The sequence below is a fragment of the Oryx dammah genome, unplaced genomic scaffold, assembly GCF_014754425.2.
Source record: "Oryx dammah isolate SB20612 unplaced genomic scaffold, SCBI_Odam_1.1 HiC_scaffold_5, whole genome shotgun sequence".
NCBI classification, from domain to species: domain Eukaryota; kingdom Metazoa; phylum Chordata; class Mammalia; order Artiodactyla; family Bovidae; genus Oryx; species Oryx dammah.
This window is the reverse complement of record NW_024070189.1, coordinates 90,398,989-90,520,884: the sequence shown is the minus strand read 5'-3', so window position 1 is coordinate 90,520,884 and position 121,896 is coordinate 90,398,989. Positions and strand designations below refer to the sequence as shown.

The window sequence follows — 121,896 nt, the reverse complement described above, 5'->3', positions numbered from 1 at the left end:
ACATGATATACTTTTCAAACAAAATACACCGGCTTCTACCAAATGTTTTTATCCCACTCCCAAATCTGAGCAAAATAACGCAATTATTGTTGTGAACTGGTTGTTAAACACAGCCATTATGAAAAATAAAATTATATACACTTCCAAAGAAATTATATTAAAATCAAAGCAATAAATATTTAAAATTTATCACTTGCTACTTATGTTTACTAACATTTTTCTATTATCTATACTCGAGGTATTTTACAATATTTATTGTATTCATATCTGTTTGATGGAAACATTATATAATGGTGGGCTACTGTGCTTCTTTTTCCACTTCTGCATTTAGTGACGTCATGTTGATGGTTTGAAATCAGCCATGATAAGAGTATTTACATCCTGGAAACAGGCAAAAACTACCAACCCAATAAATGAATGAAATGAAAGAAATGATGTAAAAGATAGCTCAGCTTCTCTCCTGTGATAGTAAAGTGGCTGCCATGGCTCCGGCCATTATGTCCACATCCTATATGGCAGGAAGAGGTAAGAGGAATGGGAAAAAGAGCAGCACCAGCCTTGACCGTCCCTTTCACGAGGAAATAAAAAACTTCTCCAGAGTTCCTAACTCTGAGGACAAATTGGGGTGTCTTAAGAACATGGAGCTGTTGCACATATCGCTCCATTACCAGAGGTCTGAGCCTTCAGTGATGATTCTTTTCCTGCTGGAGAACAAGATGGATGATTCATCATAGGGGTGTATTTTAAAACTATGTCCAAATGTTTCAGCAGACACAAATGTGGGATTCTTTGCAGAATTAACACAACCAGAGTTGGGGTGTGGAATGTGTGGTCCTTCCCCAAGTGGCAAGGACCAGTTTTCCAGCCCACAGTGATGGTCAGGGGTTTTTGGCAAGAGATGCCTGCATTTTTCCAGTCCTAGTTTGAGCTGATGTCCCGCCACCAGCCACTTGCTCTACAGTTATTTATGAGCTTGCTGTTTCTAATTTCACAGAATCAAATAAGAGAAGGGTAAGCCTAGGTGCAGGGCTTCCCAGAAGAACCCGTCCACCACTAGGTTAGATCCCTGGGTCTGAAAGATCCCCTGGAGGAGGAAATGGCAACCCGCTCCAGTATTCTTGCCTGGAGACTCCCATGGACAGAGGAGCCTGACGGGCTACAGTCCATAGGCTGCAGAGAGTCAGGCACAACTGAAGGGACTCAGTATGTACACACACAAGCCTAGGTGTGGCAGCATCCACAGGAGCTGGATGGACACAGCATTGTGAAACATCAAACATCAAATCAACCCTCTTGCTGGCAGGAAATGGTTGGAGGGGGTTTTAAATACTTTTGTCCCGACAAAAAGCTTTTAATCATCAAAGAATGCTCAACCTGACTATAAAAGAAATAAATGTTAAGGTCATGATCAGATGTAGCTTTTCACCAATCCAGTAGGTGGGGATCACAGGTTAGGTGGGGATCACAGGTTAGGTGGGAGCATTTACCCTAGAAGTTCTGGGGAAAAGGCAACCTCTTCCATCACACCTCAGGGTACACAAGGAGTTTGGGGGTCACATGGCTGCAGGAATTACAAGTAAAATGACAGTAGCTTCCACCCAGCAATCCTTCCCACCCCACCCCCATTCTTAGGAATTTACTCTAGAGGAAATTGCACACATGAGTACCAGGAAAACCGCCCTGCTGTAGCATGGTTCATAGCTGGGAAAAACTGGAAATAACCTCCAGGCCCATAAATTGATTAAACAAATTACAGTCTATCTGTACTAAGGAATATTACTTTTTACCAGAGAACAGGGCAATTCTGTGTAAAAATGTGGACCTTTCTCTAACTCGGGATTCATGCCCCTGCTCTACCCTAACTGTCCCCTTTCAGGGTCTGTAGGGACCTCTACACTGCTCAACCCAGAGAATGGTCACTGATTCCACCTGGTCCAGCCCCCAACATCTCCCATCTGGACAAGCTCGGTTGCCTCCACTGGGGTTCCAGGCTCCTGTCCGGGTCACATACTGTCTGTCCTCCCCACCACAGCCATGAGGGTGTGCCCGTGAACACCTGAGTCAGGCCCTGGTCCTCCTCTGCCCACAGCCCTCCAGGCTCCCACCTCCTCAGGGTAAAAGCCCGAGTCCTCCCCCTGGCCCACAAGGTCCTACAGGATCTGCCCCATCCCCTTCCTTCCCTCCCTTCCACCCTCTCTCCTCCTTGCTCGCTCTGCTTCAGACACAAGGAGCCACCAGGAGCTCTTTTCTAAGTGTACACCTGATTTGTTCCCTAACTTCCTTCAGGTCTCTGCTCAAAGGTCACCTTCTCGATGAGACTCTGAACATCCTACATAATAAAAACAGTATCAACTCTCTGCCCTCATCTCTACTCCCTTTTTTGCCATGTAGTATCTACAGCCTTCTAATCTGTTCCATAGTTTGGTTATTCATCCTGCCTGCCTCCCCTGAGACACTGTGAGCTACCGTGGACAGAAATGTTTTGTTTTTTTGGCCTGTTTTCTTCCCCTGTGGACCCTAAGCTCCTGAAATAGAACCAGACAGCAGTGGCCCTCTGTCAGAGTTCACGTTCAGAGTGACTGAATGTAGACAGTTTGAATGTAAACTTTCACCCCTACGTTAATGAATCAGGATTCATCTGTAAGGAAGAGCTGTCCCTTCTCCCTCAGTCCATTTATGTATTAATTCAATTATTTATAGCAGCTTGGATATTTCACTCTATTACACTATAACCTAATACTATCATTTTTATTATTCAAATTCTTCTAGTGTTGGCTATTGGAGGTAGCTTTGGTTTGGGCTCTGTTTGTGTATACAAATGCACACACACACACACACACATATATCTCCTTACTTTCTGGCAACACAAGATGCTCCGGATTTACCTTGTGTTTCCCCTGCTCCATGCAGCATAAAGTTAATGATTTCTCCAAGAAGCTCTGGCTCCTTTTATTGGAGAATGGTACTTAGAAACCAAATTGCAGGTGCCAGGGATGCTCATTGCTGCAAGAGAATCAGACTATCCATGCATACAGACATCTGTATTTACTTCCATGTCTACCTGTACTATCTTACTATATCTATCTAATCTTTCTCTATATATCGAGGACCATGAATTAATACTGGGACTTCTGGTTCCAGCCTAGCACATGGTTTGTTCTACCTTCCCGCCTTCTTACTTGTAATTTCTTTCTCTGACTGAGAGGAACCCGGCTCTCATCATTTACAATTTATTGACTTATTTGTCCAGCCCCAGGATTCATATAGGTCTTCCCTGGTAGCTCAGCTGGTAAAGAATCGCCTGCAATGCAGGAGACCCTCGTTTGATTCCTGGGTTGGGAAGATACGCTGAGAAGGGTAGGCTGCCCACTCCAGTATTCTTGGGCTTTCCTGGTGGCTCAGCTGGTAAAGAACCCACCTGCAGTGTGGGAGACCTGGGTTTGATCTTTGGGTTGGGAAGATCCCCTGGAGGAGGGAACAGCTACCCACTCCAGTATTCTGGCCTGGAAAATTCCATGGACTGTATAGTCCATGGGATTGCAGAGTCAGACACAACTGAGCGACTTTCACTATAAGGGAGCTACAGCTTGGCTTACTTGGGAAAACTACAGTTTCTACTGGAGACCAGAATTGGTGTATAGGTATTTTTGTTTCTAGCCTAACAGTAGCCACTCAAGATACCATTTTGAAAGTTACTTCGATCAGCTCCTTTCTCTCTCCCTCCTTTTCATTTACAGCACAGTTGGGTTCATGTGTTAACTGTTTTCCATTTTGGGGTTCCCACCACATTCTGGATGATTTTAGTTAGTTATTGTTTGGGGCATGTGAAATAAAGACTGTAAGAGTCAGAGCTATTTCAGAAGGTATACTCAGAGTGGGTCATCCCCTCTTCACTCCAGCTACTGTGTTCCCCCTCTCCCCTAATTATACCCCATCCCACCAGCCCTTGTAGGTCACCAACCTCCTTAAGCTCTTTAGGACCCATCCGCCTGTCAGGCTCTAGGCTGAGCGTGGGGGTTGCCGATGGGGCAAAGACTGTCTTTATGCTTATGGGGTTCACAATCATGTAGGAGGGGGTCACTGGGGCTGCGGTGATGGGAGGAACCTGGAGTGGCTTGCCTGGGGGCTTCCCCCAAAACACAATCATGCCCTTCTTCCCCTAACTTGTGACTATGACCCTATTTGGGAAGTGTCTCTGCAGCTGTGACTAAGTCAAGGATTTTGGGATGACAAGCAGGTCCTGGATGATCCAGGTGGCCCTAAATCCAATCACTGGTGTCCCTGTACCAGAGAGAGGCTGAGGGACACTGGAGACATAGGGAAGACACAGTCACACAGATGGCGTGTGAAGACAGAGACAGTGGGTGGAGCGACGCCTGGGGCCACCAGAAGCTGGAAGAGACAGGAAGCATTCTCCCCTGGAGAGGGTACAGCCTTGTGACAGCTCGGTCTCAAGCTTCCAGCCTCCAGGATAGGCAAGGAATGAATGTCTGGTGTTCTAAGCCACCGGTTAATGGTGATTTGAAACTAATATGGGGGCGACAGAGCAGAAAGTGTTCTGGGACCAGTGGAGGTCACCTGCAAGAGCAGGGAGGGAGGCTGTCCTGGCCTGGAAGGCCCCCCTGCCCTCTCCCGCAGGAAGCTGCTGGGAAAAGAGCCATCTGTCCCTGTCGCCCAGCAGGATGGATGCTGCACCAGAGAGACGCCAGGCACCCAGACACTCATCCCTCCTGGCCTCGCCTCTGCCGGCTGCCAGCAGTGTGTCACCTCTTGTGCTGCCTATGGCAGCAAGTAATTCTTATTTTCTCCATTAAGGGAGCAAAAGTGCTCTGGAAATCTAATCCATAAATAACACTCCCTGGCAATGGTCCCCCAGCCCGGCTGAGAGCTGCAGGGTTCTCTGAGCCTGACCTCTGGGCCTTTTAGGGTCTGTCTTGGGGAATATTTCTCCCTGTGGTGATCTCGGGACTGTGGTTCTGTCCCTGAGCTGTCTCTCTGGGGTGTGGAGGAGGGCAGCCTGGATGGGTGGCCAGTCGAGTAGGCGGGACAATTGGTGCTGGGGAGAGAGAGGAGCAGGCACACAAAGATTTTAGCACCAGCATAAAAGCTGTGGCTTCCCTGGTAGCTCAGCTGGTAAAGAATCTGCCTGCAATGCAGGAGACCTGGGTTCAATCCCTGGGTTGGGAAGATCCCCTGGAGAAGGGAATGGCTACCCACTCCGGTATTCCAGCCTGGAGAATTGCAGAGTTGGGCACGACTATCACGTTCACTTTCATAAAAGCTGTGACTCATGACAGTGGGGCTCAGAGCCAGGACTTGTAAACCACAGAGGCCAACAGAGGCCCAGACCCACTGTCCCTCTCTGCACTGGCCAAAGAGGGCAACTTGGGGAGGTGGGGCAGCCCAATGGGTTGGACATGGGGTGTGTTTGGGCTTCCCTTCAGCAATCAGCAGGATGAGCAGAGATGCTCCAGAAGTGGAGGGCAGAGCCCTCGGTGGATGAACAACAAATGGATGGAGGGGCCCAAGCCAAAGTCCTTCTCTTTCCACCAAGCTGTCTGAAGGGGTGGTCTGGGGTGGATGCTATAGACAGTGAGACTAATCAGGGGCCTCTGGGAGGTAGGCAGGTCTGGGCATTGAGGGATGCCCCACGGGAAAATGATTGTCACAGGCGTATAGAGGCTGCCATTTCTCACTCGCTCTATGTCTAAAATGAGCGCAACTTTTTCTGTAAAGGGCCAGATAGTGTATGTCTAGCTCTTGGGGCACCAGGTGGTCTACACTGCTACTGCTCAGCCCTCCCTTGTAGAGCAAAGTCCGCCATAGATGGTACTGAATGAATGGGTATGCCTATGTGCCAACAAAACTTTATTTGTAGGAGAGCCAGATTTGACTTGAGGGCTGTAGGTTGCAGGGACCTTGACTGCAGAGGCTGGGGTATTCCATACCATGCACCACATCCCCCGCCTGAACCTGACCAACCTCCCTTGAGGGGTCAGATCTGAATATCACCTCTGGGACCCTGACAGGCCTCTGTGACAATGGCTTACCTTCCATCTTGCTCCCTCTCTTGTCTTTCAGGGCACATGTCAAAGCTGTGTTTATGGTACCTTATGTTTTCATCATTTGCCTGCCTTCCTGAACTCTATAAACTCCTGAGAAGCAGTGACCTTGCCCCCTCTTCCTCAGCCACCTCCCAGGTCCTGGCACAGGGCAGTTGATACTCGCCACCTGATAACTTTATCAGACTCCAGCGCTGGGCCCAGTGCCTGAATGCCACAGATCCCGTAGGTTCCATGCAGCTGCTCAGTCATGGAGTCAGCCTGGTGTCTTGGCCCTGGCCTCAGTCCACGATGGCCTGTCCCAAACTACCTCCCCATTTTATAATGTTTTGGAGAGCATTGAGAACAGAGATCCATCTGCAACCGTGCTGAGACCACCTGGGTCAGCCATTCATGCTGCTGCCGTCTGTGGCCCCCTCCTCACCACTGAGGACCGACCACATCCTCCAGGCCCCGGGGAGAGTCAGAGGATGCTGACTCACCTGGTCAGTGTTGCAGAGTCCCCTGTAGCAGATGGGGAAATTGAGTCCTGGGGGCTTTGTGGGGTGCCAGAGGCAGCATCTCTGCAAAGGGGTCGGAGAAGCAGGCTGAGGATGGCAGTGGCTGGGTGGATACTTCATTGGAGGAAATTTGCTCAGGACACAGCACCCTTAAGGATGCCCGTTCTGCAGAAGGAAAAACTGAGGCCCAGAGGGGCACCCTGTCCACGGCCCCCAGGCCCCTCTGCGGATGTGTCCTAAATGCCTTCTCTCAGCCCTCGGCCCCATGTCTAGCCGTGATAGCCCAGCTCACCTCAAAAGCCATCTTTCGAGATGCTCAGTGTTTCCATTCTGCCCTGGTCCCCAGGCTCCCACCTCACCCCATGGTCTGTCCTCCTCTCAGGGGTCAGAGGGCACCAGTGAGCAGAGGCAGAGTCAGGCCCCGCCTCTCCTCTGCCCACAACCCTCTCAGGCTCCCACTTCCCTGGGGTAAGTGCCCCAGTCCTCCTGCAGCCCACAGTGCCCTGCCTGGCCTGCCCCACCCCCTCCCTGCCCCCGTCTCCTCCCTCTTTCCCCCTCCCTCCCCCCGCCTTGCTCTGCTGTAGTCACATGGTCCCACTCAACTGTCCCCCCAAAATACCAGGCACGGGTACTTCCCTGGTGGTCCAGTGGTTAAGACTTGGTGCTTCCATTGCCAGGAGTCACGGGTTCGGTTCCTGGTTGGGGAACTAACATCCCACAAGCTGTGCAAGGGACGAAATCCAGGCATGGTGCTACCCCAGGGCTTTTGCACTGACTGTGCCTCAAGATGTCCCCATGCCTCACCCTCTCATCTCCCTCAGGACCTCCTACTGTTCACATCACAACTGACATCCCATTTTATATACCTGCCACCTCTCCCACTTCTGTCACACCTACTGCTGTATCCTGGGTACTGGCTGAATGAGTAACATGTTCACAAATACTCACCCCACGTGGACCCTGCTGTCTCACATAGGCCCAACAGCTGCCCACCACAAAATACGATCGCTGGCTCAGGTGTCACAAGAACTGGGCAGAGGCTGGGAGGGCAGCGGGGAGAGGGCCTCGCCCCAGGGAGACTCGAAAGCCTCGGGGGCCAGATGTCTGTCTGGACACAAGCTTCAGATATCTAGCTCTGTAAGGAAACCTCCTCCGTCCTGGAGGCAGAAGGCAGAGGCCGTAGGGCCAGGCCATGTGCCACCCTTTGGGGAGGAACCATGCCTGTTCCCTCCTGGAGGGGACACCCAGAGCCCACCCCAGCCTGGAGACCGCTGCCCACCTCCCTGGCACCCACTCAGAGAAGAAGACAAAAGAAGACGCTGCAGCCACCTGGAGCTGTAATTCGCAGTGCTCACGAGCCTTTAATTCATTATGAACCTAGAGGCAGGGGAGTTAGGCAAAAATACAGCGCATCCTTAACCTCAGGTGGAAAAAAATCAGGGTGGGTGGGGGGTTTGTTTCTTGCTTTCACAAATAGACACAGATATACCTTCATAGGGAAAGCACGCTCCCCCTTTGCTGCGCCACTGCCTGTCTGCACAAGTGGTCCAGGAACCCACCATGGATGGAGTGGAACCCAGAGGGACTGGCCACAGGAGTGGCCCACCTGCCCGACCCGGAGCCACAGGGGCGTCTGCCTGCTTCTTTTTATTCTCTTTACAATATAAATAGCATTTTCAAACTACATATGAACACAGGGACAGCGCCCCGGGGCAGGGGCCTGCTGCATGCAGAGGGAACCCCCACATTCCGCTGACTCCCCGGCACCTCCCGCCGCCCCGCCCGCCCCTCTAGGGCACCTGCCCTTCCCCCCACCAAGGGAGCTTCTCTCCACTTTCCTTACTTGGTTCTCTCTGGCCTGGCAACTGTTACAACCTCTTTTTTAAACTTAAAACATCTTTATACAAGCAAATGACGCTTTCAAGTCCTCTGCAGGGGACCATGGGGTGGCTGAGATGTGGTTGGGGGCACCATTCCTCCCCTAGCCTGGAATGAGGAACATGTTTTTCTGCCTGGAAATTCAGCCCATAAGCCTTCTGGGGCAGATTCCCTCCAAGCTGAAAGCCGTGATTCCCTCTCGAGAGCTCTCTCTCCTAGACACACAAATTCACGCGCCACAGAGATCGTACAGGATGTACCAGGCCCTCGGGGTTGGGGAAGACCCCCTGCGCATGTGTGAGCAGCAGCCAGACCCCTGAGGGCCGCCCACCCGCAGCCTCAGCTGGGAGATGGTTCTTCCCAGGGGAAGAAGGAGAAGATGGAGCCACCAGAAGAGAGAGCATTTATTTTGCAAAAGGCCACGCAGAGAAGGGGGAGGCCACCAGAGGAGCTGCCAGCCTCCTCCCGCTGGGTGCTGGCCTCATGGTGCCAGCTGCCCAGACCTTCTCGATCTCACGACTAGGAGAGAGTGAGTGACCTGGCACTGCCGTCAGGGGTGCCCAGGCGTCCTGCCCTCGCCTCCCAGTGCCCCCAGGCCTCACCGCTGCTACAGCGCATCCCCACCGCTCACAGCAAGCGAGACCAGAAAACACGACAAACAAAAAGCTGAGCTGCTTTTATCTTGGGCAGCTCACCGGGTTCTGAGAAAAAAGGACGTTTTGTTTCATTTCGTTTTGTTTTTAAAGCCACAAATCTAGAAAACAACTTTGGGGTGTGATTTTTCCTTTTCTTTCCTTTTTTTCTTGCATTTTTTTTTAAACAATAGGTATTTATAGAAAGAACCTCACAAAGGTGATGTATGTACAGAAGTCACAATCTCCACGGCTGCTCAGGAGGCAGGCAATGCAGTAGCACCTTTGACGAGAAGAAGAGCTTACGTGGTTTACGAATCCGGGTCAAGGGGGTGGCGTGAGCACCCCCGCCGGCCCCCCAGAGCCCGCCTGGCCCTGCTCCCTGAGTCCGGGGGCGCATGCGGCGTCCTGCTCGCTCCTGTCGCCGAGGTAGCCTCTCGGGCTGGGAGGCGAGGACAGGGATTCACAGCAAGCAAACGCCAGGGCCCGCCGCGCCTGCCTTGCTGGGCCGAGGGCTCACGGGCGGCCGGTGGTCCTAGTAGGGGGCTCCGGGCCAGCACTGCGCCTGCAGCAGGCTCTCCATGAAGGCTGGGTAGTCCGGGTTCCGCCCTGAGTCCTCTGCGACGCGAGGAGTGCCCACCCGAGGGCGCTTGGCGGCCTTCACCTCCTCTCCGGAGAAGACGCTCTCCTGTGGGGCCCCTGTGCTGACCGACTACAGGGGAGCAGACGGCATGGGGGTTAGTGGAAAGGGCACTGTGGGTGGAGATCTGTGTCCCCCAAGGTCCAGTCCTATGCTGAAGCCCCGCCCCAGCACAGCCACGATGGGGTCAGGGAAGAAGAGGTCATGAAAGAGTGGCCCTCGAGAACAGGATCAGTGCCCTTATCAAGGGACCCGAGAGCGCCCTCTCTCTCTCCACCACATGAGGAGCCAGCCGTAAACCAGGGTCTGCCCTCACCAGACTCTGAACCTGCCAGTGCCTTGATCTTGGACTTCCAGCTTCCGGAATCCTACGAGATTGTTTAAGTTGTCCAGTATGGTATAGCAGCCAGAATGGACTGAAATACAGGCTGTGCTTGGGGGCCTGGCTGGAACAAATGCCTGCCCTGCTGGAGGCCAATGGCCCTTGGCTGCTGGGGACAGCCCCTCCTGCCTCTGCATGAACCCCCATCCTGTCCTGCGAGTGACCCCCCCATGCAGGCAGAGGAGGGGCTTAGCCTCCCAGCCACTGGGCCCCCTAGCAGGGTGGGAGCCCTGCCGTCCACAGAACCTGGGAGGCAAGGCCGGGTTGTACACAGGCCGTTGGTCTGCCTAGCAGCTCCTGTCCGTCCCCCAAGGAACCTCGCATCTGGGACCCCCACCAGCTCTGACTCGGCTCTTCCACCCACAGCCGCAGCCCCTGATCCTCAAATGTTTGCCTCTGGGTTAAACCCAAAAGAAAGAAGATGGCGAGAAGCCGTGAGAAAAGGCCAGCTTCTCTCATTCCCTTTTGCGTCGCCAACGTGCAGCTGCGATCCATGCTCAGGTGCTGCTGTCTCCTCCTTGCTGGCCGGGCCAACTCTCCCACTGCCCCTCCTGCCTCAAAACCAGCAAAGGCCAAGGCGGGATGCCGAGGCTGCCTGGACGGGTCGCTCCCCAAGGCAGCCGTGCCTCCACCCCCGCCCCAACTCCTGGCCACTTACCAGCCGGGACCGGACCCTCTTGGGGAGCTCCTCATCCAGGGTGAAGATGTCACCACGCTTCACCGTCAGCTGGGACCCATCCTCGAACTCCACCTGCCAAGGGGATGCAGTTCAGCTCGTGGCCCACCCAGCCCAGCCCCGCGCCCACCCACTCACGGCTGGCTTGCAGGCAACCGCTGGGAAAACAGCACAGGGTCACCCGTCATTGTCTTTGTCACTGGGATAGGGGGTGAATTTTCTTGTAAGATTTCACACGTCAATAACTTTTCTTCCATGATCATGAGAAAAAACTCACAATCAACTTGATTTTTTTTTTTTTTTAAATCAGGGGCACTGAATTGTACATTTAAAAAATGGTGAAAGTGGTAAATTTCATTAAGTATGTTCTACCACACACACACACAATCGAGAAGACATCTCCAAAGGGGAAAATATGGGACAGTCAGAAGGCCTTGCTGCCTGCGCTAACCTCAGAGGCTAGCTCCACAGTCCCCAAAGGACCCTGCTGAGGGCCCCACCCCAGCCCATACCTGGCAAACAGGACCCCCTCACCTGGTAGATGTGACTGGTCACAGAGGAAATGAATTTGGCCCTGTAGAGGTTGCCGTCAGTCCACCGGAGCTCCACGAACTCGCCCTCGGGTGGCGGGCCCAACCGGGCACAGTCTCTACTCTGTGGAGGGAAGGATGGGATGGGGTGAGGGGCGCCCTTGGCCTCGGTCACCACGCTGGCCTGGGCTAAGAAAGGTCCCATTCAGTAGAAAGGTCCCAACCGGAAGCAGGTGGTGCTCTCAGCTTAAACTGTCAGGGCAAGCTACGGGCGGGTGCCCAGCATCTGCTGCCACCCTGCCCTGTGGCCCGCCCTCCTGCAGGCAGAGCTCTCCAGCAGGAGATGCCCATGAGGAATTGGGCCACCCCCCAGCATCCTAAGGGCAATGCCTGCCCTGCGCCTGCACTGCCCCCTGCCCCGCCCCTCGCCGCTCACAGTGATGCTCTCTGGATAGAGGTTGTCGCTGTAGGACCCGTCATCAAAGTTCACTTCATAGAAGGTCTGCGTGGTGGTGCCAATGACGCGGCAACGGTAGTAAAGCCCGTTGCGGTTCTTAGTGATGACCACCTGGCCCAAGGACACGGCCCTCATCACCTGGACCTGCGGGTGGAGGGGATCTCAGAACACAGCAGGACAGAGGGGCAGGGGAACAGACCGGGGGGCAGATGGGCACTCACGTTGTGGCCCCCCGACTTGTGCTTGAAGCAGGTGATGGAGACGACGTAGGGCCAGTCATCTGGCTCCATGAGGACGCCGGCGGCATGGGCGCAGGTCACATGGAAGGAGGTGGAGCAATGCTCGCAGGAGCACTGGATGCAGGCGCCCGACACTTTCTTCATCCGTTTCCGGCAGTACACACATTTCTGTGGGGGCATGGCAGTGGGAACAGGGCTCCGGCTGGTACCTCTGCCCTCTGGCGCTGGGAGCCCCTGCCCTACTGGGCCCCTAGGTCTGTCTCCTGGGAGTGACTTTGAAACCCGAAGCTGGAGTGCAGGGGCCTGGCGCCATGAAGGGGTCATCCTGGGAGAGTCTTGACCACCCTAGGCCCACCAACTCAGCCTGCAGCTGGCCCCCAGGAGCACCTCTAGACCTCTTTTCCACCAGCACAGAGCTGCCTGAGCAGGCACCTTGCTATCATGTGAAGGGACCCTGAAAACAGCACGCTCAGCGAAAGAAGCAGACACAGAAAGCCAGTGTGACTCCACTGATGGGAAACGTCCAGAACAGGCCAATCCACAGAGACAGGCAGTGGGGTCAGGGGTTTTCAGGGGCTGGTGGGGGGTTGGCAGTCACCCAGTGAGGGGGGCCGTTCTTTCTGCGGTGATGGAATGTTCTAGAACTAGCTAAAGATGATGGTTATCTAAATCTGTGAATGTAGTTAAAGCCACTGAAATGCGAGATTTTATCTTAATTTTGAATGAAAGACACTGCAGTATAGCCCTTCATAAGGAGGGGCAGGGGGCCCACACTGTGGGAACACCCGCCTGGGCAACCTGCCCTGCTGGGTGTCAGCTGCCAAGCCATCGACACTGTGCCCACGCCCACACCCTGCCGCCACTCAGCAGCCACCTGCCGATGACTCTGGGCGTTTAATAAGCCGGCCTTTATCGCTCTGTAAACCACATTCAAAAGCCAGAGAAGCCCCACAGCAAGGGCGCTGCAGGAGTGCAGGCCCGTGCCAGTCGATGGCAATGAGATCTCATTATTAGACTGTTGATCCCTGATTCTCCCACTGGCCTGTGGGGTGGGGTGGAGACACATGACATGGCCCTTGAGAACTGGGCTCCGCACCAGGAGGCAGAGACCCCACAGCCAAGGCCCGGGAGAAGCCTGGCTGGTGGGCAGCTCGCCACTCTGAGTTTCCACAGCATGAGGAAAGTGGGCCAGACCCCCATGGGGCCGTCTGCCAGGCAATGACCTCAGGCTGAGTCCTGTCCAGATCTCCCTCACTGGAGGCTGTGAGGTGGGGGCAGGAGACGGGGGGTTGGGGGATGGTGCAGGATGGGCTGTGGGAGGAGGCTGAGGGCCACAGCTGCTGTGCCATCAGCCATGGAGGCCGCAAGGCACAGTCCTATGTCTCAGGCCTTTCCCCCGTCAAGCCATTTCCTGCCGCCCCTGGCCTTCCTGCCAATTTTGGCAAACACATCCACCCTCCCTTCCATCAAGATGTGACACCTCAAGGCAGAGCTGAGGAGAAGGGCAGAGCTGGTCTGAGCACCTGCCCTGACAGCCTCACTTCTACTGCCCCCTAAGCTGATCCGGGCTGGTGAGGGGATGAGCAGCAGGCTCAAGCTACCAGCCGGCTGGGGCAGCCGCTACTCACCAGGGTCAGCGGCCAGAGAATCCTGGGGACGGAAGGATGGGCAGATGGCCAGGCATGACCATCCCCAGGCTTGCGGCTGGCATGTGCCCCTGGGAAGGCAGGCGGGCGGCCGGGCAGGCAGGAGTTAACTGCCAGCTTCCTTGTGAGGCTCCATTAGGCAGTACAAGCGAGCCTCGTGTAAAAGGATTTTTAATTCATCGTTACAAGTGCCGGTAATGAAGAGGCTGCAAGCTGGAAATGTCAGATGATCCATAAAGCGTCTGGGAGGCAGGATCTATCTGGCGCCGCACACCGCGCCATCACTCCACCTGAATAATGAGGCCTCTGCCGCCCGCGATCCTGGAGAAATCACTGCCGCTGCGGCTTCTTCCTAACACCCATCCTGACTGGCGGGGCTGGCACTGGCCTGAGCCCCACATTTCCTGACCAGGGCCCTTCCCCTGCCACACGGCTCCCACCAGCCACCCACTCTGCCCTGCCCGGAGGCCCTGCACCTAGGGGCTCCAGGGTGGTGCCTCTGAGCCTTCACTTGGGCCTCCTCACCAGGCTCACCAATTACAGCCCTGTTTCTCTGCCTCCTGCCCACTGGAGGCCTGGAGGAGCCTCTGTACCCAGGCCCTGTCCCAGGCAGCTGGGAAATAAACCAGGCAAGAACAGCCAGGATGTCCGTACCCCCAGCCAATGACTCATCTCCTGGGGGCTGTAAGACACATCCCACTCCCCACATGTTCACCACAAGGCCACCCTGCAGACTCATAGGTGATGACCTGGGAGCAGGCGCTGGTGCACTTCCCTTTGTGGCCCAGCTCATGCTCCCCATGCAGGGGATTGTTAGCAGCCCCATTTTATGGAGTAGACTGAGCACAGAGAGGTCAAGCAATCTGTCTGGAGTCACACAGCTGGCTGGTAGCAGAGCTGAGAATGAAAGCCAGTGTTTGCTTACTGACTATGGCTTACTGCCCCGAAGGCTCCCCCAGATGGAGGGAGGGTGGGGAGACATTATCAGCAAGAGCCGGAAGAGTGAAACTTGCAAGACCACTCCTCCCCAAGGATGGCTAATGCTCCTTAGAGGAGCCAGAGACAGTGCTCCCACAGCTGAGGAGCAAAAAAGGCAAAAAAGCCAGTTTAAAAATGGGCAAAGGACTTGCCTAGACATTTCTCTAAGAAAACATACAGATGGCCAACAGGTATGTAAGCAGATGTCAACATCAGTAATTATCTGGGAAGTGCAAATCAAAACCACCTTTAGAATGACCACCATTCAGAAGACACGAGCTAACAAGTATTGGCGAGGACAGAGAGAAAAGGGAACCCTCACACACCGCTGGTCAGAACCCACACTGGCATAGCTGCTATGGAACACAGTATGGTGGTTCCTCAAAAAGTTAAAAACAGAACTACCATGTGATCTGGCAATTCCACTCATGGGTCTTTTGCTGAAGGAAACAAAATCACTGTCTTGAAAAGATATCTGCACCCCCATGTTCACGGCAGCACTGGTTACAACAGGCACGACCTGGAAACAACCTAAGCATCCGCGGAGAGAAAACGAAGACGACGCAGTGTAGAAACACAATGGAACGCTACTCGGCCATGAAAAAGAAGGAAACCCTGTCATCTGCAGCACACAGGTGCACACTGAGGACATTATGCTCAGTGAAATAAGCGAGTCACCTGCTGCAAACCTGCATGTCCAAGAGGAAGCGAGAACAAACCTACAGAAGCAGAGAGGACAGGTGGTTTCTGGGGCTGAGGGAAGGGAAACTGGCAGCTGCTATTTAACGTGTGTGAATTTTCAGTCACGTCTGATGAAGATCTTCTTGGCTATTATGTTCTTAAAATTCTATTTGGCCACGATTACAAGTTAAGCAAGAAAGAACTGGGCAGAGTGCCGGTGGCTTTTCTGTGTAAAAAGCAGGAAATTGAGCCACAGAGAGGCACCCCCTGCCTACTCAAAGAGTAACTTGCTGGCCACACTGAAACCACCTTCTGGCTCCGAGGCAGCTACCCCACCCCCGGGGCAGCACTCAAGGGCCCCTACCAGCTTCCACCGCTGCTCGGGAATGCCGCTGATGTCCACGGGGTGGCGCTCCATCACGTTCAGGAACCGCACTTCTGGCACAGCGATGGCGCAGATCACATGGACCCACCTGGGGGCGGAGCGGGAGGGGTCAGGGGTCACAGGTGGGCCTTGTCCCCACTAGGGCATCTCAAAGCTGTAGGCATAGGCCTGCCAAGCCGACAGGACCTCATCTGCTCCTGCTGGTCCTGCCCCTGCCCCGAGTTGCCCCTCGGGTACCCCCGTCCCCTAGAAGGGGCCCTTCCACCCACCTCCGGTCGGTTGTCATCTGCAGGGCGCCTCCCCGGAGGTTGCACAGGCAGCACTCCTGCGGGGACCAGACAACTCGTTGAGGGGTGTGCAGGGAGGGACCGCCCGCCTGCTGCTCCGGAATCTGCTCCGGCCCCCGCCAGCGGTCCTTACATTTCACACTAGCGGCCACCGAAGCGATGGGCTCCACCCGAGACCCAAGGAGGTGAGGCAGCCAGCCCAAGGTCTCCCCGCGGGATCGGGCGAGCCCGGGGCCCAGGCCCGGCTCCCCCACGGGCCGCGCCGGCTTTCAGAGCACCACCCCAGCTGCAGGGGCGAGTTACCGCAGTCCAGGCGTGGGCCGTGCACCGGGAACACGTCCAGCCCTCGTTGACCAGCTCCGGGCGGATGCCGTAGCAACCTAGAAGACAGGGCAAGTGCGACTGTCACCATGGCTGCGGGCAGGCTATCGAAGGCCAGTGGGGGGAGGGCGGGGGGGTTCCGGATGCAGTAACTGCGCTCACCACCTGCTCGGCCTCAATCCGGATCACTGCACAGAGCCCGATAAAGTCTGGAAAGGGATGGGGAAGGACAGCAGGCTCCCCGCCCCCGACTCTGCCACCAGAGCTCCTCCGGGTCCGGAGGCTCAGCCTGGCCCTCGCCCCCTACCCCAGTCTGGGAGGAGCTGAGCACGCAGCAAGGGGACCCAGACTTTGCATAAGATGAAAAGTGGGCCTTGGGAGTCCACAGTTCAGAACCATTGCTTCTGAAAGCACAGTGAGAGGCCCTGGAATTACCCAGGGAGTTGGCTGTGGGATGTGGCTGGGTTCACAGATGGGGAGGGGGAATGGAGGAGGGGTGGAGGGCCATGCCCCAGGCCCCCACCTCATCGGCGCTGCCACCCAGTAATACGCAGGGACCCTCAAGCAGCTGGGGCTTGTTGCCCACCAAATGGGCTCTAAAGTCTGAGGGGGCTGTCAAGCAGTACCAAGGGGTCCCCAGGGAAACTCCAGGAGAGAGCAGGACAGCAGGAAGGGGGCTCTGTGTCCTCACTGAGCCCCTGAGGGCCAGCAAGGTACCCTAGAGGCCCCCACTCTGTCCCCTGGGCCCTCAGACGAGGTTGGACCCAGGGGTGTGGTCTCGGCTCCTGGAGGAAGTGCAGGCTCCCCCTCTGTCTAGTGCCAGGTCCCAAAGGAGACGCCTGTGCTGAGCCTTGTCTCCTAAGCCTTCTCTCCACTGACGTAGCTGGGCGGGGCCCCTCGAGGGAAGCAGGGTGGTGGGCTCCGCTGCTGCCACCCGCCCCCTGCCCCCAACACTCAGGGAGTGTGTCTCAGAGCCAGACCCCAGCCAGGAGACAGAGCCAGCTCCAGGCAGGCCTTGGCAGGGGCAAGGCGCCAGCTTCCTCCACAGGCCACACCAAAATTAACCATCTCCAGGAAGCTTTCTCCCCATCCTGGACCACAATCTGATGTTTGCCACCCCCTTCCACCCAAGAAGGGAACAGACATCCATCTTCCTATCTCTGGTAGGTTGGGCTTTCAGGATTTGGGGGAGAGGTGGGGAGGGGGGTCACCGACGGGAGAAATAAATCAGATTCCTGGACCTCTGCAGAATCTCAGCTTTACCGTCAATTCCAGCCTCAGCCCCAAGGCACAGCATTTAAAAGCATCACAGACCCTGATGGGGATCCAATCTGCTTCCCCCCAGGCCCTGGGAGGAGAGGGCAGGCCACGGTGGAACCTTCCAGAAGGAAGTGTCAGGCAGGCCTACCTTGACTGGGGGGCAGCAGGACATCTGCCCCCCAAGGATGGAGACCCTGATGCCATGACACCAGGTCCTTCTATATGCTAGAAGCAGCAGCCAAAGGGAGGGGCGGCCCTGCCCCGCAGCCCCCGTGCCCACCTGCAGCCCCCCAGGTGTTGGCCCAGCACTCACTGGCATGGACCTGCAGGCAGCACTTGGCACAGGCGATCAGCGGGCTGGTCCCGTCGTCGCCGATGTAGGAGTTGGCGGGGAGCGGCTCCGTGTTCTCCCCGCTGGCCGTGAAACACATCTCGGGGATCAGCGGCCGCGTCTTCTGGCCGCTTCTGGAAGGTGGGATGGCCAACGGGCCCTCCCCGAGGGCAGCCTGAGGAGCCTCCTTCTCAGTCTGCAGGGACTGCAGGAACGGACGCCTTCAGCAGAGAGCCCACCCTAGGGCAGGTGGGACCTCCAGCCCCAGCTCACCCTACTGGGACACCTGCAGCTGCCCCAGCACAAGTTCTCCCTGACACCCTCCCAGATCCCAGCCCTGCTTCAGAAGCCCCCTGAGATCCTCCTCTAGAGAGTCAGATCGTGTCCCACCCACCCACAAACTCTCCCACTTAAGAGTTACATCCAGACCCAGCACAGACGCCACCCCACAGTCCTTGACTGGGCTTGCCCCCACTGCCCTGGGCTTGCTCTGCTCCAGGCACAGGGGCCTCCTCGCTGTCCCTCCCCAAGACCCCAAATGCCAGGCTGGGTCCTGCCCCAGGGCCTTTGCACGTGCAGTTCCCACTGTCTGGGGTGCTCATCTCTCGCTCACGTGACCAGCAGCCCCCAAGCCTTTGCCCACTGTTGGCCTTGTGGTCCTGACCATCACCAGATGCCATGTTACCTGTGTATCTATACTTATGACTTGCACGCCATGACAGCTGTACCCCAGTCCCCCAAGCCCCCCAGATCCAATAAGATGAAGAGTCTGTGATGAAGGGCCTGTCACAGGACGGCGGGGCTCCCAGATGAGCCTCCCTGGCAGCCCCTGAGTGGGGAGGACTCTGCCCAGCTTGAGCAGAAGGAAAGCGGTCACCAGGACCACTGGTCTGATGCACTGTATGTGCGTGTACGGGGGGTCCACCTTGGATGAGGGGACTGGCTGGCTTCCAAACAGGCACAACGTCCAGCCATAGCTCTTCCCATGACGCGGGACAGGCAGAGCGTGACCCTGATGCTGAGGGCTGTGGCCGTGGAGGCCCGCCAGCACCGTGGGCATGATTAAGTTCAGGCATGATGCTTCACTTAGCCACTGGAATTAAGGAGATACGCCTCTTAAGCAGACGTTCCCAGCACAGGTGGCAGCAGCACCGAGGAGGTCACGCCTGGCAAAGATGTCCGGATGGTACATCTTACTTGTTTCCACTGCCAGGTGCTGAATTGCTTAGGGATAGCAGGTCCCAGCCGCTCAGAGCAGCAGGGCCCTGGAGACAGGCATGCCACCCCGGCATGGTGCACAGACCTCAGTCAGCCCAGCTAATGCAAGGAAAACATCTGACACTAGGCTAGGAGCTGGGGATCACAAAGCAAGTGAGATCTGATTCTGTCCTCCAGGGCTGATAAACAGAGGGCAGGAGCAAAAGCAGAGGTGGGCCCGAGTCAGCCAGGGACAGCAGATCCAGGAAGGCTTCCTGGAAGAGGTGGCAAGTGGGATGGAACCAAAGAATGTACAGAAATCCACCTGGCCAGGCAGGGAGCTGGGTGGGTGCGTGGGAGATGCTGGGGGACAGCACAGGGCATACTATGTGGGGGTGGCGGCAGGCGTCACAGGAGAGGATGGCTGTGGGGCACGTGGAGAGGCTGAGGGCTGGGCGTTTCCATCCGGGCCGTGCGTGGCTGTGGGGAGACGCTAGCAGGAAGGGCAGGAGGCAGGCAGCGGTCAGGGCCAGGGCAGCAAACAGGTGAAGAAGGAAACCTGGCAGCGGACGGCTCAGGGAAGAACGCGGGGAGAGGCCAGGTTCACGACTTGGGGACTCAGGACGGAGTCGGGGCTGTGTCCGGGCCAGGCCACGCGGGGACTCTCTGCCTGGCCCCAGCCCGCCGTCACCAGCCCCATGCTGGTCGGGCTTCCAGACCCCTGCTCACCACGCAGGCCCTTCCCTGGCCCACTCTTGGGCCCCGGGCTCAGGCTGAGGGCATCTCAGAGAACAGCGCTTCCTGCACTTGTATCCTCTTTGATACCTGTGAGTAAGTTACCTTCCAGTGAAATTCAGAGCCCAGGGTCTCTCCCCGTAGCCCTCACTGGGGCCTTAGCTTCATGCCCCGCCAGCCAGGCTCTCCCCTGAGCCCACTGTGCCCCCAAAGCAATGGGTTCTTGGTCCCCGACACCCTCTCTTCAGGGTGCAAGGGCTGGTTTCTGGAGGAGCGCCCACAGGAGCAGGCAGACACGCCCGGCTTGGTGTGGACCTGGGGTCCCACGGAGCCGGCTCACCTGGCTGTACGGGTAGAAAAGAGTGCAGATGGCGCAGTAGGGCTCGGTCAGGGCGGCTGCCGCGTTGAACTTCCTCTCAGCCTGGAAATTGGACGCTTTGTTCTTCCACTGCAGGGACAGCAGTGACCTCAAGGCCTCAGGGTCACCCACGTCCTCGTCCCCAGAGAAAGGGAAGGATTCTGAAGTAAAGGGCAGTGGGGAGGGGCGTCAGCACTGAGGACCCCACCGCCCAGTGTGCTTGGGGATGGGTCCCCGGCTCAGGGCTGATCCCGTGTGGGGACCGGACACAGGGTGGTCAGGCCGTGACGGGGCGCAGAGACCCCTGGAAGTTGGGTGGGGACACCATCTCCCCCACGTCCTGTAAGATAGAGGCCACCAACAGACATCCATCCCGCCCAACCTGCCATCTGTCACTGGGCAGGCCTCTGCTGGCTGTGGTTCCCGGCCGGCTGTCCCCGGGCCCCCAAGGCCCATTCCTGCGTTCCCTGAGGGCACTGGGGTGCCGTCCACCCTGGTCTGTGTTGGTGGTCCCCAGGGATCTGCCCAAAGCAAGGTGCTCATTTATGGGGCCTGGGAGCTGTAGAATAGGCAGGGGACAGTTTAGCCCTGAGGCATTTGAGGAGAGGGTCTGATGCTGCGTGGGGGCGCTGGGGTGGGAGTGAGCAGACTGGATGGGCGGGCAGCAGAAGAAGGCGGGGCAGGGACCCAGCAGAGCCAGTGACCCCCTCACTCACCCTCATCACTCGAGGCCTCCTGCTTGACCACGGATAGCGGGGACCGGGTGGGTGGTCTGCCCAGAGGGTGGCGCCGGCTCTTCTTGATCTCCATTTTCAACTTGGAAAAGGTAGACGGATTCTAAAACAGCACAAGAGGCCTCTGACGGGGCAGCTCTGGGGCCAGAAGCAGAGACTGCTCACTGGGGCCAGAGCCCAGTTCCAAAGGAGGGGCAGGAGACCCCAGGAAAGTGCAGCCCTGATCCGTGGTGGTTGCTAAACCACATCTGTGTCACTGGCCTCCGGGATGGGAGCCACAGGGCCCATTTGGGACAAGCGAGGCCACAGTCGGCACACAGGTGTGGGGGACCCTCCCCAGCCAGTACCCACTGCCCTGTTACCTGCCCCTCACTGGCTCTGCTCTCCTCCTCGGGCCCCGTGAGCTCCATGGGGGTGGCCTGCTCCTTCCAGGTGGGGCCTTTCTGGGCAAAGTGCTCCGAGGCCTGCTGGCAGGACATGCGGCCCTTGTTGCCGGTAGGGCCGGGCCGAGGTACCACGTACAGCATGGGGATGACAGGGCGCGGCTTCACCTCTGGCTCCTCGCCAGGGGCTTTGGGGGGCACCACATTGAGGGGCGGTGGTGGGGGGCTCTCCTCGGCAGCCTCAAGGCCGGTGGCGGGTCCCGGGATCTCCAGCAAGGGCGCCTCCTCAGTGAACTGGGTGGACGGGGGCGGCGGCAGCAGCGGGTAGTGGGGGTGTGGGGCACCGTAGCTCTTCTTTTTCCGGTCACTCTTGGCCTTGGCCAGCCGCAGCTTGCCCCTCCCATCCTCTGCAGGGACAGAAGAGAGACGAGTCAGAGGAAGGGACCAGGGCACCCCAGGGGTCAGTGGCCAGAAGCCCCCTTCCAGCTCCCTTGCCCAAGACAGGCCACCCTCCCCAACCCTGCCCAAGGAACCTGGGCTTTGGGCAGTCCCACCTGCAACCAGGTCCCCTGCCAGGCAGCCTAGCTGGTAGCAGCGGCAACCTGGCCGTGGAGCTCTGCCCCAGGCCCAGGGAACCTTCTGGAAGAGCACCGAGCGGTGTCCTTGCACGGGGCACCGAGTCGAGCTGTCGGCAAGTAGCTGGGGAGAGACCCACGCTAAAGGTCCTTCCCAAGGGGAAGGGGCAGAAGCAGGATACGTTTTCTTTTCCTGTATCTGGGTTTCCCCTGTTTCTGTGGCTGCCACACACAGCTTGTAGAATTTTTTAAAAGCAAAACCTTAAACAAGTGGTTCCACGTGTGGGGGACAGAAGTGTCCTCAGGGCCTGAACACCCTTTGGCCCCTGAGGGCCAGCACTGGGAGGGCTTCCAGGTGGCAGGGTTGGGAGGGAGGTGGGCAGTGTCTTCAGCAGCATTTTAATTCAGGGCCACAGTGGGCATGCAGCTCCTGAAATAAACGGAGCTGAGTGGTGTGGCTGGAGGAGCCATGGCCCCCAAGGCCGCCCACACCGTAGCCCTAGGACCTGAGGACGTGGAGCTAGACACTGGCAGCGGGTACTCCACAGACAGGGTGAGCCAAGGACCCTGAGGTGGACCCCACTGCTAACAGGGGTCCTCAAAAGCAGAGGATCCTGCTGGGCTCAAGGAGATGCTGGGCTGCTGGCTGTGAGGGTGGGGAGAGGCTGTGAGCCAGGGAGGTGGTGTCTCTAGAAGCTGGAAAAGGCAGGAGCCAGTGCTCCCTGGAGCCTCCGGAGGGACTAGCCCTGCCCACACCCAGATCTCAGCCCAGGGGGATCTGTGTGGGACTCCTGACTCTTAGGAACGTCAGACAAAAAGAGAGTTGCTTCCAGGCACCAAGTCCGTGGCCATATCATCACACAGTCACTGGGGACGTGTGCAGGTGGGGGTCTCCACAAGGCCTGCACAGCCTCAGGGACCCCTGCCCACAAGGACCAGCAGCCCCAGCACAGGCCCTGGGCCCCGCCTGCCCACCTGGAGGATGGGCACCGAGTTCAGGCCCTCCCTGCCTGGCCTGCGTCCCCATTCTTGCGACATCACATGAGGTGTGACAGTGGTTGGTGCCCAGAAGTTTGTTGTCCTGCTGCTGGTACCCGTGAGCTGTCCGTGCAGATGTGTCACCATCCGGGCCCCCGCAAACCAGGCTGGGAAAGTAAGGACTGCTCGAGGGGAAGTACTGGTCCTTCTTCCTGCTAAACTCATGACAATGGGGTGTGTGACAGGGTCTGGTCGGCCACCCAGCATCCATGTTGACCTCGTGCTATAAAAACCTGTCCAAATGTTACCCACGTCCCTCAGCCAAACACGACGGCACAATCGGGACGATGTTTCCAAGGGCAAGGCCATCCATCTAGTCCTTGATCATCCCGACCCGGGAAGGGGTCAAACAAGAATCCTCTCTCCCTTCCTCCAGGCAGACATCTAGCCTGAGCGCTGGGAGGGAGCCAACTCCCACCAGCGGCCCCCACCGGGTGAGCTCAGAGCCAGCCTGGCCCGCAGCGATGGCGGCCCCTGCGTCCACTGCTCACCACGGCCCTGCAGTGATGGCGGGCCAGCCTGCGGGTCCTGGGCAGGCAGCCACGCTTGTCAAGAGATGCTCAGAGGAGGGAGTGCCCGGCAGTCCCCACGCCCTCTGGCCCTGAACCTTCCAAGGGCAAGGACAGCAGCAGGATCCCTCATGCTTTCGCCTACCCAGAGGGGCCCCAACCACCAGCATGCCAGGAACAGGGATCTGGCCGAGAAAAGAGCAGACAACCTGCTCCTCCCTGACAGATGCTGGACTTGGAAGGTCCTGGCAACGGAAGGTCAGCCCGTCCCTGGAGATGGGGAGGGTGAGACGGGGGAGCACTGCTCACAGAGCTCGGTGACAGGGCCAGCCCCGGAGGCGGCCGAGGCTGAGGTCTACTGCCCTACAGAAACGGCCCTGGGGCTGCCCAGACACGCGGCACGGGCTGTCGGGTGAGTGGCTTTCTTTTCTGAGGAAACCACTGTCCCCTCCGGCTCTCAGACAGCGCAGGCACACGGATGTTAGTCTGAGGAGAGGGCACACCCAGAGGAGCCTGTGAGGGGACAACCCAAGGCCAAGAGGGACACCGCAGTGGGGAGGGCTCTGTCCTCACGCCATGGAGACCACCGCAGCCCAAGGGGAGCCGCGTGTGGAAAGCCCCTCAGCTGGCCTGCCTGACAGAGCTGGGATGGCGGCCCCAGCACACAGCCCCTCTCACGCCCCCGGGTGTTGTGGGGGCAGAATGGCAGAGGCTGGGGAAAGGGGAGTGACCCAGCATGGCTGCACGGCCCCTCCTGGCCCTCGGGCAGGATTTCGCCTGGAGACAGGACAGCACCATGGGGGATGGGGCGGGGGGGGGGTACTACGAGCTCTGGGACCAGCCCTCCTGGAGTCCTGGTGCTGCTCCTGCCACCCTCAGCTCCAGAGCTGCGAGAAGGGACAGTGGCCATGCCTGGCCAGAGCTGGCCAGACACCCAGGCAGGAGGAGCAGCCCCCGTGGTCCCAGCAGGCCAGATGGACACGGGTGGCCTTTCTGCCTTCTGTTCAGGGCTTGGCCCAGGGCCCAGGGCCCAGGGCCCAGGCTGGGGACAGGGGAAGCTGATGGAGCAGGGTGGGGGCCCAGGAGCGGGAGGGGAAGCAGCCCCCATCCCCAGGCCCAGCGACACATCAACCAGCCTGGCTCCTCTTGTCCTGCGGTGTCCAGGCTCCTCTACCCTGCCCACCCCCTGCCTCCTCTGTCAGGCAGCCTCCTGGGTGTGAGTGGCACATGCTGTCCCGATGCAAACATAGAACAAAGACTCCATCTGCATGCCCAAGGCAGTCGTTACACTCATAGCTTTGAGAGACTTTAAGCTGGCATGAAAGGAAGTCTAGAAACCACTTTAAAGTCTTCCACTCATTCCTGCTGACACCCCCGGCTGCGAGCACTTATTTATCTGATGCGTTCAGAGCGATCTTCCACCAAGGGCTCAAGCGACAGCTGCTGACCAGAGTGTGGTTCCCGGCTGTGGGAGCCCCCTGCCACACCCTGAAGGGACCCCTTCCTCTCTCAAGGGGCCCATGTTGCAGAAGATGCCCCGAAAGTCCAGCTCCTTCTGTTTGGGGACCAGGCTCTGGGTTGGAACAGGGGAGCAGGGTTGCCTCCCTGGGAATGTCCCCACTCTTCTTGGGTCCACAGCCACACAACCGGAGCTCACCGGAGAACATGGGCCCTGCAGCCCTTTGGAGAAGTCCTGGGGCCCTGGGCTGGGGCCCTGGAAGTAGAACAGAGGGGCACAGAAGGCACGGAGGCGGGCGCACATCCTGCACGATCCTATCTGCAGCACGTTTCCCTCTCAAAGGACACAGAGCCCACCTGCCACATTCCCCACTGCTTAGGTGGCAGCCTGCTCAGAACAGGGAAACCAGAGAGGAACCAGAGTCTCACTGTGGAAGAGGCCTTGCTGAGCATAGGCATGAGGCCAGCTCTCGGGATCCCGAGACACTGAGGCTGGGGCAGTGTTGCTGCAAGGGGCTGCGTCCAGCAGGTGGGGATGGTGCGGGGGGGTGTCCCTTAAGAGTCAATGGGATGAGTTACTAAGAAGAGGTCATCATCGGGGTGGGCCCTCTGCCAGCGTGACCAGTGTCCTTGTGAACGGGCAAGACGGAGACGGGCTCACTGTGTGAGTGTGAAGCTGGCTGTCTACCAGCCGAGGAGTGAGGCCAAAACAGACCCTCCCCCACGTCCTCAGCAGGAGCAGCCCCACAGCCACCCTGACCTTGGACTTCCTGCCTCCAGACCGGAGACACTGCACCGTGGTTCCTGAACCCCCGACTCGGGGCCTGGGTCAGGGCAGCTGAGCAGACTCAGATGCTCCTTAAACATCCAGTGTCTGCCTGGCCTGTTTTCAGAACTTTAAGTAGCTGGGATATGGGTGCAAGTGTTACATATGAGGCTGTGTGTGAAGATCGGTGGCCCTGGGGAGGAGTGGTGGTCTTCACTGCAGCCTGGGACAGCTCCTGCCTCTGGTCTTGCAGCCCTGACCTCTCCTGACTTCTCTTCCTTGGGCCTCCATCCCTCTGGCTGCAGTGAAATCAACATCTCCTCCTAACACGCACAGGCCCATTTGTGTTTGGTTCCTCCTTGTCTCTCAAAAACATCTTTGGTTTTCCCCATAAAGGTCTTATTTCTAGGGAGATTTGCTCCAGACTGCATCACTCTCTGGTTGCTTTTATCACAAGTGGGATCTTTGTGAAAACCACGTGTTCTGTAAACAAGTGTGATGTGGCTCTGGGTCTATTTCTATGGGGTGATCTCGCCTGCGCCCAGATGGTGCCAACATGCACTTCCCTCCCCCTGGCTGCCTGCCTCCTCAGGCTGTCCAGACTCTCCTGGGTGGAGCTGGGCTGTTTCATGATGCCCACCGGGTAAGCAGCACGCCAGGCTATCTTCGGACATGCACTGATGTGTGATTTCCCAGGAAACTTTCTGATCTCCCCTGTCTCCAACTCAAGAGGCCCCTCACAGGGACACACCCCCTTCCAGCCGGTGGAAACATCTGGGGTTCATGACCACCACACACAGAGCCGTGTGGACAGTCACCTCGAACACCATATCATCTGTGACACCAGCCACAGGACCCCGAGGAGAGCCTGACCCCAAGCTGGGCGGGGACCATGCTGGACTCATAAGCAACAAGACACAGTCCTGAGGACAGGCCAGGGGGCCTGAGTGGAATCCTCCAGCAACCTACAGCCCGTGATGGGGGCCTGAGGCAGGGCTACCTGGAGATCTGCCACCAGCCCCTCGCCTCACCCAGCCCCTCCTTCACACCTGGGCGGGGGGACAGGTGCTATGTGCAAACATGTGAGCAGCTGAATCTGAAAATGAGGAAAACGACACCAGCTGTGGAAAAGAAAAGCAGCACATAAAATGTGGGTGTGGCAGGTGTTCACACACTCAAGGAGTAGCACTCCGTGGCTAACAGCCCCTGGGTGTGTAACAGGCACAGTTCTGAGACACCCACCATGGCGCCCAGATGCACTTTTCTGTTCAACACCAGCAGGGAGGCGGGCGGCCCCACCACAGCCATGTCCAGCTAGCAGCAGGGCGTCCTCTTCCCTGACTGACCAGATGGCACCTGTTACGGACTCAATGTCTGTCTCCCCAGGTTCATGCTGAACTCTGTGCCTCGGCGTCATGGGGCTGGGAGGTGACTGAGTAATGGGGGAGCACACTGGCGAAGCATCAGTGACCTTAGAGACCAGAAGGCTGAGGACACAGCGAGAGAGGGCCGTGTGCACACCAGGGGGCAGGCCCTCCCCACAACGGGGCCACGCCAGCACCCTGAGCTCCAGCATCCAGCTCCAGCGAGCAATGCCTATGACTCTGAACTGCTGGCCTGTGGACGCTGCCCCACCTGCCAGACGGGCTAGGACAGCCTCTGTTCGGTTTCTGGGAGGGGAAGGACTTTCCGGAGCAACACCCCCTACCCCACGCAAGAATGTGCATTTTTAGAAAGCACCGTTCCTGCCCAGGAGGCACACAAACTGGAGTGTGAAAGGGCAGGGCCTTTGGCCCAGCCAGCGCAGGCTGCCAAGCTAGACTGACCTTCTGAGCCCTCGGCCTCCCGGCCCTGTGGCAGTAGCTGGGCTTCCTCCTCCTCCTCCTCTGGGTCAGCCTCTGGTGCAGCCTCCTCTTTCGCGCTGCCTCCTGCCTCCTCCAGGAGGGCTGCCCCGGCTGCCCCCTCTCCAGGAGACCTGGGGTCGTCAGGCTTGGGCTTCTTGGGCTGGCTCCGTTTCCGGTGAGACCTGGAGAGGGAGACGCATCAGAGGGGAGGTGAAATGATGCAAGGGAGAAGCCCTGGGCCGTGCACTCCGCCCAGAGATAGACCCCAGACAAGTGCCCCCTAGGAGGGCAGGGGAAGCAGGCCCCTGGGTGGGGTTGGCTCCTGGGGGCAGGGGTGGTGGAGGGAGAGAGGCCTGGGGGAGGGGAGGATGATGGTGAGGGTGGGCAGTATCAAGCGGGTGCGATGGCAGCTGGTGATGGGATGCAGAGATGGACGGCTCTAAGAGCCTCTGTGTGGAGGGCATTGGGGAGACAGGAGTGTGAACCCGGGTGGAAATAGCAGCTGGTGGAAAATGCCTGCGTGACGGACAAATGGTGCACTTACGAGAGCCCCGGTCTCCTGGTCTGCTCTTTCTTCCTCTCTAGACTGGGTTTTCTCTCCTCCTCAGTCTTTTTCCAGTGTCTGTTTTCCTTCAGACTAATTTGTCTAGAATGTAAACGTCAGGGGGTTTTTCTCTAGGGCTCATGTTAACCCCAGATGGCTCACCGCAGGGCCTGGCCCCGCCTGGGCTTTCCCTGTGTCTCCACCCGCAGGAGCTCTGCGCCCAGAGCCTGCAGTGACCCCGCAACCCTTCGTCTAAGCTGCACCCGGCCCTCAACCCCTGCCCCTGCCTCCAGGGACTGAGGGAGGTTCTCGGGCCCCAAGTGAGCATCCCAGATTAGGCTGAGCTACAGCTTCTTGGTGAAAACCAGGGAGAATCAGGGTTAAAAAGAAGAAAGGAAAGCGATAAGGGGGGGCGGGCTGCAGGTTAGTGGCCAGGGCACCTCTGCCAGGCTCGGGGCTGGGGGGATGTCCCTGTCAGTTCCCAGAACCTTCCAGGGAGGGGACAGAGCAGTTTAGAGACCACAGGAGGTGTGAGGACTGGCCCAGGAGTTGGGGCAGAGATGGGGCGTGGAGAGGCCCTGCCTGAGGCAGGGACAATAGACCAGCCCAGGCTGCAGGCTAGGGCTTACCGCCCGGGGGAGCGCTCCAGGTGCCCTGGCGGGCTCAGACACCAAGACCTTCCAGGAGAGTCCAGGTACTAACAAGGACCAAGCGCTCACTGAGGAGCCATCTGACTGGGGCCAGGTGGGCGGGGGCCCAAGGGCTCCAGATGCCAGGACCCCCACCTCCTCCTGGGGCGTCTGTGGTGGCCCTAGCCCTTGGCACTGGCTCCTGGACAGCCTACTTCTAACTGTCCCCTGATGCTAACCACTGACCACTGCTGGTCCTTTGCTGCTGGCTGCCTGCCCCGCAGGCCCCTACCCCTGGCTGGCAGCTGCTCTATGCCCTGAGCCCAGGCATGGCCCAGCATGTGACACGCCCTACTTGATGTTGGCAGCATGGACCACCCCGATGGCCACAGGCGGGAGTGGGGAGCATTCCAGGGAGGGCGTGGCATGGGCAGAGCATGGCATCACACACAGCATGGCGTGCAGGGGTGCACGGCGATGGGGAGGGGTGCGGGAGAACAGGCAGGCATGGCAGGGTGGGAGGGAGCCCGACAGACTCAGGCCCACTGGGGGACACTCTCCACACTGGGTGAAGCCCTGACTCAGAGACAGGCGGGAAGCTGCGGGCTTTTCACTCGCGGTCACCTGGAGGCTTCTCTCAGGGTCTGGGGACGCTGCAGGGCCGGGTGCCCTCCTCCTGGCCACTCACCGGGCCTGTGTCCTGCACACGTCCCCTCCCCCCACCTGGAACCGGCCCCAGAGGCCACTTCAGACCCTGCCCTGCCCACTTTCAGGGTCCCTAGAGAGCCCAGACTCTCCTCAGCCCCCAACCCACTACTGAGAGGCTTCCCCAGTGGCTCAGCGGTAAAGAATTCGCCTGCCAATGCAAGAGACACAGGTTCAATCCCTGATCTGGGAAGATCTCACATGCCGTGGGGCAGCTAAGCCTGTGCGCCCAACCACTGAAGCCCATGCGCCCTAAAGCCTGTGCTCCACAAGAGAAGCAACCACAATGAGAAGCCCACGTATCGCACCTGGAGAGTAGCCCGATTGTCGTAACTAGAGAAAGCCTGAGTAGCAATGAAGACCCAGCACAGCCACAAATATATAAATATATAAAATTAGCAAACACACCACTGGACTCAGAGCTCTGTCCCTAGCACCAAAACCCCCAGCAGCTACTGGGCCTCACTAGTTCGAGGATTCCCCATGATAAGCGAAACTAGGCACAAAGGTGAAGGCAAAGGGCTGTGCCCTCCTGCAAAGGGGACAGGAAAGTGAATGCTGCATGCAGAGAAGAATCTGTTTCGTGAGAACGTAAGCTGGGAACAACACTGGGAGGATCTGGGGCTAACAGCTGGAGGAGGTGCATCACCTCACACACCCTAACCACTGTCTGGCTGCAACAGGGTCCCCGGGGCCACCTCCATATTATGTCTTTCTGATCCCATAAACATAGTTTGTCCATGAGCAACTGATCTGCCTGCACTGCATTCTTTGCTTTCTCGTCCTGGAGTCAGTACCTGGCCTCCTATCCCTGATGCTTAGTGTTCCTAGCTATCTCCAAGTTCTCAGTGCTGCCTCCTGGGCAGGGCTCATTTGCTTCCAAATGACAACCCGGGGCCACCCCCTTATCTGAGGCTGCCTTGGACTCTCTTGAATTGGACCCAGTTTCCTTGATCGCATGTCTCTCGTGGTTGATGCCCTTGTTTAGCCGGAGCACATCCTCCAGCAGCTTTCTCAGGCAGGAGGGGAAACCTGGGACTTGCTCCCTTCCCACACGTGGTTGGTAACTTGGCTGGGTCCATACTTCTGGGCTGAAATGACTGCTCTCCTGACCTCTGAGGCCCTTGTCCTTTGTCTATTAGCTTGCAGCATCACAATCGCCAAGTTCGATTCCATTTGGGCCCCATGTTCTTTCTGTTGACCTATTTATTCGTTCCAGAGGCTTGGGTGTCTTCTGTTTAACCCATGTTGTGAAGTGTCTCCCAACCCACCTCTTATATCTCTTTTCTCTCTTAAATGCCCAAGTGCCACCTCTTCTAAAAGTCTTTTTTTTACACAGCAGGTTCTTCCATAAATGTCAAGTCACCCACTCTCTCGGAGAAGAAGTAAGTTTTCTTCTGCTCACTGTTGGCCTCTTCTGCGAGGTCCTGCTTTTTGTTTGAGACCCTTTTGCACTGAGTTTCCTCAGAGGTTTAGGGGGCAGCCCGTGGTCATGGCCCCTTCTGAGAGGCCAGGAGGTGATGGTGGGGGAGGGCTCAGGAGCATGGCATGGTCAGGGTGGCCGGTGGGAGCAAGCTGGAGGCACAGTGGTGTCCAGTCTGGCCAGGGCATCAGGCGCTGGGAGGCGGGGAGACCAGGCCAGCCCCTCACGGGTCTGGGGGCAGCAGAGGGGACAGGGATGTCCTCTCTGACTCCTCGCTTCCATGGTGAGTGAGGATGGTAGGTAGAGAGGAGGCGGGTGGGAGCTGCAGGGCTGGGTAAGTGAGGCTGGCAGGCTCTTGCCTCCTATGGGGGGAGCTGGAGGTCCCACCAGAGGCAGCAGCAGAGGCTAGGGAGGGACGAGGACCATGTACTCAGAGACGAGCACGCCGCCCCCCAACGGAGCCTGGCTGCTCAGATGCTCTGTGCAGGGTGCACATGATGGGCAGGCAGAACACACACCTGTGGCAACATGAGGGCGACACAGTGCTTGTTGGAAATAATCAGGAGCCGAGAGGAAAAGACTGTCTACATGTGGAGAAGGGCTGCTCAGGCAGGAGTGGGGGCGGGGGAGTGCGGCCAAGACACCAGCTGGGCAGAGCACCAGCAAGGACTAGGTCACAGGTCATGGGTCCTGTTTGTCACAGGGTGGGGTCAGCTTACTAGACAAGATTTAGGGATTAGAAGTAAATCCACAAGTGTCGTTTTCTCCTAAAGGGGCCAACACCAGACTCTGCTCTGTGGTGACATCTGGGGTGTGGTACTGGGAGGTGGGCAGGAAGGCTGGGCCCTCGAGGGGGTGGCGGAGGCTGGATGAGCCGTCTGAGCCAGGACCGAGGAGCCACTGCAGTGACCTAGAAGAGGTGGTGAGGGTACAGAGGGTACACAGGGGCGTGGGGGGCAGGTGAGGAGCCCACCCCAATGGGGGCGTGTGTGGCTGTCACACTTGGGGAGTGCTCCTGGCATCGAGTGGGTGGAGCCTAGGATGCTGCTGTTCCACCACCCCCAGAGCCTGGACGGTCCCCTCAGAGGATGTCAGCAGGCCTGGAGGGAGACCCTGGCCTAGGGATAGACCCAGGTTTATCCCAACCTGAGGACATTGTCTCAGCGCTCCCTGCTGCTCCCGGCAGCCCGAGGGGAGGGGAGGCTCTCTGCTGAGCGCTTCTGTTGTCTCTCGCCCCCAATCTGTTCTGTTCTCCCCCACAATCTGACCCGAGACAAGGATATTCGGGTGGTGCCCCCCGCCCCCTCAACCAACTCTCCAACAAGGGAGGCTCCGAGCTGGTGGCCCTGGAGGCCAGGCACAGCTGGGTGAGGACAGGGCGGCCAGGTGGCCAGCAGGGAAGCTCACAAGGGCCTCTGCTGCTAGTGGGGGGCCTCAGCACCCAGCTGGGGCTTGGAGCTCCACACCTGAGCCCTTCATCTGTCACCCTCTTCACAGAATGCCTCCAACCAAGTGGGGGACTCGGCCTTATCTCACATACTAAACGTATCCTTGGAAACATGACCTAATTGTTCATTCAGTCCGAGGCTGGCAGACAGAGAGAGAAGGTGGGAAGGAGCCCTGTGCTGTGGGACACATTGGCGGAGGCGAGGGAGTCGGTGGGGGGCGCGGGGTTCCTCCTCTGTACACAGACGGCTCCAGCGTGGCCTGGCCCAAGGCCTTGTCCTCGTCCTCTGGGCAGGCTCCTCTCACAGCCCCTCATCCCTTTCTTCCCCCTGGAGTGAGCCCTGAATCGCTCCACTGACCAGTTAGCCTGAGCCACCACCAGCCAACTGTCCTGCATTGCTGGATCGGGTTGGGAGCCAGCAGCTGGACAGTCAGCAGGCTCACTTCCCGCTCTTGGGAGAGATGAGGAGCCACCCTGAGGCAGTGCTCTCGGGGAGGAACACACAGGAGAGCGGGAAATCAAAGAGAGAGGCAACAGAAGCGATCAGCAGAGAGCCTCCCCTCCCTCAGGCTGTCAGGAGTAGCGGGGAGCGCTGAGACAACGTCCTCAGAGAGGGGGCGAGGGTGGAAACACATGGATGAGAGCACAGAAAGGAGACCAGCCCCCTGGGAGAGAAGGTGCTGGGCGGTGTGACCACTCAGCCAGGACGATTTCTCCCAGGGCGCCACCAAGGAGGCACTGCCCAAGGAGTGAAGTGGCCGAGCCCCTCAGCCCTCAGGGACCAGGCTCTGGGGAGGCACCATCCGTGGCCAGTGGGGACAAGCTCTGCCAGCAGTGACCAAGGGCCACAGACGGAAGCCTCACGGAGGCCTGGATCTGCTCACTGTCTGTTTTGGTGTCGCCCGTAAACTGGGAATGGTGTTCATGGTTTTCAGTGGTTCAGAAGTTAAAGGATAATAACATTCTATGGCATGTGAAAATGGTATGAAATTCCCACTCCAGTGTCCATAAATAAAGTAGTGAGACATACCACGCTCACTGTTAACAGACTGTCTACGATCCAGGGTGATCTCCATGGAGCTGAGAGGTCACAGGAGAGCCCGCTGGGCCTCAAAGCCCAGACACAGACACATGTGATGCTCTGGACTGCCCCACCTGCTCTAGCCATGCCCCAAGCCCGGTGAGGATCTGCTGACTGTTCCTTGGGCACCAAAACGGAATCTGTTTCAACTCTGTCTACGGGCAGCTCAGGCCTCTAGAGCCGGGATATTCCCCAGAGAAAGAACACGATGGAGATGGACACTTCCGAGGCTGCACGATGCTGTCTTTCCCTGCCACCCACAACCCCCCGGCCAGATGCCAAGCACAGATGCCGGGAGGGAGTGGCCACTGTGCCCTCTCCTTCCCCACCTGACACCAGGTAGGAGCTGGGCAGGAACACGCATTCTGGGTAGAAGGAGGGCTGGGAGGAGGCCTCTGAGGTGGAATGGGGGGCAGAGAGCGTCCAGGGGACAGGTCTGTGTGACCACCCCCATAACCACCGTAACCACCATCTTCAAACAGGATGCAAGAAACACATTACCCAAGGCACCAGAACAAGCAGCCACAGACACGCTGGGCAGGAGTGAGGCTCCCATCTGGCCGGGGGGAGACCTTAGGCCCCACAGCTCCTGTCCTCGCTCAAGAGTCAAGAAGGGTCCCGCAGCCCCAATCCAGAAATGGGGCTCTCACACCCAAGACAGTGAACTAAAAGCCTGAGACAGTGTATGAGGCCCTGAGAGGGCAGACAAGGAGTGAGAGGGAACCCGAGACTCTGACAACATAAGACAGTGCGGGCGGCGATGGCTTAAGAGTTGGAGGAAGAAGTCAGCCTGAGAATACACTTTGCTTCCGAAGCAGGAGAAATGGTGGAGGAGGGAAGCAGTCGGGGGGCGGGCGGTGTGGAGGAGAGACGAGAAGAGGAAGAATGGGGGACCGCCTGCCTGGAGGAGCAGTGGCCATGGCGGCCGGGCAACTCACCTGCGCAGGAGCTTGGCCTTGAGCGAGGCCCGGGAGGCGCTCCAGGTACTCAGCTCGGGGCTGCTCAGGGCCGTGGGCCGCGTGTGGTCCAGTACCGTCAGGTCTTTGCCCTGCTTCCACAGCTCGTAGCGCTCCGGCTGCAGGATGCGCACAAAGACGTCCATGGAGATCTTGACCATGTCCTTCCGGCACGTGCACTGCGTGGGGGCAGGGGAGAGATGGCTGAGCCCGCAGGCCTGCAAGCCCACACCACCCGGGGCGCACCGAGCCCACCCTGTCCTCCCCAGCTCTCTCACGAGACAGGAAAGTGCATCTTCTCATCCCAATGGGGAGGGGGAGGGGATGCTGCTGCATCCCCCATGGGCGCCTCTGGCCCCCCCTGCCGGAGTCACACCCCATCTGCACATGGCCCACTGCGGTGCCCAGACCCACTCAGGAGCCCAGAGGCCACGTGGTCTGAGCTTCGGCCACCTGAAGTCACTTCAAACCAAAACCTCCCCCCAGTCAGACGCACGTGCCCCCGACCAGGTAAAATGCCCATGCAGTTTTATAACAGCGGTGATTACAAAGATTAGGAAGAGGGGAAAGCTGTCCATCTCCATGGGCCAGACAAAGAAGTGAAGGTGATGTGGAGAAGGTGCTCAAACGGCCCAGAGTCCCCGCCACTGGCTTCAGGGGAGGAGGCTGAGGTCTTGCAGGCTTGGCACTGGACCCCAGGTGGGCAAAGCTCGCCGCAATGCCAGCCTGGCCAGGGGAGCCCCTTGTGCCTGGACATGGTAAGTGAGGGGCAAACAAGCCTGAGGAGGATGGGCTGAGATGGGGTCCTTCCGCCCCCTCCTCTGCTGTGTAGACTCTCAACACCCCAATACACACACCACGTGTTCTGGGAGCCTCTCCCTTGTATCGCACTGTCAGAAGCGCCCAGGAACCAGGCCCCAAGCAGGAGGCACCGTGGATGTCCCAGGGAGCTGGGGGCTGGAGAAGCCCGGCAAGGACTACAGAAGCTGGGCTCAGGACAGCGTGCCTTCAGTCAAGAGAAGGAAGCCAGGTAGCCCTGGCCTCCCGCCTACCTGTGGGCCAAGGCCATGGGCGAGACAGTAGGAGGGACAGAGGGGACCACTGTTTAGGGCAGGGCTGGTGACCTGCCCACAGAGAGTGGAAAGGACCAAAGACTGGAAGCTTCCACCTCCATGGGTTACTGAGCTCTGTGACAACCTCTCAGCTCTGTCGGCACTTGGGAAGCAGCAAGACCAACTTATAAACGCATGGGGGTAGGCGAGTGCCAATGAAACTACTGCCAAAAAAGGCAGAGGGCTGGATGTGGCACAGGCCATGGTTTGCCGGCTCCAGGGGTAGACTCCAGGGCAGGGACCCCAACCCAGTCCTGGTCCACAGCTTCTTATGAACTGGGCTGCCCAGCAGGAGGTGATCAGGAGGCAAAACAGAAACGGCCCCCCCCAATTCCCAGGTCCGTGGAAAAATTTCATCTTCCACAAAACTGGTCCCCGGTGCCAAAAAGGTTGGGAACCACTGCTGGAGAGGAAAGGCCAGCTTCGGGGAGAGGTGCTTCCTTGGGGTGGGCTTGACCTGCGGGGCTGTGTTCGCCTTCCTCTGAAGGGGCATGGTCCTCGCCTCCTTAGGGGGCCACGCCTGTCCCGGGAGTTGCAACAGGAGGCTGCAGGGCGGCTGCCCCTAGGAGAACCTGCACTGCCACCTCTGCAGCTCTGCTCCAATGCCCGACTATCAGAGAAACAGGCATAGGAGATGCTTATTCCCAAAACCACAGTTTAAAAATGTCTCAGGATTTTTATTTCCCAGGTTGAGTGTGTGTGCACACGCCCCCGCAGGTAAATGCAAGTGTGTGTATGGATGCACGTATGTATGAATGCATTCATAATTGGATATGCACTTATTTTTTCATCCCATACAATTTCAAAGGATGTTATGAATGCGTTTCCATGTTAAATGCGTGTCTTGCCTCCGTGTACAACCGTCTCCACGTACAACCACCTCCGTCACTACCACTTTCTCAATGGAAATGAAGGGAGCAGAAGGAAAAGACTTAACTGAATGCAGCAATTATGTACCTACCCTGACAAGTCCTTCCCAACCTCCTTCAGCTGGCTCAGAAACAGTGAGATATTTACAACCTGGAAGTCTGAGGATGCTGGGCAGGGAGGTGGGGGGCAAACGCAGCATTTCTTGCAGCCCCTACTCCCCAACCCTGCCTGCTCCCAGGCCAGATCTGGGAACTCAGCGTGGGGACAGCAATAAGCCAACCACATCAAGTGGGAGGGAATACTTACGACCCAGCGATTTCCAGCAAACTCAACTCATTTAATGAAAAATTGCACAAGAGAGAGGGGCTGGCAGTACAATCTGGCTGCGGAGTGGCAGGGGTCCAGATGGCGCCCGAGTTCCGGGATCCTGGCCGGCTGCGGCCTGGCTGGTGTGGCCACCAACAGCAGCTTGAGGGATTTGTATCGAGTGGCCATGCAATTGCTTTTCCTTAAGTAATTAATAAAAGCACCCGTGTCCGCCCTGGAGGGGATGGAGCAGACCTGGGGCATGTCACCATGGCCTATAGCCCAGCCAGGTTCAGCGCCGGGAACAGTAGCCCTCACGTCTCCGTGTGGTCCTTGGTGGGGTGGGGCTGGTCGCTGGTGGGCATGGAGGTGCGGGGAGCATGGGCACTGGGGAGAAAGCAGTGGGAGGGACGGAGGCAAGGCCCCACAGGTCCTGGGGGACAGAAGGGATACCTCTGGTTTAGGATAGGGAAATAGTCACGTCCATGGGCAGAGCAGCTGAGCCCAGGGTTGCAGACACCACAGACCCATCACCTTGTTTCAGCTCACAGTTTGGCAGAGAAATCTGCTAAGACCAACGAAAAGAACTTGCAGGGCTGAGCACGCCAGAGCACCCCCTCGCCCCTACAGCCCCTACCCTTGCCTTTTCCTGATTTATGACCCCTGCACAGTGGAACTGCCCGCAGCGCTGTTTCATCTGGGCCTGTGAATAAGGATGGGGCCATGAGCTACAGGGCTGGCCTGGAAAGGGGGCTCGGGCCACGACCCTCAGGGCAGCCCATCTGGCTCCCAGCCAATCCTGAGGCCCTGCCAGAGCCACTAAAACTGACTGCATCTTCTACTGTCCCTCCAGTGCCTGTGCTCAGCAGCCCTGTCAGCTGGGACCAGCCGGAAAGCATTCTCCCCCGGTGCCTGCCAGCCAGTAGTTCTGATGGAGAGATGGGCTGGAAGGCAGGGAGGACCGCTGGCCCCCTGTAGCCTGAGCGTGCCCCAGGGGCCTCTGTACCTTAAAGACTTGGCCGCCAGAGCTGCAGGGTGGGGCTCCCGTTTTGGAGCCTCCTGCACCAGGCAGCACTTGGGGTAAGGGGCCACCCGCAGACAGCAGAAGCAAAGGAAGGGGCAGGGACTGGGGTGGGACACACGCTGCATTGGGCCTGGGTCCCGTGGCCAGGAGGCGAGAGGCTGCATTGGCTGTGGGTCCCTGCCTGCCTCCAGGGTGGACCTGTCCACAGGGGGCTCTGGGCCCCCGTTGATTGGGCCCCACCCCAAAATTCTGTGGCCTCCCCCCATGTTGCAAGCAGAGGGAGACAGTGCCCCAACACTCAGAACAAAACAGGCTCAGATGCATCCTCTCATCAAGGGGGTCCGAAAGCCCCACAAAAGCGCAGCTCAGAGAGCCCTTGACCAGCCAAGTTAATTAACCAGCAGGACGCAGAAGGAACAGAGCTGTTTAAAGTGACAGCAGAGAGGAGACACAAGGCCTCCGCCCCCACACCCCCCCACCAGAGGAGGAGGGACAGGATGACCCCCCACCTGCCCTGGCAGCAGATAGCGGCGACCCGCAGAGTGGAAGGCTGGCAACAGGGAGGATGAGGGCGCAGCTCTGACAGCGGAGGGGAGGCCTCCCCTCTCAAGGACCACACCCAAGGGCGTGAAATCCAAAGACTGCCTGCTGCAGCACACAAACACACTGTGTGTGCACACACACACCACATGCACACACCTCAGGACAACTCTAGCCACACCACTCTACACCTGCGGACCAACTAGACAGGTGCGGAGCCCGCAGACAGCCCTGCGGGGGCTGGTGACTAGTCCTAAACACCAGTTCAACTACAGAAATGGTCTCAGGAGGGGTCTGCTGTCATAAGAAATACAGCATGCACAATCACAATTACAGTACAGTCCCAGTTACAACCAAAAATCTTCAGAGAAAGCCAAGGGCATTTGTCAAAGCCCAACCACAGTTCTTTTGATAGGAGAATGCGGATTAAATGATTTTGTGGCTTTTTTTCTTTCCAAATCTCTTTATTGAGCAGGTACATCATTTAAGTTGGTTGAGAGCCAGGCAGATTATGGAATCTGGCCTGCCACATGTTTTTGTAAATAAAGTTTTATTGGCACATGGCCCCGGCTACAGTCACATTAATGCTGATACCACAGGGCCAAGCAGTCACACAGAGACTGGAAGGCCCCCAAATCCACAAATATTCACTATCTTATCCTTTACAGAAAGTTTGAAAAACCTTGATTTAAGTCACAGAATCCCTTTTACAAGGTATCCTGAAGCCCTGACCCCCTCAATATGTCTGTACATACAGAGAAGGAATTAGGAGGTGAAGAAGGTTAAATGAGGTCAAGAGGCTGGGGACCTAACTCTATAGAACCAGTGTCCTTATAAGAAGAATAGGCTAGACAAACAGGAGTCCGGCCCCTGCCACCCCCAGGTGAAGACAGAGCAGGAAGCTGGCAGTCCACGTACCAGGACTGGAGTCCCTACCAGGAAGCCAACCCCAGTGGCACCCTGGTCTCAGGCTCCTGGCCTCAGGAAGTTCGAGGGATAAATATCTGCAGTTCAGCTGCCCAGTTATCAGTACTGTGATCCAGCAGCCTCAGTTGACAGAAGACAGGTGTCTATGTGGAAACCTACTATGGGCCCAGTGTTCACTGAGGAGAGTGAGCTGCACACTCCCCGCCACCTGCTGCCAGGATCCGGTGCTCACAGGTGCCAGGAAGCACCTAGAACCTGGCATGTGGAGGCCCAGCCCTGGAATCACCTCTTCTAGGCTGCACCTGCCTTCATACCAGCAACCCGAGCCAGCTGCTCTTGGGAGAACACACCCCCACTCCCAGAGCTCATTGGGACCTTGGTGGACCTGGGCCAGTGGTGCACACCCCCTAGCTGGGCCTCCCCACCTCAAAGGGGACCAGGAGGCTGGACAAAGGGACCAGCCCCATGTAGTCTGGGGGCACCAAGTCTGCTTCTTAGAGAGTGCTAGCTCCTAACCTCAAGCCACAGATCTCACACATTCTGCGAGGCCAGCTCGAGGTTTTCTGACTTAACAACGCCAATGCTCACAAGTAGAAGAATGTGGGAATCAAGGTCCCTGAATGACACCTAAAAAATGAAGGGGTCAGTCCCTCAGTCACCTTGCCAGGGCCTCTGGCAGAAGACACAAGAGGGCCAGTCTTGGGGGTGAGTTTTATTCTATTTCTCATGCTGGGGGGTGTGCAAGTGGGGCCCCTTTTCTTACTGAATCTACCCTAATACGTTGCACTCACCAGCAGTCATGTTCTATTCACACCTCAGAGATGTATCTAAGACGAGGCCCAAGGTCCAGGCTTGGCTCTGTCTCATCTCAGAGCAAGATGGATACGAACCTTCCTGGAGCTTCAGAACAGTCTGACAAGCACATTCCAAGGCTTCAGTTTCCCGAGATTTGGGTGTTTAAAAAGACAGGCTCTGATCTAAATTAGATTTGGCAAGTGAAGCCGTAAAGTCCCAGAGCAAAATGGTTTCCCACTTTTAGCTCCCACGTTGGAACTGTCACGCCCTCCTTACTACTCAGGCTAAATGGCTGTGGCCCCTCAGCCCAGCGACAGGCCTGGCCCTGCAGCAGCTTCCAGGGGGATGGGAAGAAACTTCCTTAAATACCTGCGGAGGTGGGCAGGAACTCAGGGCCAAGATGGGCCACACCCCCTGAGGTCCAGCTGAGCTACTCCCCGTGACTGCCAGGACCAGGAGCCCGCTGTGCACTCTTCCAGTCCAGCCCCTCCAGTTCTGGGCACTCTCTGCCTTTTCAAGGCCCTGGCGGGGGGCAGGGGCGCTCCTCCTGCCTCCTCACCCTCCTCCCAGTTACTGAGCCCCAGGGACTCAGCAGGGTCCCCAAGGACCCCAGTGTACATGGGGCCGGCCTGCTTCAGTTCTGCAGAAGGAAGGGATTCAGAGAGAAAAGGGAGTGAGTGGGGGAGGGGAGCGGACAGAGGGGCTGGGAAGGAAGGGGGCAGGGAGGATTCAGGGGCATCAGGGTTTCCACACAGGGCAGCACCCTGGCTGCTGGGGCCTGGGCTGTTCCGCACACAGGGTGCCCCAACAGGGCGCCTCCTGCCATGGAAGCACCCACCTACGTGAACCCCCTACCCCACAGCTCGATCCCATCACAGCCTTGTACAGAAGGCCGAGTCTTGACAGCACCCGCCAGAGGCTCAGCAAGACACACGCCTGTCACTTCCAGATGACAAATGATGAGAGTTACACCTGTGGAGTTCAGAGGCCCTGGGCCTGCTCCAAGCGCCCAGCTGGGGCAGGGGGGTTGTCACCTGCGTCGGAAGCCTGCCGCATCAGAGCAGTGACACGCGTGCCTGGGTCCTGCAGGGCCTACAGCCGAGTTTGAGGACAATGAACAAACAGGCAGAGCAGAGGTCTGCCTCTGGCGACCAGAGCAGGGAGCCAAGCAGCACAAATAGATTTTTTTTCCTCCCCATAGCTTGAAAAAACAGAAATGAGAATTATTGTGTGGATCAGAGAGGATGGCCCCTGGGGTCCAGCAGCACTTGGCATGAGCTGTCCAGGCAGAGAAGGAGGGGTGCCCCACATGGAGGGCGTGGAGCAGTGGTTCCTCCTGGGGACTCCTGGTTCCTCTGGGGAAGGAAGCTCTTAGTCTCTGAGCTGCAGGGCCCGAGTAAAGCCAGACTTCAGTGGGGAGAGGGGAGCAGGGGACCCCATTCCATTCCTCCAGGCACCCTCACTCATCTCTGGCCTTGATCCTTGACAAGGTCCAACTCTACCTGCTGACCCTTCCAGGCCCATGAAGCTCTCCCTCGAGCCATCCCACACCCATGGCTGCTGGGCAGGAGGAGGCCAGTACCATGGCCAGATGGTTGGGATCTAAATGAGCCATTTCCTGCTCTCCTGAAACCACAGCTAAGGGACTCATAAGACAGGTGCACCTGGGGCCGCCGCCCCTGCTGCTGCTAAGTCACTTCAGTCGTGTCCAACTCTGTGCGACCCCACAGATGGCAGCCCACCAGGCTCCCCCGTCCCTGGGATTTCTCCAGGCAAGAACACTGGAGTGGGCTGCCATTTCCTTCTCCAATGCATGAAAGTGAAGTCGCTCAGTTGTGTCCGGCATGGTGTACCAAAAAAAGGGCCGAGGGAGTGTCAGGTGGCTAAAATCAGCCTCACACCAAGGACGTAATAAAGAAACTTCAGAACACAAAGAGGATTCAAGAAGTTTCTAGAATGGAGAAACACCTGCCACCCACCCAGGATGGGGGACTGGAAGAGCATCTGGCTTTCTGCCACGGTAGAGAACAAAAACCACGCGTGAGTCAGACCTCCAAGTTCTGGAGGAAACCATCGCCCACAGAGACTCCACACCCAGCCAAACCATCAGCCCTGTCCTCAGCAGAAACTCCTGGGAGAGAGCCTCAGACGCCAGGGTCAGCCTTCCCACTGTGCTGTTTTTCTGCCCTTTTTGTTTGTTCCCTATTTCCAGAGGTAGAAAGTCTCAGAAAACGTTATTGCTCTGCTCCTTTCTCCGAGTCCCCAGAGGATGCCTACTTCCAGTGTAAGGTCAGAGCAGGGTGTCTACAGAGAAAGGGAGCGAGGGTTCCTTCCAGCACCCCGACATCCTACCCTTCCCCAGGGCTTCCCAGGACATGCCCAGCCACTGACAGTGCTGCAGTGTGTGCCACTGAATCCGGGGTCCCCTCAGCAAGCATTTTGCTAAATGTAAAGAAGGCAAGAGAGTTCCAGAAAAACATCTATTTCTGCTTTCTTGACTATGCCAAAGTCTTTGACTGTGTGGATCACAATAAACTGTGGAAAATTCAAGAGATGGGAATACCAGACCACCTGACCTGCCTCTTGAGAAACCTATATGCAGGTCAGGAAGCAACAGTTAGAACTGGACATGGAACAATAGACTGGTTCCAAATAGGAAAAGGAGTACTTCAAGGCTGTATATTGTCACCCTGCTTATTTAACTTCTATGCAGAGTACATCATGAGAAACGCTGGGCTAGAAAAAGCACAAGCTGGATCAAGATTGCCAGGAGAAATCTCAATAACCTCAGATATGCAGATGACACCACTCTTATGGCAGAAAGTGAAGAGGAGCTAAAAAGCCTCTTGATGAAAGTGAAAGTGGAGAGTGAAAAAATTGGCTTAAAGCTCAACATTTCAGAAGACGAAGATCATAGCATCTGGTCCCATCACTTCATGGGAAATAGATGGGGAAACAGTGGAAATAGTGTCAGGCTTTATTTTTTTGGGCTCCAAAATCACTGCAGACGGTGATTGCAGCCATGAAATTAAAAGACGCTTACTCCTGGGAAGAAAAGTTATGACCAAACTAGATAGCATATTGAAAAGCAGAGACATTACTTTGCCAACAAAGGTCTGTCTAGTCAAGGCTATGGTTTTTCCAGTGGTTATGTATGGATGTGAGAGTTGGACTGTGAAGAAAGCTGAGCATCGCAGAATTGATAGTTTTGAACTGTGGTGTTAGAGAAGACTCTTGAGAGTCCCTTGGACTGCAAGGAGATCCAACCAGTCCATTCTGAAGGAGATCGGCCCTGGGTGTTCTTTGGAAGGAATGATGCTAAAGCTGAAACTCCAGTACTTTGGTCACCTCATGCAAAGAGTTGACTCATTGGAAAAGACTCTGATGCTGGGAGGGATTGGGGGCAGGAGGAGAAGGGGACAACAGACGATGAGATGGCTGGATGGCATCACTGACTCGATGGATCTGAGTCTGAGTGAACTCTGGGAGTTGGTGACGGACAGGGAGGCCTGGCGTGCTGCGATTCATGGAGTTGCAAAGAGTTGGACATGACTGAGTGACTGAACTGAACTGAAAGAAGGCATCAGAAAGCAACATCCCACAAGCTCAGATATGCACCCTGCACCTTCCTTGGGAGGGTGGCGCTGGCTTGCCTTGGAGACAGGATCTTGTTTTAGGATCAGGATGCCCCAGTACTGGGAGCTTTGCTTATGTGATCTCATTTCCAACTGTGACGACACGAGGCTGCACATCCTCTCCTCGGCCTCATGCCATCAGGGTTGGAAATGGGATCACCTAAGCAATGTTCCCAGTACTGAGGCATCCAGATACTAAAACAAGACCCCTCCAACCCTCCCTCCTCTTCCTCTGAACCTCTCCCCTCCAGGCCCCCTTCCTCCCATTCATCTGTACCGTGAAAGGCAGCCAGGCTGCTCTTTGTCTGGTTCCCCAGCCTGCTACTGCATTCTCAAAGCCTAAGGAATTACGCTTTACAAACTTTAATAATCCCCAGCAAAACTGAAATCATATAAAACGACGTGCTTTGGGAAAGTGTAATGAAAGATCAAATGAAAAACCTACTGAAAGCCAGACCTTCCTTTAACACCTCAGGACAAAAGGAAACTCTCCCTCATGTCAAGCCCCATGGCCCGGAGAGGGGTTTCCGCTGACCCCGCCCTCACTTGAGACACTCCCTGACCCCAGCCTGTTCCCGGTGACCCTGAGGCCTCCTCCACTTCTGTGGGTCTCCCTGGTCAGGACTTCAGACAAGAACCCCAGAAGGCACTGCCAGGGGCTCTGTATTCATCTCAAGCTGGGGGCCTCTTTGGGGAACAAACACACAAAAACCCAACCGTGAAGACACGCGTTGGACCAAACCATTTGGGCCCTGAGGCCTGAGTTCTAAAGAAGGTAGGGCCCAGGACTCAGGGGGATCCTCAACAGAGGAGAGTGAGGGCTCCAGTCTCCTGGCAGGTGTTCACCAATGGGCCCCTCCCCGGCCCTCCCCCAACACAGAGAGCCCCGAGCTGCACAGAGACGCAGCTCAGGATGGACTGGGCTAACAGCCAGCCCCTCGCAGGGTGCAGAGTCTGAGGAACAGAGGACAGCAGACACTCAGGCCTGCTCCGCTCCCCCACCCCACTCCATCCGCAACCCCGTAGTTCCCACTTCCTCCTTCCAGGCATATCCTCTGCATCCCCACACAAGACAGAGGCATCCTGTCCTTCCAGAGAAGACCCACCCACCACCGTTCCCACGTGCCTCCCCCTGGAATGGAGCAGGCAACCAGCCCCTCATTCCTCTTGGGGGGGTGTAGTGTCTCGGCACCTGGACAGACGGCCCATCTGCACATCTGCACGTGGGCATCAGGCCGTCTCCAGCCTCCTGCCACGTGGTTCAGAACCCACAGGCACTGAGTTAGCACAGCCCTGGCCATGGTGACTATGAACTTCCCTCACTCGGCGGACTCTGCTAACGGCAACCATCTCCTTGTCTCCTGATGGATGTGACCTGCTTTTTCCTTTCCGTTCTACTTTCTTTACTCCACGTGTTAAGTCCACAGTATTCAAAGCTCCGATTCTGAAAGAAACCCCCTCTCACATCCCTACGGCCCTCCCCATTTCGGGGTGTCTGCCCTCAGTTCAGGGCTCCCTCGGCCTCTCAGCTGCAGAAGGCATCGCAAAGGGAGGAGAACCTGGGCAGCCACTAATAATCACAGTCACCCCCGACTCCAGGTACACAAATGCCCCATCTCGTGGAGGCAGAGGGTTTAGGGCTGTAGCAGGGGCAGGAAGCCAGATCTCCCCCACTGAGGTGAAGACCCCTCTGTGCTATAGGAAGCGGGTTTGTGAAGTCACTGTACTCCCTACAAGAAGCTCCTGTGGGGCACCTGCCCCGCCCCCTCCACCAGGGGCCAGGAACTAGGGAACTGGGGGCCCACTGGAACCTGATCCCTAGGAACGCACACACCCTGCAGCATCTCTGCTGGGGGTGATCGGCCCTCCACCCCTTGTTGGAGAAGCCCTGCTCCAGTCTGAGCAGGGCTGGCAGCATCCTCAGAGGACTCGGGTCACATCCCTGCTCCTCTGGCGGACGGAAGTGTTCAAGACTCTGGCGTATTCCTGTCACAGAGTGCCATCAACAGGGGAGACGGCCTGAAAGCCACAGGATGTTGTTCCCGCCCGGCCCTGGAGGCCAGAAGTCTGAGATACAGGTGTGACAGGGCCAGGGTCTTGAACCTTCCCTCCTCCAGAAGCCCCCGCTGGCTGACACTGCCTGTCCCCACATCATGCCTGTTGTGGTCTCCCGGAGTCTGCGCATCCCACGTGTCCTGTCCCCCATCCGTATCCCCCTCTGCACAGCTTTTTCCTGTCTCCCAGGACTTGCAGGGTGACTGCTGCTGAGCAGATGCAGACAGGGGAGCGACACATACGCTTCCGAGGGAACAATCCTGGGGTGGGGGCAGGGGGCGCGTCAGCCCACAAAGCGTTAAACACCCAGGGATGGGGGGAAGATCCCCCGCTGAGGAGTCGGCATCTGCCAGGCCAGCTCGAAGCCTGGCCCCCTGTTTCTGATGTAATCACCCACTAGCTGCAGAGACGGGATAACAAACCAGTTCATTAGGAAATCCACTGGAAGCCCTCAAAAGCGCTTCATAAACAAAACCATTAGGTGCAGGGCTCCCGCTGGGGAGGCTGCTTCCTAGGGGCTGGGCAAGGTCACAGGTCGAATCTTTGACCCCCAGGATGCTACCCCCACCACAACGTCACTCTCTTTCCTCCTCCACACAGAAAAGCCTCATCCGCGTAGCATTGTGGCTGCAGCCCGGCAGCTGAGCTGGTCCTCCTGTGAGGGTCCCCACCCCTCTCCCCTTCTCAGTTCAGTTCAGTCACTCAGTTGTGTCAGACTCTTTGCAACCCCATGGACTGCAGCACACCAGGCTTCCCTGTCCATCACCAACTCCCAGAGCTTGCTCAAACTCATGTCCGTAGAGTCAGTGATGCCATCCAACCATCTCATCCTCTGTCGTTCCCTTCTCCTGCCTTCAGTCTTTCCCAGCATCAGGATCTTTCCTAGTGAGTCAGCTCTTCCCATCAGGTGGCCAAAGCATTGGAGCTTCAGCTTCAACATCAGTCCTTCCAGTTAATATTCAGGACTGATTTCCTTTGGGATCCTTGCAGTCCAAGGGACACTCAAGAGCACCACAGTTCAAAAGCATCAGTTCTTTTGGCTCATTTTTTTCTATGGCCCAGTTCTCACATCTATATACGACTACTGGAAAAACCATAGCTTTGACTAGACGGACCTCTGTGGGCAAAGGAATGTCTCTGCTTTTCAATATACTGCCGAGGTTTCTCATCGCTTTTCTTCCTCCCTCTCCACCCAGATGCTAATACACCAGGCGCTCTGGGCCATGCTTCCCAATGGCGTCCTGCCTGAGGACCCCACTAGCCCCTCAGCTCTTCCATCGCCACAGCCCTTCACCCACAGCCCCGCTGGTGACCGGGACACCCAGTGGACTTCTCTCCCTCTGTTCTCCAGGTTCCAAGGGGAGCCAGCCCACCTACGCTCTGTAGAGACCTCGCCATCCCAAGTCGCAGTGTTGATCATGGCCAAGAACCAAATTCTGTCCACAGCAGGACAGTAGAAAGGTGCAGGTGCTGGTGTGCCCATGAAGTCCCCTGACCCAGACCACAGCCTGACCTAAGAAAGGCCTCTACGCTTTCCCTGGGCCAGACGCGGCCACTTCTCCTGGAGCAGACCTTCCGGCAGCATCTCTGGGCAATACAGGCTAGATACCTTCGCAGGGCAAAGATGTCCCCCTGAGGAGCCCCGTTGGCCCATGGCTTTCACACAGGGGATCCAATCGCCATAGGGGACACTGGGTGATATCTGGGATGCCTGTGGTTGTCACACTGGGGGGCTCCTGGCGCTGAGTGGGTGGGGCCCCAGGAGGGACAGCCCACAGATGGTGCAGTCCTGCAATTCACAGTGCCGAGGGGCAGAAACTCTGGTCTGTGGATCTGAATCACCTGCTCCCAGTTCTCATGGGAAAACACAGCAAAGCCATGAGGACGAGGGGCAGCAGGCCCAGTGGGGTGAGCAGCCTGCAGCAGCCAGCACCCAGGCCAGAGCCGTGTGGTCATGTGCGTGCTGGTGGGGACAACCCAGCGCTGGCAACCCATCAGGGGAACAGCCGGTTGAAGTGGCACGGTGAGGAGCAGGCAGCCCCCAGAGAGACCAGTGCAAGAGCACTCAGTGTGTGTCTCTAGGGCCAGCCTCTGAGTGGGGAGCCTGAACACAGCTGCCTGTAACCCAGGTGACAACCCCAGGCGGCTGGGCGGGAGGTAGGGGGCAGCAGACAGGAGTGGGGGACGGGGGCTCTGGGCTGACTGGACGGAATGAACACAAGCCAGGGGAGTGGAGGGGACGCAACAGACTGGCGCGCTCCCTGGGGGAGGGAGCTGAAGCTACAATGCATTTGTGATTCTTTGCAACGACTTCCCCAGAAGACAAACAGAAGGCTTCTCAGCTGCAAAGCTGTCTCGGAGGGCCTTGGGGCATATATGTCCCCCACCAGCCCCCCAGACACAGTAGCAGAGAGTGGGGCAGGGGTGACAGGTGGGCTCTGAACCCCGGGCTGGTGGAAGTCCTGCCTGCATGTGAGCTGGTGGGGGTGTCTCTCTCTGCCTCCAAGGCTGCTCCCCAGACCCATCCTTGGGAGTGTCCTCATGGGGGCGGGGCACACAATCCCCAGGGGAGAAGACTCCTTCTCAGGGGCAGAAAGGCTTCCCTCTGAAAAGACGTGGGGTGTACCCACGGAGTCAGAACCTCACGATGGGCAGAGGACAAAAGTGTTCAAGTGGTCTGTGGGGGTGGGGTGGTGACAACGGAAAAGATGGCGGGACAACTGCCCCCGACCCTCTCTCCAGACCAGGCTCTCACCCCTGCCCAGAGGACATCAGGTCACGACCGGAGGGAGGAGGGAGCTCCCCCCAACCCCCCACCCAAGGTCACAGTGACGCAGGGAGACTCTGCCTGAGACCCCTCCTTCCAAATCAGGTCGCACCTGTTCTAGATGGTCAGAGTTAAAGCCAAAGCCAAAGCAAGCAAGGAGGCAGAGCGGGAGCCGTGCTCTCTGCTCCATTCCTGCCCACACTGCTGTGTGCATCCTGAGTTCCCAGGGCGGGATATGGCGGGGGACGGGCTTCAAGCTGCTGCAGGGACAGAGTGACAAGAAGCCTGGGGGAGGCTCAGGGGGAGGGAAGCATATTTTTTACGGTAATTGACCACAAACCCTGAGCACTGGCCACCACGGCTCCATAAATCAGGGAGCCAGGGAGGCGCAGTGGTGCCCAGGCCAGCACCTCGGATGCAGGTGGGCCAGAGAAGCATCTGTCCGTCTGAGTGGGACAGACGTGGCTCTAGCCTAGGCCTGCCTCTGCCGGCCCCCACCTCTCCCTATTCTGTCACCTCCCCTTATGGGGAGGGGCTCTGGGTTAATCACCCAGAGCAGGCGCAGTGTCACCAAACAGAAGGCAAGCATCCTTGGAGCAGCGGGGACCATTTGGCTCACATTTCACAGCAGTGAAGTTCAAGGTAGCCCAGGTGGGGGGTTTCAGGGGAGGTCCCCCAACCCAGATCCAGAAGTGGGGGGATGTGGAGGCCACATCTTCCAGCCCTCCACTCTCAGCAGACACCTTGCCGAGGAGCAGACTTGCCTGGAGGCTGAGCGCTGCCAGGTGGCGGCCCAGACAATGGGCAGAAAACCAACTAAGTGTGAGGGGCTCCCAGCATTCAAGCTGGGTTCTAAATCTCTCTTGCTCTATTTAATCCGAAGTCAACTCCTGCACCTTGTAGGGTGCCCTCGGTGGAGGCAGGAGGCCCTTGTCAGGCTTCACCCAGTGCTGCCCACCACGGGAGCAACAAGCCCGCGCAGCTAATCCAATGTGGCGTGCAGCCTTGTAAGACTAATTCGAGCTCAGACCTAAAAGGCTGATGTGTGCACACTTCATTTTCTGCAGTGAAGATGGAGCAGCCCTCTCATCTTCCCGGTTGGTAAGCCCACTACAACGCCTGCCTGGGGAATTCTGTTCTTGGAAAGGGAGCACAGGCCTGTGGAGGTGGCCCCTGCAGCCCCAGGCAAGCCCTGGACACCTGCCTGAAGCAGACAGCCAGCCTGGGAGACATGGAGGTGGTGAAGGTGTCTCCTGGAATACGGCAGGCCCGGTCACGAAGCCCAGAATCAGAGCCTGATGCAGGCAAGATCCATCAGGAAAGCTGGAGAGAGAGATGTAGCTGCAGGAGGGGGATTGCGGAGCTTGGGGAGGAGGTCAAGGGAAAGGGATAGCTCAAAACCAAAGCAGCAGCACGTGACCTGAGGCAGGACTGGCCGCTGCTGGCTCTGATCTCAGGCCCTGCTGAGTCCTCAAATTCTACCTCATGGAGCTAACATTGATCAACATTTGGTAAGTTCCCTCGCCCCAACACACACACATGATGGGATGATGGGATTACATATCCATGATCCAAAACTTAGTTTCTCCACCCAAAATGCTGTGCCCATTTTTTCATGTCAGTAAAGAGTGAACCTAATTTTGTGGCCACATAATATTCCATAGTCCACCCAATCCCCCAGTCATGGGTATAAATTTTCCTTGGTTAAAATCAATGAGGCAGCACCTGGGGGCCAATGTGCTCGAGGGAACAGCCCCTCTGATGCCACAGACCCTGGGGGCTGTGGAGGAAAGAGTGAGGGGGACCCTTCAGCCCTGACTGCCTGGAGCCAGGGTGTCCACAAAATCGATTCTTTAGACCAGGGACTGCAAACTCCTGACAAGAGCCAACAGTAAATATTTTCCACTTTGCAGGTGAGATGGTCCTGTTACGACTACTCAGCTCCACACCTGAATGCAAGCAGCCCCTGCACAGCATGTCAATGAATGGGTGTGCCTATGCCAATAAAACTCTATTTATCGGGACTTCCCTTATGGTCCAGTGGTTGAGACTCTGAGCTCCCAAGGCAGGGGGCCTGGGTTCAATCCCTAATCAGGGAACATCCTGCAACTAAGACCTAGCACAGCCAAATACATAAATAAATTAAAAAAACTATTGATGTGAAATGTGAGTTTCATCTAGTTGCCATGTGTCACATATAACTTCTTTCGATTTTCTTTTCCCCCAGCTCTTTAAAAACCTAACACTCAGCACTCCCCTGGTGGTTCAGTGGTTGGCACTCTGAGCTTCCACTGCAGGGGGCACAGGTCCAATCCCTGGTTTGGGAAACTAAGATCCCGCATGCCACGTGACGTGGCCAGAAGAACACAGACATCTAAGCATAGCTGTTTGCAGACAGTACCAAAAACAGTCAGCCAGCCAGGTTTCGTCTGTGGGCCCCGTTTGCTGACGCTGATCTGGAAGAAAGAACAGGCACACCTGAAGTTCACACAGGCTGGCGAGCCTGGGCATTCAGCATTTCATGTGTCAACAGAGAGAACGACAGAAATGGATCGATGCGGGGAGCGGGGGTTCACTGGGAGCCTGAGAAGCTAATGAACCAGCAAGTAAAACGGCCTCTAGAACCTGGGAAGTGGATGTTCTCCCCCTGGGCTGTGTCTGAGGAATGTGCTAGAAGGGGACACAGACTAGCGGGGCAGGCACTCAGGCTGCATGGAGAGGCCCCAGCTCAGTCGGAAGGGGGCTCTGGCTGCCTCTCTACCCCACCCCTCCCTTAAATCCACAGCCCTAGCACCACGGAATCTGAACGGTCCCCTGCCCCTGATACCTCAGCTTGTCATCTGCGAGGCGAAGCACCCAGGCAGCCTCTCCATCCCGGACTAGTTACAGGGCAGCGGAGCTCGGAGGGTCACCACCGAACAGCCCAGGAGCTGACATCAGGTGGACACAGATGGGCACCCCAAGGCCAGTGGCCACTCCTGCGGGGGCCCTCCCCCAGCTGCCAGGCCCCTGGAACCCTGGGCCGGCTCAGAGCACCACACTCGTTCAGTAATTTCATGCTACGCCGCCCGGCAATGTAAGCGTGGAGCCCCATCTCAGGCTGCACCTCCCAGATGTCACTTGTTTGTGAACACATGGCTGAACCCAAAATTGCTTTTAATATCCGGGCGGTCCCCACTGGCTCCGTGGCAGGGTTGGCTCCAGCAGTGCCTCCAGAACAAGGCCCCCGCCGGGCTGACAACTCAATCCAGCGCCCGCTGCAGCCAGGCAGCCCTGCACACGTGGAACTCTCGGCGACAATGCGAACACACCCCAAGAGGTGTAATTATTCCTCTGGATCTAAGCGGACAATCCTGACGTCCCCACTTCTCCTCTTTTAGCCAAGTCAGACTCCCTGCCAAAGACACTCTCACCACGATTTTCTGAATTAAGTCTAAAAGCCCAAAGCTTCACATCCCGGGGCGCCTCTCCAGTCTTCCTGGATGCAAAGCCTGTTTCCTTTTCTCAACTGCACTGACACAGCAAAGTTAGAGAGATCATTAGAAAAACAGAGATGAGCCAACCCGTCTAGACCGTGCTGTGTAGCAGAGATGTGCCACAAGGCCACCCCCAGAGCTTAATTTTCTTAGTCTTTCACCCTCTTCCCCAGTAGCTCAGTGGGTAAAGAATCCACCTGCAACGCAGGAGACGCAGGAGACGCAGGTCTGACCCTGGGTGGGGAAGGTCCCCTGGAGGAGAAAAGGGCAACCCACTCCAGGTTTCTTGCCTGGAGAATCCCATGGACAGAGGAGCCTGGAAGGCTATAGTCCATGGGGTTGCAGAGTTGGGCACTACCGAGCGACTAAGCACATACAGTCTTTCACCCCACTCAAACGTGAAATGAAACAGATGTTCTCTTTCACAATAGATCTCATTTAACCCTGTCTACTCCCAAGCTCCAGTCTGTGAACATCCTGAGAACCCTCAGTCTGGACCTTCCTGCTCTTTGCCACATGTTGCACCTGGATGCCAACTTCCCTCCCCATGGGGCCATATCTCCAGACCATGATGCCCAATCATCACAGCCTAGACCCTCTTCTGCAAAGATCTGGGGTCAGGGGTGGACTGACCAAACCAGGATCTGGGCTCGGGGTTCTTCTGGTCCACACAGCCCCCCTTCCGTGTCTAGGAGAAACCCACCATGCTCCCTAACCCTAGGCCCTGACTCTGAACAGCTGAGTGACTCCATGGAAGACCCCCAGGGCTCTGCTGAGGAGGCTGGTAGGAGGCACCCGGATTTCACTGAACAGGCAGTGAGGGGCCTCTCCTGCTCCTTGTGCTCAGTGCCAGAGTGAGATGTGTGCAAGGCTAGGCCCCTTTCGGCGCTGGAGAGAACAGATTCAAGCAGCTGAAGCCTGAGAGCCGGGGCCGCTCGGCCAGAGCCCAGCCGGATGGGTGGAGCTCACTGGCTTCCTCAGGGCGGTCATGGTGCCAGTCCTGGGAGGAAGGTCACTGGTCCCAGCTGCCAAAGAAGGGCTAGGCCTGCTGTATGCCCAACAGCCCTCCTAGCAGCCTCCCCTTCCCAGGGACCTGCCCACTATCCAGCTGCTCCCTGGACACGCCACTGTGGGGCCCTGAGTCCCACTGAGCTGCCCATCAGAACCACAGATGGGTGCATGCGGGGGAAAAAAGAAGCTGACAAGAAGCACTCAGTTCAAGCGTCAGGTCTGCAGGCTGATTATCGTCCCTCTGGGGGCAGGTTGGCAAAGTACTGCGGAAAACAAATGAGGCTCCTGGGCTCTGAGTGACCACTGCGGACGACGAGGCAGCAGGAAGCTCTTGGGCTCAAGCACAGGGCCTGCCCTGCCAGGGTGCTGCTCTCTCTTGCACGTGCATTCAAACGCACATGCGCACACACACACACACTGCAGACTGGTAAAGACAGGCCCTGGGGCCAGAGCAAACCCTGCACCTGACCAAGAGGCCCCTTAAGAGTCACCAAACAAGGAACAAATCTTCCCTGGCCCCCAGATGGTGGCGGCAAACCTGGGCCTGCCAGGACAGGGGGAGCCCTGAGTCAGGCCTGGCCAGGCCCCAGCTGCTGCACACCACCTGACCTGCCCATGCCCTCTTCCCTCCAAGTGAGGAATGAGCTGAGGACATGTCTGCTGAGGATCCAGAAACAGACCCTGATGGAGAGTCTGAGCCCCAGGCTGAATATAAGTGGCTGTCACCTAGGCCCTGGGCTGGGAGAGCAGGTAGGTGGCTAGTGTGCACTCACCTGGGTGGCCACCTTGCCGTAATCGATCCACCGCAGTGTGGCAAAGTTGGTGGACTCGGCACAGTTGAATCCGTGGTTGAAGCCAGCATGGTAACCGTAGGGGAACGTGATCATGAACTCCCCCGCCTCCTGTGTGATCTGAGGAGGAAGGGGTGACAGGTGAGGGATGAGGCCCAGCCGGAAGAAACGCCTAACACGGGGCATCACAGGCTGGCAGCAAAGCCACCAGGAGCCACTGAGGGGCCCAGGAGGGGGATGTGGGCTCCAGGACATCTCACCAAGTGTGGGGACCTGACTTCAGGAGCCAATGGAGTCGGCCAGGTGAAAGGCCAAGGTTCTACAGGCTGCAGCCTTGTTCTCATGGAGCTGGTAGAGCAGGTGAGGTGAGTGGCTGGGGTGGCTGCTAACAGCCCCACCGCTCACAGAGGCCCCACTGGGCCCAAGGGGACAGTCTGGACTCTCAGACAGGTGAGTTGCAGCGCTAGGTTTCTAGGTGCTTTCTGTTTGGCATGGGGGGCGGCTTCTGCTTTGGAGGCAGGTGGCTATCACACCTCCTGTCCACTGTGAGATGTTCCCACACGGCACCAGGGCTGGCAAGGTGGGCTGGTCAGCTCTGGGGAAGCTCAGAGCTCTGGGAGCTCAGGACACGTGTGAGCCTGCAGCACAGCGTCCAGTCCTCGTGTGAGGAAGGAGTAGGCCCACCCATGAAACGGCCCCAGATCCTGGCCTGAGTCACCCCACCATTGTGAGCAGGGAGCCTATCCACTAGATCCTAAGACGTGGGTCCTTCCAAGTGAGGACAGAGCGACTGAAGTGACGTATCGGCGGGCTAGGAGGACACATGTCAAGGTCAGAACCCCACAGGAGGAGCTGATGTTTCTAGGCATATTCAAAATGGTCTGGACAGCCAGACTCTGGTCCGGCCTCTGCATCAAAGACGCCAAACCCAGGAGCTGGGCATGAGGGGCAGGGGATGATGACACCACACAAAGGCATCCAGTACTGCCGCCCTGAGACTTGGAGGAGGAGGTGGGGGCTGCAGCCTCCTCCCCAGGGCCCTCCCCACTGACCACCCCTAGCCACCAGCAGTCGTTCCAACAGCAGGCTGTTCTGAAAGGGATGAGAAGTAACAGCAGCCAGCACGTCCGCTCATGATGTCCTGTGATGCAAAGTGGAGCTGTTGGAAGAGGCGTGTGCAGGAGTGACCCAGAGGGCCGTCATTTCCTGGATTGAGCTGGGAGCAGAGATCAGCTTGTCTAGAGTTCCAGGGACTGTGGCCCCAAACGCCGCCCCATCCCATCCTCCACATCTCTCTAGGGTTTCACAGACACTGACCACACTGTCTGTACTCTGGGTCTGGCCTCTTCCGCTTGGCACATCCTCAGGGTTTATCCGTCCCAGTGGGCACTCCGCTGTCTCCTTTTTGTTCCTACAGGGCCTCCTGTCATGAGGACGTGTCCTACTTGCTCATCTGGCCGCCTGCTGACAGGCCTGTGGCTGTTCCCTGGTCGGGATGCAGCGAGCAGAGCGGTGGGGCCAGTGGAACCACTCCTCCAGATGGTGCTGGTGTTTCTCCAGAGTAAACAGGCATGGAGGGGGAACTGGGGCCCCAGGAAACTGCCCGGCGGCTTTCCATGACAGCTGCCCATCTTGCACCAACGTGGCAGTGACGGCGAGATTCCCCTGCCCCCTCAGTGTCAGGAGTCTTTGTGGCCTAGGTGGGGGGTACAAGGCTCCAGCCCTGCCCCCAGGTTGGCAGGTGCCACCCACCACATCTGGTCCTAGTGTGTCTGGACCTGCCATTGCAGGCGTGTGCCTCCTTTTGCCAAGTGTGTCTGTTCAATTTTCCTGCCCCACTTGGAGGCTGCTCACTGCTTTGTCACTGACTGTGGTTCTGCGCCCTGCTAATAACCCCAAGGAGACGAGTAGAAATCGCTGGATTTATCTAAGGAACTGACAAGGAGTCAAACCTCGGCAGGGGAAGGGGAGCGGTGGGAGGTGGTGGGGGGTGAGATGTCCAGAAACCAACCACAGAGTCAAAAATCAATCAAAACTGATGTAGCCTGGAGGAAAGCCAGTCCTTAAGAACACGCTGATATTTTTCTTTTCAAATAATGAATTGCACCAATCAAGGGAAGTCACTGTGCATTAAGTTATATTTTTAAATTCCAGTCCAAGTGACAGCTGTGTGCAGGAATGAAGCGATGGTAGGAGAGGGGGGAGGTGGGGATGGGCAACGTCCCCAGGACCAGTGGCCAGCATCCTCGGTCCTCAGGCAGGGCCCCCTGGGTCGGCTTCTGCCACAGGACTCAGGAGTTCATGAAATGGTAAATAAACTCGGGTTTGGGGATGGCCCGTTAAACCCGGTCACTGATTTTCTCATCCTACTTGAGCTGACCCCAGAGAGTGCTGTCTCACTCTTCCTCCGATGCCTCTGAGCAACGCTGGTCTGCTCAAGCCTCGGGGAGGCAGCAGGGTCCCTGTCACCAAGCTGGAGGCCCCCGCCCGACCCCTCCCATAAATCAAGGCCCAGAAGGGAAGGTGTGCTCATTTGGAATGACAAGAAGATTATGTTCCCGTGAGAAAATCTACATCTTGGTGGCTCCACCTCGGGCCCGTGGAGGCTGTCCTCCATGTCGCTGCCATCGACGTTAGCCCGACAATAAATTAGAAGGCGTCAGGGATGATGGATCGGCCTTGAGGCGGAGCAGTCAGGAGGGGAGGGAGCTCGGGCCCCGCACGCCAGTCACAGGGGAAGCCCGGAGCTCGGCTGCCCCTCGAGCTCTTGAAGAATGAATGAGGAAGTCCGTGGCAGATCACAGAAACACACACTTTTAATTATTAAAAAGCTCCGCTATTGATCTGCTTTTTCTTCCAGAAGTAAATACCATTACAAAGATTTATAAGTGGAGTGTGGAGTGACTCTTTTACCAGGAATTCAGATGAGGGGCTACACGTGGAGCCCTGAGAGAGGTGTCTGTCCATCCCTGACTCTGCAGGGCCTGGAGCCTGGTCCCCAGGCCTGCAGCCCATGGAGGGCTCTCTGCTGCCGGACAAGGGCCTGGGTCCCACAGCCTCAGGGTGAAGCTCTGTCCTGGCCCCGTGGGAGCCGGTATGGCCGCTGAGCCCCACCTCTCCTGGGTCACCAGCAGGGTGACCAGCAGGAGGCCACTGCCTGTGGGTCGTGCTTAGATATTTCACAAATTAGCTGCAGGACCACACTGGCACCGACCTGGGAGGATGGACAGCACCCACTAGCTGACTCCCACGACCAGCCTCCCTCTCCAGGATGCAGGGCTGTGGAGAATGTTCTTGACAAAGTGATGGGAAACAAGGACCTCTCAGTCTCGTGAGCAATGCTGTGATCTGTCCGCAAGGTTCCTGGTAATGAACAACGTTCCAACCAGAAGACAGAGGGGGCAGAGAGAAGAACAGGGACAGCCGCTACCTGAAGAGTGCAAGTGGCGGGGGTGGCCCTGGCAGGAAGGTCACGCCCCCATCTGCGCGGCAATGCTGCGGCTGCGTGCCTCAAACATCAGAACCAGTTTCCGACTTGCTGACATCCTGGCTCAGGCAGGCGTGGAAGTCTGCTCGCAGAGCTTGCTCTGTGCCTGACAGATCACTCTCTGGGGAGACCTGCAGGAGCTGGGCTGCCTCTGCCCTCGGGGCCATGGCCCAAATGCCTTCCAGAAAGTTCCAGGCATGGGCCACTCACCTGGACCCTTGTGTCCCAGAGGCCCGTCTATGGGGAGGGACTGGCCTGGAGTGGCGACGGCTGGGCATGCTCCCGGGACAGAGGTGCCCAGCCCCAGAGCTCAGTCCCTGTTGCACACCCCACTCCCCCAGGTGGTGGGGTCCCTGCCAACTTAGCCCCCAGTGCAGCCTCACCCCTCACAGCCCCATGTGGACACCTTACAGGAAACTGCATGAGATTGCAGCTTTCATGCTGCGGGCGAGTCAGACGCTTCATTTCTAAACAGGTATTCACTCCCTCTGGAGTGAGGCCGTCTGCCCTGGGCATGGGGCTCCCACAAAGCGGGGCCCAGCTCCTCAGCACTTCCTGAAGGGTCATCAGGAGCTGACCCCGCCATTCACTCCCCAGTCTGACCCTAGGATCAACAGATATTCAGGTCTGGGTTGGGAGGGGCCGGGAGGGAAGCCCCTCCTGATACCCACCTCCACCCTCACCGCCACCGTGGAGGAGCTGATGGCCCAGCAGTATGGCCCGACCCCAGCCTGCGGTCCTTCTAGAACCTTCTCCAGTGTGAAGACGCCAGTTTCCTGAGGTGCTCATGGTCAGCATGGCCCGAGGCCCAGAAGCCAACCACTGGCAGGCTACATACCCACCCCTACATACCCGGCTGAACGGGATCCCGTACTTCTTGAGGATAATGGGCGAGATGAGGGTCATCTTGTGCCGAAGGAAGGCATCGCAGCCCTGGGAGCTTCCGGGGAAGAAGCCTGGAGCAGACGAGACAGTGTCAGCCAGACAGGGCGGGGTGGCCAGGCAGCCCTGTCCTCCTGTGACCCTGTAGGCCACACAGGGGCCCGCCAGGCGGAAAGTACCCACACACAGTACCACATTCGTGACTACAGAGAAGGTGTGCGGTTGGGACACGGCTGCCCACAGACTGCTCCCGACTCCGAGCTCCCCTCAGGCAAAACCCACTGGGGCCTCCACACGGTCACTCGGCCACGCGAGAGAGCCGCTGCGAGACAGGACAGCGGAGCTGCTCTCTAGAGCCTGACAAGTTGTGGGATGAGGAGTGAGTGGAGTGAGTATGAGACCCCCCACTCGCTGACCAAGTCCACAACAAAGAGGGGGGCTGCCTGAGTGGGCAAGGGCTCTCTACCCACATGGTCATATGACCCACCCGCCTGTTGCCCAGACCCACAGGCATGGGGGCAGAGTGGGCAACCCAGGCCTGCGCCTCTATCTGTGCTCACAGCCCCTCTGCTTTCTGCCCCAGAGCGCTCCATGCAGCTAATTTAAAAGATGATCCATGAGTCCACAGGAGGCCCAGACACCTAGACCCAGACACCGGGCTTCACCAGCACAGCTCAGCACTGTTCCCACATCACATGTTGGCTGAAACTCAAGTCACTAACAAACCAGTCTCGTAGTTAAGGAAAAGCCAACCTCAGGTTCTGCCCATGGTGGCTGAGATTCTCACCCTAAACTGCACAGAGTGGGCACAGGAGGGCCACACAGCCCCTCGAGGTGGGGGACACGTCCCCAGGGCAGCAGCGTGAGGGGTGGCCCCGGGGCCCTTCCAGTGAAACCAGCCAGCACACATCCTCGATGGGCACGTGTGCACGTGCGTGTGTGCGTGTGTCTGTGTGCACACATGGCCCCACCTACACGCCAAGGCTGGAGGAGGCTCCTGACAGCAAGGACCCAGTGTGGAGGTTCTGGAAAGAGCCAGGATGACAGAATCCCACACTCTGCTCTGCACTAAAAGCATTTCCATTAGAGTTACGGCTGCCCGCCACCCGGCCCGCCGCCCTCTCTGCAGTTCCTCTTTTTAATGCACAGTTTAAGTGGCTCTCATTAAAGCTCTAATAAAGGCGCACATTTTAAGTGATTAGCACCAATAATGCACCAACACATTAACGCTCTCCCCGTGGGCTGCACAACCCTCCCAGCGAGCCCATTCAGAGCGCAGCTATTCATTTTCCATATTAATTGCAACCCCCTTCCACCCATCTCAACAAAGCTGCCCAGGAGGCACACCCCCAAAAAGTCTGGAAGGGACGCCCAGGAGGGCAGTGAGTCACCAGCCCTGGAGCCTCCTCCATCCTTCCTCTGAGGAGGGGAGAGCAGCCCGAGCGAGGGACTGTAGAGGAACCATGAGGTCCCCCACCCCTCCTCCGGATCTGCCGGCCCCTTCCCTGAATTCCAGGTGCAGCCTGACTTCACAAGGGCCGCCTTCCTGCTTGCCCACCCATCCATCCTCTCCCAGCCCCGGCCACCAAACCAAGCCATCCACAGATGCCCAGGCAGGGAGCCAGCATCCAGGTCCGGGCATCAGAAAGGCCCCAGCAGCAGTTCCGGCTGCCTCCAGCTTCTCTAGTTGCTCAGATCACCCCACACTCTTCCAGTAGAGAAGGCACATTCAGGGAGAACAGCTGGGCGTGGCTAGCTGCAAACACCCTTGGCCCCCCACCAAACAGCAAGAGCAGAGATGCTGAAGACAAGGCCCAGGGTCCCCAGAGAGAGCACCTGTACTGATGTTCCTGGCTCTGCAGGTGGGGGCTGAACTATGGCTCCCCCAAGACGCCCACGCCCCGATCCCCGCAGCCCATGTAAGGTCCCCTCCTTGGAGAAAAGGGCTCTGAAGATGGGATCAAGTGCAGGCCCCTGAGGTAAGACGGGCCTGGACCCCTGGGGGTGGGGACTGTGGCATCCTGAAGGTCCTTCTAAGATGGGGGCAAGGGAGGCCCAACCATAGCAGCAGTAGCCATGGGCCAGGGAGACAGGATGAGAGTGACGTGGCCCCGAGTCCAGGACGGGGCGCCTCCAGGAGTCAGAGAGGCCAGAAATTGGGTTCTGCCCCACCCTACCCCACCAAGGGGGCCTCAGGAAGGAGCCAGCCCGCTGATGCCGGGACCTCAGCCCCAAGAGGCTCGCTGTAGATGTCTGACCTCCACAAGCGTGAGAACACAAATCTGTGGGGGTTTAATTAGGACTTTTTAAAAAAGTGTAGTTTAAGGTTCACAGCAAAATTGAGGGGATCTGTGTTGTTTTAAGTCACTGAGTTTGTGATGCGTTTGTGCTAAGCTGTGTCTGACTCTTTGTGACACCAAGGACCGCAGCCTGCCAGGCTCCTCTGACCATGGGATTCTCCAAGCAAGAATACTGGAGTGGGTTGCCATTTCTTCTCCAGGGGATCTTCCCTTTCCCACCTGGATGGAACCCAGGTCTCTTATGTGTCCTGCACTGGCAGGCAAATTCTTTACCACTAGTGCCCCCTGGGAGTTTGTGGTAATTTGTTACATCAACCAGAAACTAATACAACAGGAAAAGACATTTTTAACTGGCATTTTAAAAAGTCACATAATGGGGAAAAAAATCTAATTTGGCTTTCTTTTTAGATCTTAGGAAGTACGCGCAATTGGCCTTTGCCAGGACTGCCTGTCCTGTAGTTTCCACCAGGAAAAACATACTCCCCAGAGTGGGAATGGCATGGAGGCCGGTGGCGGGCCATCAGGGAGCCTCGTTAGCACCAAGCCATGGCTTTGGAAGGTTCCACGGTCTGAGGGTACGGGCTGCCTGCTGCTCCCACAGAGGTCAGGGTGGCCAGAGGCCCAGTGCTGTCTGAGAGGCAGACCCTCACCCCCACCTGGATGCAACCTGTGCAGGAGGGGCCGTTCTTGGCTGTGGAGCAAGGGCTGATGGCTGGGCCAGGCGTCTGTTACTGTCTGTCCAGCACTGACAGCCATCCACCCTCATGACACAAGAGCCTCCGTGGGGACAGGGCAGGCCCATGGTGAGAGTGACTCAGGGCCATGGCCTGGCCCTCTGGTGGGGCACACAGAGACCTCAGGGCCTCCCAGCCAGGGTGTCTGCTTGTCTTGAAGGATTCCATGCCCTGAGGGCCTTCCTATATCCAAGTGGTCAGTGGCCCCCTGTCCAGACACAGCCCAGGACCCTCTCTGATAAATCCCGTCAGCCCAAGAGGCCCCAGCTAGGGCCTCAATGCAGATAGCGGGACATTGCTGAGGGAGCCCAGGCAAACCAATCCTGCATGGACAGCTGACAGCCCCACGGCGCCCCCGCGGCCGTGCAGCACTGTGAGGACCTCCAAACTGAATTTCTCATGTAAGGCTCCACCAAGACAGAGGAGTGTGGGATGGAGCCCCAGGAGCTGGGGGGTTGGGGGCGAGAACACTGGCTGCCTCCAGCCTGCAAAGCCTGGGGTCACATCCCACACTCCATGCCCAGAGTCTGGAAAATGCGAGTGGTCAAGCACCAACGCTCATGCAGTGTGTGTCAAGCTACAGACCCACAGAAGGGACCACGGCCTAACCCAGAGGGAGCAAGTAGGCATGGCGAGGGACACCGACACCCAGACAACAGCGGGGAGCCGGGGAGGGTGGGGCTGCCAGCCCGCCGCCCATCCAGCCCCGGGGCCCCGGGCACCTACCAATGGCCAGCCGCTCCAGGCGCTTGCCGTGCTCCGGGGGGATGGCATACCTACGAGAGAAGGCAGGCATGTCAGAGTTGAGAGCGTGTGGCCAGGTAGATACCTCCATTTTCAAACAAATGTGGGGTGTGTCCGTTGTCCAAAGGAGGAGGGAGAGGGTGGTAAAGGGTCCGACTACAGTCATCAGACCATCTGCCTCCAGACCTGTTGGGAGAAACTCCAGACAGTGGCTCTCAAGCCAGTGATCCTCCCCGCCAGGGGACACCAGGCCATGTCTGAGACATTTCCAGTGGTCACCACTGGGGTGGGGGGTCCTGGCAGCAAGGGGATGGGGGCAGGGATACTGGCCCCAGTGCGGAGGGGAGGGGGACTGTGCTCCTGAATAAGCCCAGCAACACCTGGAACTCCAGAACAAGACCCTATGAGGGTGCATCCCCCCTACCCCACCCCCACCCCCGGAGCAGGAAGCCAAATGGGGGAACCGCAGGGAACACTGAAGATCGCCCAGACATGGCAGCCCGCTGAAACCACCCCAATGGAGAGTTTATCACTGCTTTAATAAAATAAAAGGGGGCGAGGGGAGGAGGCAGCTGAACGCTATGCTGCCTCATTTATCCAACAGGATAAAAACAATTAATTTCCGAGCATGCTCGGGGCCCTGGAGGCGGCAGCTGTGGCACCTGTAATTCTGCTGTCATCAGAGAATTTCCCATTATCTGGACAAAGAGGAGGTGACTCTTTTTTTAAACGGCCTTTTATCGCTTACATAAAGATGATCAAAGTTAATCCCAATCCAAGGCACCTTGGTGGGATTAATGTCACCCCCCACAAACAGCAGAATGAAACATTCCGTCCCTTCTGGGAAGATGCCCAGGGCCGGGAAGGAACTAATTTACGGTTCCAAGGCTGTGATGATTAATGCAATATCGCGGGTCTACAATGCTGCTTTCACTTAATTACCGCCTATAATTGGGAGTTGTAAAGATAAGATTAATTGAATCTGGTGGATGTTAAAAGTTGAATATGTTGGCACGTGGCTCCTCTGTTATCAGAAAGTACAGACTGCAGGACGCGGGCCGAGTGTTCAGAAGGGCAGCCCCTGGAGAGAGGAGAAAGGACTCATGGACAGAAGCCAGCAGCCACGGGGACGTCTGGACTCTGACAGCCAAGAGCACGTGGCGCCTGCCACGAGGCAACCACCGGGCGACCCCCTCGGGGTGCTGAGAGGCCCCAGAGCTACCCCCTCCCGCCTCCAGGGACCCTGCAGGATGAAAACCTCCGTCATCAGGGGAGGGCAGGGTGCTAGTCCTGACTACGTAAGGGCTGAGCGTGGACCATCCATACAAAGGGGGCAAGGAGGGTGTCTGAGGCTTCATCAGTGCAGCCGTGAGGCTCCCCAAATACTGGCTGTGGCAATGTAGGTGCCTCCTGAGCCCCCACCCAGCCACAGCCCTCCCCTCTGGGGCCCCCAAGCAAGGCCAGTGCAATGGAGGCCCAGGTGAGTGGGCCACAGGACTGGCCTCCCTTGCAGAGCAGACATTCACCACTGGAGCAAAGTCCCCAAATCGAGGGGCTTTCATGGCAGAACCTCATGGGGTCTCCAGCCAGGGCCCAGGTCATGTTACATCATCACAGCCCCACCCACCATCACACCACCGGGTTGGGCTCGGGTCTGGGAGGAGAAAAAAGAAAGGAAGAAGGCAGAGGGGCTCCTTGGGTTGAGCCGGGCTGCTTACTCACCCTCGAGGTGGCAAGCATCTGTCTGGCTATTAGAGAGCAGGTTCTGGGGCCATAAAACAGAGTCAGCTTTATTGGTCACCAATATGGGGGCAGTCTGTCCTGCTCCCCAGGAACCCTGTCCCCAACACAAGGTCAAACCTCACGGCCAAAATCAATCCGCTCTGCCCGCCTGTGATCCCAGGCAGCTGCTCTCTGGACGTGGCAGACCTGGTCATCTGGGTGGCAAAGGATGCATGCCTATTTCGATGGACAGACTGTCTGCCGGGACCACATCCACCTCACAATTGGGCTGGTGTGAGGTCTCCCGGCTGGCAGGTGGCCCTGCCCCAGCCCACACCCAGGCGCCCCTCGTTCCCCAATCCCGCTCTCTGCCAGCATGAGTGCCCCTCCCCAGCAAGGCTAGTTTTCTGCAAGTCTTGCTACACTACAGCCATCTCCCTGGTCCAGCAGCCCCTCGCTCCTCCCGGGGGGGTAGGGTCCAGTCCCAGACAGCCCAGTCACGGCAGAAGAGCCTGGACAGGCCAGACAGGATCGGGTAGCACCACTCCCAGAACCTGGGGACCACTGGGAGGGAAAACAGACGGGGGCTTGGGGGACAGAGTCAGAAACAGGGGAGCTCCGTGGGGGAGGCTGCAGAGGGACAGGCCACCCGCGGAGGGGGCCACACTGGTTCCTCCACCCACAGCATGGGGAGCCTCAGTCCTGAGGCCGGCCAGGCAGGTCCCTCTGGACCTTCCCACGTGTCTTCCCAGCCCTTCCTACGCACCCCTCTTCCTCCACCCTTTCTCTCTGGTGGTGACAGTTCTTATACAAAGTACTCTGGCCAACACTCAACCAGAAAGTTGTGGAAAATTCAGTGCTCTTGGCTTGGTGGCCCTGGCAACCACAGGCACGGGACCCCGCGAGGCTGCAGCAGGACCGGACAGGCTCCATAACTCCGGGTTTAATGTTGTGGAATCGCTGAGGAGGCTGAGAGAGACGAATTCGGGCATTGTTTGCCAGATGCCTTTTTCAAAAAGGCAGTCTTCTGTAAGTGTCAAGGGCTTCAGTGAGACAATAAAATGTTTTCTGATCTGCTGTACAGCCATGGAGGTGATGGGAAAGACCAAGCCAGGTCTCTCTGGAGCTGGCTGCCAGGCGGGGACACAAGATGTGTGCAAAGCCACATGGCAGTGATGAGACAAGCCCAGTCCAGCGGTTTCACTGTTCAAGTGACCGGCTGACGAGGACAGGTGTTTCTGGGAACGATGGTGATCATGGCCCGGACGTCATAATCCGGAAGGAAGCGGCCCCCCGGTGTCGGGAGAGACAGGCGGGCTGCACCACAAGGTGAGCACCTGCCAGCCGCTCCTCTGCGTTCTTCTCTCACAGCTGAGGCCTGGAGGAGTGGATGCACACCCCTCGCCCCCAGTCACAGCCTCCCCCAGAAAGGCAGCGCAGAGACCACACACCCGGCACAGGCTGGGGGAGGCCTGGGGCCACGGCTGCCAGCAGTCGCGTCTGAGACCCACATCCTGACGCGGCTGTGGGGGCTGGACGTGCTCACGGGGGCCGGGGACACACTGAGACTGGCGACAGAGGTGGGCATCCCACGGGCCCTGCTGAAACCAAGCCGGAGTCCAGTAAGGAAGCTGGGGCTCCGGGGTGCTGGTGGACAGAGGCCTCAGTCCAGCAGGAGGGTGGCTCCTGAGCCCAGGAACACAGGGCAATCAAAAGGAAATGCCCTCTGCGGGCAGCTCTCACCTTGGGCCGGGGATGGGCCGCCTGCATTCCTGCCGAGACAGCGGGCCGGAGAGTCTTCCCGTCCGCAGCAAAGGATGCTATTAATAGTGTCATTTTCTTGGTGTTTTGTTTATTCCCCTGGAATGGCTTGATGGATGTGAATAATTATCAGACTATAAAAGCCAGCAAATGTGCTATTTTCTATCGCTCTAAATCATCAAACAAATAAAGTGTGAAACAGCATTTTTGAATATAATTTTCCCCTCTAATGGCTTAGAATTATTATCAAGAACAATGAAAATAAATAAGCAAATGCCTTGTGAGTTAAAAATTAAATGAGTGTGTCAGGAAGAGGAACACAGGCCATCGTGGGGAGTAGGGACCTGCTCAAGGGCCATCACTTCTGCCGATGGAACAAGTGGCTTCAGGCCGCAAGGGTACCCAGGCCTCTCTGGGTGTGGACTCCCAGCACCTGGTGCCCTCTGGCCCAGGAGTGGGCGCCTGGGATCACCTCCCTGGAGGGACGGCTACACTGGCAGGTGTGCACCACAGCACCTGTGTGTCCAACTGACCCCCAAAGGTCCAGGGAGTCATGTGCCACTGCCCTGGGACAGCCACATGAGACCTCAGAAGATGAGGCAAGTAAGGGGCTGGCCTCTGCCTCTCCTCTTCCGGGCCATGGACAGACAATGACAGGTGGGTACTGCCTCTCAGACCAGCAGGAAAACCTGAGGTCATGGGACAAAATCTCAGGACAAGGAATGCCCACTCCAGTGGGAGACAGTGTTACCCTCATAGGGCCCACTGGCTCAGCTGGCCGCCCACCCTGGACTGCAGGGCCCGGCAGAGAGGATCGAGTTCCCTGTGAGCAGGGCGCATTGCCATGGCAACAAGGTAATTCCCACATGCTCCTGCCAGCTGCCAGGGTAACAAGACTTGAGGGGGCCTGCCTCTCACACCCTGTTGCCCATTCCCGAGGCACCCGGCCTCTGCCCGAGCCTGCAGGACCATCCTGCTTGGAGCCAGGGTGGAAGCACCATGACACGGACGGTATCTGTTCCCGGAGCTGCGTGTGACTTCCCTGGTGACAACAGTGCTCAGGATTTCTTCCATCACTGGCCTGACAGCTCCCCCCAGCATGAGGCTCAGCTTCCCCCTTCCTCTCTGCCAAGGAACATGAGCCAAGAGCAGGGGTCCAGCCAGGAGCCCTTTGGAAATGTCAGTTCAGCCTGATGCGAGTCGGAGGGCAAGGAAGTTAATTTCACAGTGTCTGCACAAGGCCGGGGCAGACAGGCCCCTCGCTGTCTAACAGGCTGTAATTACAGGAACAGAAACAAGAAGGCAGAGTCCAGGGAAGTGCCGAGACCACGCTTGCTCGAGGCACGAGCCAGCCACCCGCACGCGCCCTGGGAGACCCCGGCAGCTCCCAACGCCAGCGGCCCCAGAGCCCCATGTGCTGGCCAGACAGAAGAGCTGTGTTTACTGTAATCCTCAAGCACCAAGCCCATCATGGCCCGTGCCCTCTCCAGCCACACCGTCAGCTGGACAGTCTCCGCTCACTGCCCTGTGGTCTGGGTGGGCCAAGCAGAAGAACCTGGTCACAGAGCAGGCTTCCCCTCACACTCCTAGCTACCCAGGCACCATCTCTATGCTGGTTAGAGATGAGCCCAGCCAGAGCAGCCACGCTCCACTCCTCAGCAGTGCAGAGCCAAGTGGCCAGAGAAACACAGTTACCCCGAATGTGCACAGAGACGAGCCACACGGAGATGAGCCACAGAGATTTGCTCTACCAACCCATCCCTGAACTTCAGATGACTTTCATTTATATAAACTTCCAAACCATCCACTACAAAAAATTCTTAGCTATCTAGAACTAGAAGGGACCTTCCCACGGTCACACTTCACTGGGGTGAGGCAGGAGGGGCACCCCAGAAAGTTGGGGCAAAGCGGTCCACAGTACTGCAATGAAGACGCTAGCCAGGGAAGAAGCCAATAAAAAGATATAAGGGGAATAATGGTCAACAGGGAGGAGACACACTTCTCACATAAAGTAATACAACTTTCTACCTGGGGAAACTAAGAGAGCGAGCTGGGAAATTAAGAACGGAATAGTCCAGGGACTTCCCTGGTGGGTCAGCAGTGAAGAATCCGCCTGTTAATGCAGGGGACACAGGTTCGATCTCTGCTTTGGGAAGACCCTACGTGGCGTGGAGCAACTAAGCCCTGAGGCCACAACTACTGAGGCCCTAGCACCCTCGAGTCTGTGCTCCACAAGGGAAGCCACCGCACTGAGAAGCCTGTGTACCACAATGAAGAGTAGCCCCTGCCCGCCGCAACTAGAGAAAGCCTCCTTGCAGTAAGAAGACCCAGCACAGCCAAAAAGCAAAGAAAAAAAAAATTAAAAATTAAATAAAACGTTTTGAAAAAAAGAACTAAACAATTAAGTGAGGGTACAGAATTTAGGGGAAAAAAAATCAGTACATAGATAGCCAGGCTTTGTCTGTACTTTCCCAGAAGACTATAAAAACCACTAAGGTAAACCCTCTCCCTTGTCTGAATTCCAGAAGCAGGAATTCTTGATCGAAACGAGGGCAAACAGAAAGCTGGGCAGGCCCCCGCCCCTCACAGAATCCCCAGTCTGGCGCAGGAGACTGGCAAGCCCTCAGCGAGGCCGGCAAGGAGCCGCACGGTGTCCCCGCCCGGAGCGGGCCAGGGCAACACGCGCACAGGCAGAGCTCAGAGATCTGGCGCCCTTAGTTCCAGGCCACCGCGATAAACTGAGCCACGTGAGGTTTTGGTTTCCCAGTGCATAAGAAAAGGTACATTTAAACCGAACCCTTACCGTAGTCTATTAAGTGTGCAGTAGGAGCATTATATCTAAAAAAAATACTGCACGTACCTCAATTTTAAAATGCTCTCTTACTCTAAAGTGCTAACCATCACTGGACAACACACAGTTGCCACAAACCTTCAATCTGTAAAAAAATCAAAGCATCTACAAAGCACAATAAAACAAGGCGAGCCTGTACCACAAAACGCCCCCATGCCCCCAACCTTGTCCCTCCGTAAAGGAGGCAATAACGGATGTGGTCATGACAACGGTGACTCCAGAGAGCACACAAGGCAGGCTACTTTGTCAGGTCCAAGCGGGCGGCCTCGTTATGACGGTTCAAACGTGAAAGGCGCGTTACTAGCAGTCACACGTGACGGGAGGGCTCAAGGGGACAAGCGGCCGCCCAGCACCAGGCAGGAGAGACGAGAGACGCGGGAAAAGGCAGACAGGCTCGCTCACCCCTGAAGCACGAGGGAGCGGGGCCGAAGGCCGGGCGGGCCGACAGCCCTGGGGCCACGGGGATGCCCGGGCTCCCCTGCATTCCTGGGAGGGCAGGGCCGAAGAGCTGCCAGCAACCCCATCTGCCTGGGCAGGTGGGAGAGCTCCTGCTGGCATGGCGAGCGGGGACTGAGCCCTTTCTAAACACTCAGGAGAGCAGGGAAGTGCGCCTCCAGGTCAGACTCCAGCCCAGGCTGGGGGGGTGGGTAGGGTGGCGGTCCCCACCAAGGGACCCACCCCCCCCCCACTGGAGCACCACTGTGCGGAGCCGTAGGCCGGGCGGCATGGCTCCCTGAGAGTGACTGAAACTGCCTGACAGCAAAGGAAAGGATGGCGGCCCTGCTTCTATCAGGAGCTCCCATCTCGGGCTCCCGGCGCAGCCTGCACCAGGAGGCCGCCCCCCTCATCTGTCCCGGAACTGGGGCCTTTATGTGACAGATACAGACACTTGCTGGGGAGATAGGATCAGCCAAGGACCTAGGAGGATTGTCCCCAGGATAGAACCTCACTGAGCTGCGGGCGGTTTTATCTTTAATGGATCGTTTCACGGGACAATAGACGATGGAATCTGGTGTCTCACGCCAGCAGTGTCAGTGATTTCAAATAGTGACATTTTCATTGAGACGGGCACGAGATAAACAGAGTCCTGGGAGCATCTGCTCTGAGAAGATGGGGAGTCTCAGGTGGGGACGCCAGCCCGGGGGGACGCTCTGCAGGCAGAGGGGCCGCCTAGGCCTCTCAGGGCGTGGGTGGACGGTGCCCTGGCCTGCACATTCGCCCCGTGAGCGGCCAGGGAACCTGGGGGTGGGTCAGCACCACAATGACCCCCAGCCCCAGGGCCCAGTTCACAAGAGCCGGTCACCACTTTTATTAAGGAGCAGGCTTTACAAGGCAAGTGTTAAAGGCAACTAAACGCTGAACTGGAGGCATCTGATCTCCAGTCCTAGTCTATTTCAGGTCCTTGAATTATTTTTGTTATACAACAGGACCAAAAAATGCCAAGTCACATGTGAGCTGGGTTTCGACGTTGCTTTTGAAGCTGTGGGGGCCCTTCTCAGGTGAGGTTTTAAGGGCGAGCCGATCAGTACAGCCTCAGGTCAGAGTGGGGAGAGGGCCTCGTGCTGCCAGTGATGGGGGGTCAATTTGTGGGGATGCAGTGCCAGTGAGCATCTGATGCCACTGGAAAAGCCACCACTATCTCCCCCTCGAACTGGCCTCAACTGCTGATCATAAAACCAGGAGGCAGCCTGCCAGCGTGCCGGGGCCCATGGCCTCCGCTCCAGTGGGGGACACCCCTCCCTCCTCAATTTATTTCTGCAGAAACACATAGGAAGGTATGAACAGGAAAGAACAGAAGAAGGTCTACAGAGCACAGGAGCATCTGCAGGGCAGGACTTGGACATCACAGGCCAGGCCAGGCTGTGGGGGGAGCTGGGGGAGCTGGAGAGGGTACCCAGGGGTCCAGGTCTGTCCTCGGGCTGCGAGAGCCAGGGCGGCCTCGAAGTGGAGCGGCTCCAGCCTGTTCACACGTGGGGACCCTGGTGCTTCGGGAGAGTTAGGGTGGGGAGAGTACACAGACCGAGAGGAGCCGCAGAGAGAGCACCTTCAGCTCATCTCACGCCAGCCACGTGAGCCTGCCGGTCGCACAGCCCTGCTTCCATCTCCTGCTGCTGTGCCCACGTGAGGGGAAACTCATCCTCAGCCAGGTTCTGAAGCAAAGCTAATGAAGACGCCCTCAGCTCAGATTCGCAGGGATCTCCCTTCCAGGGAGCTGAAAGCGGCCAACAGCAGAGAAGTTTGCCATGGAAACGAGACCCAGCACACAGAGCTGGATCTACAGGATGGGTAGGAGGGTGAGCGACTCCTGGGGCCAAGACCATGGAGGTTTGAAGCAACCTCTAACCCAAACACTACTGGTAGGGGCATCTCAGGATGGACAGAGGCCCAGCGACGACACTTCTCTAGAACCAACGGTTTCTTAGGGCGACTAGCCTGGTGCCCCAGCCTGGAGTTCTGGACGGGGGGGTTGGCCCCTGCTACCCTAAAGCAAAAGCATAGTGATCGCTCAAACAGCCTGAGCCAGCACAGCCTTGGCCATTCCAACCCCAAAGCGCCCACTCTGAACAAAAGACTCCAAAATGAAGGACCATCTGCTCCTGCCAGACCAAGCCAGCGGGCTGTGTGACGGGCCAGCCACGCCTGCGGCCATGAGTGACAGACAGACAGGAGATGGCTGTGTCCACAGAGGCAGGCCAGCCTGCCCAGGCAGCAAGGGCTAACCCCAACCTGCCAGACCAACCCCCACGCCCAGGCTCCCAGCCCTCCCTTCCACAGCTAGCGTCCCCCTGGCCGGAGGGCTCTTTCTGGAATTATGGGGTAACTCCCTACTCAGGGCCCTCCCATCTCTCTGCTCCTGGTCTGCCTGCCCACCCTCCATCAGGGCCCTCCCATGGGCTTCCCAGTGGCCTCTCCTCCCACAAGCCTCAGCATAGCAGCTTTCCTGCCTCCATCCATCTCAGTGGTCCCAGCTGCTGCCTGCCTCCTGCCTGACTCTCTATGCCCCATTGGGGCTGGGCATGGGGGACAGCGAGGCTACACACACAAGCTCCTGCCCTGACAGATGGCATCTGCCCTGGTGTGGTTCACGCTCGGCCCAGAGTGAGCACCTCGTCAGGGCCTGAGCTGACCCATCTCCTCTATAACCTCAAAACCACCTTCGTCCAGCACCCACAGGCAGCAAAGCTATGGCTCACCTGCCCTTTTCCCCCCCTGCACTCCCAACATGCGGCCAGACCATGGCTCCCGGGCTCCAGTGCTGGAAGGTGTGGCCCCATGACCCAGCACTGGCCAAGGAGATGTGGGCAGAAGCCAGGTACTGACTCCCTGGCCCGCCCATCACAGTTCCAGGAACACGCCTCCCTCTGCCCCACAGGAATGTCTCTGCCCAGGGGGCAACAGCACCCCACTCCAGCACTCTTGCCTGGAAAATCCCATGGACGGAGGAGCCTGGTAGGCTGCAGTCCATGGGGTCGCTAAGAGTCGGGCACGACTGAGCAACTTCACTTTCACTTTTCACTTTCATGCATTGGAGAAGGAAATGGCAACCCACTCCAGTGTTCTTGCCTGGAGAATCCCAGGGACGGGGGAGCCTAGTAGGCTGCCATCTGTGGGGTCGCACAGAGTCGGACACGACTGAAGCAACTCAGCAGCAGCAGCAGCAGCAGCAGGGTGCCCTCAGAAGACACGTGTTTAAGGTGGCAGAGCCTCTGCTGGCCTGGGTCCCAGAGCCCCGCAGCCTCTCCATCTCTCACAAGGATCCACAGGCTTTGACTTCAGCTCAGCAGGCCTGATTCAGAGATGTCTGGGGGACTCTGTAAGAAAAGGATCCGCTTTCTCCCACACCTCGGAATTCAAGCCCCCTCTGCCAACTGGGACACAGTCTGTCCCCATGGGAGCACCTGCCCGGTTTGCAGGATGATGCTTCAAAGGGCAGGGCGGAGCAGTGGTTAGGAATGTGGGCTCACCCCACAGCCTGGGCCCGGCCCCAGCCCCAACTCCCCAGCCACGGTCTCAGCAATCCGGTCCTGTCTGTGAAGGAGCTGCGGGCAAGACAACGTGGCTACTGCTGCTGCTATTTCTTGTCATGTCACGTTGTCCCGTACAGTGACTGACTTCTTCACGAGCAGCAGGTAAAAGGTAATACGCAGTGTGGCCAGGCCCCAAACTGGAAGCAACAACCCGAACGTCCGCCCACAAGGGGACAGACACACAGACGGAGGCGCGGCCACATAACAGGAACCGCTGCAGCCGTGAAGATGGGGGTGTCGCCACGCGCGGCAGGGCACACCCACGCAGACCCAGAGCAGAGACGCAAGAGACAGATCAGCCCACGATTCGGGGTTTCAAACCCCGCCAGCACGCAGCCGTGTCCCCCAGGGACTCAGACACACGTGGAAAACAGCCCAGAGAAGCAGTGACAGGAAGACCACCAGAATCGGGAGGGTGATCTCAGCTCTGCGGGCCGGGGACAGGGAACGAGGCAGTTCATTTTCCAACATCGTCCTTCCTGGGGGCTTACACAGAGGTGACAGGAGAGCCATCTGATAAACTGCATGTAATTATCTTCCCTTGGACAAGTACGCATTCCATATGATTTTCTGTTCTGTGTTAAGTCTCACGATAAAAACATCCACCGAGAAGGGAGCGCACCATGACAGGCACCGTTCTCGGGTGCCCCTGTGCTCGGTCATTCCGACGTCCTTCTCAGTGCTGCTGGAGGGGACTTGGCTGTTACAACCGAGGCCCCAAATCAGCAGATCCTAAAATAGGGAGGTGACCCTGGGTGGGCCTGACCTAATCAGCTGAGCCCTGGAAAGGCGCTGGGCCCACCCTAAGTCAGAGGGTCCCAGTGTGAGAGGACCCCCAGTGCCAAGTGGACCTTCTCCAGAGCCCCAGGTAGGGGCCTGGCCCGCCACCACTCGACTCTGCCTCAGGCCCTGACCTAAGGCCCCAGCAGGCCTGCTCCTGGGTGCCGTGAGATGTCTATCTGTGGGATCAGCTATGGAGCAGTGGGGAACAGAGAGCGCCCAGCCCGAGGCAGGGGGAAGACAGCGATGAGACGTCCAACAGAAGGACGCCTAGTCGGCCACAGCTGTCCAATCTGGGTATCGGACACTAGGCTGTTCTGTTCACTACTCTCTTTTCTTTTCTGAAATTTGAGGCACTGAAGGGAAAAAAAAAATATTCCAAAGGGATACCCTATGGGGACGGGGTGGTGTGACTCTACAGTGGAGGCACCTGAGCAGCACGACCTCAGCCCGGGGACCCAGGTCAACACCAGCAGGGAGGAGTCATGCTGACGGCAGGCACCCCAAGATGAAGGATGAGACAGCCTCACCTGTGTCCTCTCCCCACACCCAGTGTCACCGTGAGAGAACACCAGCTCCCACGGAGGGAAGCACTATGAAATCTCTGACCCCAGTCCTCCTCAAAATCATAAGGGCATCAACAACAAGGAAAGTCTGGGAATCCTTCCCCACTGTTGGTGGGAATGTAAGCTGGTTCAGCCACTGTGAAGAACAGCATAAGGGTTCCCCCAAAAAGCTACAAATGAGTTACCACATGACCCAGCAACCCCACTCCTGGGCATATATACCCAAAGAAAACTATAAATCGAAATGATACATGCGTCCCAGTGATCACTGCAGCACCATTTACAACAGCCAGGACACGCAAACAACCTCACCGTCCATCCACAGATGAACGGATAAAGGAGACGTGGTTTATATATTCAACAGGATATGACTCAGCCAGTAAAGAGAGTGAAATAATGCCATTTGCAGCAACATGGGTGGACCTACAGAGGATCGTACTACATGAAGTAAATCAAACAGAAGGACAAATGCCAAATGATAGCACTCGAACAGAATCTAAAATACGAGAAAATGAAATTATCCATGAAAAATAAACAGACACACAGACAGAGAACAGGCTTACGATTGCCAAGGGGAGAAGGGTCGAGTGGGAGTTTGGGATGAGCAGACGCAAACTATTATAGGATGGACAGACAACAAGGCCCCACTGTAGAGCACACGGAGCTATACTCAAGACCTTACGGTAAGCCACAGTGGAAAGGAACATGAAAAGCGTGTGTGTGTACATATATATATAAACATATAACTAAATCCCTTTGCTGTACATACTTCCATAAAATAAATTTCTAAAAAATAAAAAAGAGCAAGGAAAGTCTGAGGACTATCACAGCCCAGAGGGTCCTGAGGAGACAGAACGTCTGAACGTCACGGGGGTCCTGGGACAGAAGAGGACACCAGGGAGACATGAGGCAAGCTGGATGAAGCAGGACTCCAGTCAACAAGAATATCTCTATAAGGTTCATTAACTGCAACAAATGTTCCAGCCATGTCTGAACTAAGAAGGAGCTGGGTGGTGGGTGCACAGGACTCTGCGCTAGCTTCTCAGTTTTTCTGCAAATCTAAAACAGTTCTAAAAAACAAACTCTTGTAAAAAGAGAGAGGGAGGGAGTAGGCCACCAAGACAGTGGGTAAACAGACAAGCTTGTGGCAAACACAGAAAAAAAAAAAACAAGAAAAACGGTCTCTCAGTGGATTGCAAACCACCTGTGCAGGGCACCCTGCATCACGAGCCCTCCCACCCCTGCTCACCAAGAAGCCAATTGGGCTGGAGTGCTGCCTGGCTGCCCAGGCTCACCACGAGGCATCAGATCATCAGGAACCTCAGCGGATCACCCCCCTCAGCCTCACTGGCTGTGGAGTAGAGCATATGGTAAGATTTTCCTCTGCAGAAGGCTGACCTAACTCTGTCTAGTGTAATGTGAAAACCACTTTGCATCCCCGAGCGAACACCAACTGTGCCTGTACCCCCAGCACTGTGAGATTCCAGGAAGCAGCCTCCGGACTGGATCCCACTGCCAAGCGGGCAGTAGGCGGGCGCAGGCCCCTGGGGGTGCCCTGGAATCCCCCGGGTGCCCAATCCACCCGAGGTACCCGCAGCATGGGTTATCAACTGACCAAACTGTCCAGCTCTGCAGGGGCAGCACCAGGCTTCCACGCGGTCAGTGCAAGCGAGGCTGGCGAGCAGCAGTCCGATAACTAGGCTGATCTGTGATTCAAACCATGCTGAGCCACGCCACACAAAACCCTCTGAGGTTGCCGGCTGTCTCACCCGCCAGCATAAGTAGCGATGCCATCCTACCCTCGCAGCCTGATGACACTCGATGCCCTGGTTTGAGACTGGAAGGTCTCTCCAACTTCAGGAGTTAATTTCCGAATGCCAAGGCCAGCTTTTGGTTTTAGAGTTCTGACACAACCCTGACAAGCAGAAAGGTGGGGTTGGTGGCATCAGGGAAGACAGCGTGGTCCGGACAAGAAGGGGCCTAGGGCTTTACGCGGGGAGGAGAGGTCCCGGAGTGAAGGGGAGTAACACAGCTGTGCTTCCCATAAGCCCCAGGGGCTCAGCCCTCCTGGGCTCCTGTTAAACCGCTTCTCCCAGCCCTGTGCCAGCATCCTGTGCCTTCAGGGGGCCGCTTGAGGTCTCTTTGCTTGGCTCCTTCCAGCATCAGAATTCCCAGTTCTGCCACCGGGACAACAAAGCCAAGGCCCTCACAGCAGGCTCAGCACTGTGGTCCAGCAGCGCCACCTGCAGGCGGAGTGGGAGCTTGCAGCCTGTGGTCAGGGCGGGGTGGGGGAGGAAGGGGGGCGGGGGGAAACGGGAGGGGGGCGGGGGGAAACGGGAGCGGGGTGGGGAGGAGCTGGTCCCCTGGGACAGTAGGCACAGCTGGGCACTGGGCAGCTGCTGGGTTGGGCCTGCAAGGGGGTCCCCAGGGGCCAGCAGGGCGCCCATCAAGGGGGAGGGGAGCAGCCCAGCAGCCCCCGCCCCCGCCCCCAAATAGCAATAGACTTGAGCCTATCACAGCCTTTTCCCCAAGCTGCCGCCAAAGGGCAGGGAACACTAGTTGGCCTCCTCCCTGGGCCCCAAGGCAGGGAGCACACACCTTCAAACGTGCCTGTGCACACACGAGCACACTCATGCCCATGCATGCACACACATGCACACTCTCACACATGCACACCTCCAGAGTACCAAGGGCAGACTCAGCCGATTGCCTGCTTGGCGTTACATTTCCCAGCAGCAAAAGAATGCCTGCCTGATCCCTCTCCTACAGAACTCCCCTGAGCAAAGATGCCAAAGGAAAACTGCAGGTGCCAAGTAGTCAAAAGGAGAAATTCTCACCACGCCTAGAGCAGCGCTCAGGCTCCTTAAAGGTCAGGGAGAGGGCCAGGCTCTCCACTCCCAGGCTCTCCCGCCTGCACCCCCTTCCACCGACTGCCTGTGGCAATCCGCCCGTTACACCCCAGGACTGAGCACCTAAGAGCCTCTCCTCGGTGCCCTGACTAGGGCGAGCCTGATGCCCCAGCAACCACAAGCAGCTGGGGAAGCCGGGGAAAACCAACCGCAGAGTCCAAAGTCACGGCCAGGACAATCCCCACAGGGAACACAGTTGGTCCCGCCGCCCAGTCCCCCCACCCCTACGTGTGGATATACAGCCCTATGTCCAGGCAGCAAGCATAGGCAGGTGTGTCACACACTCATCTGTGGTTTCTGGCAGCGTGTTGCCCAGGGAGCCCGGGCAGACACATGGACCCTGGGACGCTGACCCAGCACCACCTGCACCCAGGCCCCGCCCAACAGGAGGGGTCCCCGAATCACACAGAACTGCAACGCCCGCCTCCCGCCACCCACGACCTCCTGGCCTCACTGCCCAAGGTCCAGGCTGCGGGAAGGCCAGGTCTATTTTAAATCCTGTCTCTAAAGGGATGTGGAGCCTCAGATCTGCAGGTATTCTTAGCCTTGCTGCCTGAGTGTGGCACAGTGCCGGCCTCGCAGAGTAAATTCCACGACTTTATCGACACCAGGCTGTTCGCATCACGCTGACACTCAAGTCACACTGCCAAAGTAACAACAGGCTCAGAAAGGCTCAGGAAGACATGCAACCTCAGTAAGTCAACACTTAAAAAAGAGTGCTGCCACCGTAACACTGAAATAGTTGCAATTAAGCTCCTGCAGACACAAGAGCGTGGTGTGATCAGGGAGACAGATGTGGGCGCGCGATCCACTGGGGAACACTCAGGGCCCAGGGGAAGGGTGGGGAGCAGGGCACCGCCCTCCCAGGATCCTGGGTGGCTCCTGAATCCCCAGCCCAGGGACAAGAGAACACCTCGGCAGCCCCTGCCATCCTGCCCCCAGGGTGATGTCTGTGTCGGCCCAGGAGGGAATGTGGCCTCCACACACCATGAACCTCCATGCCTGTGGTGCTCCCAGCTCTCCTGGTAGTCAGAGCCCTCCCCCTCCCATGTAAGGCTGCTGGGGATGGGGACGCAGGGGGCGCCGAAGGCCCTGACTCCATGGGGTCCATGTCTGGCAGGGAAAGACTGACACCTGCATCACACACAGCCTGCACGTAATCACTGAAGAACGAGCATGGGGTGCCGTGCCAGCATCTGGGGTCCCCACCCTGTCCAGCTGAACTGGCCACACTGGCAGCATGAGGGACCCCACGTGCACTCCCACCCCCTCTGAACCAGAAGCCAAGATTTAGGTCCAGTGCCTTCCAGAATGTTCTTCCTTCAGGGAACCAGCACTGTGGTCAGCACACCCCTCTGGCTGCTTCTTAGCACTCAGGGATCGGGCTGGAGGGGGCAGGTGGCGGGGGTGAAAGCAGGGGCCACCCCAAGCAAACCAGGGGTGCAGCCCGGGGGGGCAAGGTGCTGGGGGCCGTCCCGGGGGACAGGGAGTGTGCAGAGCCAGACACCACCCTGCCCCGTCACCCAGGGCTGCTGGCCCTCATGTCCCCAGCGTCCCCTCTCTCAGGGACCTCCCTCGAACCCAGTCCCACTGCTTTCCAACCGCCCTGGGCCCCAGTGTGCCTGCTCACTCTTCTTGTGGGGGCCCTCCCTGCTCCTCCCCAGCCTCATGTCCCAGAGAACACACAGGGCCCCAGTCTCCAGGGGTCACCCCATCTCCAGGCAGGCCTGTGTCTGAAAGCTCCACCTCCCATTCCGAGCACAGGCCAGGACCTAGCAGTGGCGGCTTGCTTTTTCTTCTTTCTTATTTATAAGGAAGAGGTGGGTTTTCTCCTTAGGACCCCCTGATGAGAGATGCCAACCAAACCCAGGGCAGAGCAGAGCTGAGCAGTCCCACTGCCAGGAGGCAGACTCTCCTGCCATTGTTCCCAGGGGGTCATGGGGGCGACAGATCGCTGCCCCTACCAGGCAAAGAGTCTAGAAAGAACGTGGGAGATTTCCACCACTGCGCCTGGAGCCATGGCCAGGAGGGAAGGATGAGAGTGCCATCTAGTGGTCATTGGGGAGCAGTGTCGGGGCAGGACTGAACAGTTCAGTTGCTCAGTCATGTCTGACTCTGCGACCACATGGACTACACAGCATGCCAGGCCTCCCTGTCCATCGCCGACTCCCAGAGTTCACTCAAACTCACGTCCATCGAGTCGGTGATGCCATCCAACCATCTCATCCTCTGTCATCCCCTTCTCCTCCTGCCTTCAGTCTTTCCCAGAATCAGGGTCTTTTCCAATGAGTCATTTCTTTGCGTTAGGTGGCCAAAGTATTGGAGCTTCAGCTTCAGCATCAGTCCTTTCAATGAATATTTAGGACTGATTTCCTTTAGGATGGACTGGTTGGATTTCTTTGCAGTCCAAGGGACCTTCCAACCCCACAGTTCAAAAGCATTAATTCTTCAGCACTCAGCTTTCTTTACAGTCCAACTCGCACATCCATACATGACTACTGGAAAAAACCATAGTTTTGAGTAGATGGACCTTTGTGGCAAAGTAATGTCTCTGCTTTTTAATAAGCTGTCTAGGTTGGTCATAACTTTTCTTCCAAGGAGCAAGCGTCTTTTAATTTCATTTAATTAAAAGGACTGGACACAGCCACTCAGGAGACCCTGGTGGCTGTTCTTCCTCCACCGACCAGGCCAGGGAGCTAGGCCCAGCAGCACACACACAATATACACACACACAACACACACACACACAGGTACCTGATACACACACACTCACACACATTTACACTACATATATAGATACCTGACAAGTATATACACACATACACTCATATACACACACATATATACACACTCATATACTCATATACACTAACACTCATTTATATACACACAAACACAAATACACAAATACATACAAATGTATTCACATATATACAGACACACACTCACATGCACACATGCAGCCCCAGCCTGGTTATCTGTCTGCACTCTGCCCACCAGGCCCATGGGGAGCGCACTTGCCTGTGGGAAATGGCGCCAGAACCCCCCTCACCCCCCAAATGTGGGCCTGGGCAGAACAAGGGCCCCTCCGATCAGGCAGTCCCAGCCCAGTGTTGCTGTGCAGGGAGCTGTGCTGTCAGGGGGCCTTGGGGGCAGCTCTGGGCAGCACCCAGACCTGGGCAGCACCCAGACCAGGAAGCCCCTCTGCTCTGTGCAGAAGACCACACCACAGGCGCAAGACTCAGGCCACCATCACCAAGCCCACCAACTTCTCTCCAAATCTCTCCCAAAGACAAATACCCCCAGGGCCTAGAGGATTTGATGATCATCCGCTCATGGGAAGCCACAGAAAGGCACACAAGAAGAGGCACAGGTTGAAGACAGGAAGCCTGTGGGAGGGCAACAAGAGCCCAGCAACCCACGATGCTGCACAGCTGCCAGACCAGAGTGCCCGCGGCCAGCAGAAAAACGGCCCCACAGACGGCCGTGGCCCAGTTCTGCGATCTGACGACCTGTCACCTCTCACGGCAGGGGGGATTCTGCAGGAGGCGTTAAGCAGAGGCCCCTGAGATGGGGACGACCCTGCATCCCTAGGCCCCTGAGATGGGGACGACCCTGCATCCCTAGGCCCCTGAGATGGGGACGACCCTGCATCCCTAGGCCCCTGAGATGGGGACGACCCTGCATCCCTAGGGCCCTGAGATGGGGACGACCCTGCATCCCTAGGGCCCCAGTGTCATCATAGCGCCCTTGTAAGAGGGAGGCGGGGATCAGAGGCAGAGAGAGACAGGAGATGCTGAGCTTATGGCTGTGAGGATCCAGGGAGGGGCCGTAAGCCAGGGATGTGGTGCCTCTAGAAGCTAGAAAAGGCAAGAGCTGGTACTCCCTGGAGCCTCTGGAGGGACCAGCCCTGCTCATGCCTGGATTAAGCCCCATGAGGTCCAGGTCAGCCTCCTGGCTCTAGGACTCTCAGAGAATGAATGTGCGGGGAGGTAAAGCCACCAGACCTGTAATCCTTTGTCACAGCAGCCCTGGGAAACCACACGTCCCCAGCTTCCCCTGCCCAACTAAGTGGGAACCATGGCCAGACTGGGGTGGGCGGGGGCTTCGCCCTGTCCACTGCAGAGGCAAGGAGAGGTGGTCACAAGCCAGCGGCCAACAGGGGGGCCTGGCTTCCGGGCCCTCTGCCCAGAAGGCCTGTTCCCCGCCCCTCAGCAAATGGCCCAGGATGTCCCCATGACTTAGGGGTGGAGGGTAACCTTCCTCTCAGAGCTCAGGTCTGTGCTGGGATAAGGCAGGGCACCTGGGCCAGGGCCCGCCTGGGACCCTGCTGCCCCCCAACAAAGGCAAGCACAGCTCTCCAGCTGAGCTCCTGAGTGTCTCCCTCTGCGCCCCAGCTCCTGTCCCCTTCTGAGCTGCAACAACTACTGTGACAACAGAACCAACCTCCTAACAGCTGGGGAGAGGCAGGGAGACAGCAGCCCCAGCTCAGGAGTCTCTGCTGGAGATGCCCGGAGCATTGACAGCCGCTCGCCATCCTACCAGCAGAAACCATGTCAGGGGAGCACTCAGCTCGAGCTACCAGACCACTGCGCTGGACATCCGGCCCAGCCTGTGGGGCCCGACACTCTCAGACTGCCTTTCAGGGGCCTGCATGCCCGCCTCCACACTACAAACAGCAGGTGGAGCCCACCCTTCAGAAATCAGGAGGGGCAATACCAACCCCACTCCAACCTGGAGGCCAAGAGGGAGGTACAGGGAGGCTGAAACCGCGGTTCCACGAGCCCCAAGACAACAGCCTCACATAACCCCATGAGGTACTATCGGAAGCCTGGCCACGGGCACATTCAGTGTGAAGCTCTCCAGGTGAAACCACAAGCTCTGGGGATCTGAAGCTTGCTTCTGGGGGGCATGTGTGGCCTTGTCTAGTGGGGCCTGGGCTGGCAGAGCCCTACCCAGCACCGCAGCCATATCCCCCCAACCTGTAGAGCCCCTCGCATCTCCCTGCCGACCCTCACCAGGACTTGGGCTCCCCGAAGTGCAGGTAGTTGATGCTGTACAGGTCCATGTCCTCCGTGTGCCAGGCGAAGGTGGTCTTCCACATGCCGAAGTACAGGTAGGGGGTGTTAACACCCTCGATGATGGTGCCGCACTCACGCTCCACCATGTCCAGGATGGTCCGCAGGTTCCCGATGTTCCACTGGGCCACGTCCTGCAGGGCGAGCACACGGTCAGCCTGCTGGCCACCCTGGGGACCCAGGTCCCCTGACCCCCGCCCCCAGACGCCAGCAGTGAGACACCTACGTCATTCCCTCTGAGCCCCCCCGCAGCAGCATGACCCCCACACAGGGACCGAGAGGCAGCAACCGGTCCCACACCCGCCCACCTCACAGCCTTGGCCAGGCTGGTGTCTAAAACCCACCCTGGGCCGCGCACAGCCCCCACCCTGGGCCAGATGGTCAGACGCAGCTTCCCCCAATCCTGCACTGAGCTGTGCGTGGTTGTGCGGGAATCGCGGGCAGTGAAGGCCACGCTGCAGAGGCCATGGCCAGTGAGGAATAATTCACATGCCTTGAGCTCACTGACATAGAGGGAGGAAGGACACATCAAACGGGACCTCACAGTCATGAGCCAGACAGGCCTTTCTGCACCTTCCCACCGTGAGGCGGGAACGGTGCTCAGAGCCAGGCAAACGCGGGAGGATCCCCGCCAACCAGGTTCATTTATTCCTAATGCCACAAGCAAACAAGCCCAGTCTTGTCATGAGAGCTCATAAAACACACTTCCATTGACTCCTAGTCCCTGGGGAAGCCTCGAGGAGATGCTGAGATGCTGAGCACATGGCGGTGTTCCTTCCTACCCCAGATCCAACCCTGCCTCATGCCACATCCACGCTCCAGGCCCTCACTTCACAGGGCCTGTGGTAGGTCTCTACAAGGTGAGCTGTGGCTGGAGCCCAGGATGCAGGGGAAGGCCAGGATCAGACCCCCACCGTAAGCATGAGAAGCCTGGCGTCACTTCCAGTAGAAGCTGCCTGAGGTTAGGGGGCACCTCCCCAAAGCCCTGTGCATTCACCCTGCCGTCAGGCCTACACATCCACAATGTGACTCCAAAAAACACCAAATTATACACTTTAAATAGGGCTTTCCAGGTGGCTCAGTGGTAAAGAATCTGCCTGCCAATGTATGAGATGCACGTTTGATCCCTGGGTCAGGAAGAACCCCTGGAGAAGGAAAGAGGAACCCACTCCAGTATTCTTGCCTGGAAAATCCCATGGACAGAGGAGCCTGGCGGCCTATACAGTCCATGGGGTTGCAAAGAGTCGGACACAACTGAGCAACTAAACAGTATCAAACATGTTTTAAATGGGTGGTTTGTATGGTATGTGAATTATATCTTAATAATTTTTATTTGAATCAGTTCTGATGAGATGGATGAAACTGGAGCCGATTATACAGAGTGAAGTGAGCCAGAAAGAAAAACACCAATACAGTATACTAACACATATATATGGAATTTAGGAAGATGGCAATGATGACCCTGTATGCAGGACAGCAAAAAAGACACAGATGTGTATAGCGGACTTTTGGACTCAGAGGGAGAGGGTGTGATGATTTGGGAGAATGGCATTGAAACATGTATAATATCATGTAAGAATCGAAATGCCAGTCTATATCTGATGCAGGATATGACACGCTTGGGGCTGACGCGCGGGGATGACCCAGAGAGATGCTGTGGGGAGGGGGGTGGGAGGGGGGTTCATGTTTGGGAACGCATGTACACCTGTGGTGGATTCATGTCAATCTATGCCAAAACCAATACAGAATTGTAAAGTAAAAATTAAAAATAAATAAATAAATAAAAAAGCAATGACTCAAATACTCAACAAATAAACAAAGAACCCAACTGGCACTAACTTTCCAAAACTCTATGTGGTAAATGACGGGTCGTTTGACCAACAGGCATACAACTCCACACCCACCCTGTACTCAAGACACGAACTTCCGTTCTTCTGCCCCGTCAGGCTGCTGGGGTCAAATTCCCCTGCAAGAAGTCACGATCCATAAACTGAGCAGCAGAGCGGCCAGCTGGGGCCAGGCTGTTGGGGCGGGGCAGGGAGGAGAACACTGACTCCCCCCACACCCACACGGAGGCCCGCCCATGGCCAAATTAGGACAGCAGCTGGCTGGAGGCGCAGAACAGAGGCAGCTGGGGCCGCCAGCCGGCCGGCCTGGATTTTAACACCAGCATGGGACTGGACACAGAGTGGGACGCAGCAAGGTTCCGGCCATGGAGCCGCGACGTCCCCACTCAGAGCTGGGGAAGCTCCTGTAAGGACTAAGCGTCCGAAGGGAAAGGGTGCTAGTTACAGAACAGGGGCTCTGTCCCGCCCAGGGAAATAGCCCTCTTTGTGTTTAGAGACCAGATGCAGCCCCGGGGATGCCCACTGCAGGGCTCTGCCAGAGCTGTCCCCAGGAGGAGGCATGAACACAATGAAACCAGAGAGAGGTGGGGGAGCCCAGCCCTGATTCTGGCCTCTAGGGAGGGCAGCTCAGGGCCTCAGCGGCCTGATGTGGGAAATGGGGGCCTGGAGGTGAAGCCTCTCTCCCTGGGTCTGGAGGCCCTTGAGGTAAGCAGAGAAGCAGGGGGAGCAGTGAATGGACCCCAAGGAGCACCAGGAAGTGCAAGGCGCACGGCCCCACTAGCCCCCCATCAATCTGACACTGGAACCTCTGCACTGGCCCAAGGGAAAGTGGGCTGGTGGTACAAAAACACACCGGTGTAACTGCAAAACTCGACATCAACAAGGTGACCGATCCCGGTGTTCAGAGGTGCGCGGCCAGGAGACGGGGCGAGGTGCTCGGGAGGTGCACAGGGCAGGGACATGCTGGGGGCAGGGGCATGGCGCGGGGGCAGTCACGGGCCCGGGCAGCAGTGCATGCGACAGGGCACCTGTGCCGTGCCCTCCAAGTAGGCACTGCCCTGCTCCCAGGGGCTGCGTGCTCGTCCAGAGGAGGGCTGGGCTTGCGGGTCACCTGACTCTGGGGTCAAGGCCAAGTGGACAAGCTCAGGGTCTGGGATACCCCCAGTGAAGGGCTCCTTGCACTCGCAGTGCCCCACTTTACTGATGGGGAAACCAAGGCCCAGGAAGGAGGAGGCAGGGGTGGAGGGCAAACTCGGTACTGGACCCAGGATGAAGGTGTCTCTCTGGGTTCTAGGGGACGTGGGTGAGCTCACTTGAAGCCTGACCTGCGCCTCCTAGGCAACAAACTAACACCCTTGGCGCCTTGCACCACAAGACAAACCCGCTAGCAGAAGAGGGAAAAGATGCCACAGGTCAGATGGGCTCTGTGAAGCTGAAACATCAGCAGCGACTCAGCTCGGGACCCAAGCAAGGTCACATGTTTCCCATGCTTCTTGGGAAACACGAGCCACTGGTTCTAACATGCTCCTCCCCTGGGCGCCCGGGAGGGTCCTGACCCTTCTCTCAGGAGGGGCTTTATTCCCACCCTTACCTCCCAGCCCGAGACCAGGTGGCGCCCACAGCCGCCCTCAGGGGAGCCCGGCTGAGTGGACAAGAGTGTTCTCAGCAGACACCCTTCAGAGCGACAGAGTGGGGGGCACGCAGGGAGCAGAGGGGGAGTGGAGAGGCCTGGATCCTACCAGTGCGGAACACCTAGGAGAGAGCCAGGCTTCGGAGCCCCGAAAAGAACCCCGTTAGGTCCATCCCAGGGTTATCTGAGGTCCCATAAATATTTATAAACCATCCCCCCAAATATTCGAGGTCCCATAAATATTGACAAACCATCCCCCCAAAACATGGTCCCACTCTGCTGGACACCAGCCCTGCCCGAGGCCTTGGCATCAAGCCTCAGGCAGGGGAGTGGTCTGGTCCACCCCTTGGACAGGCCTCGGGCAGCAAGGCCCAAAGGCAGCACAGGGACGGGCCGGGATGCAGCCAGGGGCAGCTCGGCGGGCTGGGAACTCAGCTCCCAGGTCTCCAGGAAGATGCAGTGGTAGAAACTCGAGCAGAAAAGCGCTCAAACAGGAGCTGACAGAGGCCCTGGGAGGCCAAGCCTGGGAACGCTGGCGGGCTGCCAGGGTTAGACACGACCAAGACGAAGCAGCAACTGGGGCAAGGGACGGAATGCAGCTGCTGTCTTTTTAAAACTGCCCGTGGTCAGGCTGCAGGTCAGCGGCCCAGCATGGCATCCGGGCAGGGCTGCACTCTGACCTGGCAGGAAAGAGTCTACAGACCTCCAGCCTCCTTCTCTCATCCTGAGCTCGGCACCCACCTATAAGTAGAGCCCCAGCAGAAGCCCAGCAGAGCGCCCTGCATCATCCCTGCCCTGACCTTCCGGGGGGAGCCCACTCGCCTCTTCACCCTCACTGTCCACCCAGATGCCGGGCAGCCTCGGTACTTACGTCATCATACAAGGAGCCACTGATGTCAGCCCCATAGATGGGTGACACGAACGTCAGATTCTTCCAGTACTTGCGCTCCAGGTCGTCGAAGTCCTGGTGCCGGGGCGTGCAGTACCTGGGGACAGACCGGGTGTGGGGGCTCAGGGCACCTGCTGGATGACCCAGGGGAGGAGCTCTGCTCAAGCACAGGCCACCCAGGTGTGGGCCCGGCCCCGGAGCACGAGGACGAGGTGTGACGACCGTCAGGGGCGGTGGGTGGACGGGCCGGCAGTCCAGCCTGGAACAGTGCCCAGCGGTCCCGTCTCACCGGCTCTCGGGGCCCAGGACCCCCACATCAGACCACAAGCCGGGGCATGGGAGCTGGAGGAGGGACCTGATCTCTGACGGTTCTTGTCTGCCTACCCCTTGAAGATATAGACGGTACCAATGACGGGCTGGGCACCATGGGGTGGGGGCAGACAACGCCTGCCTCATAGGACGCTTGTTTGAAAGCAAACAAGCCAACACACTGCGAGCAATGCACCAATGGGTTCAGCGAGCCAGGGAGGCTGAGAGCTCCACAGAAAGGGAGAGTGCCCACGGGCTCCTGGAGTGTGTGCCCATGTGGGCCCTGCTGAACCAGGAGCTCGGAGAGACCCTGCCAGGGGGCCTCCCTCTGAGGAAGTGCCGCAGAGCTGAGACATCCCAGGAGGGGCAGGGAGGCACTCCAGGGCCGGGGGACATGGCCAGGCCCTCAAAGGCTAGCCTTCTGCAGTCAGTGTTGAGGGCCACACAGCGTGCACAGCGTGGCCCTGGCTCAGGTGAGGGGCTGGATTTCGCCCCCCAAGAACCTGGGGGCTGAGAGCCTCGGGTGCTGAGGCCCACCCAGGGCACACAGGCAGGCCCTGTGGACACTGTCTGCCCCACCCCCTACACCGCCCCAGCCCGCATACTTCTCGCTGTTGGCCAGGCGCCGGTACTCGCCGACCGTCATGGCCTTCTTCTGGATGTTGTACTGTGTGAAGAGGCCCGACTGGCCCGTCACCACCTGCTGGATGGGCGCTGGGATGACCACATCATCGATGTCGTCGTACGTCTGCCGCGGCTTCCACTCCTTTGGGGGGATGATCTGTAAGACCAGGAGAGCGGTCAGCGGCCCCTCCCTGGGCTCAGCCGCTCGGGACCAGGTGCCAGATGGAGAGAGACCAAGGCACTGGGCACCCCCATCCACATCACCGAGCTCCCGGGAGCCCCAGGGCCAGGCCAACCTGGGCATCACCAGCTTGGGCAGTGGGCAGACTGCGCAGCTGCCTAGGATCTGTGTGATCACACAGTGAGCGGCTGTGGGCAGGGTGGGCTGTGGGTGCTGCCTGGCACAGTATGCACTCGCTGCATCCGGGGGCTCCACTCTCATACCCTCTGGCCACCGCATGCCCAGCTCAGGACTCCCGTGGATGAGGCCCCAGAGCAGAGATGCGGATGCTGCAGTGAACACCCATTCCAGGAGCCCCACTTCCGGGACACCTCCTGGGAAGAGACCACACAGCCCAGGGGACAGGGACATGGGACGAATGGCCAAGCTGGGAGCAGTGGGCAGCGGGGGTGCACGTGGAAGGGACCCTGTGAGACGCAAGGGAGGGGCCAGCCTCTGCTCCTGGGAACCAGCGGAACCCCAGGCCGGCCTGAAGGTGGCGGGCCTGGTGTTCAGAGGAGCCAGGCAGGGATGCACTGAGGACCCCAGCCACCCTTAATCCCGGCCCTAGGACCCCAGGCCATTCCCCCTCCTGACTCCTTACCCCTCGGCCCTTCCCCAGCAGCCTGAGGAAAGGACCCCAGCTGGGCAGTGGCCCAGAGCACAAGAACAGCTGAGGAATGTGGCTGGTCATCCTGAAAGTCCCACACATACCCAGAGTCTCCCACCCTCCAGAGCTCCAGCCCCCCACTCACACAGAGTGCTCACCCCACCCCCACCCAGCTGCCCTGAGCCCGACAGAGCTTTCGTTGGTGTTGGGGGGCAGTCATCAAACGTATCTTTGATGGAAAAAGAAACCCCAACACCACACACACACCCGACCCCAGAAGGGCAGTCATGGCCAGGGTGACTAGAGTGAAGGGGACCTGGCATCTGTGGAGCTCGCTCAGGCCAGCAAGACACCCAGCCAGCTTCTCCAAGGAGGCCGGCAGGCTGAGGGCTGCGTGGGGAAGAAGTGATACGCGGTATGCGGGGGGGTGAGAAGAGGGATGTGGCAGGGTGCCTCCCTGGACCCGTCTGTCCCTGGAGAGGCATCATCACGCCGTCCCTGAAGATGGGGGCAGGGCAGGTGCACGTGCAAGCGTGTGCGTCGGCATGACTCTCCTCATAGCATCTCTCAGTGACAGCGGGGGAGTTCTCCCAGCGGCCACGCCTGCCCCCACCCTGCCCTTCCAGAGAGGCCTGCCTGCCCATGGCAAACACAGCACAGAAAACACCACTTAAGAGTGGAAAGGAACCTTCAAGCAAAGGGCAGAGAGAAAATGTGCCTGAAAACATCTGACGCACAAAAATATCCAGGCTGAGTGGTTTCCCTTTGATTCAAGTAAGCTGGCAAAAAGTGGGTCCAGCGTCTTGAAGAGCTTAGAACAGAGATGCAGAGCCCAGAGGATATAGGCTGGCGAGGTCTGTGCGGAGACTCGGTCACAGCACGAAAGGCTGCACCCTGAGTGGCCCTGGACAGAAAATACTGGAAACTCCCAGAAGTGGGAGCCGGAGGTGACAGCAGAGGACAGAGAGGAGAGGCTGGGGGGAGAGCCAGGTGCTGCCAGCAGAACATTCCATGATGTTAACAAGATTCCTGGCAGAAAGCACGACTGGGATCCAAAAACAGAACTGGCGTCACATCCCAGCAGACGCGGAACGAGGTCAGGGACAGAAGACGTGCCAGATAAAGGGAGGCCTCAGGAGTCCCCCTCCACCCCAGACAGGTGGGGCACCTGGGGGAAAGGGGCCCGACAACTGCCACCAGCCAATCTCTCAGCCCCAAACACAAGCTCTGAACCTACAAGAACCAGGCAGGGGGCTTCCAGAGCCAGGGGACTTGATGAGAATGTTCTGCTGAGTCTGTGTGATGGGGGTTGGGGGGAGGGGGTGTGCCAGGAAGAGAGATCGTGAGGAGGAGGCCCCACAGGCCCACGGCGCTCCTCTCGCTCTCCACGCAGCTGAGACGAAAAGCATGGGTGTGACACGGCCACCAAAGCCAGTGGAGGATGGGGAAGGCCAGCACACCTGCCCCTCACAGCAGACACTGCCTGGGGGACAGACCCCAGGGCCTGCGGCCCAGGACCCCCCACCACCTGCTTCTGTCCAGCCGGCAAGCTGACGTCATGTTCTTTTTTTTTTTTCATTTTTAAATGGTTAGGGGGAAATGACAAGACTTATTTCAGAATGAGTTTCAGAAAATTCTAGAAACCTTCACTTTGATGTCTATACATCAGGTTTTATGGGCACACGGCCAGGCCTGTGGGGATGCGAATCAACCACAGCTGCAGAGCTGAGAGGTGGTGACAGACAGTCTGGCTCAAGAATCTGAAAATATTTCCTATCTGGCCTTTGCAGAAAAGGCTGGGCGACCCCCAGAATCACTAACAGAGGACTGGGTGTGAGACGCAATGACAGGCATATGGGAAGCAACTCAAAGAACCCCAAACAGGCTCCCAGATTAATCTCCCAGATGACGTGCTGGGCAGAACCACATATGCACAGGCTCGTGTGCACACGAAGGAGCTCTGCGAGACCCGTCCGCTGCACGGAAGGGTGCGGGCAGCCACCTCTGGCGCGCGTGCATGCTCACACCGTGTGGGAAAGGCATGGGAAGAGACGCAGGAACTGGTGCCCTGCTGCTCCAGGCAGGCGGGCGGGGTCAGGGGGTGCTCGCTCTCCCTGGACCCCATCACAATGTTTGAACTTGCCCGTGTACATGACAGTCTCCCAAAAAACGTGTTTAAGGAGGAATATTAAGGCAGAAAGCCAGCCCTCTTCAGCATCAACTCCGCGAAGCCCCAGGGAGGTGAGGTAGCTGCAGGTCCCATCGTGACGCGCTGAGTCCCACCCTGTGTCCATGCCCTTGGGGATCCCGGTGCCCAAAACAGTGCTGGGCTTGGGGAAAGAACATACAGGTGTCCTTAATAAATAAGGGGCTCAAGGAGCGGATTAATGGGTGCCTCATGGGCCCCAAGTCCCGGGGCGGTGGGGGGGAGGTGAGTACAGGGCAGCAGCCATGGAAAACGGCTACAGGGCCGGGGGTCACTCACCTTGGCCAGGCCTGCCCGGTGGGCCCCCTGGGACTCGATGTAGGCCACATATTTGTTGAAGTCCTTGAACTCCTCCATGGTTGGGCGGAACGTCATGATCTTACAGCTTGGGTTCTGGGCCCCATGATCCTCAGACCCCATGGCTGCGGCGGAGGGATGGCCACACCTGTGAGGAGACAGAGGACGTCAGCACCACCATCGCCAGCCGGCCCCCTGCCCCGCACGAGGGCCCAAAGCACCCTAACCCAAGGACAGAGGCTGTGCAGCTGAATGGGGCTCAGGGGAGCCAGGGCTGCTTCATCTCCCACACAAAAGACCAAATGACTTCAATTAATTACAAAGAGAGATGGCTCGTCCTAAGAGCCCCTGCGATGCTGGAGGCCTGAGACCCCATTTCAAACAAGGGGCTTGGAAATAAAAATCTTTTCATATCAGGGTCATGTCCAGATTCACTGACATTGATCATGGAGCTGGAATCCAGGGGCAGCGGCATGGGGCAGACTGGAAAAGGGAGTAAGGTCATATGCGTGTGTGTGTTTCCTGAACAGGGAAGCCCTCCTCGGGCAGGGCCACCATGGGCAAGGAGGCAGGCAGGCAAGCAGCGCCTGGGTCCCGCCAGCTGCTGTCAGTGAACCCAGGCCCCAGCGACCCACGCAAGCGACCCACGGGCTGCACAAGGCAGGACCCGAAACCAGGAGAGCAGAGCCCCATCACCCCGGCTACAGCCAAGCCTGGACCACGTGGCACAGAGGGGGAGAGTCAGTGGGGTGGGGGGACCTCCTCCAGGTGACAAGGCTGCAGGCTAGAGAGGCCCCTCCTGTTTTGAGAGTCACAGGGACCAGCAGGGAGGCTGTGGCCCATCCTAGTCAGGGAGACACTTGAGGGATACACAATGGGGAAGGGTCCCTGTTGGCAGATTAAATTCTCCAAACAAGAGAAAACCAGACTCGCTCCAGGATGTGGACAAGGTCGGAACCCCAGTGCACGCACACCCAGAACTCGGAGGGAAACTCAGCAAGCCCTCACTCCCACAAAGTGAGCAGGGGCGGGGGGGTGGGGTGAGAAGGGCAGGACTCCTGCCTGTCTGGAAACTGGCAGGTGGTGTCCTTTCTCCAAGTCACAGCCACCAGCTCTCCAAATACACTCCCCACAGTGGGCACTAGAGGGCAGCACAGGCCTAGGAACAGCCGCCAAGCCAGGCAGCTCCTTGGAACCAGGCCCTGCTCTGGGCCACCCTACGCTACACTTGGGCGCACAGGGCAGGGGCGGGGGCAGCAAGCAAGGCCCCGCTGTGAGGGTCACACTCACGGCTGGCAGAACTGGTACAGGCGCTAGGGGTCCTGGCACACAGAGGGTCACCACTGCATCACCAAGCGGGGAGCCCACCCTTCCTCAGGGACTGCCCCCCACCCCCTCCCCACACTGTTGGTGGGAGATGAGCCCAAGCAGGACACCTGTCTCCCCCCAAGACCAGCCTGTCCTGCGCAGGGTGGGGTGGCCCCAGGGTCCTGCCCACCCAAGCGCCCCCCACTTTCTCATCGAGGGGCGGGAATGCAAGCAGGTAGAGCTTCCTACAGCTGCACCCAGCAAGAGCCCCGGCTTCTCCACCCGCCACCACCGCCATGCAGGTTCAGCTCAGCAGGGAGGCGGGTGTGAGGTTTTTCCTCTTATTTGTGCCCTTTGCAATGAAGCTTTCAGTAAGTAAATATGAAAAAGAAAATTAAAACGGTTTATAATCCCAATACTCCATAACCCGTGGCACGTTTCTTTAAAGGAGGGCAAATGAAAATCAAACACATGCTTACTTAAAAAGATAACAAAAGGAATCTGACTGAAATCCAGCCCTGGGCCAACCTTCTGGGAACACAGGGGGACCGAGGACCCCCCATGAGGGAACTCACAGAATAGTCCAGAAAGACGGACACACTCTTGACCAGACCATGCCCTGGCAAGACAAGCGGGGTTCTAACGACTCAGTCGTGAACAGACAAACAGCACAATTAAACAGTGGGCAAAGGACTTGAACAGACGTTTTTCCAAATAGACACAGATGGCCAATAAGTGCATGAAAAGATGCTCGAGGCGGTCAGCCACCAGGGAAAAGCAAATGGAAACCACAGAGAGATACACCTTGCCCACAGCAGCCAGAGTGAAAAAGCAGGTAATGACAAGGGCAGGCGAGGAGGCGCAGAAACAGGAACCCCGACTCCCAGCTGGCCCGCCGCTGGGGAAAACAGCCCAGCAGTTCCCCGAAAAGTTAAATGTGGCACTGACCGCACAAGTCAGCAATCCTACCACTAAGTACACACCCAAGAAACATCTGTCCACACAAAAACTTATACACAGATGTCCACAGCAGCACGATTCACAGCAGCCAAAAGGTGGAAGCACCTCGAGTGTCCATCAGCAAATGAAGGTACACAAACCAAGCCCCTCCACTCAGCGGCACATCAGGAGTGTCGCTCAGCCACGGAATGAAAGGAAGCCCTGACACCTGCCACAGTGGGACGGAGCAGACCCAGAAGGGCCCCGGAGGCCAAGGTCGGGTTTCTGTAGGGAGCGATGGAAATGTTCCCCAGTCAACTGCGGCGACGGCTGCAGGATTCTGAACACACACGTCAAAATTATATATTTTAAATGGAGGAACTGGCTGGTGGGTGGAGTCAGTCTCAATAAAGCTGCTGCTGCTGCTAAGTCGCGTCAGTTGTGTCCGACTCTGTGCAACCCCACAGACAGCAGCCCACCAGGCTCCGCTGTCCCTGGGATTCTCCAGGCAAGAACACGAGTGGGTTGCCATTTCCCTCTCCAATGCATGAAAGGGAAAAGTGAAAGTGAAGTCGCTCAGTTCCCCCAGGCCCCCTGCACCCCACCGCCTGGGACAGAAGAGCAGGACCACACGGGACGGGCATTTCCCGGCCGTCCTGGGCGGCTCCTCCTCACCAAGACACATCTGACAAGAGAGGGCACTGAGTCAGGTTGACGGGATCCCCCGCTCTCTAGGTCCCAGTGAGTCCAGCCCAGAGGAGCCCTCCTGCACTGGTACCTCCCCCAGTGGCCTTCAAACTTGGGGACTCATGGGCTGGGCCGTGGGGGTACTCTGGCTGCCCCCCATGAAGGTTGCCACCCGACTTGTGCTGCACTGCAGTGACCAGGTAGGGTTCTTTCCCGCTCCTCCCAGGAGCAGAAGGCTCTCTGGATCTGGACCCTGGCCTGGGGCAGGCACCCCCAGGAGCCCGGACAGTGGAGTGTGCTGAGCCTGAGAGCCTCGGGAAGGAGAAGGTGGGTAAGAAACACCCCAAGGGGTGGGCCTCCTACAGCCAGGCACACTCTGTTCATCTGAGACCCAGAATTCAGACAAGAGATGACTGGCAGGGATGCCGCCTCCCCAGGAGACAGTCTCGTCTTTCTAACCCAGTGGGCCCTGGACTAAGGGTTTCTGAGGCTAATGGCAGATGTCGTCCAGGAACTGGACGTTGGGAACCCACAACTCTGGAGTTTGACAAGAATACAGTGTGTGGGAAGGTATGTCCTCTGGAGAAAACGGAACCTCCCAACACAGCTAAACCTTGAGGAGTGCTCTGTCTTTGAAAAGGATTCCGGGGCTCTCCTAGTACAATATGCCCCCACCCCAGAGGTGTCTCTCCCCCAGATCTCTCCCCCGGCCCCTCCCTCTACCTGCTCCACCTGCTGCCACATAAAGCCCAGCCTCCCTGGGACTCCTGGCCAGCCCTGGGCCTGCCCCCATCTCGGCTCAGCTCCTGCCACCAAAGCACAGTTCCCAACAGGGGACGACAACCAGGGGCCCCTGAGCAGGACTGGGCCCAGGAGGAATGGCTGCCCCTCCAACAAGAGTCAAGACGAAACCCATCATGGAGGCAGAGCGTGATACTCCCAGCCCTGTCCCGACCCCCTCTCCAGCCTACCACGTGGGCCTGGCACTCTGTCACGTGTCCCTCAAACCTGCATACAGTTCCCCATTTCATCCTTCTCTGCATGGAGCACCATCTACCACCTGGGTTCCCTGCACACTAGGCGTGCTCCCTGATCACACAGAGCCTGAAGTCCACCCAGGTTCTCTGTGCACCAGGCACTCTCCCTGATCACACAGAGCCTGAAGTCCAGGGGGCACTCAGGGCCACTACCTGCTGCCCTTCCACATCCCCGGCCCACGTCGGAGAAACCCTTGCCCCTTCTGCTCCCTAGCCTGTGCAGCTGGACTGGGGGCTCAGGGTGCCGCCTCCTCGCGGCAGGAGCACTGAGATGGGGGAGCACAGGCGCCAGGGGCCCCTCAGAGGATGTGAGGACACGGCCTCAACCTGAGTCCGCCCCGTGACACTGGACTGCACCTGCTCCAGGGGTGAGACGGACAAGGCGAGCAGAGCCCCGGGGCAGGAAGGTGGGAGGCCACGGCCTGACGGGGCTTGTGTGGGCACAGGGTGGGGGCGGGCCCGAGCGCCAGGCTGGGTCCCTCCTGCCGCTTATCTGAACGACGCCAAGGCTGAGAGCCACAAAGGAAGAGCGGCCCACAGCTCTGTGCACATTCCTGCCAGCCACCAGACAAGCTCCACAAACCTAGGGCTCCAACGGCGCAGAGTGCCCTCCGAGTTGAGGGCCAGGAGTCCTGTGCGGATCTCTCGTGAGCTGTGTGCCTTCTGGGGGGCTCCTGACTCTCCCAGCTACTAGAGGCGCCACCTCCCTGGCTCAGGCCCCTCCCTCCATCCTCACAGCCAGCAGTGCGGCATCTCCCGTCTCTCAGACTCTTTTCTCTGACCTCTGCCTCCATCACCAGTCTCCTTCTCTGAACCCATCTCCTTCTTAGAAGGACTCCTGTGATGCTGTCAGACAGCTCAGATAACCCGGGCTGAGCACCCATCTCCTGAGCTGTAACATCGTCCCAGCCGCTGAGACCCTCTCGCTGTCAGGGAGCATCTTCACAGGTCCCATGATTAGGGCCTGAGCATCTCCCTCAAACACCACGAGAAAAATCCATCACACAGGGCTTCCCTGGCAGGTCAGTGGTTAAGAATCTGCCTCATGATGCGGGCAACACGGGTTGGATCCCTGGTCCCGGAAGATTCCACATGCCTCTGGACAACTAAGCCCCGTGAGACGCAACTGCTGAAGTCCACACGCCCACACTGTGCTCTGCAACGTGAAGCCCATGCTCTGCAGCAAAGAGTACCCCCCACTCGCCACAACTAGAGACAACTAGAGACAACCACACGCTCAGCAACCAGGACCCAGCAGGGCCAAAAATAAATATTTTACAGAGTATCAAAAAAAATCCAGCACAGAAAGAAATAAGTAACAGTCACCACACCCCTGCCACCTGGGACTGCGTCTGTGAGGGGCAGCCTGGAAGGACAAACACCTCTGCCCACTCGCTCAGACAGAAGTTTCTAGAAAACCAGGAAGAGGACCAAACAATACCCAGTGGTCTACAATGCCGCCCCCCACCTCCGCTGTCCTCCCACCATGCAGACACGGACAGCACCCCAGGCACAGAGCCTGGAGTCTCTCTCTGGCCGCAGAGCTGACTCACGGGCACAGCCTGAGGCCCCAGAGAGCCTTGGGAGCTGCTTCCAGCCACTTGTCCCCGCCCCAGGTGACCTTGGCCTGCATCTTCACATTGGTGCCAGTGCTCCTGCAGGCAGGTGCAAGGCTGTCACCTCATCAGACCCCCTGCCACTCGGCTGAGCTGTGGGGAGGAGTCAGGAGGTGTGAGCTGCAAGCTGGGCTGTGTGACACTGCAGGCAGAGGTCCCGCCCTGGAGCTCTATGCCCAGGCTCGGCCCGTCCTCCACATTCCCAGAGCCCCTTGGCTGATCCCAGAGCAAGCATGTACCACCCGGGAACAGCGAGGATCAGGCCCACACACTTGGAGGATGCGGCAGGGCCAGCAGCACTGGCCCACAGAAACCTCAATAAGCCACGTGGGGCAAAGCCCCATGAATGGCGTGGTCACAACCTCGGGCAATAAGGGTGTCCAGGTTGGACATCCAGTCTTTCCACTTAAGTACCTCCCCCCAAACTGCAGGCAGCAGGCGAATCAACAGTCACATGTACCCTAGGGTCAGGGCCTTTGCTCAAAACGACAGGAGCAAACAAGAAACATTTAGCTCACTTCTCCACTGAAAAACCTGGGCTAAGACCACCTCCTGCTGCTGATCTTCAGTATCTGTTTGAACTTTGAAAAAAAAGCTCTCCTTGTCACGACCCTCTCAAGAGGATGTGCCCATCATGAGGCTGCCCACAGAGCCCCTTGGACACCACTCAACCCCACCACTGTGAGAAGGGAGACATCAATGAACAGACACAGCTATGCACCAATAAAACTTTATTTACAAGAACAGACAGTGGGCCAAGGGGTCCTCAGGCCACACCGTGGACTCAGAGGCCTGACAGCTACCCTTTAAGGAGCAAAACCTGCACGCCACCCCAGGGAGAGGGGAACCTGAGCTCCACGGCCCAACTCCTGGGTTCCTAAATCATGGTAGAACACACAAGACCACGTTCTAGTCCATGCAAGGCCCTCATCAGCCATGAGGCCTTGGTAGGAGCCTCCGGATAAGGTAGACACTGAACACAAGCCTTCCTCACCGTGGCTTGGAGCACGGGGCCGCTCATCCCACCCTGAATCCTCCCCACCCATGGGTGCTGACCACAAGACACTCAGGCTGCACCCTCTCCTGTCAAGGCCGCCCTCTGTGAACCCTCTGTCCCTGGTTAATTAGAAAAGTCTGGAACTGAAACTCAGAAGCAGCTGGGCCACAGGATTCTTTTCAAAGGAGTCAAAAAATAATCCTTCATTTTTAGAGACTCTCCCCTCCCCATGACTGGGGTGGGGTGAATATGCCCCTCAGTGAAGCCAGATATGGCATCCCGCCCAGGGACACAACACAGACAGGGCTGCTTGTCCTGAGCAAGCCTGGTGGTGTCCCCTGAAAAGCACGAGGTTTCTCAGGGCTTCCAGAAGCGAGGGGCCAACGTGCAGACATGGAGCCCGTAGGAGAACAGACCCACCCAGGAGAACCACCCTGAGGGGTCTGGGCTCCTCCTGGGGCATCAGGTCCCTGGACACCCCAGGAACTCGACCCAAACAGGGCTGCCTTCTCCGCCAGCAGCTCTGGGAACCACACAGCACTTACTTCACGGTTCCTTGTCGGTCGTGGGGAGCGAGGCCACAGAGACCAACAGCCCAGTAAGTGGCTTCTCTTAGGGTTTCTGCTGGGTTTCAGCAATGGAGATGGTTTCTAAAACGCACAGAATAAAAGCACAGTGAACGAAACTGATGGCTGCTGGATCTCAACTCCAAATTATGCACCTCGCAGCTGCGTGTAGCCCAGGCATGCCTGCCTCTGTGCAGACGTTTCCAGGGACATGAAAATCCACAACCACGAGCACCTTTCCCCCAAAGCCTCCCGAAAACGGCCCAGTCTACACTCAGCTCCTAAACATCAGCTGAGGAAGTGAGGGCCTCCATGAACAATCACATCAGACCCAAGAAGCTTCTGGAAGCCTTAGGGTACAGGCACTCCTGGGAGATGTACACAAAGTCCTGCCTCCTCGGGAACCCCGCAGGCAGGGAAGGTACCCCTGAAGGAGGACAGTTGGATGGGAACTGCCACGCGGTGACTGCCATCTACACCCCCAGGGGCAGCCGTTGTGCAGCTGAGACCCTCACAGAGTACAGGGTTTCAATCACAGCACTCATAGCCGGACTCAGGGACACTTGCTGAACGGACACAGGACCAGACTCTAAACGTGGGGTGTGGCACCAGGGCCCCAACAGTCTGGCCTCCCTGCCCCCACTTTCCAGACACATGGGCTTGGGGTCTGCCAGATCCTTCCTGCCAGTGCCATCGCAAATATTGCCCAAGGTCGCTGGGGGCTGACCTTCTGGGCTGGGCAGCTAGGTCCTAGGGCCCTGGGGTCCTGGCTGCATGGAACTAGGTCCCCCGTACTTCCCCCAACTCAGCAGTAGCTTTAAATAGCATGAGTCCCACAAACACCATTTCAATAGACAATGCCTATTGACGTTTTCTTATTTTAATTGAGTTACTAAAATTATTGGGCACAACCCACTAAATTGATTTCACGGTCTTCTGTACATTTTTTTTTTTTTAAGCTGAGCCACATGGCATGTAGAATCTTAGTTCCCTCACCAGGCTTTGAACCTGTGGCCCCTGCACTGGAAGTGTGGAGTCTTAACCACTGGCCTACCATGGAAGTCCTGACTTAACTGCCTTCTAACAGGTCCCACCTCCAGGGCTGAAAGGCCACACCAAGCTGTGGAATTACCAGCCTCAGGTGCTTGCCGCCTCCTCTGAACCTGCTAAGCCGCCCATGGCAACATGAGATCCCAAGGGCTCCCTGGCCTCTCCCACTTGCGCGGCTGCCAGCTGCCCCTCCAGCAACAAGAGCTGGTGTCTGGGGATTTGATTACTCTGGCATCCCCCTCCACACCCCCACGCGGCTGTGCCTGGCGCAACAGTGGCCCCCTGCACATTCCTATCCTGGTCCCCAGGAGCTGCGACTATACTCTCTTCGGTGGCGACAGACCACAGGCAGGATTAAGCATCTTGACATGGAGGATGCTCCTGGGTTATCAGGGGGCCCAGTGTCACCCAAGGGTCCTTCGGAGAGGGAGGTGAGAGGGTCAGAGTCAGCAGAGGTCAAAGCGACACGCTCTGAAGACAAGGGCCCACCAGCCGAGGAGGCGGCGCCTCTAGAAGCTGGAAATGGAGAGGAACGGATTCAGCTCTAGGGCCTCCAGGAGGAACACAGCCCTGCCGAGGCCTGGTCCCAACCCAGTGAGACCCGGGTCAGACTTCTGGCCTCCAAGGAAGTGAGATGACAGACTCACGTTGTGTTAAGCCACTGTGTCTGTGGTCATTTGTTACAGCAGCAAAGAGAAACTGACCCGGCGGCTTCCATACACATTCCCCTGATGACGGAGGAGGGCGCCCTTTCACTCCCAGTGCCCACAGGTACCCCCCCTTCACGCATGTCTAATGGACCATGTGTCTCCCCTGTCACTTGTCACTGCCTCTTGGCACACTCTCTCCCCGGAGGACGATGACGACCCAGCAGCACGTTGGTGGTTAGGCAGAGACCGCCTGAGCCTGTGGTCCTCGGCTGGACAGACCCCAGTCTATTGCTGTCCATGGCTGCAAGGTCACCGAGACCATGGGTCCTCCTGCCCTCATGCTCTAGGGGATGACAGCACTGAGCCCAGGAGAGGAGGCTGCAAGCTCTGAGGCTGCGGTCAAGGCTCAGTTTTCAGGCTACAGGCAAGGCAAAGCCTCTGTCCACCCGGACCTCCGTCCATGCAGGGCTAGGCTCACCCACCTCTCTTGCTCCCATAAGGGCTGAGGACACCGTGGCCAGCCTGTCACCACCAGGGGCTTGGCCTCCTTCCCAGCCACAGCCAACCTGGCGAAGGGGAGCCAGGACTAAGGGATCAGAGGGGGCTTAAGTGTCAGCTGGGCACGGTGACCTCCTTCCAAAGGGGACGGCATGGGAACGGGGTGGCGTGACTCTACAGTGGAGACACCTGACCAGCACGACCTCAGCCCGGGGACCCAGGTCAACACCAGCAGGGAGGAGTCATGCTGACGGCAGGCACCCCAAGATGAAGGATGAGACGGCCTCACCTGTGTCCTCTCCCCACACCCAGCGCCCCAGTGTCACTGTGAGAAAACACCAACTCCCACGGAGGGAAGTTAAACAAAATCTCTGACCCCAGTCCTCCTCAAAGCCGTCCAGGGCACCAACAAGGAAAGTCTGACGACTACCAGAGCCCAGAGGAGCCTGAGGAGATGGGACGTCTCAACATCACAGGAGTCCTGATCAGGGTCCTGGAACAGAAGAGGACACCAGGGAGACACGAGGCAAGCTGGATGAAGCAGGACCCTAGTCTACAAGGAAGTCTCCATAAGGTTCATGGATTGCAACAAACGTACTCATCATGGAACACAGAGTAACTGGAGACTCGGTGTCGGGGTCACGGGTATAGGGAACTCGCCCTACCAGCCTCAATTTCTCTATAAATCTATAACTGTTTAAAAATTAAAGTCTAAGTAATTTTTTTTAAGGAAAACAGAACAGAAAGGCCTGGTGTCTCCTGCTGTACAAGCTGGCAGGGCCGGAAAGCCTGTGCTGAAGACAGAACTCCGGGAAGACGGGGGTATCCAGTAGGCGGGGGTAGGCAGCAAGGTGACAGGCTAGGCCTCAGACACCACCAACCTCGAAGAGGCACGGTCTGACCATTTCTCCTTTAAAAAGCGTCGTGCGGCGATCAGATGATGTCGCTGTCGGAGGCACCCGCCAAAGCCCCAGATGCTGATGGCTCCTCCTTCACCTCCTCCTCCGCCCTCCGCACAGGGCAGGGAGGTGGGGCAGAGAAGCAGCAGCAGAACAAGGGACGAGCCATCTGTTCCTACATGCTGGGGCACCGGAACTGCCACTGACTGCTGGCATCTCTGGAGACCCCACAGAGGTACCTGGGCCACCCAGGGCTGACCCTCAGGTGGAGCCACCTACGCCACCCACACGACCTTGGAGCTGGGCCCAGGGCTTGAGAGACGACAAACTGACCAGGGTCTGTTGCCCAGAAAGGCAGGAAGCACGCGCCTGTGTGTTACCTAACCCGGGAGGGCTCAGGGCTCGATTTGGCCTGCTCTGGCCTCAGCCGTGAGCCCTAAGAAGCTCTCAAAAGGGGACTGGAGCTTCCTGTCACTCAGCCTGGCCTGCAGGGGCTCTGTGTGCCCATCACCGGGCAAGGAGGCCACCCAGAGCCTCCATCATCAAAGTAGCATGAACTCAAGGGCTTTTGAAAAATATACACAGAAAGACACAGAAATAAGCACAGCTGTCCCCTATGTAGGGATTCACATTCACAGTTCCAGGCTGTGTGGACCCAAGGGCCTGGGAAGCTATGCCACCCACAGCACTGAACATATCAGCACCTAGGTGTCGGCTTTTAACCACCCTCCCCTACGGCAGGACCCAGAGCTCCCTGGAGAAACAGTCAAATGCAGGGCGGGGGCAGGGAGGATACAAGGTGAGCTGGAGCCCCTTGTAGGGGCAGGGAGGGTGCAAACACTAAAAGATGGGGGCCCCCAACGACAAAAGTGAGGACAAGATGGACAGTTAGCATCCTGGACTGTAACCCACAGGATACTATAAACACATGCCCAGCCTTAGGTATGAAATTCAAAATGTAATGGAAAGGGGAAGAAGCGACAGCTGTCTTCTAGAGAAGAATTCTAGTTCATAGGAACTTCCCTGGTGGTCCAGTGGCTAAGACTCCAGGCTCCCAATGCAGGTGGGCTGGGTTTGATCCCTGGTCAGGGAACTAGATCCCACATGCCGCAACTAAAGATCCTGCAAGCCACAAGGACGATCGAAAATCTCAAGGGCTGCAACTAAGACCAGGCACAGCCAAGTCAATAAATATCAAAGGAAAAAAAAAAGTGTTCTAGTTCATAAATGCAGAAGGAATGCAGGCAACATAAACGCAATGCGACGTGAGTCCACACAGTGACCACTGCTGCCAGGAAAACCCATGGTGGACGCCAAAAGCGGCATGCAAATACTTGACAAGAAACAGGCGCACGGTCTTGAGGTCCCCACAGGAGAACCTGAAACTTCACATCAGAGAATCCCGGCCAGGGCCACCTTATCCGAGGGGTGAAGGTTGACCCCACAGGCAAGGAGACGCATCAGCACATCACCCCAGGGCAGCCTCCAGCAAACGCACAGCTTTTGTGTAACCGTGAGAAACCAAGCCAAGGTGAGGGATGCTCCAAAACCCCCAAGCAGCGCTCTCCAGAAGTGTCAAGGTCATGACAGCCAAGTGGACTGAGAATCAGCCTTGGCTCTGAGGAGTCTAAGGAGGCTGACACCTTCACTGTGTGGTCCTGGCTGGGGTCCTGAGCAGAAATGGGGCTGAGGGGGTCAAGCCCTCTCAGGGAGGAGCCTGGGACCCTAATCAAATCTGAAGCTATTATTGTCACTCCTTCCGGTCACCCTTCTGCAGTTATGTCAGGTGCTGACATCCAGGGAGGCTGGCTGAAAGGAACACAGGGAACTCTCCGTACTGTCTTTGTAACATTTCAGTGCCTCTCAAATTATTTCAAAATAAAGTATCAAAAGCACACCCACAAAAAAACTTTAAAAACACAACCACCTCTGTCTCCTTCCTCTGAAGCTCACTGCACAGCGGGTCTTAGTTGGAAGAGGAGAGCCTGGATGTCAAAAGATCCAAACCTCTAAGAAAAGCAGAAGCCAGCTGACAGCAGCCTGCAGTCCGGTTTCAGGGCCGATTAAAGACCCAACCTGCTGAACATGAGTTCCCGGTGCTTCCTGTTTGACAGCCCTGAAAAGCTAGTGTTTTCATCAGCCTTCATGTCCTGGGAAAAGAGCCTCTCATGTACAGATATCTTACCAGATCCTCTGTGTCCTTATGGACAACAAAATGCCCCTGGGGAAGCAGTGGTGGCTCAGAGAGGAGGTGGGTCCTCTGGGTTGTCTGAATCCCCACTAGGGAGGCTCTCACCTCATCACCTGGAGGCATAAGAACTGTACTGTTTCTCTTTAACGTCCACCCCTGAGACTAGACACAAAATAGTTTGGGGGACTTCCCTGGTGGTCCAGTAGGCTAAGACTCCAGGCTCCCAAAGCAGGAGGCTGGGGTTCAATCCCTGGTCAGGGAACTAGATTCCACATGTTGCAGCTAAAGACCCTGCATGCCACAACACAGACCAAAGGTCCCGCCTGCGGCAGCTAAGACCCTGGGCAGCCAAATACATCAATGGTAAAACAGAATAACTTGGGGTGACAAAGCCACAGCGATTAAGACAATGTAGTCCCGGCCTCAGGACGGACAGAGAACTCAGTGGACAAGAGTGGACAGTCCAAAAATAAACATGTCAAGTTAGCTGGTTTTCAGAGAGGCTGCCAAGACTGTCCAAGGGGTGAAGAGCAGTCTTTTCCACGATGGCGCTGGGACGACTGGATGTCCACGTGCCAAAGAATGAAGCTGGACCCCTACCTCACACGACAGACAGAAACTAACTCAAAATTAACTCATGGGTTTAAATGTTAGTGCGAAAACTCTGAGAAGAAAACACATGAATTAATCTTTGTGACCTGGGATTAGACAATGGTGTCTAGATATAACAGCAAAAGCACAAGTGACTAAAGAAAAAAATTAACAAACTGACTTAATGCTTCAAAGGACATAATCAAGAAGGTGAAGACAACCCACAGGAGAGGTGAAGACATCTGCAAACCTTAGATCTCAAAAGGAACTTGCATCCAGAATATATAAAGCGTTCTTACAGTTCAACAACAACAAAGACAAAATCTGATTCACAAGTGGGTAAAGGACTTAAATGGACACTTCCTGGAAGGAGATCTACAAGCAGCCAGCAAGGACCTGAGAAGACGCTAGATGCTGCAGCAATGGAGCCAAGGACAAAAAGAAGCTACACCCCAGAGGCGGCCTCTAGAGCCCACTCCCGGGTGGCGGAGCTTCACACAGTTTCACAATCGCACTTCCCACTGTACATCCCTCTCTACTCTCTAGAGACCACAGTGGGGCTCCAGGGACCAGCACGGATCCCTAGAGGCTTGGTCCCAACCCATCACATGACCGGGAGCAAGTTCCTAATCCCTGTGCTTCAGATTCCTCGCCTCTCAGGTCGGGCACCACAGCCTGCTCGTGCTGTTGACCACAGACAGAGGCATCTGACAACCCTGGCGCAAAGCACACCCTCATAAATGGCAGCTGTCCTGGGCCATGTCACCTAGGAGCCTCAGCAGGAAGGAAGATCTGATGACAGGCCCCCAGGACCTCTCCCAAGGGCAGTCTGGCAGCATCTCATTTTTGAAAAAAATACCCCCACCCGCTTCCAGCAGGCTGCCCTCAGGCCTTCATGACCTGGACACACGGCCTCCCTGTCCAAGCTGGCTCCTCTGCAGGAACAGCCCCTGCAGGGCTGGGAGCACAAGGGCCTGGTGACTGTGTGTGGGGAGGGTGTTAAGAAATAGACTTCTGAGCGAGCACCAGGCCTGGATTTCGTGGGCCCGAAACACAGGGAAGTGACCCACCAAGTCCCGAGGGGCACACTGTATGTGTGCTGCACGCCACAAAGGGAGGTACGTGTACACAGCTTTCTAGAGGGTGACCTCCTCTGGGGACTGGGGGTGGAGGTCACAGGTCAGGTGGCGGGGGAGGCAGGGTGGCATCTCAAAGCACTGGGGAAGGATGGAATTTAAACAATGCGGCTGGGATGGGGGTCCACCACTGGGAGGAAGGTCAAGTCAGATCCACAAGGAACTCATGAGGAATGAGGACCCACACAAGCACTGACAGGGAACACGGAGGAAAAGGCTTTCCAACGGCGGCTCAAAAGAGGCAGCAGAAGGAAAGATTCAGGCGCCTCCCTGGCAGTCCAACGGTTAAGCTGTACTTCCAATGCAGGGGGCGCGAGTTCAATCCCTGGCTAGGGGCCTAAGACCCCACATGCCGCTCAGTGCAGCCACAAGAAAAACAAAAGATTTGTAGCTCTGACTATCTCAAAAAAATTAAACCACCATTAAAAAGCCAAAATGCACCCAGGACACTGAGATTACATGTTTGTAATACATGCTGCAAGGGGCTCCCTAAGACATATTATAATTAAGTTTACAAAATTAGGGGGGAAAGGGCACAAATCCAGTGAAAAGTGGGTGAAAAGCATCACCAGACTACTCACAGAAAAGATATCAAACTGGCTTTTCACATATTAGGTGATGCTCAACCTCACTCCTCAGTTTTGGAAATGCCAAGTAAAACTACACAGAGACCCTGGTACTGACGGCTCAGGACAGCAGGTCTGTTCTAAACAGAACAGAGCCCCTTGCTGGTGAGGCTGAGGGCCCAGACCCTCTCAGTGCTGCCGGAGGAACAAACCCATCAGCCCCCCTGGGAGGGACCCTGGTGGACGCTAACACCTGTGCTTATCTTCTGACCCAGAGAACCCACTGTGGCACTTTTCATGAATGAGAAAATATACATGGGACTTCCCTGGAGGTCCAATGGTTAGGACTCTGCGCTTGCACTGCTGAAGGAGTGGGTTCAAGCCCTGGTCAGAGACCTCAGATCCCGCAAGCCATGCTGCTGCTGCTGCTGCTGCTAAGTCACTTCAGTTGTGCTGCACAGCCAAAAAAAACGTCTGCCCTTCTAAGACATAAGCTAATGAGATGGTTCCTGAGGAGGGAGGGGGGACTGACATCTCTCCAGACACCTTTCTGCACAGTTCTGACCTTGAACCATGCTATGTCCCACATATTGAAAGAAAGAGGGAATGAATGGAATCGACAAGAACTTGGGGGGACAGGAATCCTACAATGAAATACAAACAGAAGCAAACCATACCGAATTTCAAGTAAATAACACAACCACAAGGATGAGGAAAAGGAATAACTAGCCCATGTCGCTTTTAAACATGGCTTTGGAGCTACATGCCTTTGAGATCAAGATAAAACAAATACTGACTTATTCCAGAGGCTTCTTTTACTGTGGGTGATGCAGGGTTCTCAGCGACAGAGTCAGGGGTTACAGAACAGGAAAGGGGAGGTTGGCACGCAGTCCGCACGGAGGGCTGAAAGTGCAGGTGTCGACGTGAATTCAGGGGCACTAGCGTGTGTGTGCCGAAGCAGAAATGGATGTGGTGTCTGTGTGGTATACATACACAGATACACTGTGCATGTGTATACTTATTTACACATGTATTTCCCAGGCGAGAGGGCCCAGCAGCAGAGACGCCCCTTTGGCAGTGAGCACTCTAAACACCCAGGTCTTGGTTTCTAAGCACCCACAAGAAGAACCAGGGCTCCCTGGAGAAGTCAAGCCCGGAGCTGAGGCCCCAAAGCAGGAAAGTAAGTGCCCAGAGGCTTTGGGCACTTGCCAGAAGGACACAAGGAGCCACAAGGTGATGAGACCACCACCCCCCGCCCCCGGGGAGATCTGGGACCACTGGAGTAACCGAAACCAAGCACAGCCATGGGTTACAACCCGGAGTCAGGTGAGGATGCACACGGCCTCACTGACACCAACGAACAAGTGGGGATGAAGAGACAGCTAACTGTTCCCAGGAAAAAGCCGACTAACAAATGCGGAAGAAGTGGTGAAATGAGACAACCCCCTACTTTGCAAGAATCGAGTATGACTGCAACTTCCCTGGTGGTTGTGGCTAAGACTCCGCACTCCCAATGCAGGGGGCTCAGTTTCGATCCCCCCGTCAGGGACCCTGATCCTACATACCACAGCTAAGACCAACTAAGACCCAGTGCAGCCCAATTAATTAATTTTTTTAAAAAAAGAATCAATGATGGCTACCCAAACAAACAGTGATTGTTTGGGGAACAACAGTGTGTCTACACGGTCCCCAAGGACCTGCCGCAAGAAACTTATCAATTATAAATGATAAAATTGTGACTTCAGGGTGGAGAAATCTGGCAGACACGCCCTTACCCTAGTGGGCCAGGCTGACGTCAACAGAAGTGGGCTCCAGACACCAGGGACTCCATACCACTTCCAGGACATTCCTGACAGACGTGTGGGAACCACCAGACACACCCACACCAAGCAACGCCCCACAGGACAACAGGCCTGAACTCTCCCAAAGCCCAAGCCATGAGCTTAAAGAGCAGACTCGGAAACTGACCCAGATAAACAGAGATGAGAGCAACGTGATGGGTGAAATGCAGTGAGTGACCCTGGACTCTCCTCTGGGAGTTCACTTTCTGATTTTGATGGTGTGATTAAGAGCATCCCTTGTTCAGAAGAGATGAACACTGAAGCGTTGGGAGGTAAAGAGGCATGTATCTGGAACAGTTAAGGAAAAAATGTGCAGAGAGAGAGACCAAAAACAAAAGAAAAGGAATAACAGCCAGCAAACTGAAAGCGAACTCGTGGAGAACTAGAGAACAGGGTGAAAGGCGTCTGGGGATTCTGTGTGCCGTTCTTGTGACTTCTGGAAAACTGAAATCACATCCCCAAATAATTTTATTCAAAAAAAAGAAAGAGAGAGAGAAAGAAAGCACTTGGCTTGAAAAGATAAAAATAAAAGGAAGCACGTGGGCGAAAGGCCAGCGAGCCCCGGAGGCTGCCAGCACCTGCTTTCGGAACGTCGTGGACAAGAACACGGCCTACCGGCCCACCTACATCTTCACTGGGCTCGGGGGTTCAGGGAGGCAGCCTGGGTGAAGGCCACCTGTCCCCCTGGCCCAGAGCCCAGGCAAGGGGCAGGCACCACACAGAGAGAGGGGTGGATGCCAGCGCCCTGGGAGGGGGTGCCCCAGCAAGCCTGCCTGGCCAGAAGGCCACACCTGGCAGACGCTCAAAACACCAGCCCATTCTCTATTCATGTGTGTAGGTCTTAGATGCTCCATGACTAACCACTTAAAACAGTAATCGTTAAGAGAATCATCTCCCTATTTCTCTGTAAATGTGCTCCTAATCTTGTGGGCATCTGTGTAGGCACAGAGGATGAACATGTACACACGTTCTGTGCCCAAAGAGGCCCCTGCCCATCATCCACGGCCCCAGGCAGGGACCCTGGATGGACTGCCTGACCTCGTGAACATCGCTGTCCTTCCAGTTTGCCTGGGGCTTCCCTCAGAGCTGGTGTGAGCGTCAGGGATGACCAGAACAGATGAAAAGGCCAAAGATGGGGACCCAGGATCACCAGGTGCAGGCCAGCTCTAAGCACCAGGCACATTCAAGCAGCCCCCAAGATCCTTGGAAGCAGGTACTGCTGTCATTGCCCATTTCACAGATGAGCAAGCTGAGGCACGGGGCAGCTGGCATCACACAGACAGCACCAAGGGAGCCAGCTCGAGATCACAGCCCCAACAGTGAGCCTCACCAACCCACACAGACCAGCCCAGCCAGGAGCCACACGGAAAAATAGGCAGCTCAGGCCCCACCCGGTGCCTCCAGACTGGATCCTTCTAAAACTGGACAAATGGAGGAGAAAAAAAGTGGACCAACATTGTGGTAATCTTAAGGAAGGGAGGACCTCTCTGGGCTGGTCACAAGACCAGGCGCTTTAAAAGAAAGGACAAATTTGGCAATAAACTTTAAAATATTCTATGTAACAACACATCAAAAATAAAGTTGGATGAGAAACGAGAAACTGACAAAAAGTGTATAACACAAAAGACACTAATAGCCCTAATATAGAAAGGGTTATAAGAGAACACTGGTTCTCAGCCAGAGGCGACTGTCCCCCAGGGGACATTGGTGGCATCCGGGGACGTCTGTGGCTGTCACAGCAGGGAGAGGAAAGAGGCCCCTGGCGTGGCAGAGGTGGGGGTCAGGGGCGCTGTTCAGACCCCCAGGCCCCGGGCATCCCCACAGAAGGGTCTGGCTTAGACATATCCACAGGCTGAGGCTGAACATCCCCATTAGAAGTCAAAAAACAAATACCCCAATTTAATACGTGGGGGATGGCTATGAACTGGCAACTCTAAACAGCTTGACTAGGAAGTGACAGATTAGAAGGAGGGACAAAAGCTGGGGCTGTCACCAGGATGACGAGAGCCCCCAGCTGTTGCAGGAGTGTTCCCAGCTTTCTGGGGATAACTGAGAAGCACTATTCCAGACAGAAAAGGAGCCTGAGCAACAACGCTCATGGGAGTCTACCTCGAGGAGACAGCAGCCAAGGTGTTCACTGCAGTGTTAGAGAGAAAAAACAGAAGTAAGTTCAGTGCCAGTTAAGAGGAGAAGCAATGGGACTTCCCTGGTGGTCCAGCGGCTAAGACTCTGCGCTTCCAGTGCAGGCGGTGCAGGCTCAATCCCTGGTCGGGGAGCTAAAATCACACATACCTCGAGATGCAACCAAAAAAAAATTGTTAAAAAAATAAAAGAGAAGCAGCAGTAAGAAAATCATACCCACTCACACAAAACGAAGGAACGTGGAGCTGATGAGCTAGAAAGACGTCTACCGGACACAGAGTGATGGCCAGACAGTCGACACCAAGAACGGGTCTCCGGGGGGCAGGACCTGGGGAAACATGTAATTCACACAGGCCTCTGTCTCTACTGACAACACTTATGTGTCACTTTTGAAAAAAACAAAGACGACTCAGCACCGCCTGGAGGGCTGTACCTGGGACCCATGGTCCCGTCCCTCCAGCAGCTCCCTGGCTGGTCCATCTGGGTGGACAGGAGCTGACCTCAGGATAAAGAGGCAGAGTGTCTGGGAATAAACCATCACCAAAATGATCATGGTCCCCCACCTAATTCAGATTTAAAACACCAAACCACACTGGAACCCTCGTCTATGACTGGTAGGACTGGACCGGGGTGCAGCCGCTTAGGAAGACAATTTGGCAGTTTCTTAAAGCCTCAAACAGTTTCCATCTGACCCGGCAAGTCCACTCCCAGGTGTCTACCCGAGACAATCAAACTTGTGTCCACAGAGAAACTTGCACATGAATGTCTGATGCGCCGCAAGCATTATTCACAAGAGCCAAACGAAGTGGACACAGCCCAGATGTCCATCAATGCATGAGCAGATAAACAAAATGTGGCCTGTTTGCACAGCGGAACGTTACGCAGCCAGGAAAGCAGAGGAGCACTGACTCAACTCACTGCAACAGAGTCTCCGAGAACACGAGGCGCGCGAGAGAGCAGCAAAGGCGCGCGCGAGAGCAGACACCAAAGGCCGCACAGCATGGGACTCTCTCTATAGAGCACCCACACCAGCAAATCCACAGACAGGTAGAGCTGCTGGGGGCTCTGCGATTACACAGATGGGACACGTCCAGAAGAGGCTGATCCACAGAGACATAGAGTGGGTTCATGCTTGCCAAGGAAGAGCGGGGAATGGAGAGGGACTGTTTAACAGGTACGGAGTTTCCTTCTGGAGTGATGAAAACGTTCTAGAATTCGAGAGTGGTGACTGTCACACATCCCTGTATGTATGTGTAAGTATGTATATGTATATATAATACAGCACATTATATATACTAATAATCACTGAGCTGTACACTTTAAAAGGGTGGATTGTGTGGATGTGAATAATACTTAATAATCTGCTATTAAACAACATACCAAGGGACCTCCCTGATGATCCAGTGGTTAAGAATCTACTTTGCAGTGCAGAGGACATGGGTTTGATCCCTGGTCATAGAACTAAGATGCCACATGCAGCTGGGCCACTAAGCCCATGAGAGGCCACAGCTGAGCCTGCACAACACAACTAGAGAGTTGGAGCACCGCAACAAAGATCCCGAGGGTATATCCAAGACTCACTTAAATAAATATTTTTTTAAATAAATAAAAATTAAATTTTAAAAACACCAAGCCAGAAGAAAAAAAATGAAGCATGAGAGCTCCCCAACATTCCTGATGCTATTATGAAGCTTTAACTGAATGTATCCAGAACTTCGTGGCCGCCCATGATGTCAGTGACCAGAGGCGCCCACTCTATCTGCCCCTGGTTCTCTGCCCAGAGCCATCCTGACCGCCACCCACCAAGCTGCCCACCTGGACTTTCACAGAAAGAGCCACAGTGAACATCCAAGTCAGAGCCCCACCAGCTCGCTGGCCTGCCACAAATTTATCTCGAGGCTGACCTGGGACTCCTTGCACCGGGCACTCCTTAAGCCCCAAGACCCACCTCCACGTGGATGTGGCACACTGACCCAGATGTGGGACCCCAAGGCAGAATCAGGGCCACAGACCAGTCAGCTTCTATGGGCAGCTTGCCCTGGAGCAACGACTGAGCCCGCATACGACGGAGCCTGCGCCACAACTAGAGTCTGTGAGCTGCAACGGGAGATCCCACACAACGCAACGTAGATCCTGCATGCTGCAACTAAGACCCGATGCACCCAAATACAAAGATATTTTTTAAAAAATATTTTGAGGTGAATGAAAACAAGTACACAACAAACCAGAACTTACACAGCGCAGCTAAAAGCAGAACTGGGAGGGAAATTTATAGCTGTCTCTTTGAAGCAAAGACGAAAGCTTTCAAATCAATAATCTAAACTTCTGCCTTAAAGGCATTGGAAAGAGAAGAGCAAACAGTACCTAAAGCAAGCAGAAGGAAGGAAATAACAAAGATCAGAGCAGAAATTAACAAAACAGAAATAGAAAACTGAGAAAATGAACTAAACCGAAAGTTGGTTCTTTGAAAAGATCAACAAAACTGACAAACATTTAGGTAGAAAGATCAAGAGAAAGAAGAGAGAAGACTCAAACTGCTAAAATCAGGAATGTCAGCCGGGACATCACTACTACCACCTACCTTAAAGAAATAAAGAAGATGATAAAACAAGACTGGAGGGGCTTCCCAGGCAGTCCAGTGGTTAAGGAGCCACCTTCCAATGCAGCGGAAGTGGGTTTGATCCCTCGTCGGCAACGAAGCCCATGTCCCACAACAAAGAACCCACAGCTAAGACCCAACACAGCCAAGTAAACAAACAATAAATATTTTTAAAATAACAATACTTGATAATTAAGAGTGCTACCGAGCAATGAAAAAGGAATGGAATGTGGATACACACAACAACTCAGATGGATCTTATGTGAAAAAAACCAATCCCAAAAGGTTACCTACAATTCCCTAAATCTCTCACAATGACGAGGTTGTAGACCTAGAGAACAGACCTGTGGTTGCTGAGGGCTGAGGGTGGGAAGTGGGTGGGAGATGCTTTAAGGAAGGAGCAAGAGGGAGCTGGTCTGTGTTGATAAGACAGGTCTGTAGGGTTTTTTTTTTTTTTTTTTTTGACAGCTCTGTATTTTGATTGTGATGATGGTTACACAAATCTGCTCGGGTGGTGGTATCACACAGAAACACACAAAAATGAGTTCATGCTAAAATGAGGGAAATCTGACTAAGGTCTGCAGTGTTCTGTACCGATGCCAGTTTCTGGGTTTTGACAGTGGATTCTGGTCATGCAAAATATCACCACTGGGGAAAAGTACATGAGACCCACCCTGTTCTATGTTTCGCAAGTTCTTGGAAGTCTACAACTCTTTTTTTCTTTTTTGATGCAGACCCTTTTTAAAGTTTTCATTGAATTTGTTACAATATTGCTTCTGTTTATGGTTTGGTTTTTTGGTCAGGAGACACATGGGATCTTAGCTCCCCAACCAGGGACTGAACCCACACCTCCTGCATTAGAAGGCAAAGTTTTAACCACTGGACTGCCAGGGAAGTCCCCATAATTTTTAAAAACAAAATGTTTTGGCACTCCCCTAGTGGTCCAGTAGTTAGGACTTCCACTGCAGGGGACATGGTTTCCACCCCTAGCCGGGGAACTAAGATCCCACAACCTGCATGGCACAGTCTAAGTAAATTTTTAAAAAAATGGTAAAAAAAAAAAAAAAAATACAGGGGACAATCCATCATGGATGGAAGGGCAGACTGCCACGCAGGTTGATGGTCTGGAGTTGGATGATGAGTACTCAGGGTTATCTGATTCTATGCACCTTTCTGTGTGTTCAAATTCCTAGTAATAAAAAGTCTTAAAATATAAAACAAAGGGAACCATAACAATGTTGACCCCTTCCTCATTCGGATTCACGAATCTCCTTCAGAGATGTTCCACCATCAGAATTGCTGCCATCTCATCTGATGTCTTCCCCGAAACACCTACCATAGTATTTTCACAACACAGATCATAATGAGACACAGGACCGCCATGAAGCACTGCTGGGAAGAACCATAGTGTTAAAAACAGCATTTGAGATGGCGGGAGGGAGTGCCCCGGGTTCTGCAAAGGTTTCTCCATTTCAAAACCCCTGGTTCCAGGTGGAAATGATCTGCTCAACAGCAAGGTCTCAATTCTCCCCACATGAGAAGATTTAAAAGGGAGAACAACAAAGGGACAGCCGGCTGACTCAACCAACAGGACGAGCGACTGTGGCCCAGAAGCCAGTGCTGCCCCTGGGCTGGGCACGTGGACCACACCTCGACCTCTCAGGGGAGTTGAGCTTGACACTCCACATGCACGCACTCACTCCCACTCGCAGCAGCCTCCCTGGCATTTCTACCTCAGGACCTCTGCACATGTTCTGTACTTCAACAAGGAGCTTCCTGCCCCTTCAGTCATTCAATATCTGCCCAATGTTACCTGGGAGGGGCCTTCCCTGTGCACCATGAAGGAAGCACCACCCACAGCTTTAGTGATCAGACCTCTCCCTGGTCCCCATCACACACAGGGCCACTGCCCCCTGCCGGCTCCTGGGCTCCTGGCCTGCAGGACTGACGCGGAGCCAGCCCGCTGACAGCAGAGCCCAGGCCATGGGAGCTGTGGGTGCCTGCTGTCTCCTCCACCACAGCCCCCATGAGGTGAAGCCGCAACCAGGGGTGCAAACCAGCACTTATTAACACACACACCCCGTTTACAGCTCGCTATCACCTAACAAGGAGGGCATGCAAGGACACCGGGACCCCATGTTGGTGGCAGTGACAGGGTTCAGGCACTCAGGTCACTTTCTGAGCTAGGGCTCTAGACTCCAAACCAAGCACTGCCTGGGGCTAAGGCCCAAGAGACCCCTGGAGAAGCTGATCACCCCCACAAAGTCCCTTGGGCCTCCTGAGAGCCTGGACGGCTAGGGGTCTATGTACACAGGGGTGCCAGGGGACCCCAGCACAGCCCCACTTTCCAGGGAAGATGATTCACCGAATCCCATTACTCGAGCCATCACTGCCCCTCCCTACCGCCAAGCTCATCTGAGAGCCAGAAGGGGGTGAGCACCCCAGGGCACCACAGCAGCATTCAGGGGGCGCTAGCAAGGGCTCTTTATCCCAGGGGAGGGCTGTGGGGCTGCTCCGTGCCCAGGGAGAAAACCCTGGATGCAGATCTACGGGGGCAGACAGAGGAGGGTTCTGGTAGGTTCCAGAAAGAGCCACTTTTGGGCCACTCTCTCCACTCAGGCCCATCTCCATGGCCCCAATCCAAGTTCACAGGAGCCCAGTGAGGCTCAGACGAAGCCACGGGTCTGGGGGACATTCTCAGCCAGCACTACAGGCAGAAGGGGAGCATGGGTTCAGGCTCTCTCCCCTGTGTGGTGAGTGGGGGGCAGGCCCACCACTTAGCAATGCCCACTCCCTGCCCCTTGACTGACCCGGAGCACACTGGGGTCGGGAGCCCAGCCTGTGTGACAAGACCCCTGCCTGTTGGTCCCAGGGCGACATCACAGGTCCCACACGGGAGTCCCTGCCTCCCCAACCACTGCCTGAGCCTCTCAGGGTCACAAGAATGTCCTGTCACCCCCCAAGACAACCACTGGATCCTGGCAGCACACAGGGACCCCCAATGCCACACTGCCCCCTGGACGCACATCAGGGACTCAGCAGGGACCAATGGCAGCCTTCGCTGATGTGGTTTTGCCTCACTGTAACTGCTGATGCCTACATGGGGAAGATCATTATTTTTACAATGACTATCTCTCTTGCAGGCTTATTAGAAAAACACCCACTCTGGCTTGGTCAGTCCAAAGTTCTCAGGCCTTCTCTTGGCTAAAGGCTAAACTAACCAACACGGGGAGACCTGGGGCCTCAGGAGCAGGTGCTGGAACCCAAAGCAACAGCTCCACGTCCCCATCTTGGCAGCCACACCAAGGACGCCTAACCCAGTCCTCCTCCTCACCCGGAGCCCATCTGCAAACTCCACCATCCTGCCCAGGGGGACACCACTCACCCAGAAACCCCGTCCTCAGCCAGGTGGCCCACAGCAAACCCCAAGTCACCGGATGAGGACCCTGGATGAGGCGTGCGGGACAGGCCAAGGGGCTCTGAGTTCTGCACTGGCTGCCTCCAGTCCAGCTGCCCCAAGGGCCACCACCCCAGCTTCCCGGTCCAAAACACCCCAGCCAAACCCTCTCACCCACCCCTTTAACATAAAGAAGCTCCAGGAAGAGAAGAAACCAACTTGTTTTCAAGGTGCCTTTGAGTAATCTCCGTTGTTCCTAAACTTTCTTCCCTGCACGAGTACAGAACAGCAGTGTGAAAACACAGGCTATTCCAGGATGGAAAGTGATTTTAGAAACTCCTTTTGCAAAGCCTTGAGTCACAGTCAGGGAAAGGCAGAGGCCCAGAGGAAAATCGCCGCTGTCATCTCTGAAGGCTCTCCCTGGGCCGGAGAGACAGTGGCATCAGAGCCGGTCACTGTCCGTGGGGGTCACCCTGGGCCCTAGGGGGCGCTGAGCAGTCTTCCTGGCCTTCACCCACTTGATGCCAGAAGCCGCTACTGGTCGTGACAACCCCAGATGTTCCCAGACATCACCCAGTGTCCTCTGAGGGCAGGACTGCCCCAGGGCGGGAACTACTTCACTGAAGGATTTCCATGGGTTAACTCAGTTAAATCTCATTCACCCTTGAAGCAGAGCTCTCCACTGTCACCCTCACTTTGGCGATAAGGGCACACACCCAGCAGAGGTGGGATCCAAGCCCAGGCAAGCCAGGCACGCAGGTACCAGCCTCCAGTGGCCGATCCCACTGGTCGTCCTACCTTGAGACCTCAGGCCACTTAAGACTGTCTGGAGCTCTGGGATGTGACTGCCGAACTCTGCTTGTACACAGGTCTCAGCTTTCCCACGGCCAAAGCAGCACCCCAAGTCCCTGCAGTTCTCTTCACAGAACCACCCTGAGCCCCAAGTTGAAAGCCCCCAGGACAGCCAGCACCCATGCCACACACACACCGCCTTGAGCTCTGACCTAGGCAGGACAAGGTTAAAGAAGAGAGGCTGCTTACAAGGGTCCATGGGAAGGATCAAGGCCCAGGCCAGGCCACCCCGCCCATGGGGATTGGCCCTCTAGCCGACATCCTATGGGCCAGGCCGCTGCACTCACCCCAAGCTGCTTTCTCCTGGGTCTCTCTGGTCTCCCCAGCTAGAAGCTAACAGATCCAGAACTTCTGATGGACTGAGAAGGCAGGTAGGAATGGGGTGGGGGATGGGCACCCCCATATATAGCATCCCCACCACCCCAGCGCTCAGCTCACCCAGGGCCAACGCGAGATGTGAAGTGTACACAGGATGTTGAAGACAGCACCACAAGAAAAGGAGAGGAAAACAGCTCGTTAACAATTCTTATAATGATCACACGTTGGAACGGCAACATTCTGGGGTATACTGGGTTCGATAAAATACATTATTCAAATTAATTTCTCCTGCTTCCTTTCACCTTCGAGAAAACTTTAAAGGACACACGGGGCTTGCTCTGCACCTTTACTGGGCAGTGATGCCTCAGAACAGCCACTGTTTACACTTTCACCTGTTCCTCTTCTGAGGGTTCTGCTGTTTCAGTTCTCACGTTCAAGCCTGTTTTGGTGCCTGGTGGGGGCACCATACAGTCTACTGTTCCTGCAGTGACAGCCCGTCAGCGTCCACGCGTGTCTCCCACGGGGTCCTCCCGTGCCATGGGCAGCTGCCTCCCTGCCACTCAGGACCCCCAGGTCTCCTATATCCTCTGCTGCGGGCTGGTGAGGGGGGACAGCAAGTGTCTCATACGCATCTCACATCCCTGTGACCGCTGGGAGGACCAACGCTAGCTGGCTGGCTGCACTGTGTGAGGCTATGAAGCCACACCCCGTCCAGCCCCTGCGGTCCCTGGAGAAGCCAGCTGCATTTCCGAATCGCCCAGCATGATGACGGCGCTTTCCCTGGAGGCAAGGGAGCCTGGGCAGGACTCCACTCAGAGGCTAGTGGACTTCACAGGGCCCTGTGGGGGCGGTGGGGATATTTACAACCCAGGGGACTGCCTTCAAAGACCCAATCCACAAACCCTTCATGGCCGGGGTGAGCAGACCAGGAAAGGGAAGTGGCCCAGGAAGCAGCTTGTGTTCAAACCCACTGGCCATACAGGCACGAGATGTGGGGGGAGCGGGCGCAGAATCCTGGGAAGGATTGTGCTGGGGATCGGGGTGGGGTGTGGGAGGGTACAGCACTGGGTGAGCATTCTGACTGCCCAGCCCTGAAATTCTGGAACTCTGAGATGGTTCAGAGAAGAAGGGGCAGGAAAAAGTAGAAACTACCAACTCCCCACAGCAGGTAGTGAACACGCAACGTGTCCACCCACACATGGGAGCAGCAACGCGCCACGGAGAGCACAGAAGCCCTGAGACGCGCTCCCGCGTTAACAGACCCTGAGAACATGATGCTCAGTGAAAGAAGCAGACACGGGACTCACAGGGTGTGAGTCCACTGATGGGAAACGTCCAGAATAGGCAGGTCCACAGACACAGAGAGTGGGTTCCTGGTCGCCAACGAGGAGAGGAACATGGGGAGTGACTGTCTAACAAGTAAGGGATTTTCTTTTCGGGTGAGAAAAATGTTCTGGAATTGGATAAAGGTGACAGTTTACAACTCTGTAAATGTTCTAAAAGCCACTGAATTGTCCCCTTTAAAAGGATGAATTTCATGGATGAATATCACAATTAAAAACATATTTTTAAAAAGGCAGGGCAGGCGCATTTGTGGAGCGGCTGTCCTAGAAAACTCGAGGTCTGGTCAGCACACCGGAGCCAGTCACCAGGCAGCCATCCGTGGCTCCCTCTGTGGCCCCACATGACTCAAACAACTCTGGTCTGGCCTCACTGACTAGACTATGCTCCCTGAGGGCAGAGCTGCTGCCCTCTGCCCCTAACCTTTGGAGCCTGGCATGGGGAGTCCCCAGAGACACCTAAGGGGCTGGAGGGCTCCCTCCTTCCCTGGCCTCCTCCAGGAGCCCCGAGTGCCCGCTCCAAGTCCTCTGCCTGGTGCCACTTCACCCATAACAACAAGGCTCAGGCCAGGTGGCAACTCTGCTGCCGCCCGCTGGCCGCCACCCTAGCAGCATATGCCGCCCCGGCCCTGTGCTCCGTTTGCGTCTGTCTCAGCCACTCTGCATCCCCGGTCCCTGCTGTCCCCGATGCTCCCGAGAGCCCGGCTCCAGGCTCCCACTGTGGGCCCTGACCCCCAAGGGCAGGATAGAGATGCAGTTCACCTGGCCATGAGCACGCAGCTGGACCACCAGCTGGGTGACAGCAAATACGCAGACGGACCCAGGCTCAGTGCACGCCCGACGGCTGCAGGTCTGCTGTAGAGTCAGGTCTGTCGGATCGAGAAACCAAGCTGCTGACCACCAGGCTGAGACCATGTGAAAGAGCTGCTGCGGGGTCTAATTTTGTGTCTTCACCTCGAGGTTGAAGAACAGCATGGCTGGATATTTGCAGAGGCCACTAGAGCCCCGCTCCCCACCCCAGTCAACCTAGACCCGCCTGCACCCGCCCCACCAAAGCTTGTCTACCGGACTTCCGACCACCCTTCCTTCCATGGGGCCCGGTCTGGGGGTCCAGACGTGCAGAGAAGCCCGTTTCTCCAGAACGACGCTGCCCCTTGGTCTCTAGCTCAGCTTGGGCTCAGGCCACAGGTGAAGCAGCCAGGAGGCCAAGAGACGAGACGCCTTCCTTCCCAGGAGGGTGTCCGAGCTCTCTTTCTTCACCGCTCCCTCCTCTTCTTTGGGGAAAGGAGCTGGAGCAGAGCAGTGAATCAGGAGTTTCAGCTCCAGGGTCTTTGCTCACACGCAAGCTGGAGACCAGCAAGGCTCACTCCTGACTCGTGACCGAGATAATCAGATCCATGCAGGGTAGGGAGCCGGCTGGCGGAGGCCAACTTTTCTGCTGGAAGGGGTTGTAAAGGGCAGATGGGTGAAGCGCAGGGGTCTGAAGATGCAAGGAGCAGGTCCCGGTCAAGCTGCCCAGCCAGGGTCCTCCAGACACCCTGGGGGCAGCTCCCAGGCTGCCACCTCACCAGACAGGTTGCCCAGACAGGCCATGGTCCTGAGCTCTGGCTGCGCATACAGCCCCTCTCCAACCCACTCAAGAGCCCACTGGCTGCTTCGGGCTGGCTCCTGCTCAAAGGGAGCCCCCCGGATCCCTGCTTTCCTTCTGCACAAAGCACCATTCCAGGTCCCCTGCCAGCTCATCCTCTGCAAATCACTTCTCTCAACATTCTCTCCCCTGAGACCAGGGCCAGCAGCCACGAAACCATGAAAATGGGCCCACCTCCACCCCTACCTGCCCAGGAGCAGCCCTCGCTTGAGCCCAATAGCAAACACAGAAAGGAAGTAGGTCTGGGGACAAACCCTGCCTGCCTACCCCTAGATCACCTCTTCACAGATCGCCCTCCAGGCTTGTCTGAGACCTGGAGCGCCAATCACCAGTGCTGGCAGCTGGGGCCAAACACATTACCTCTAGCTCCGTGCTACAACCAGAGACCCATTCAGAGTCTCGCTTTTTGATTCTTACTCTTTGTCCACTAAACAAACACACACAAGGCCCAGAGAGATCTTGCTTGACCACTGCAAGAACCACAGGCCGCCCTCGAGGCAAAGACAGCATGGCAAACTTTTCATCAATGCCCTTGGGGCCATGGGAGCCACAGGAAAAGAAAAGAGAGGCGGGAAGGAAGAAGGAAGAAGGAGATGGCGGAGGGGCAGAGAGAGACATAGACCAGCAAAAAAATTAAAAAAGCAACTGTGGGAAGCAAAGAAGTTCTGAGCAACACTCTCCAGGTTGTTTACTTCAATCAGCTGGAGAAGCCATGACCGTAAATTAACGGTATGCTTCCTTGACAAGTCAGAACACTCCTGGGACAGACCCAGATCTAAGCCACTAATGATCTGCCCAGCTTGGAAATCACTCGTCAGCCTGTCTCCGCTCCCAAAAGTCGTGGTTGGGGAGCAAGGCCATGGGCACTAACTGACTCAATTCTTCTCCACAGCCATCCCTCCTCTACTCACCCCACAAAGCTCAATTCTCACACCCACAGCGTCCCCAGGCAGGCAGGCAGCTAGGTGGCTGCAACCTAGGACCACGCTGTCCTTTCTGAAGGGGCATGATGTTGGTAAAGAGGTTGGGTCATGTGTGTGGTGTGCTGTTGGTTCAGTTGTGTCTGACTCTTTGCAACCTTGTGGACTGTAGTCCAGCAGGCTTCTCTGTCCCTGGGATTCTCCAGGCAAAAACACTGGAGTGGGTTGCCATGATCTCCTCCAGGGGATTTTCCCAACCCAGGGATCAAAGCCACATCTGCATCTCCTGCACTGCAGTCAGGTTCTACCACTGAGCCATCACGGAAGGCCAAAGGAGGGCGGGTCTGATGCTTACAAAACAAAATGATTGGGAAAGAGCATCCTTCTTTTAAACCCTCAGCCTCTGCCGGATCAAAACAGACAGCTTAGGCTGAGTACTCTCCTTCCCAATCTTCTGCTGCGGGGCTGCAAAAGAAAGGTGACACTCTGGAGAGGTCGGCAAGGCCAACCATGAAATATTAATTTTTGCCTTTGTTTACATCCAGTTTTTTTTTTTTGTTTTTTTTTTTTGGCTGTGCCTTGCAGCATGCAGGATCTTAGTTCCCTGACCAGGGATCATACCTGCACCTCCTGCAGTGGAAGCTTGGAGCCCTAACCACTGGACCACCAGGGAAGTCCCTATATCTACTCTTCTGAATTTTGAGATTGTTTTGGTGGATGGGGCCAGAACATTTTCTTATATTCCCTGCTCTTTAAATTTCCTCAAAAGAACCCAAAACCCATTTTTAACATATAAAGTACAACTATACTTTGTTGTAGGAAAGATGGAAACTTATTCATCCAACAAATGAATGTTTACTGAACACCCACTGTGGGCAGGAACTGTCCAAGATGCTGGGGGTACACACAGCAACCAAGACAGATGTCGTCCCCACAGTGGGGACCTCGCATCCTACTGTGGGTGTGCCCAACCTATGGCCCACAGGTCAAATCCAGCCCACCTCCTGTTTCTGTATGGCCCACAAGCCCCAAATGGTTTTAATGGCTTTTAATGGTTGCGTGGGTGGCAGGATCAACAGAAGAAAGATAGTTCATCATATGTGAAATGTATGTGAAATTCACATTTCCATGACCACAAATAAAGTTTTATTGGAACAAAGCCGCAATCACTGGTTTCTGTACTTTGTATTACAAGGGCAGATAGGAGCGGTCAGGATGGAGGCTGTCCAGCCTGCAAGGCTGAAAATCATTACTCTCTAACCCTTTACAGGAAAAGTTTAGGCCCTACTGGATGAGACAGACAATAAATATGTAAACAGACTGATGTCCATCTCTGATAGTGCTGAATACAAAGAAGGAATGGCAGGACGGAGAGAAAGGTGGACAAAAGGGTGAACTTGGGCAGCGGGGTCAGGGATGGCCTCTCTGAGTCCTGAATGACCAGGAGCCAGCTGGGTAGAGACCTGAGGGAACAGCATCCTGGCAGAGGGAACAGCAAGTGTAAAGGCCCTGAGGCAGGAAGAGAAGGTAGTTAAGGTGGTTTCAACTGAAAGGAGCAGGCATGGGGGCTGGGTGGGAAGTGGAGGGCCCCTCAGAGGGTCTGCAATTTTTTCCAAGGACAAGAAGAAGCCCTTGGAGGGTCCTGAGTAAAGAAAGATGGTTTTTCAAGTTTCTAAAAGCCCATCGAGGGAGCCAGAGTAGGAACTGACAGACTAGTTGGGACGCCTTGTCCAGCCCACGAGAAACTCCCCGAACACATCAAAGCCGGGAGTAAACTCAAAACCAATCCCTCCAACCACACGGTCGATTCACGGATTCCCTTGGGCCTTGAGCGGCACAGAGCTTTGTGAGTAAGTGTGGCCGTCCAGTGCACTGTGCAGAGAGCACCTGCAGCTGGCACAGTAACAGTCCCGGAGCCACGGGCACCACCCTCAGGAAGAGAGACGACAGCACTGATTCACCTCAGAGCTGACCTGAAAACGGCCAGAGCCAACAGACAGGCAGGGGCCACGCAGCTCTAAACCTGCCCCCTCCCACACACTTCCAGACCCCAGGAGT

The 121,896-nt window shown here is 56.7% G+C and overlaps 1 protein-coding gene across 3 annotated transcripts; it reads right to left on the bottom strand.

Annotated features, from left to right (window-relative positions):
• Nucleotides 1-7,898: 7,898 nt before the first annotated feature.
• KDM4B (lysine demethylase 4B) lies at nt 7,899-98,207 on the bottom strand. Of its 3 annotated transcripts, none has more exons than XR_005721241.1 (23): nt 97,180-98,207; nt 90,033-90,198; nt 86,699-86,874; nt 85,767-85,881; nt 81,359-81,552; nt 61,706-61,755; nt 57,916-58,019; nt 53,559-53,696; nt 34,250-34,446; nt 28,027-28,128; nt 27,465-27,664; nt 21,272-21,699; nt 20,892-21,012; nt 20,158-20,336; nt 17,868-18,090; nt 16,107-16,353; nt 15,956-16,011; nt 15,666-15,774; nt 11,979-12,164; nt 11,737-11,901; nt 11,305-11,424; nt 10,753-10,845; nt 7,899-9,784 (listed from the first exon to the last, which is right to left on the bottom strand). XR_005721241.1 is itself a non-coding variant. In XM_040242033.1 (23 exons), the coding sequence occupies exons 2-23, from the start codon at nt 90,171-90,173 to the stop codon at nt 9,608-9,610; spliced, it is 3,351 nt and encodes a 1,116-aa protein (XP_040097967.1). In that variant the 5' UTR covers nt 90,174-90,198; nt 97,180-98,189; the 3' UTR covers nt 7,899-9,607. The 3 variants fall into 3 exon arrangements, 2 of the variants coding, with proteins under 2 accessions (XP_040097967.1, XP_040097968.1); XM_040242033.1 differs by having other exon boundaries at nt 16,277-16,353; nt 97,180-98,189; XM_040242034.1 differs by lacking the exon at nt 28,027-28,128 and having other exon boundaries at nt 16,277-16,353; nt 97,180-98,189.
• Between the last annotated feature and the right edge of the window lie 23,689 nt (nt 98,208-121,896).

Bases quoted from the DNA above. Each gene is read 5' to 3' on its own strand.
- KDM4B (XM_040242033.1), bottom strand. From the start codon at position 90,173: ATGGGGTCTGAGGATCATGGGGCCCAGAACCCAAGCTGTAAGATCATG. The intron at 21,700-27,464 runs GTCAGTCTAGCT...CTGTCCCTGCAG, and splicing joins GGAGGCCGAGGGCTCAGAAG to AGGATGGGAGGGGCAAGCTG. The intron at 21,013-21,271 runs GTAACAGGGCAG...GTGCTGTTTTAG, and splicing joins GCAGAGCCAGTGAGGGGCAG to AATCCGTCTACCTTTTCCAA.